The following is a 121,896-nucleotide window of genomic DNA, read 5'->3' on the forward strand; positions in this document are numbered from 1 at the left end:
TTTTTTCTTGTTTTACATAATGGTAAATTGAATAGCTATCCTTGGGTTTTTGGTCTGTTGATTGAACAAAACAGGCGTAAGCCATCACCTTGGGCTCTGACAATTTTTTACATTTAGTACACTGAATGATTAATCACGCAATCAAAAACATTTACATTCATCCGTAATGAAAAAAGAATTGGTAGTTACAGCCCAAGCTGAATCCAAATGACTACAGTCTTTGCAAGCTGCCCAAAGATGAAATTAAAGTTTCATTCAGTGGCTGAATGAGAAAGGGAGTTACTTTCCCCCACAGAATCACTGCTCCTGAACTACCTGAAACGCCTTGCTTGAAGTCCCGCCTTTTCTTCTGTAAAGTGGTGATGTCACTAAGTAACATTTGCTTAATACCTACCTAACGGCAGCAAGCCCTCAAACAAAGCAAGTTAGAGCGGAGCTGGAGCGGAGTCCAAAGAGTTTGGTCCGGTTGAGGACAGCATTGGGCCAGCTGACCAATCAGAGCAGACTTAGTGAACCACTTTCTGAACATTGAAGCATGTAAACACATTCTAGTAGAAACCCAAAATACAAGTATACACTAGGAATGCACTGATCCAACTTTTTCAATTCAGATAACGATACCTGGGCTTTGGGTATCAGCCGATGCTGAGTACCAATCCAATACCAGTGTCTAATTAATAAGCTGTATGCCTCACTGTGTGGAAGTGACTGGAATCATTCTTTTATGTGAAAGGCAACATCAGACTTGACTTAAACATTGCTTTCCTAACAAATAGATAGATAGAAATACATTTACTGAATTGTTATTTATTATTAAAATAATAAAACGTACACTAGAAACTTGGTAAAAAATCTTCAAAATGTAAACCTTTTTAATGCAGCAACAAATTGGTCAATACTTAAACAGGAATCAAAATTTCAGTAAATAATGTGTATAATATATAAACAGAATTTAATTGAATAGATCGGCCCCATTGTCCAATACCCGATCCAGCTAATAGAGTCAATATCGGCCCGATATTTGATCCGGAATGCACCTCATAATGACCATAATAGGTCCTCTTTAAGGCCCAACTGTCACATCCCAGTTGTGTAGACATGGTCTGTATTCAAATTTCAGCTCTAGCTGGCAGAACAATATACTGAAAAAATATATAATACGGAATTTGAACACAGCACAAGACTGACTTAATTTGTGCTACTTGCAAGTGTAGCATAGACCAAACTCTCTTTTTTTCGACTTTATGACAATGTCCTTTTCTAAATTACTTTCTTCAAACCTCCCATGTCATATTTTTATAATGATAAATTAAGAATGTCATAAAAAAAGGCAAATGAAAATTATATAAAAAATAAGACATCTGTGATATTGTTGACTAGAACTGCAAAAAATGATAGCTGAAAGCTTTAAAATAAAAATACCAAGCCTTTATGATGGGTCAACACAGCAGGTCGAACTCAGACAAAAGCACTCTCCACTCCTGCGCGCAGTCTGCCTCTCCTCTCCTGGAAAAGTAATGATCATAGCAACAGTAGAGGAGAAGCTTCTCAAATTGGCTGTCTAACAGCCGGCCCTCTTGGGAAAGAAGACCATGCTACACACAGACTGAGTATGTTCTCTGTTGATGCATGGTTGTTGGTGGGTTGTAGTGCAGAGACAGCTGATTGTTGGTGGGGTAATTGTTTAGTCTCTCTCCATATCCGGCGGTGACCCGAATTGCTCTGTAATCTCTGAGTCTGCATTTTAAGAGCCACTTTCTTCCTCATATTATGCAAAATTGTCCTCATTGTCTGCTGTTGATGTGTGCATGTGGGCATTTCTTCTGATGGCTTCTTAGCAGAAACTACCAGTATTTGGAACAGATGAGGTCAGAATGGGAGTAAGAAGCACCACAGACATTAATAAAGGGTCATTAATCAGGGTACCATCTATTCTGCAGTTACAAATATTAATTAAGTATTCAAAGGTAACTTTTAGAGGACATGAAGCACGCTATCAGTTTAGAATGGGGAAAAAATGCTCAAATAAAGCATGAATTTCCCATAGTTGGCAACAACATGGCATAATGTCAGTGTTCAGTGAGGTGGTGGTTGCCTCATGCACACATCCGTTTCTAAGTGGGAGAGAAGCAGGTTATTTTCACTGGCTCTGCCTTTCACTTTCCTGTGGCTGTGGGTTGCCCAGACAAGAATTTAGAGATGAGCCAACTATCGGTGTCGAGAGGTTCCCATGTGACAACTCCAATATAACAACTAGCTGTCCCTCTGTCCTCTGACATCCATGTCAAGTTTCAACAAACACACCGAGCCTACTGTAATAACTCAGGTGATGACCTCATGGAGACATGTTGCTGCTGCATTTATAGGGGGCATGGAGAAGGGTAGATACACATACAAGTAGCTATACCTACAAAAAGCAAATGCACTGTAATTTGTATATATCCCACGGAATCAATTTATATGTAATCCACGTAATTGTGAACGAAGAAGTATAAAGAGTGACGAACGCGGTATGTGCACGGAGGAGGAATGGGTGGATGAATGTTCGTACCCTGTGTGAAACCAGAAGTCAATGTTGATTATTTGTCATGTAACTTCCATACCTAAGTTACGCCACTTCCGTTGTTATTTTAACCCAAACTGTAACTTAACTAGCGTAACTTAACAATAATCTTTTCAAAACCTAACTTGCCTAAACCTAATTAATTATAGCGTTCTTGCCTAAACCGTACCAAGTCAATATTTTCCTAAACCTAACTAAGTGTTTTTCTTGCCTAAACCTAACCAAGTCGATCTTTTCCTAAACCTATCTAAAAGGTTATCTTAGCTAAACCTAACCAAGTTGATCTTTTCCTAAATCGAACTAAGTAGTTTTCTTGCCTAAACCTAAATAAGTAGTTTACTTGCCTAAACCTAACCAAGTTGATATTTTCCTAAATCTAAGTAGTTGTCTTGCCTAAACCTAACTAAGTAGTTTACTTGCCTAAACCCAACCAAGTCGCCATTTTCCGTAATCTCAGTAGTTTTCTTGCTTATACCTAACCAAATCGATATTTTCCTAAATTTAACTGAGTAGTTTTCTTGCCTAAACCTAACCAAGTCAATCTTTCCCTTAACCTAACTAAGTGGTTTTCTTGCCTGAACCTATCCAATTTGTTTCCCGTGTAGACGGAAGTTTATTTTGAAAAGACTGCAGCGGAAATTGACACTGAACATTCGTAGGAAAACATACGAAAAATTAGGAATAACTTTTAATAAGATATGAACCATTGTTTAAGAATACGTTGTAGGAACTGGGAATATACTTTATAGGCAGAGATCTGAGTTTAATGTTGGCTGTAACACCCATGCGCATAATATTGATACAATGATAAACCAAAATACTAGCTCCATAACAATTTTGTAAAAAATCAAATGAGGACAAAAGGACTTCAAGGATCTCATCTCCTCTAATTCCTTTCACTCACTGATTTGTCTGCACTCTGAGGGAAAAGACATCAAGACTTTAATAATAAACACAATCAACCATGCGCATGAGGTAATATTCAAATGGATTTTTTTTGCAGACTATTGAATTGTTTAATTTATTAATGAAAATCCATGTTTACAGACGGAATACCCAAATTGGAGCCAAAATCTTTTCTGGTAATGTTATTTGTTCGATTGAGTGGATTGGATCAACTCAGACCATCACTTTCTTTCTGACCAACTCACATGTGGATGTATGAACATATTCTCAGGATCTTATTCACAATATTTCCCTGTTCAGCAGACTGTCAAAATTCATACATGTGTACAATTCTCATACTGTTTCCTGTCTTTATTTAATACCCATTCCCATCGCATGTCAGTCATTAGTATGACTGGAACATATAGGTTGTATTTGCAAAACAAACAGGAGAATAGATGGTAGAATTGCCCTCATTACCACAGCAGTCAATCATGTGCGAAGTCGGTTTGCTGTTGGCCCTTCATACCAGGTGGTGCAGAGCATCTGTAAGGTTTCACAAGAGGTTGAATAAAACTCAAAATAATTAGTTGCACTCAGAACATGTTACATGACAGACATTCTACCATTAGAGCGGAATGCACAACACAGTTTCCACCAACTAAAACCGCTTAAGTGTTAAAAGCTGCGGAATATAGGCTAACCTATTCTAATCCCACAGTTTTAAACGTGGAAAGTAGTTAAAGACAAAGGGATTGATAGTCTACTTTTGCCCTTGAGTGAGAGGAAGCGGGAGGGAGAGAGAGAGACAGAGGTTGTCTATGTGTGTGTGTATGCAAGAGAGAGAGGGGGAGTGACAGAGAGATAATCTCTTTTGTATTTTTGATCCCTAAATGTGGCGGTGTCCCCTTATCCCAGCTACTTAGTCTCTGCAGTGCGTAAGTGATGCCATGCACTTAGGGCTGTGAAAAGCAGGTCAGTATGACCACGGAGAGAAAAACCACATGTGCATCGCATGGATAGCCTTGGGATTATTCCTCACAAAATGTCTTAATTCCTCTGTTCACTAATGATCCAGGGAAAATGCCCTCTAATCTCCATTCCATTAATTAAAAAGAGCATGAGCCCATGGAAAAACCTCACCATCTGCTGCAGTTTCATTCCTGCAGACAGATTGTGTTTTCAGCTTTCAACCAGGGGGAACTGGGTTTTTTTTTCTTCCAGAGCAAACGGGTGGAGCGTGCACCGAGGTGGATGGTAAACAGATACAACTGCTCTATTTGAGTATTAATGTGCTGAAAAAAAGTCTGTTTTAAACATGAGCAATCTTTGCCAGGGTACTGTTGAGCTGCCTCCTGAGGACAATTTTACAGTTTACACACTTCAAACCCACCCTATATATAGAGTGACTATAACGTTCCTCTTTGGAGACTTCATAGTCTAGTACGTTTATAGACTGTTTCTAATAGATGCACTTTCCTTTTTTTAATTAGAATGCTGCAATGCAGTCTCTATGTTATATTATATATTGCTATCATTATTTTTTTCTCATTTGGTTAAGTCTTTAAAGCAGTTTGATAAAGGTTCAACTGACATTATCACATCCTCTAATAAGAAAAATTAAAGGAATTTCACACTGATTTCCTTTCACAGTCCCAGTTTGTTATGAAAATGAGTTTTTTGAAAAGTATTTAATTTATTTATTTAAAAAAAGAATAGAAACCTTTGATCCCAAATCTTTAATTTTATTCAATATTCACTATCCTGCTCATGTAATAATGATACTATACTTCATGATAATGTTACAGTTTACACACCAAACCCATCCTATATATATAGAGTCACTATGACATTCCTCTTTAGAGACTTCATAGTCGTTTTATAGTATGTTTATAGGCTGTTTCTAATAGATGTACTTTCCTTTTTTTAATAAGAATGCTGCAATGCAGTCTCTATATTTGTCTAAGCATTGCTATCATTAATTTTTCATTTGGTTAAGTCTTTAAATCAGTTTGATAAAGGTTCAACAGAAATGCTCACTTCCTTTCATAACAAAAATCAAAGGACTATCACACTGATTTCCGAGATGTGCCAATACTTTCACAGTCCCAGTTTGTGATGAAAATGAGTTGTTGAAAAGTATTTAAATAATTAATTAATTAATTAATTAATTTAAAAAAAAGAAACCTTTCATTTCTAAATCTCTAATTTCATTCAATATTTACTATCCTGCTCATGTAATAATAATAATGTACTTCATGACAATTTTACAGTTTACACACTTCAAACCAACCCTAAATATAGAGTCACTATAACATTCCTCTTTAGAGATTTCATAGTCGTATTATAGTATGTTTACTTTCTTAATTAATTCATTAAAAAATAATAGAAACCTTTCATTCCAAATCTTTAATTCCATTCAATATTTACTATCCTGCTCTGTAATAATGATAATAACTCATCAAGTGAAGCTTTTTTAAGAAAAAATAATAAAAGTAGTTAAATTAATTAAAAGTCTACAGTTGTAACTTTTTAACCGGTTTTGTGAGTTAAGAGTGAATATGCTGTTTCTATCCGATTATGCTGAACTCTCAGTCCAGTTCAAATGAAAAAAAACAACTTATAAGAAATTGAATCAAGTGCGTTTGGCCCTGCGGTCACAGCCTTGGGACTGTGACATGAATTTGATCGGGCTAGTAGGCAGGAAAGATTATCCGAGCAGATGTCGTTTTCCCTCCTATTGGAACAGTAGGGCCAATAATAAACACACGCACACACGCACACACGCACACACACAACGCGCACTAATCTGAGCTAGTAGCCCTTGCACAACCCTTTCTCTCTCCTCTCTGTTCTCTCAGGCAGACAGTCGCTCGTTCCAGTCCCACCAATGTCAAGTTTTTTCTAGACTAGTGTTTTGCAACAATTCTGCCTTAACCATCTGAGCACACCAGAGACGCAGTCTGTGTGGTGTGAGTTGCTCCAGCCTTACAGATGGACACACAAGAGGAAAAGAAGAGACTGCATGGGAGATGGCATGTAGTTTTTTTTTGCCATTTTGCGTTGTTAACTTGTTTCTTGGATGCAGTCCGAGGACAGATCCGCTACTCCATCCCAGAGGAGCTGGAGCATGGGGCTTTTGTTGGCAACATTGCAGAGGACCTGGGCTTGGATTTGGATAAACTCTCCGCGCGCAGATTCCGCATAGTCTCCGGTGCCAAGAAGCAATACGTGGAGGTGAATTTAGAAAACGGGGTTCTGTTCGTCAACGAAAGAATCGATCGCGAAGAGCTGTGCGAGCAGAGTTTGTCCTGTTCTTTCCACTTGCAAGTGGTCATAGAGAACCCTCTGGAGCTGTATAGAGTAGAGATGGAGATACTGGATGTGAACGACAACTCCCCAAGCTTCCCTTGGACGGAGTTTAATCTGGACATCTCGGAATCCGCTGCGCCAGGATCTCGCTTCCCACTCGAGAGCGCACAGGATTTGGACGTGGGATCCAACTCTTTACGCACGTATTTGCTCAGCGTCAACGAGCATTTCCTTTTGGACATACAGACTCGAAGCGATGGCAGTAAATTCGCAGAGCTGGTGCTCCAAACCCCGCTGGACAGAGAGCAGCAAAGCGCGCATCAGATGGTTTTAACGGCGGTGGACGGAGGCGCGCCAGAGAGATCCGGCACCGCGCAAATCGATATCACCGTTTTGGACGCGAACGATAACGCGCCGGTGTTCGATCAGTCCTTTTACAGAGTGAGGCTCGCGGAAAACGCACCCAAAGGCACGGTTGTCATAAAGCTCAACGCGTCTGATTTGGATGAAGGTCCCAACGCTGACATCACCTACTCCTTCAGCGGCCACGCGCCCATCAAAGTGCGCCAGCTCTTCAGCGTGGATTCGCGCACGGGGGAAATCAAAGTGAAAGGGGTGATCGATTACGAAAAGGCCAGGATGCATGAAATCTACGTCCAGGCTAAAGATAAAGGTCCATCAGCTGTGGCGGTGCACTGCAAAGTGCTGGTGAACGTTTTGGATACGAACGACAACCTGCCAGATGTGATCCTCACATCTGTGTCCACACCTGTGCAGGAGGACGCGCCACCTGGAACGGTCATAGCCGTCATCAGCGTCATGGATAAAGACTCAGGTGAGAACGGGAACGTGGACTGCGAGATCCCGCATCACGTGCCATTTCAGCTCCACTCCTCCTTTAAGAACTATTACACTTTAGTAACTTCTGATTTTCTGGACAGGGAGTTAATCGCAGAGTACAACATCACGCTCACAGCCCGAGATATGGGCTCCCCACCCTTATTCACGAGGAAAACTATTTTGGTCCAAGTGTCCGACGTGAACGATAATGCGCCTCGCTTCAAACAGCCGTCCTATACTGTGTATCTGACTGAGAATAACCCACCAGGCGCATCTATTTGCTCTGTGAGCGCGCTGGATCCAGATTCAGGTCAAAACGCGTACCTGTCCTATTCTATACTATACGGGGACATCCAAGGGATGCCCGTGTCCAAGTATGTCTCCATAAACTCGGACAATGGCAACATTTACGCGCTGCGCTCCTTCGATCACGAGCAACTTAAAAACTTCCAGATCACAGTTCAAGCTCAAGACGCTGGGTTTCCTCCTCTGAGCAACAACGCGTCAGTGAACGTCTTTATTTTGGATCAAAACGACAACGCGCCTGTCATTGTGTCCCCGGTTTTTACGCACAACGGCAGCGCAGCAGTGCCCAGATCGGTTGACGCCGGATACCTCGTCACCAAAATCCGCGCATCGGACGCAGACGCGGGTCAGAACGCGCGTCTTTTTTACCAGATGCTCCAAGCGACGGATCCGACTTTGTTCAGCGTGGCTCTGTACACGGGCGAAGTCAGGACGATGCGCCAGTTGGTGGAGAAAGACCCCGCCAGGCACCGGTTGCTCATTCTCGTGAAGGACAATGGTCAGCCGCCGCTCTCGGCCACTGTTTCCATCATCCTGTCAGTGGTTGACAGCCTGCCACATTCGCAGCAGCCCGATTTGGGTGACCTGCTGTCACTGAGCCCGCATCATCCCAGCTCCAACAACTTCGCCCTGTACTTAATCGTGTCCCTGGGCGCGGTGTCCTTCACATTCCTAGTGGCTATCATCGTCCTGGTTGCGGTGCGGAAAGTGAAGGGCAGAAGAGCGTCCAGCAGCAGCAGAGAGGAGTCCAACTTCTGCTGCTGCTGCTCTCGCTCAGAAGATAGCTCCTCCACCACCACAGAGGTGTTCAAAAAGTCCAACTTGAACGTCCGGATGTCCGCAGGCGCGGAGGCGAACAGTAGCGGTGGAGGCGCGCTCCCTCAGGTCTACTGCTACAAGATGTGTCTGACACCGGAATCGTCCAAAAGTGACTTCATGTTCCTCAAGCCGTGCAGTCCGGTGATGTCAGCAGTGCAGCAGAATAACGCTAAGAGCACAGATTACCTCACCTCTGGCTGGAGCGCGCTGGACCGGAATGAGCTGGCCAACAACAGAGCAGCAACTCCAAACGAGGTAATACTATACTGAAATCAACATCATCTCTCATCATTTAACCCTCCGGTTGTCTTTGGGTCAAATTTGACACGTTTTCAAACTTCATTATATCATAAATATGGATGTCTTTCACCTAATTTCCCCCAAATTACATGGCTGGTTCCCTTATGGTCTTTGCAAAAAACACACTGTCATACTGTCATTAACATTTTTTTTTATATTATAATATTTGTAATATTTTGACTAAACTTCTGACATTCACCGGTCTGTGATAATCCATCAACATTATTCCTCCAATTTTGAGTTTAGTCCAAATAATTCATAATTTTTGCATTTTTTCCTAGAAAATGAGGTTTAATTTCATATACAGTATATTAGGTTTATTGACCATGAATTCCAAAAAAAAGTGTAAGACTTGTGGTAATGAGTTGGAATAAAGTTGGCCAAAAACGTGTAATACAGAATTGGGTGATAATTTAAAATGTATGCTTTAAAAACAGTCAAACAGAAGGGTTAACAATTACACTCATTCCAAAACTATGTCCACTCAGTGATGTCGTTCTGCTGGCTGGCTCACTTCAATTAGAAATGACAGAAAGTTTTGGCTCAGGGGCAAATGTCACAATGCATTTTACACACTAGGGGACGCTCTAACACTTTTGTTTTTTTAATTAATTTATATTTTTAACCTCCTGGAAAACGAGTAAAAAAGGTGTCTTCCAATTTGTGTGATTTCCTTCCTATTTAGGGTTAAAAGAAAATCTTACAATTTAGACTTTTTTAATTTTTATTTCTAATTTTGCAATATGTCCACTGTAGTATGGACCACAGGACCATTTCAGTGTGAAAAGACAGCCGAATTTAGAAAGATACAAAAAAATAATGGCTATAGAGTGATATTAAACCAAGAATACATACAACTTGATTTAAAAAAAACACATGACATATCACTGGAAAAGCCCATGATGTCCTGTTTACAATACCCCAGAGGCTGATAGAGTATAGGTCAAAAGAGTAAAAGGAGATGCACGTGGACAAACTGTCAACTACATAGGACACATGTCAATGGGCTGGGTCTCAGGAGGTTAAAACAGTTTTGTATGAAGGGTTGTTAGACTGTAAAATGCTATGATAATTTAATCTGCTAAGAATAACAATATGAACATTATGGGGTCCGTGAAAAGTTTTCAGATTTATTTATTTAAATTATCATTAGAATAATATAAATGTTTTAAAAATCTAATCCAACAAATCTATAACTTTTAGGATCTGCGAAAATGTTTAATACATGTTTAATATCTTTCTAATACATTTCTCTTGTATTATTATTTCACATAACTAAGACTATATACGTGTAAAAAAATTAGACTACATCAAATAATTCCAAGGGACATACAGTACATGAGGAGGTTCCCGGTATATTCCCTATCTTGTCAGGGTCCTTGGGTGAAAAAAAATTGAGAACATCAGATCTATGTGATGTTATAAATACTTCAACCCCATATCTATAGGATAAAAACAAGAATAAAGGGAATATTTTGCGGTCTTATGCGAGTGATCAATTGGAAAATATAACCTCAACCAACCCACATGTTGTGACAATGTAGCCTGCAGTCTGGGCAAATTACCAGAGTGTGTCAAGGTGTGTGACACAGGCATAAAAGATGAAAGAAAAACACATTTTTAATCGCAGACTCACAGAAGCTGTCTCTTGATCTTAGCACTGCTGCTGTATTTGTGCTCTAGACAACAGCATCAGTAGCCTATATACAGTATACCATTATTAAACCTCACATCAGTCACATAAGCAGATTGTTTACTAACTCATTTTAGAGCTGCAACGCTTAATCGATTAGTTCTCAACTATTAAATTAATCTTCAACTATTTTGATAATTGGTTAATAGGTTTGAGCAATTTTTTAAGATCCAGTTTCTTAAAAGTGAATATTTTCTTCTTTTTTTTTTACACCTCTATGACAGTAAACTGAATATCTTATGGAGTTATGGACAACACAAGACATTTGAGGTCATCATCTTGGACATTTTTCACAATTTTCTGACATTTTACAGACCAAACAACTAATCGATTAATCGGTTTGAGTCATTTTTATAGGGAAAAAAAGTCAAATTTTTTTGTTTCCAGCTTCTTAAATGTGATAGTTTCTTTACTCCTCTATGACAGCAAACTGAATATATTTGAGTTGTGGACAAAACAAGACATTTGAGGACGTCATCTTTGGCTTTGGGAAACACTGATGGACATTTTTCACCATTTTCTGACATTTTATAGATCAAACAACTAATCGATTAATTGAAAGAAATAATCAACATCGAATTAGTTGCAGCCCTAACTAATTTAGTTATTTATTTTTAAGAGATGTGACATATTCTCCGTCATTATGAATCCATATATACAGTATCAGAGAGCCTTTTATGTAATTTGTCATTGTAATAAATGTATAAGTCCAATTTGTTTTAATAGTCTGGTAAAAACATAATGAACAGGCTTCCTCCTCACATTTTCCAGCTGTTTCACTAAAACTTATTAGACTTTCCTTCTGTAGAACTATTTTCAACATGAAAAACAGACATAAAGGCATGTCAGTCCCACTGACTTTGATCACTATACAGTATCTCCCATATCTGGAGCCTTTAGCCTCAATGCCATCATATATACATGACTGAATCTAAACATAAATGCAGTTCTACTTGAGTTAGTCACTAAGTTTTTTTTTTATATTTCTGTGCAGCTTAGGTATTCCAACCACGACTGGACCTGGACCAAGAACCAACGCAACTCAGCATATAAGAGGTGAGGCAATTCCAATAATACACACACATGCACACACATACAGTACACGCCTAAACTTAAACTATTTATCTCCTCAGGTATAGTTCGGCAAACATGGAGGGCACTCTTACGCGTCAACAAAAATACGACGCCCATGGGTTCTCCTGCTCTGTGGCGCCACAGTACTGGACCTGGGGAAACCATATGAATGGTAGGTGGCAGCTTGGGCTCATTATTGTTCACATGAAAGAGGGTGGTGCTGGTGGTGGGGGGGTTCTCCCTCTGTCTGCGCCTAAGGATTTAGTCTGAAATATAAACTGAAAAGTAGATAATACCAGGCGGGCCCCAAAACTAGGGGGGGGATTTTAATGCATCAACACGAGGATTACTTAAGTCCCTGCAAGATGTGTTTTGCTTTTTAAGCGAAAAAGCTGAAATTAAGAAGATGTCTTTAAAACCCCCTTATTCAGATCAAGCATACTGTATGTAAATAGGAGCTCTTTGCAGAAATAATCTTCCGATACAAACTATAATTTATGCACATTTATTATTTTTTTTACAGACTGCAAGCTTTCTCTTCAAGAGGGAGCGGTTCCTCACTACTCGTGGACCCCAAAGTACACTCAGCCTCATTCTGAACCGCCAGACTACCAGCACAACGTGTACATACCGGGCACCACTTCTGACTACAGCACTATGAAGCTGGCTCCCAGAGGAGAGCTGGATGTCTACAACACTTTCTCTACTTTCGGAAAGAAAAAGAGATTCATCTCAAACTATGAACAATCTTATGACAACGATGACAGTCTCATCGTAAGTAATGACATCTTTAAGTGAGAACTGGACTGTATATTCTGTGTATATATGATATATATGCCATCAACTAGTTCCATTAACATCTATAAATTGATTATTGGAGGCTGACAGACTATGTTTCTCCTAATACAGTGGAATTTAATACCATTCCTTACCACAAGTATATTTTTTATTTTTGTAAATACTGAAATAAAGTATAAATAAAGTCTATTTTGAGTCATGGTGGGGACTTTTCCATCATGTAGTTGTGCTCTAGTTTAAAGGCAGTCAACAAAGTGGAGAGAAGACTTTTCTTTTCCAGCATCAGTGAGCTCAGGTAAATGTGATTTCATCTGTTTGGTAACAGTGAATGTCTAACTTCAAAAAATGTTCAACAGCTTTATTACACAAGGGTTGTCCATGTACCACTCACTTACCTTTTTGTCTCATAGGAACACATGCTCTGTGTCAAAGTTGTGAACCAACTAACTGTAATAGCCTTGTTATACCTCATAGTCTTTAAAGTAGAGGTTTCTATCTAAAGCTAACATATTTAAGCTGTTTTTTTTTATCACACAGTTACAGTTGTCTTTCATCCATTCACGCCTGGTGCGTTTAGAGACAGGTCATTTGTTCACAAGTCTATTGAGTCTGAATCTAGTCCAGGAGCAATGCAAACAGATGTTAAAGGTGATAAATTAGAAAACAGATTGAATTTCAATAATTGCAGACTCAAAGTCTCGCCATTTCACCCTCCTTTAGACTGTTGTCAGGCTATTAAATAGGCATTATCAGTCGTTATAAGCCCCATAGATCCATAGATGTGGGTCAATAGGGGCCTACTACACCCACTAGTAGGTTTTATCATCTATTCACATGGTATACCTTATGAGAGAAGGTATAAAAGAACATGACAGCATTCTCTAGTAACTGTAGTAATTATGACAGGAGCAGAAACGGAAGTAAGGCACTGTAATATAGACAGACACAGGGTTTTCATCCAGGAGACCGGAGTTCGCATCCCGTGTGAAACCAACAATGTGTAGTTGTCTTTGTGTTCGTAGTTATTTTAACCCAAAACACAATGTTTTTCCCTAAACTTAACCAAGTTTTTTTTTGCCTAAACCTAAATAAGTTATATTTTGTTGCTGAAACCTAACTTTTCTTTTGCCATCTATGGTGCTTATATAGCGACTGATAATGCCTATTTAATGGCCTGATAACAGTTGAATCGGGTGGGATTTCAACTAAACTTACTATGCACATCCAGGTCTCAGTGAGTTTAATCAGGATTGAGAGTTTTGCAAAGACTTTTTGATTGATGTTTTTTGATCTATCTTTGATCTATCTTTCTCATTTGTGATTGAACTGTGTAACTCCCGCAATGCAGGAGCACATTGTGTTGTGTATATGTGTTTCAAATGTCAAATCAATTGGACTCACGGTGTGAGGGGACCGGCCTTTCGAAGTTCTCATTTTTTTTAATTCAGTCACTGGTTACATGCATTCCAGATCTGTATTTATTATTGAGTGTGATTTGTGTATCTACATATGATTACACAGTTATGCTTATTAGGACTCTGTATATAGTCTATGTACATAACTATTCTGTATATTAATATCAATAAAGCTGTCCTCAACTCTGTAGTTGTTGTTTTTTGACAGAACAGCCATACTTTTATTCCTGTCATTGGTGGATGAACCAATTATGTGGCTCTGAAATAACTGCTGGAGTAATTTATATATAAGTATAACCTAATAACTTAATTCTAGGTCAAAGTTAACGCAAATTCATTTTAACTCCACTAAATTCTTTAATGTATTAATGCAATCAATCTTTCGGAGGTTGTAGGGGGCTCAGTTTTAAAGATATAATGAAGGCACTGCTATCAAATGAAACTAGAAAACGTAAGGAACCAATTTGTACCAACCATGTCAGACTAGCTCACTAGTGAAGGAGGCTAAATAACGCTCAAATCTTATGCTAAATTATGGCGAGGAAAAACTGGCATGGCCATTTTCAAAGGAGTCCCTTGACCTCTGACCTCAAGATATGTGAATGAAAATGAGTTCTCCCCTTTACAGACATGCCCACTTTATGTTAATCACATGCAGTTTGGGGCAAGTCATAGTCAAGTCAGCACACTGACACTTAGTTTGCCATATGTTGTATGCTAAATGCAGTACCTCTGAGGGTTTCTGAACAAAATTTGTCATTGTTTTGTGTTATTAATTGATTTCCAATAATAAATATAAACATTTGCATAAAGCAAGCTTATTTGCCCACTCCCATGTTGATAAGAGTATTACATTCTTGATAAATCTCCCTTTAAGGTAAATTTTGAACAGATACAAAAATTTGTGATTCATTAACTATGGACAATCATGCGATTTTAATTGACTTTAATCGATTGAAAGCCATACTTATTTTATCTCATCATGAAAAAATAAATACATCAAAATAGTAAAAGTAAATGTGTGAATGTGAGGTTTTCTTTTGACACCATTAAAAGCTGACATTGAGGATTTTTCTGTGTAAATTACAATTACAGTAGTTTTGTGCTGATTGATAAGATCAAATGCAATCTCATGGCATTGAGAGCGTGGAATGAAAATGTGGCAGGAGTGCGATTAGCTAACTGGCTCCGAAAGTGCCTTTCACAAAAAAAGCTGGGAGCAGAACTGGCAAGGCTGCCGCTCATCTCTCCTGCCCCGGCCTTGCATGGTGCCTGTGAAACAGCTCTCTACAAATTCGGTCATTTTGTGCCCAGATGCTGACATTGAGACTTATCTCCAGAGGGGTCAGAGGTGTGACCCACAGAGTCATATTTTTGGGTCGCCAACTATCAACGCCACTGCACAATTTGAACCAATTTTCTCAGTTCCCTGCCGAGATGCAATCAGGCGCAGTAATTTCAGCCAACCCTGTTAAATCGAAAAGTTGAGAGCCCAGGATCCTCACTTTACGACATGAACACCAGTGTATATGAAGCCCATGGAAGAACAAGCTGTTGTGACTTGGCTCTTAACCTTTTCTCTTGACGTTCTGGTCAGTAAATCCAGGTTTTCAACCACTACTCTGGAGATAATCCATCAAGATCCATCGCCTCTAACTGAGCTATTGCAGACCAGTAGGTTAATCTCGGGCTTGGGCCTGACTGCCTCAGTGAACTGCGTCATGTTCAAAGGGTCAGTTTCAGATTTCTCTCCGAAGATCGAGTCAGAAGGATAAAGCCTTTGAGGAAAAAAAAAGAAGAATATTTATCCCCGTCATTTAGAGACTACTAGGAATTTAAAATACAAATCCAGATAGGCCCACAACTACCTCCTGCCAATAATTACAGATAATCAAGCCAAGTTTATCTTTGACTGTATCACAACCAGTACCAAAAACAGACCAGGCTTAGCAGTCATAATTATGTCCCCTGTGCAATAAGCAGAGACACGTAGCATATGTCTAGCTTCGTGCCATGTAAAATCTGTTCAGAGCCCAATCTGTGTTGCTTCATTTCTCTTTATCTCCCTCTTATCCCTCCCCACAATCCATAGCTTCCACAGCTCTGGTTGAGCAGAAGAGTCTCCCCCTTTTTCTCCACTAGAGGGTGCCTTTCTCTAACAGATAACTATACATACAGTATGTCTGTGCATGATATGCATGTTGGAATTCACCATTTTATTTCCATATTGGTTTTATATCTATCTATCTATCTATCTATCTATATAATATGTTTATCTTTTATTGCCCTTCTTCTGATAACTTTGCGCCCATGCTTATATTATCATTATTATATTATTATACTGACACTGACTGTCTACATCGACTATCCGCACTGCAATACTTAGTTACAGCTACATTCCAACTGCTGTCCAACCGTTGTATGTATATATAGAGCTCTGCACAGATGTTTGCATTCAAACTACATCTTAGTTTATTCCTTTGTACATATTTATTCACATATTTATTATTATAATTATTATTATTTATGATTTATTATTAAGTATTTTTATAGGTCACAACACATATTTTCTATTTATAATAGATATTTCTATATTTATTATTTTGACTCTTTATTTGTATTACTGTTTGATATATGTTTATGCACCGTCAGGATTTCTACTTAATTTTGTTGTATTTTGTGCAATGACAATAAAGGAATTCTATTCTATTCTACATTTTAAAAAATCAAAATATTTTTTTGTTTGAATACATTTAAATAAGTTTGTAAAAAAGGGTTGGAATATAGCGGGGAAAACTAAACTGAAATATTCATAAAAACAATTGTGCGTTTTGAGATAAAAGCAAAACATTTGGCACAGAATTAGGTTTATATGTTATGAAAAGATATAAATATCGGGGCACGACAAATTTGGCCCCTGAGGGCAGTGACAGCCATTTTTCAAAATGACCACCAAATAGTTGCTTAATATCCCTAAATGTAGTAGAGTCTTGAGGATTTCCAAGGTGTGTTCAAGCAGATTAAATCAGATAACAGAACATCACAGACAAGTTTTTATTACTTCTTTATTTTTTAAGGGAAAAAATGTGAAAACCAAATAAAAGGAGCATGGTCACTTTAGGGTCAAACCTCACCCCCTTGCCTTGCACATAGAATGACAACTAGCAGAAGAAAAAAAATTGCTGCCACAGCCTTCAGGGGTGAAATTGGCAGTGCCCCGATATATATATATTTTCATAACATATAAACCTAGATCTGTGCCAAATTTGTTGCTTTTATCACAAAATGCACAATTGTTATGCTTAACTTCTCCGCTAATATGACTTGTATATTATTTAACGTGGCAAAATTGCTATATACATTCATATATATGGTAGGAACAATAAATGCATACTATATTATATATACTATATATACTATAATATATTAATTTGCTATTTTCATGCCTTGTGTTTGCCAGGAGCTCTAACTTCACATCTCTCCCCTGCTTTACACACTATTAGGTGTGTAAAAAGGTGGCATTGCTTCTATAAACAGTGAGAGTATGGCCATGACTCCTATACCACTCGTTCAATTAGCAACTGAGCGAGAATGGCCCCTGGAAATATATGACTTTGAAAGAAAAAAAAAGCATTGTATGACACAGAGATTAACAGACAATAATGATACAATAAAATAAACAGACAACAACAACAACAACAACACAATCAATATAAAATAGCGTTTAAAAAAAACCCCACATAAGCAAGCAGTGTTCTCACACAACCCCAAAACACACACCCACTAGTACATCCAGATTCTCTGGAGACTATAACAGAGAAGAAAACCATGAAGAAAGCTTAGAAGTGATCTGTCACAGGACTACCATCCTTTGCACAGTACCTTCATAAAGAGTACCAGTATGCAGCAACTACTTATGCTGTTATTGTCTGCATAAAGGTTACATGGTTGAACATTGGCACATAATGTACTTTTAGGATTAATAAAGTTCATCCTATCCTATTCTATCCGATCCTTATTACAAACATTATCTTTCTGGGTGGGTTTAGGGAGGTGATGAGGGCCATGTTGAGGTGTTATTACCCTGACTCTTGTTGTTATGCCGGACTGTTATTACTGTATGTCTCTTTCTCCTCAATTTGTTATTGTCACTTTAATCAATACAAAAAATGTTTTAAAAATAGCAGATATCTATCTACTTGAACAAGCATCCTTGCCTTGCTATCATACTATGTGGACCATGTGCAATGGGCCACTGGCTTATTGCTGAACAAGGAAAACTGGATATTTACCTCTGACAACAAAGCTATTTAATCTACAGGCTACCTTTGTAGTTTTTACATCACATTAAAAAGTAACTTTCATCCAAAGCAAGATATGCTTTGGGTCTGACATCATGTCAAAAGATTTCTAGTGTAGTAAAAAACTTATGATAGGGGAGAAAATGTCAGGGTTATAAAACCTTATTAAATACAGTATACCACTGAGATATATAGCCTACAGTTAGTGAAACACAGATGTTTCCTTTTGAATACAGATATGAGGAGGCAAAGTTACTGTGAATAGGTAAATTAATTCAAAATACCACTTTAAATGCATTAAAGTAACAGATAATATAGTGTGTGCGAGAGTGATGGGTGAAGTCCACAACCTCCTGTAATTCTCTAAATTGTCAGCAGATGGAACTAAAGGAGAGGAATGCTGAGGACCATCCTCATCTTGCAGCCTATCATGTCAGTATACAATCCATTTAGTTTGGGAAACCAGACACATTTGATTAAAGCAGAAGCATGAATAATAACAGGAAGTCAAAGTTGCATGGGACATCTGGCACTACCCATGCAAAATGATCAGGATAACCAATACAAAGCTTTACTGTGAGTCAGTCAGAAGAAACGTGTACTATATTTTCTTATCATTTGCTGGGGATACATTTTAAACAGTTGTAAAACTCCATGCCTATTATCTGTTGTTTTGATGAGCTTAGACTGAGTGAGGAATAGCCTGTAAGACAGAGAAACACAAACACAACTGTACTCTTTATATAATTTTATAAATACTATATTCTGAATACCAAATGAGATGCAAAGTGATATTAGAGCCTATGACAGTATGACAATATTCAGAATATCATAATATTAGCAGTAACCACCAAAGGGACAGAGATAGATGTATGAATGACCCATCATACCCATGAAAAAAACACAATATTCCTTTAACATTTCCCTATTGTCACCATATAGTAATACAATCTTGATCTGGGAATATCCTGGTTTGTTGGTTCCGTGAATGTTCACAGAAGTGAAACCTATTATTATTATTATTATTATTATTATTACTAGTATTATTATTTTTGAACATATCTCCACAAAACATCTGGAAAATATTCATTGAAGGTCAACTAAAAAGTATTTTAAAAAATGTATAGAAAATAAAATAAATTGAAATAAAATAAATTAATTGAAAATTAGAAACATAAAAAATATATAAAAAATAGAACCATTATCCACAACATGTCTGGATAATGTTTACTGAAGGTCTTCTAAATATGATTAAATAAATGAATAGAAAATAAAATAAATTTAAATTAAATACATACAGTATATAGAGCACTAGGAGCATTAAAAAATATAAAAAAATATAAAAATTATCCACAACACATCTGAATAAGGTTCATTGAAGGTCTTCTAAAAAATATTAAATAAATGAATAGAAAATAAAATAAATTTAAATTAAATAAATAAATTGAAAATTAAAAACATTCAAAAATATTAAAAATAAAAACATTATCCACAAAACATCTGGATAATGTTCATTGAAAATCTTCTTAAGATGATTAAATAAATGAATAGAAAATAAAATAAATTTAAATTAAATTAATTAATGGAATTGAACCTCATCTATAGTGGAAGTCTTACAAGTGAATATTACTTTAAAATCAAGAGGGATATTTTTCTTAACTTCAGAAAAAAATGTCTCAGGATGACTCACAACTAGCAGTTGTATAGTTAGACAATGTTTCCTTACACCATCCTTGCACCAATCTGTCCACAGTCAAACCACAAATCAAAACTCACCTTTAGAGAATCAGCACCTCTAAATCTGAGGCCATGGTTCTCAGCAGGAAACCGATGGATTGCCTACTCCGGGTAGGGAATGAGTCCTTACCCCAAGTGAAGGAGTTTAAGTATCTCGGGGTCTTGTTCGCGAGTGAGGGGACGATGGAACGTGAGATTGGTCGGAGAATCGGAGCAGCAGGAGCGGTATTGCATTCGCTTTACCGCACCGTTGTGACGAAAAGAGAGCTGAGCCGGAAGGCAAAGCTCTCGATCTACCGGTCAATCTTCGTTCCTACTCTCACCTATGGTCATGAGGGTTGGGTCATGACCGAAAGAACGAGGTCGCGGGTGCAAGCGGCCGAAATGGGTTTCCTCAGGAGGGTGGCTGGCGTCTCCCTTAGAGATAGGGTAAGAAGCTCAGTCATCCGTGAGGGACTCGGGAGTCCTTGCTCCTTTGCGTCGAAAGGAGCCAGTTGAGGTGGTTCGGGCATCTAGCACGGATGCCTCCTGGGCGCCTCCCTTGGGAGGTGTTCCAGGCACGACCAGCTGGGAGGAGACCATGGGGAAGACCCAGGACTAGGTGGAGAGATTATATCTCTACTCTGGCCTGGGAACGCCTCGGGATCCCCCAGTCAGAGCTGGTTAATGTGGCCCGGGAAAGGGAAGTTTGGGGTCCCCTGCTGGAGCTGTTGCCCCCGTGACCCGATCCCGGATAAGCGGTTGAAGATGGATGGATGGATGGATGGATGGACCTTTTTAGAATTGCTTTTAATGTGTATTAATATTGTGTGTTTTATATCTTCTTTTTTTTATTATGTCCTTATTTTATGATATTTGTATCTATGTAAAGTTTCTTTGGGTTTTTAGAAAAGCGCTATATAAATAAAATGTATTATTATTATTATTATTATTAAAAATAAATAATATTAACCTTGAACTTTTAGGTCAACATGAAGTGAAGGTGCTGCACAAAATGAAATTTTTGTCATTTTGTGCCAATTTGTGCCATTTTGTGTCATTTTTGCCATTTTGTCCCCCCCCCCCCTTAGTCTCAGTGGGCCCCCCTCAGCAGCCCACGCAGATGCTTCCTCCGCCCCTGCAGAGCGCTGCTGTGAGAGCCGCGCTCCTCCATCCAGCCAGCCCTACTGTACTGTACCGTGCATGGCCTGCTACTGCAGCTACAGCTACAACTGGTGGAGGCAAGAATGACACCGGCGCTCCCCTGCTGCATCCACACAACCTGATCGTATAAGGAACGGATCTAATTAATTTCTATTCAGAAAAAAAAATACCACAACGATGGCGCGCGTCATTCCACCGGCTGTCCGGACACGTCTCATCGCGGCTGTTTTCACATTCACTGCGTTATGGGGACGCGCGCTCTCCATCACCCGGTACTCTATACCGGAGGAGATGGAAGAGGGCTCCTTTGTTGCCAACCTGGCCACGGATCTGGGTCTGGATGTTCGCAGTTTGGTGCAGCGCAGCGCCAAGCTCGATGTCATCCACAGCAAAAATTACCTCGACATCAACAAAGAGACGGGGGAGCTGGTGATCCGCGAGAAGATCGACCGGGAGAGCATATGCATGACCAAAACCACCTCGTGCTTTCTGAAAATGGATGTCATACTCGAGAACCCCATTCGAATTTTCAACCTCGAATTGGAGATCATGGACATAAACGATAACGCGCCAGTGTTCCGCAGGAGGACAATGCACTTGGACATATCAGAGGCAACCCCTCCCGGTGAGAGGTTCTCATTGACAAACGCGGTGGATGCAGATGTGGGGGCGAACTCCATCAAGACCTACTATCTCAGTGAGAGCAAATACTTCAACATTGACATACAAACTGGCAGCGATGGCTCCAAATATGTCGATTTGGTGCTGAACGGTCAATTGGACCGGGAGGAGCATGGGGTTCATAATCTGATTCTAACCGCTGTGGATGGAGGAGTGCCTCCACGCTCCGGCACAGCCAGCATCGTTATTAACGTCCTGGATATCAATGACAACGCCCCCCTGTTCAGTCAGCCGGTGTTCACAGTCAATGTCTCCGAGAACTCGGCTGCAGGGACAGTTGTCATGACCTTAAACGCGACAGACTTGGACGAAGGCACGAATGCTCAGTTGATATATTCATACACGCTGTACACCTCGGAGAAGACCCAAGAGCTCTTCTCGCTCGATCCGAACTCAGGTGAGATCAAGGTGAAGGGGGTGATCGACTACGAGGAGAGTCAGAGTTTCGAGATGCACATCCAGGCTCAGGACAGAGGGGTCAACCCGAAGTCGGGGACATGTAAAGTCACGGTGTTTGTAACCGATCTGAATGATAACTACCCCGAGGTGACCATTAAGTCCGTGAAGAGTTCCCTGACCGAGGACGTCTCTGTCGGGACGCTGATCGCGGTGGTCAGTGTCAGCGACAGGGACTCCGGGGCCAATGGGCAAGTGGTGCTCACTTTGAACCGGCAAAAGTCGTTGCCGTTCCTCCTGAACAAATCCTCAGAGGGTTACTTTGAGCTGCTGGTTTCGAAGCCGCTGGACCGAGAGGTGATAAGCAAATATGACATCACGCTGAGGGTGACGGACAAAGGCTCGCCGCCTTTATCTGAAAACGAAACCATCACCTTAGAGATCCTGGATGTCAATGACAACGCGCCCGCGTTCTCCCAGTCCTTCTACACGATCCACGTCATGGAGAATAACCCCCCGGGGGCATTGTTGACATCTCTTAGTGCGTTTGACCCGGATCTCAATGAGAACCAGTACTTGGTTTATTTCATAATGGAGAAAGAGATTGTTAACACGTCCATGTCAATGCTGTTCTCCATCAACCCTGAGAACGGTGATCTTTACGCCCTGAAGACCTTCGACTATGAGAGAGAGAGGGATTTCCTCTTCCACATCGAGGCTAGAGACTCTGGCCTCCCCCCGCTGAGCAGCAACGTGACAGTTCACATCATCATCCTGGACCAGAATGACAACACTCCTCTCATAGTGTCACCTTGGCGGGCGCAGGGCTCCGTGGTAGAGGAGGTGATACCGAGATCCACGGATAAGGGGCACCTGATAGCCAAAGTGATCGCCATTGACGCAGATTCTGAGCAGAACGCCAGGGTCACATATCAGCTCCTACAGATCACCGATTCGACCCTCTTCAGCCTGGATCAATACAACGGTGAAATCCGGACGACGAGGATGTTCAGCTACAGAGACCCGAGACAACAGCGGTTGGTGATTGTCGCCAAAGACAACGGCGAACCTGCCCTCTCCGCCACCGTCACCATCAAGATATCAACAGTGGAGCACGTCATGTCCTTTTCGGAGACCACAGAGTTGCCACTAGAGTACGACGTCTTCACAGACCTAAACCTGTACTTAGTAATCGGTTTAGGGGCCGTGTCATTTCTGCTACTAATAACCATCTTGGTTATTATCGTGCTGAAGTGTCAAAAGCCAAAGCCAAAGCAATTCAAGATCCCCCCTCCCAACAGAAACAGTGTGGTCAGCAGGAACAGCGTGATCAGCCAGAGGAGCTCCACCATCGCAGATTCCACCCTGATCTCCAGCGATGCCTACTGGTACAGTTTGTTCCTCGCAGAGACCCGGAAAGGCAAAGTGGTCGTGAGGCAGCCGATAATTCCCAAAGGAGCTGGGTATTTTGTGTCCAGTATACCCAGGAGCATAGGGCCAAGCGAGACCACAGACTCCAGAGCGTCCACACTGGAGGTATGTATTAAACACACAGACCACACAGAGGGAACCTGCACTCGATTAGACTGTTATCAGCTCATTAAATGTGCATTATCGCTTGCTATTACCCTCATAGATGTGGGTCAGTAGGGGCCTACGATGTTGTGAAAGTGAAAGTGAAACTTAAAAGCAACACGTTCTAATGCATTGTAAAACTGAATGAAACATCATGTTTTGAACACAAATATAAAAAAACTTCTTTAGGCAACAAAACCACTTAGTTAAGATCGACTATGTGAATAGATGACAAAACCTACTATTGTGTCTAGCAGGGCCCTACTGTCCCACATCTATGAGGCTTATAACCACTGATTATGCCACACTTAATGACCTGATAACAGTCTAATCGGCCGGAACCAGAACAAGTGTTGATGAGACAACAAATCGGTGTGTTCAGGGACTTACTGTGGTTTAAAAAGTTCCTACATGTCATGATTTTTTTCTCCCTGGAAGGGCTACAAATGTTTTGTTGTATATGTGGGTGCATGTTTGCAATGTGGTTAATACTTTTTGCAGATTCAAAGAAGCGTCTTTACTACTGAATGTATACTAAACTACCATCATTTTGTAGTTATGAATACATTTGAAATGGGTCACGTGCAAAATTAGAAAGATAATTTTCTCAGTGTCAAGTATAAATCTTTTATGTTTCTGGTTATTTTATTTCATATACACGTTATTAATTATTCTAAATATAGAGACACTTTGGGGCAACTACTGGTAAAGACATTTTCTTCCAGTTCACAGTGGTGGATTTTACACAAAAACACAAGTTTATAAATTACGCAATAATGCATTTTTAAATCCAGTGCTTCCCAACCTTTTTGGCCCCTGACAAAAACAGCAGCAGTGTGTATTTGGGGCTCCTTCTTATGCTTCAGATATGTATGAGTTGTAACATTTTCCCTCACAACATCTCAGATGTTTTTTCTTTAAATAACTGTTTGAGGCTTGTGAAGGTAAAATGATCTTGTGATTTATCCTGTGATACTCTGGAGGAGCCTTAACCTACAGAATCAAACTACCCAACTGTATATAAAGTTCTTACATACAGTCTGTGATATAAAGTTGTTAAAACTAACTCCAACTCGACCAGCTACTTTACAACATCAAAATGCTACTAGGGTGCATCTGTATTAAGAATGTAATAATGTCATATATAATAGTATCAGTTACAGTGGCCATGTTTTCTGCAGTACTATTATTGTTGGTACTTTTAAGTACATTTTGCTGCTAATACTTCTGTGCTTTTTGGGGGGGATTTGAATGCAGGACTTTTATTTGTAATGATACATTTTATTGTACTTCTACTTAAGTCAAGGATCGGAGTACTTCTCCCATCACTGTAACTCTCACACGCTTTTTGATGTGCATTTAGGCTGACACCGAAAAATAAACAGTGGTGGAAGAAGTAGTCAGATCTGCTACTTAAGTAAAAGAAGTAATACGCGGCAGTGGAGAAATACTTACAAGTTACAAGTCCTCCATTCATGTTTACTTAAGTAAAAGCGCAAAAGTATTATTATCCAAATATACTTAAAGTGCAAAAAGTAAAGGTACTCATTATGCAAAATGGCCCATTTCAGAATAATGTATATTATATTACTTGACTTTAATTATTGATGCATTAATGTGTTCATCACTTTAATCTTGTAGCTGGTAAAGGTGGAGCTCATTTATATATATTTTATATATATATATTACTTCATACACTGCTGGGTAGCTTGATCATTTTCCGCTGGACTTTGCCATCTATACATTGTTATTGATATAATAATATCATTTATTTGTTGATTTGTTGATTGTATTTTGTATTATTAATCTGAATCTGGAAGTGAACAAGTAAAGCACAAATACCTCAAAATTATACCTAAGTACAGTACTTGAGGAAATGTACTTAGTTATATCCCACCACTGAAAATCAAAGATGTTTTTAATTATTATTATTTATTTTGTGTCTGGCTTACGAGTATGCAATGTCCTCTGCTGATATCACTCTGAGGGCAATTACATTTATTTTCTGTATATATATATATATATATACAATATGTATATATATATATATAAAATGGACTGTAATGTACCTATTTCCAAAGGCAACAGAAAAAATCTGGGAAATAAGTTACAACGAAGAATAAGAATAGAGTCACGCTGATGTTCATTCATCAGTGCATCTCTAGCGCAAACTATGTGCACCTCCATTGCATAATGAGGCCAAACAAATAACCCCCCAAACTGAAAATGTGCCACTGTTCGATGTCTTATGTAGTATGTAGGTCATTTATTGCAGATGCATAACACGCAATCAGAGCATAACTAGTGGGTGTGTAAGAGAGGGGGGAGTACTTCAAAGAAGCCCAGACATGGAGGGGTTCTCTTCAAGGACAAGACATATCGCTGTACTGAGATGCATCATGCTAGGGGTCTGTAGAGTCTCCAGCAGCGCCCCTGCACACAGTAGACCGTAATAATCAATGTAGAACCGCTGAAACACATCCAGATGTTGTTTGCTTTTGTACAGCTGGACCTGCAGACTAAACTGAAACGAGTAAAAGATTAAACATCATGCATAAATACACAAGTGTGTGTGGAGAGAGAGTGTATGATGTGTATGTATTGAGTGTCGGAGTTTCACACGTACCACTGAACTTCTCTTTTTTTCCTGTTCTTAAGTACTCAAAATGAAAGGAAGTCCATTCTACAACTGGAGGTATGCTGGTTGCTAACTACATTCTGTAGAGCCACTAGAATTGTGTAGACATTTTCTATCCTTCCCTATTTGGTATACATTCTTGGTTTGGCTCAAAATAAACTGCAAATATTTGGTGCATTCCTTCGGTCAACATAGTGTCCTGCTTCAATAGAGCTGAATCAAATATTTCCATTTGTCCCCGGTCAGACTCTGTTCCTCACAAACACAACACTATCTGTTCCAGTACGATGCTATTGTGAGCAGTGCAATTTAAATTGGCCAGTCTCTCTCTCGTCAGTTTACAGAGAGCTGAGATTAGAATAAAATTGGCTGCTGGTCAGACCTGTGTTGTGCACATCTGGCGAGCTTGGCGGAGATTCAGGGCAAAGTGATGGCTTAGATAGAGAAAAAAAGGGATCAGGGAATGATTTGTCCCGAATAGGTTCTCAGCATGTAACATACCTGAGAGCACAGACTGTATCAAGTAGCTCCACATCCTTGCACATGAGCTCTGTTTGGACATGTTTCAAATTTATGGCCAATAATATTAATAATACGGAGCCTATCCTGTTCTATTGGCCCACCAAATACCAAATAGAACATTGTGATGCCTGCTTGTGCATGCTTTAATTACACCCTTTGCTTCCCTTAATGGCTTTGTCGATAACACTTTATAATAACCATAATTTATTGATGGTAAATTGATAGTTAATTAGAATTTAATTAATAGTTATTTCACTGTTAACCAACCATGAGATTATAATTAATAATGTTTACTAATTATTAGTAATGCTATAACAGTTTATTGTCACACACATTGTAACTGTTTTAAGTATTTGTTAATAATTAAAAAAAATGATTTGTAAACTTTTAAGAAACATCTTTAAACATTACACAGATAAATATTTGAAACACTTTGTTAATAATTTGGATAGCTATTGTAAAGTTGCTGATGATTATAATACCTTGTTAAATGGTTAATAAATACTTTGTAAAGCATCTGTAAACATTATTTAGATTAATAGTTAATACTTTGTCAATGGTCAGTAATTGGTTTCTGGTCTGTTTATATATATATATTTTTACAAATGATTTCTTAAAAGTTTACAAATCATTTGGTTATCATTAACGAATACTTAATATAGTATATAAAATGTTATAATGTGTACAACAGAAATTATAGCATTACTAATAATTAAGAAACATTACTACTTATCTTTGTTAACAACAGTAAAATAACTATTAACTAAGTTTAATTAACTATCAATGACCCATTTATAAATGATGGTTATTATAAAGTTTTACGGCTTTGTCATTTTTTATTTTAGCTGTGTATGTTAGTCTGATGATTTGGTGAAAATTCTGATTTGAAAGAAAAGAAATTAACAATTTATTGATTAATCTTTGAATTGAAATATCCCTGAAACCCAACGACACATGGTGGCAGTAACCAGTCAAGATCCAATGTTGCATGAGTGAGGACTTTCTAGAAGTTTCTATCGAGGTTGACTCTCTGTGCCGGCTAATTCTATATATGTTCTTGTCTCTTTAGCAGGAGCCCAGAAGAGAACTGCCATGATATAATCATCTCTTCATGGGAGTCTCTGGCTGGAATTCTTCCCTGTGACTCACAAAGAAGATGTAAAACAACTGTCCTCCCTCGGTCCCTCTGCTCCAACTCGTTCCTTCTCTCTCTAGCTCCCTCCAAATCGTCCGTACAAACATCGACCACGAACCACCTCAGCTTCCTACCGTCTTTTCTCTTTTAATAAGCATGGATCTGCATGATTCTACAACATATTTGGACCGAGAATTTAAATCATTTATGGCAGGAAATTTGGACATTTCTAGAGTTGCCTCATGTAGTAAATCATTCCTTCCTTAACGCTTTGAAACTCCTCAGTGGACAAATTTGCCTTCTCTCCAGGGCTTTTACGCTGTGTGCTGTAGTTCTAGAAAACCATCTCAACTTACAACTTATAAGTCGACATCATGCAAGCTTCAAAACACGCCTATTCACAAACACACACACGAATCAGGGCGAATATGATTCTTCCGTAAGTCTGATGAATACCGAACTGTAGCTGGTTACGTCACTGATTCAGGCTTTGCACTTGGTGTTTATCTTTTTTGACTAATAATTTCTACTGTATTATGAGTCTTGCCGTTCAGCAAGGGTCACTTCTGTCAACTGGTAACTTGCCGTTAAAATAATCAATGATCCAACTTTTTTTTTTTTACGATGTTTGTTGTACTCAACAGTGATGAATGTGTGAAAATGACAAAAAAAGAATGAAAGAACATAAAACTGTAAAAGGGAAAAAAACAAACATAGGAGATACATTGGACCTCATGCAATAACCGCTCGTACGAATAGATTCAATCTTAAATGGCTTGTACGAGTGATTTAAGATAACTTTTTGAAGTTTCTCTTATACACAAACACAATTTATGAGTGGTCCAGACCTGTCTAAGTTTCATTACTTTGAAGCAATTTTGAGTTTATGTTGACTTCATCCTGTTTGACTCTGCAAATCAAATTATAATATAATTCAAAATGTATTCATATAGCCTAATGATATCATCAGAAATTTAAATTGGCCATTGATGCTATTGTATAACACTACAATATCAATATGAACGTCTCAGACTGCAAAACGACTTAGATTACGCACTAATTGAAGGTTAATTTGTCTCTGTATATACAGCAATAAGGTCAATGGGAAGTGTAACCGGGCGCGTCGTGGCTGACTTAAGGTACGTGTCCACAGGCTCCGTGCTATCCACGCTTCCCATTCATTGTCTATGTAAGCAGCCGTGCGATGCATTCTGGCAGTGTGGCGGTGCGATTTAAGAGACAGACCGTCATATCGGCCGCTCCTCATTTGCATGAAGTTGAGGTCTTGTCGACTTTATGCAAACTACGGGCGTCCGGTGCGACTCGACGCCTCTGGAAACTCACGAGAAACTTTTAAACGCAGCGTTGTCGATCCAAAATAAAGACAGATTCAGCAACTGCATGGCTTATAAAATGTTTTCAGAAACACATTTCGGTGAACGAGCCGCCGTGTTGTTTGCGGTTTGAAAGCTCGGAGCAGCAGCCCACGAGGGAAAGCGTTCGTCCAATCAGGTGCCTATAGGGCCTTGTGTCAAGTGACAGCCCATCAAGCGCCCGATGCTGAGAAGCGAGGTGATCCCTCGTAATAAAAAACGGCCCTGTGGTTACATACCATTACTTCTTTTGGATGCTTTAGTGCGTCAGGCCTTTGGAAGAGAGTGCGCTGATATATTGGACAGATGAAATGGGCAGGACACATAGCCTAAGGGCGTTAATTATGCTAATTTACGCACAGGTGGCATTCATCATGTTTACGCAGGTCATTTACACAGTTATCTGAAGTTAGGAGCATTTGCTGAATCTAACGTGGCACATTCGTACGAGCCCACAGTACTAATAGTAAGAAAATGTTCTTGCATGAGGCCCATTGTTTCTCATTTTATTTGATTGTAGATACTGTAGTTCTATAGAAATTATAATGAAGCAAAAATACTTTTGAGATCCTCACTAACATCAGGTGTACAGTTCATACCTTAGAGATATGTGTGCTGTTATAAAGTATCTCACTGGGCACACTGGCTGTATTGGGGAAACACACGAATTACACTGCAATGTTGAATTTTCTGAACCATGATCATGCTCAAAATCTAGAATATACTGTTTCAGCTTGTTACCTGAGTGAGGGTGCATGAGGGAGGAATTCTGACATCACCAAAGGGGGGCGGGGCCAGAGTGGGCAGCGTGTAATACATGGAAACACGATGAAGCGTCAAAACAGGGTCAAATGTCAATACCTACAGAAGCCCTAAACGGACATGATCCCAAAACATTTTTTAATGCCGTTATCTCGAGATCACAAATAAATGATATAATTATTTTGAGATAACAAGGCTTGTTTTCTCAAGTTAACGACATATATAACTCGTAATCTTGAGATAATGGTATTAAAAAATGTTTGATTTATGTGTGTTTAGGGCTTCCATATATTCTTTGTAACAATATTTTGCTTTTCATGCTTATAAGCTAGCATCGTCCCAATCTAATTCCCACTGATAAGTTGCTGATAGTAGCTGGCAATTCAAATATGAACTGCAATCATTCATTGCACACGGTGCAAATCATATTATTCAATCCAAAAAAAAAAGAAAAAAATACAATTACAGTGGAAGTTTGAAAAAAAATATTTTGTAATGATAAATACTCTGTTTATTGAAAAGAGTGAGAATATTAAAAATGTATTAATCTTTGCCATGGTACAAGGGAATATAAGGTCCATGAGGCAAGGTATTGTTTTATGAATATTCATGTTTTTATAGATATTTTATGTATTAACTTTTAATGCTGCTTTCGTGAGCGTCTTCAAGGGCATTTTGTGTTGCATATTTGTAGTTTAGTGCATTATGATGTTGTTTTTGATAGTGTACATAATCGAAACTATAGTACTACTTTTCTTGACCTCAAAGGTAGCGCTGTTGCACTACTGAGAAGCCCAGGACTTTGATTTCTCAGAAACAAGGAGCTCATTAGGACCACTTATTAGGGTGCTAAATGATCCAATCTAATTGGGCGAGGTGGGGAGACGGGATCGGGAGGAGGAGAAACACGGCGCTAATTATAGTTGCAGTATTCCAGTGCTGACTCTGCAAGAAAAAAGCTGAACACATAGACGGTGCATAAGAAGTATTAAGCCGATGAGAGCACTTTGAAATATGCACCGGATCTAAATGTGATCGCAGCACTCGCTCGGTAATGCAGCGAATATTTCTCGATGTATCGAGCTTCATGTTCTGAGTCAGGGAAATCTGACCTCTCTTATCCTCTCCCACTGTTGCCTGGGTGTTGGTTGTGCACCAGGCATCCCAGACACAAACACAGCTGTCTGTCTGTCGGACTGAAGATGTCACTTAATGAGGGATCACTTGCTGTGGCGTTATGTGTGCAATCAATGCCTGAACCGGTTGATTCCAACAAAGAATTCATGAATTGCACATATGATGAGCTCCTTGCGTGCCTTCTGCATATGTAAAAGATATATGTGACTGTTGATGAATGAAATAACGGCATGTCATACAATATTACAAATAACAGTTACACTACCCTAATGATAAAGTACCTTGAAGCGCTAAGGCGTTGTTGGTTTCGGAGCAGATGTTCTCTTAAGAACCGGTAAATGCATTTACTGTAAATTTTAACTGCTTTATACTTTGTGTTTTTTTATACCGTAGACTTTTTTGATATCTTCTGTATTCACTGTGATCAAATGGCACAGGAGGTGCTCGTGCTTGGTATAGTAAAAAAAAGTGCGTTATTTCTCATTCGTGTACGCAGCTCAGTTCTTCCTCCGCTAATTTTGCCAGTCAGATTGTACAGTATGCTTCGAGAGTCGCATCAAAAACCCAATCCAGTTCCAAACCACTTAGTGGATCAAAGACAGTATGGGAGAGAATGGTCTCGCTTTATTTTCCAAGTCTGGTTAATTGTCGAATTTTTGATGTTGCTTATTTGGCTTAAATGTTCTCTGCCTGATCATGCTAGTTTGAATAAAGCTTTTTAATCTGTCTTTTCTGTTGTGTCTGTCATGAGGAAATGAAACAGAGTTATCAAAAGTGACTTCTGGAATGGGACACACTAGCTCTCTTTCTCTCTCTCTCTCTCTCTCTCTCTCTCTCTCTCTCTCTAAAATTCCCTTGCATGCATACACACATTTTGACCCAGTTTCTCTGTACGACGCTCTACTAATTCTTGGAAATTGAAAACTAAATAAAGGCGATGTGCCTGCAGTTCAAATCGCAGAAGCAGACAAATAATAGCTTTGTCAGGATTAGTAAAAGCCTCGAGCCATGTTGCGTAGTCTGCTCTTCACTGTGGCCACACAAGGCTTTCACATGTCTGCAGTCCCACAGGAGACTGACGTGTGAGGGTCCTCATGAATTAGTATGATCTGAAGTTAGTCCCAACGTAATCATCAAGTCTTTCTACTTTAGTAATATCTCTGTTTGAAAAGGATTTTATTAATAATTATTTCTAGAAATTCAAGTGCATTTGCATCATGTCTTATAGTGCTGGAGTCAATTAAAGTTCCACCAGAGTTTTTGTATTCAATATTGTGATGTGTTTTCACACTCCACAACATCCCAGTAAAAAAGATTTGAGGGGAGACACCCCAGGTGAATAGGGTTAAAGTTTTAACTAATAGATATCACCATGAAACTGAACATTTAACGTTTAAATATACAAATTAAGTATTATCTTGTTAATTTGCATACAATTCCAGAACAGAAATCTGAACATTGGATAAAGTCAGGTTCAAATTTCTTATTTCATGTTGTTGACATATTTAGGTTTTTACAAAGGGGATTTTGGATATCTGTTTTTATCACTCCATACATCAGAAAATACTGTCAACAGCCATATTAAAAACATTCCCATCATGATTTTAGGAATAAAATATTCTATAAATCAGGCTATGAATGATATATGACCAAATCCCTCTGTAAAAAGCTTCACAATATAGATGGGAATGAAACTGTAAAGTTTGGTGCTACTGAAGTGGAGATTTCTGGCTCAGAGTCTGGGAAAAAAATCATTTTGAGAAAATAGCCTTTAAAGATATGTATCGTAAAATTACATACATTTTGAAACCATAGGGGAATAGGGCAAACATGTTTAACTAATAGATATCATCATGAAACTTCCCCAGTTGATTACTGACAGTAAGACAATTATTTTTTGTATTACAAGTTTTCTGAAATTGTATGTTGAAATATGCAAATGAGGCATTATCTAATTCTAACTTTTGGTGAATTTAGGAGAAATCTACAGATCTAAATAGACAAAGTAGTAAAATAAATACCTAAATGTGTATTTTTTTATATTTTCTTTCCACTAGTCTGAAAGAAGACATGTTATGGAAGCAAAATAGCCCAAAATCTCAAAATTGACCATGTGTTAAAAACAATGATTTTGCCATGAGGTGTTTCGTCTTAAGTGAGAAATGCTACCGAGATGATAAAGTGTTCATCAGCTAAATTTGGAGCATGAAATTCAAAACAGCCATCTATGTTTATATGTTTGTTTAACCAACGGATGCCACTCATCTCCTCAGCACTTTGCAACCCTGCCACTACTATATTAAAGGCCTTAAGGTCTTCTGCTTACTTCTGGGTGCTTTAAAAGAATCAGAAGTAGGTCGGAGGAAATAAAGCAATGCACCTGTGGCTACATTCATGTGCACTGCTGAGTGGCGATGTAATACTTGCCATCAATTCACCTCCCCAGTGGTCTAGTTACATTTTCAGAACGGGTGTTGTCCGTGGTGCAGAAAGCGTTGTGCAACCCAGCTGCGATAAACCAGGACACCGGGGTGCAAAATATGACTTTTTATTACAGTGTTTACTAGAAGGTACATTTTGAATTTTTTTTCTGTTTACTCTGCAGTGTGCCCTGCATTTTTTTTAACGTATTATTTCAGTTATTTCTCTATACAGTACCATATGTAAGAATTGTATGTAGGGCAGCTGACAGCCACATCACTGTTTTTCTTTTTCAGCAATTCGAATGGTGTGACATTAAATGGCAATTCACTTTGGTTATCAGGTTACGTTTTCCTTTCACAGTCCAAAAACATGCAGATCAGGTGTAATGAAACCTCCATTCAGTCGACCCTGTGATGGACTGGTGACCTATCAGAGGCTAGAATCTCGCCCTTACATGACCCTGAACTGGAACAGGCCAGTCTAGAAAATCAATAAATTGTGCATGTTGTAAATATTGTCTTTAGATGTATTTTGGAGGGGGAAGGGATTTAGAGTTTACTGACCACCAACCCTTTTTTTTTTTTGTTGTTGGGTGCCAACAGCAGCTAATGTATGGAGGATGGAAACTGCCAAAATAAATAAAATAAAAATAAATAAATAAATGATTCTATAAATTAATAAATATGTCATTGAATGTAGCAAAAATAATATAAACAATACACAAAGCCATTAATTAATTGATAAAATGTGACATAAATTGGTATTTCTGTTTTAATTTGCTTCTTTATTTATTTATCTTTGTTATAGTTGCCTTATTTATTTACTCTTCTGTTTGATTTTCTCTTTTATTTATTTATGTAGTTTTTTCAAATTAATTTTTGCATTTATTTATTTATTTTGCACTTATGTTTTATTTATTCATTATTTTTGCATTCATTGTTTATATTTATTTTCTATTTATTTTTAAATGTATTTATTCATTCTTTTATTTATATACTTCTTTACACATTTCTTTTTGCATTCTTTATGAATTTCTGCCTCATTATACAAATGAGGGTGCTGTCACTGGCAGGTTTCATCCTCCATACTAATGTAGCCTTTGAGAGTTGTGCACAGTGCACTTATAAACTGTATATCAATCACATAAAAAAGCAGCCACACTGGAAAACCTTCTCCTCTCCACAGCAAAGTAGTAGCACAAGCTTTATCAGATGATGATTTGTGGTCTGGAAAAGGTATGCAATTAGGCATCCCATTATACATCATCAAGATTTCTTTATGCAGTGCTTTCATTTCATATATCACTTTAAAATCTGCCTCCTTCACAATAAGAGAACTGCTTTTGTTTGTGTAGAGCTGGACTAGTAGAGAGCAGCGTATTGATCCAGTAAGTGTGTTTCATTATTGAGTACTGGATTAGGATATCAAAAAAGGAGATTTTCAGAGATGGGTGAAAGCTGCTTAAGCACATTTTAACCAGATTATGTGGATTTGCTCAATAGATTTGGTTACTATAAAAGTCAGTTTCCATGCTTGTATTTGCATTAACAGACATGAATCTTAAATTTAAAATAGTCTCCTTTTTATATTAACTCATGTAAAGTTGGTTTAATCCATAATAGTAGTATTTGGTGGCAAATTCCTTGCTTAAGGCCGTAGATGGCAACAGTCAATTCAAGCTTTGGCATGCAGTGGTATTTCAGCAGAAGGTGTTCTCTAGTGCCCTCTGTCTGTGCATTTAGGCCTGGAGTATATGTGGAGGATGTGAGGGTTGGTGGCGTGTCATCCTGTGTGAGAAAATGATTCGGGTACCATCATAATCAGTGCAACCCACAGCTATTATTACACTTGTCATTTCGATGTGATAGATTCTAAAGCTCTGACATAATTAGGCCATGTCAGAGCAACTTTGCCACAAGTTTATCAGTGCAACTGTCATAAGTCATTTTACACTCCGCTGCAGTTACAGAGTAAAAAACGAAGGAACTGTGGTTATATGCCAAGTTTCTTCTAGAAATCTTTATGAGTTTTCAGCCGAGACAGTTATCAGGTTATTAAAGGGGAACACCACCTAAATTAAGACTTCCAATATGTTATTTCCAGTGCCTAGGAAAGTTCAATCAATATTGTGAACATGAGCTCCTCTCTCTTAAAGCCAGAAACCAGAGAAGGAAGTCTCAAACTTGTGATGTCATAGGGTAGAAAGTCTCGAGCTGTTCCATAGACAATGAATGGGAGACCCACAGAATGTTTGTTTTCTTTTTTTACACCCAAATGAGCTTTATTCTATTGTAGTGAACAGGAAATGTTCCCATATACTCAGAACGTTCCCCTGGGTGCTCGCAGTGTCATCTATAACATCTGTCCCCATTAATTGTCTATGGAGCAGCTCCAGACTTTATACCCTATGACATAACAAGTTTGAGACTTCCTTCTCAGGTTTCTGGCTTTGAGAGAGAGGAGCTCATGTTCACAAATATTGATTGAACTTTCCAAGGCCATGGGAAATAACATATTGTAATTCTTAATTTAGGTGGTGTTCCCTTTTAACGAAGGGGTTTTGTTGCGTGCACCTAAAGAATAAAAGTTTTGTTTGTGTTCATAACGTGTTGCTTTTAAGTTTTGCTTTCATTTTTACAACATAGTAGGCATAGTAGGCCCCTACTGACCCACATCTATGATGCTCATAATGACTAATAATACACATTTAACGAGCTGATAACGGTCAAATCTGGTGCCGTTTTGGATAAAAGTAGCCACTGAATCAATAAATCACCACTTCTACCAATCACAAGTGTTGTTTTGTTTGTTAAAACCATGTTGCAAGTACATTCGCAACAATATCGGTCAAAGTGTGAGACAGGCTGTGGGTGCTTGACCCCATTTGTATGAGTGAGTCAGATCAGGCAGAGAAGATACCCTGGCTGGAGCCCATGCACAATGAGGTCATGAGTCTTAACACCTAGATCCTCGGCTTCCACCACAGCTGGAAGGATAAAGTGAAGAGGTCTTGGGCAAGTGTCCAAGTTTACTGCGCTGCTCGAGCAGAAGTCAGAGGGACAACTGATGTGTCACGTGTTTTACTTTGAGACCGGGCTGCGTGAAAAGATGAAGCGGTTATTGCATCCCCACGGAAATGGATATGAACAGGTTGTCGCTCTGATTTAGAGACGCACGGCGTACAAGACAGATATACAAATCTATTACTGCATCTGCAAACGTCTGCGATTTTATACACTATATCTCAACATCTGTCTTGTCGCCTTCATATGACACCAGTTTGATTCTGTTTTGACGAGGCAAACGTCTGTAGATTAGACAGAATTTATGTCTTACATTATTGTAATATTTATATATAGAAGTGTATACATGAATAAGAAACAGGCTTTGAATTCACTGGGGAACTGAAGTAGTCTATGCTGATCTGGTGGCCCGGCTGATAGAGTAGCCTACTGATGGAGTTAAGTGCAGCGAGATTTAGGCTCCATCTTGAGTGATGCCTGTGGCAGGTTTTTTATATGTGTGGCTGCCCTTGCCAAGGGGTCACTGCTGCACTAGTTCGGCCATTCTGTGTCGGTTGTTTCAGATGACTGCATGTTAAGCTGGAATCCAGCACAGATACTGTGTGTTTTTTGTGATTTGGATCATTATAATATTAACGCTGCAAGAGTCACATTTGTGAGCTTGAATCTTTTAGACAATCGCTATCACATGTGATGGACAGATGGACAGACTTGCTCAAGGATATTGCAGCTGTCTCTACAATCACAACTCACCAATAACTTATTAAAATGCATATTTGAATAAAGAATGTAAATCGCAGAGGAATACCACAGTCTTCTTTGGCATGCCTAACATGGCTTCCGATTCATTATGTTGGCATGTAAATAAGCATATTTTTTTGTGTGGACACTACATCAAATTTAGAATGTTGATCACAGCTGGCACTGAACCATTCGTCAAATTGCTGTTGCTATGGAAACACAATTTCATCTTATGCAACAAATCCAAAATGGTTCCTATAAGCAGGCAGGTGAACAATCCAAAATGCATATTTGAATGGGAATGCATATTGCGTCAATTCGGATCCTGTTTTGCTGATATTTATATTACAGATGTTTTCTTTTTTTAATTATTATTATTTGGCATGTATTAATAGATGGGTTTTTAATGAAAACATTTTATAAAAAATATATTTTTTATTATTACAACATCTTGTCCAGCTGACTCTGCATAGATTAGTCAAAGGCGCCATTATGGCTCAGCTCCATCAGACGTGTTCACCCAGTGATCTATTCTGCTCCAGGCTATCAGGACAGCCTTGCCCTGCCAGCTGTTGTGACCGACTTTGCTTGTCTGCTTTGGACGGATTTCCCAGACTGCCTCAGCTTCAGCCAAAATAACGCAGCTACAATCTCATAGTGAAATGGTGGTAATGATTCTTTATCTTTAGTGGATTTTTTTTCGTTCATACCTATTTTACTGTTCCTTGTCACTCAGCTATAAATCTACTCTATGTGTGTCCCATATTCAGCGGTATCCTTCCAGTTTCCTTTTTTTGGTACATGAAGCAAGCTGCTAATTCAGTCGCTGCCTGATCGTCATTATCTCTAGGCTCTACCCCAAATTTTACACAAGAGAGGCATGGTTACTGACCTAGCAATCCCTTTTTAGTCTCATTTTGCATGACTCACTTGCTCCTTCAATGTGTTTCCTTAACAATCCCTGTTTTAGAGATAAACATGATACACAAACAGATGTTTTGCAAAAATCTTATGTAGAAACCCTGGTATATTTAATGGTAAAAATAAATCTAGTAATTCCAATAAGGGCTATCGATTAAAATATTGAATCATGATTAATCGCAAATTAAATTAAAACAATTTTATCTGTTTAAAATGTACTTTAAAGGGAGATTTGTCAAGTATTTAATACTCTTATCAACATGGGAGTGGGCAAATAGGCTTGCTTTATACAAATGTATGTGTATACTTATTAATGGAAATCTATTAACAACACAAAACAATGACAAATATTGTCCAGAAACCCTCACAGGTACTGAATTTAACTTAAAAAGAAAAATGCTGAAATCACAACATGGCAAACTGAAGCCCAGCAGACAACAACAGCTGTCAGTGTGTCAATTGTGTTAATCCATTCACACATCTTTATGCATTTTTCAATTATGTCATCATGATGATGTTTGTATTGTGTCAACATTTCACTCAATCAGAAGACACTTTCATACAAATACTATGTATGAAAGTGGGTGGTCCAGTCACATTGTTTGTCGTGTGCATGCATAACTGCAACAATAACATGTGATTTTCCTCATCTAACTAATACAGCCGGACATAAATTACATTTCAAGTAAATAAGGATCCAAATGACCACAACTTCTAGCATTGACCTAAATAACAAATTGTCTTAACTAATATTGAGGAAGCCATACATTTTCCCTAGATCCATCTTAATTAGATTATGAGTTTAACTGGATTATTATTTTACATTGAACGCTCCAAATCAGGTCAAAAGCACATATAGCCAGTAATTATCCAAACTATGTCCAGATTTATCCAGATGCAAAGTGTTTTGTTGTGCCTATACTGTATAATGCCTTTCTTTCTTTCTTCCTGTCACCTCACCCAGCCTGTACCTGAGGAGCTGTCCGTGGTGCTGAAGCGATTCTTTGGCTGATGCTGCCTTTACTATGCAACACATCCCTGTTTGTGCAGGCGTCAGTTGAGAAGTACTGCCAAATAGAGATTTTCAATTAACTTTATTGTATTTGAACGCATGAACTGATACCATCGAAAGCTACATCCAGCACCCAGAAACTATCCTGAGGTCCGCTCCTAATAGAGCTGTAGGTTGGTGAGATGCACAGGAATAGTGTGTGGTTTAGATTTTTATGTCCATCAAACCAGTCAGTGCACTTAGAGCCTGTGGATGACAACATCTCTGAGAACTCCACTCCCATTAATAACACTTTAGCATAAGACATATAATGCCTCAGAAGAACTGCTTTGTACTGAGTGTTTTTTTTACCATCGCTCTGCGGGGTTAACTGGACATTAACCATGTTGTAAAACGATGCCCTGGACCACAACATAGCCATCAGAATGTTGTTTAAAAAAGGAATAAAACAATCTATGTAGGCAACAATAAACTATATTAAAAGCAGCTGGTGTGGCTTAAAAAAACACAGACAATGTGTACAACTGTCCACTAAGACCTACTGGCCAGGGTGAGGGTTGCATTCCACCAAGCCGGGGGGGCATTTAGGGGACGCCAAGACAAATAATTTGAGAAATTACACAAAGACACAAAACTAAAGATAAAAAAGTGCAAACAACAATCAACCATGCAGTGAAAGGAGTGGTCTAACCATTGTACTATGCCACCCTGATTGAGCAGACACAGGACCCCCCTTTGTGAATTAAGCTCTGGCCTATAGGACAAAGAGAGAAGACAAACATCTGGGTGGGAAGATGATAGATATACACAAATTAACTAACCTGGAAAAATCCCAAACAATAAGAAGCCTCTTAAACTGCAAGGAAATTGTAATTGCATTGTCAAATACACAGTAACATTTGCGCCTATATGGGCAATTTAAATCTTTAAGTTCTCAGGCAAACTCTGGCAGCAACACCAATGTGAACACTTGCTTGTGTATCCCTTATTTTGACAGGTGTTTCCTTGATATTTGACCACCAACTGTAGGACTGGAAATAAATGGAAAAAGGGGTTGCAATTCTTGGAGAGTATATAGTAAGTGTAAAGAGAAAACAGTCATCAGACAGGCACAGAAAATTGTGTCAGTCAGAGCCAAGTCACATCTTAAATCAGGAGTACCAACTTTTACCTTCCGGAAGGAGCTATAGAGTCCCAAGGTGCAGATTGAACCGTTACAAACATTCATTCTTGTCTATTAAACTCCTCAACAACTCGTAACATAAAGCTATCATAATGACAGTACAATATGGTTAGACAGTGCAATATGTTAAATAGGGACAGTGCAATATGTTAAATTAGGACAGTGTTAATATGTTGCATCTGTGTAATATTGGACTATTGTCTGTGCAATATGGGCAAGACGGTAAACGGTGCAGTGCACTACCTGGGTGCACTACCTGCCATGGTGTGTGTGAAAGTATGTGCCATTATGTACGTGGACTGTGTATGTGTTGAAACATCTGTTTCTTTGTAACAATAAAAGTATATCTTATCTTATCTTATCTTAAAAGATTAGTAATTGTAGGCTGCATGGGTCTTCCTATAACAAAGTCACATAGCCCAAATCCTACATCATGTGTGTTGATTAATACAGCCTCAGTATTTATTTGTATCATATATGGCTGTATGCAGCCTTCTTCTTCTTCCCATGCCCATATATATAACCCTATGTTTCTCTATAGGCTATTCTACAGAGAGGATCTGAGTCTTCTGCTTTATTATGGGGACCACCACGGGCATCAAATACGATTATGCGACCTGACAGTGTGGGGTCTACCACTGACAGTGATCCATGTGGAGGGAGAAGCTTGTGATTGTCAGTGCGATGCTTTCTTTCTTTTCTTCTGCGCCTTGCTGCCCAAATGCTCGCCATGCGGTTGTAGGAAGGCTGCGCCGCAGAATCGCTACCGGCAAAAAATGAACCATCCATCCTGACTCCAGTACAGACAAAGGAAGACAACACATGAGCCAGTCCCCAAACATGTGTCCATGTATACCACGACTGTGCTTGTATCTTCCATTTTGGGGGGTGGGGATGAATGGTGTTGAATATTCTGCAGATTCGCCTTATGATCAACAGGGACTAATTTAATGAATGAAATGTTTTACACAATGTGTTTTTTCCATTTTCAACATGCATTTTTGCAGCCATGTGCTGCACAGCATGTGTGATTTGTGGGAATAAATGACTGGTGCTGCTGAATTCATACGTTATTATAAGGCTATGGTTGTCTAGTGTCGCCGCCATTCTTAATTCTGGAGGTGCTTTAATGTGCTGGTCGTCTATAATAGCTCCCAGACCCTACACAGACATCGCAATGGAGGGATGAGAGGAGAGAGATGGGCGGGGATGAGAGGAGAGAGCTGCTGGAGTCAGAGCGCGCTAGGGTGGGATGCTGTCCTTCCAAGGTCAAGCCAGCTACATTCAATTACATAACTTCCGGTTACATTTTCAAAAATAAATCCTATATAAGTGAACATACTGTCCTGTTATTTTTTTTTATTTTTTTTCAATAACACACACACAGGGTATTGTGGCACATGGTTCATGGCAACATTCAGTTAAATAAATGCGGTTTTTTTTTAGAACAAAAGTATAAGTGTTTGGTTATTATGCATAGTGGTAAAAACAGTTGAAGAAACTATGAGTTTTGTCATTTTTTGAGAAACCCACTACAGTAATCTCTGAGTTGCCAGTAGTATTATCTTCTGTTTCCTTTTTTAAATTGTATTTGATCTATTTATTCATTATTATCATTATTATTTTTTATTATTATTTTTTAAATTTGTTTTCTATTTTTATGTATATATATATGTGTGTTTGTATGTATGTATGTGTATTTGTATGTGTATGTATTTATGTGTATGTATAATACATGTTTTTGTTGGTGTGTATGTAGGTATATATATATATATATATATATATTTAAATGTTTTAATGTTAAATGTTAAAAAGACCTTTGTAGAAGAAGAAGAAACTATGAGTAAGGATTTGATGAAACACACGACAAGCAATGACCCACCCAGCCCTTTATTTCAGCACTTAACTAAAAACACTGGAGGGTTCTCTCCAGTTTTCTCCTTTACTTCACTCTAGTAGAGCTAACTCAGAAAAAAAAGTGACACTTTCATCCATTTTATTTTGAAAAGAACACACCTCTTTTCCGGTTTTATTGGTGGCAAATTGCCGCAATCTTGACGGATCTCACAGCTCCAGCGGCAGCAGAAACACCCGTCAGCAGCGCGCATTGGAGACAAAAAAGAAAGCGCATCACGGACACAAAGGGAAATATGGGTGCGCTGGAGAAGATTCACCTCCGCCGTGTAACACAATGGATGAGCCGCTTGTGTTCCATCTACTGGGAGACCAATTAGCCCACCTTAATGAGGTGCTGGGACGCGAGATACTGCAAGCTAAAAAGGCGGAAGGCTGCGTTTTAATCCGTCTGCGGATCCTGTGAGCTTGCGATGGCTGTGGCGGGGATATGCAAGTGGATAGGGAATAATGTGCCTTTTTATTTTGTGATATTTTCCTTGTTTTGTGGCCTTTCGTTTGGACAATTGCGATATTCGATTACGGAGGAACTGGAAAACGGCGCACTGGTGGGTGATCTGGCGCATGACTTGGGGCTCGATATTCGAAGGCTCGCCAGCCGAAAGATTAAGGTAGTCTCCAACAGCGGTAAGCGCTACGTGATTGTCAACCCCAAAAATGGCAAATTGCTCGTCAATGAGAGGATCGACAGGGAGGCGCTGTGCGATATGTCCAACACCTGCCTCATCAATCTGGAGGTGATGGTTGAGAACCCCAATGAGGTGCACCATGTCGAGGTGGAGATTGTCGATGCCAATGATAACGCGCCGCAGTTCCCCAGAGAAGAGTACCAACTAGAGATCACAGAATCTGCTTTACCCGGGTCTCGTTACCCCATCGAAAACGCTCAAGACCCAGACGTTGGGTCCAATTCGGTTCGCATGTATCAGCTCAGCACAAACGACCATTTCGCGCTGGTGTCCAACAAACCCTCCCTGAACACAAAGCACATCGAGCTGGTGCTCAAAAAGCCAGTTGATCGCGAACAGACGCCTTACCACCAATTGATTCTGAGCGCCGTGGATGGTGGGTCGCCAGAGAAAACTGGCACGGCTAAAATCAACGTCCGGGTCTTGGACTCAAATGACAATGTCCCCGTGTTTGACAGACCGGTGTACAAGGTGAAACTGTTGGAAAATTCGCCCAAAGACACCCTGGTAATCAAACTGAACGCGACTGATCTGGACGAGGGCACGAATGGAGAGGTGTATTACTCTTTCAGCAGCTACACCCCCGAGAGAGTGAGGCAGATGTTCAGCATGGACACCAACACGGGAGAGATAAGAGTGAGGAGCAATGTCGACTATGAGGAGACCAACTCCTACGAGATGTACATCCAGGCGATGGACAAGGGCCCCGGGGCCGTGGCGGCACACTGCAAGGTGGTGGTGGAGGTGGTGGACGTGAACGACAACGTCCCTCAGATAGTGCTGTCATCTCTGTCGAGCCCTGTGAGGGAGGACGCCCGTGCAGACACAGTGGTGGCCCTCATTAGTGTCACTGATCGAGACTCTGGCGCGAACAAGCAGGTGAGCTTGGAGATCCCAGCAGGCCTTCCTTTCAAGATCAAGTCATTCAGAAATTACTACACTCTGGTTACCTCAGCCTTCCTGGACCGCGAGACCACTGATGCCTACAATGTCACTCTGAGTGCCACGGATGGAGGAAACCCTCCCCTCTCCTCCCAGAAGACCATACAAGTGGATGTGGCTGATGTTAATGACAACCCGCCGCGATTCGAGCAGACCTCGTACACCGTCTACGTGGCTGAGAACAACGCCCCCGGGGCCTCTTTGTGCACTGTGAAAGCTCAAGACGCGGACATCAAAGAGAACGCACGCATCACTTACACAGTGCTCAATGACAACAACCATGGCATCCCTGTCACGTCGTATGTGTCTGTGAAGGCCGATACAGGGGAGGCTTACGCCCTGCGAGCCTTCGACTATGAGTCACTGAGAGAGTTTCACTTCCAGGTCAAAGCCCAAGACGGGGGCATTCCTCCGCTCAGCCGAGTCGCCACCGTCTACATCTACATAATGGATCAGAATGACCACGCACCGCTTATAGTCAACCCTCCCGGCAATGGCACACGCTCCTTGGAGACAGTGCAAAAGAACGCAGAGCCCGGCGCCATGGTGACCAAAGTTGTGGCCTACGACGCAGACGCCGGTCCAAACGCCTGGTTGGTGTACGTGCTGGAAACAGCTACCGACATGGACTTGTTCAAGGTGCATGAACACACCGGCGAGATCAGGACCACTCGGAGGATCCTGGAGGATAACTCCACCTCCTTCGCCCTAACCGTTGTGGTCAAGGACCATGGGCTGCCCAGCCTCTCCTCCACCGCCACCATCAACGTGGCCATCATGGAGGTGCAGCCCAAAGTGGTCCCCGACCCCAAGAGGATCATCCGACCTCACAGCACGCTGCTTTTCTCTAACGTGACCCTCTACCTGATCGTAGCTTTGAGCGCCACCACCTTCGTTTTCCTGGTCACCGTGGTGGTGCTGGCCATCGTCCGCTGCCATGCCTACTGCACCCAGCCTGGGTCCTGCTCCCCTTGCTGTGTGTCACAGAAGCCCCCTCCAGATGGCGGGAGCAGCAGCGTAAGTGCCGGCGGGCAAGGCGTCGGTGGACCCGGGGCACAGCCTAACAACAACGTGGTGCTTCGGAGAGACCTCAAAGTGGAGCCTCACTACATTGAAGTGCGTGGGAACGGCTCTCTGACAAAGACTTACTGCTACAAGACCTGCCTGACCGCCACCTCTGGCAGTGACACGTTCATGTTCTACAACACGGGACGTCCCATCAGTGGCACCTGGGGTAGCGGCGCCGACCGCTTCTTCACGAGTGGAAGTGGATTTGTACGCAGACTGAGCATGCCTGATGCCTCGATGCAACTCTGCCCAGAGGTGTGTCATTAATTCTCTTTATGCTTACCTTTGTCTGTATAACTGGAAGGTCATGAATCATCATGTTTACATGTTAGTGGGTTTATTACATTTGATTTAGCTCCAAACAATGTAACACCGTTTTTTGAAGTACATGCTCAACATGACTTTTCATAATTGCTACGGCATGCATCGTCATAATTTTTGTCAGTGTTGCAGGAGGGTGATGATATTCCTGCATGTCAAGTTTGATCCCCTCCTGCAATGAATCAAATCCTTGCAAGCTTCATTCTCTTTGTTCAGTTCCCACTTGTACTGTGCTGTCGCTCAGCCCCGGCCCAACCCAGCTCAGCACTCACACTGCATTAGTGTCAGGCCTGATGCTTTTCAGGGTCCTGTGCAATTTCTGATGATTCAGAGATTTGTGTTTCAGTTTCGAGGTTGTCATCACATCTACGCTGAGAACAGGTCATGTAGTCTTCACTCTACTGGCTCGTTCTCTGTGCGAGTGGGTTTGGCTTGTATGTGGGGGCGGGTATGTGTGTGAGTAAAACTGTTGCACTGGAGCAGTTGGGGTTAATTGACTTGATATTGTTGCTTCTGACTATAGAAGAGACATGCATTTACCCCTACTGCAATGTTATTTTCTCGTTGTTAAAGGCTGCATGACACTTCACTGATACAATTTTCTGAACTACAACGGTTCTAGATGAGTGAAACAGTGAATTCCTTTACTTGCTAGGGCATTTCTGCATTACTAATGATTCAATTTCTCAGATACTGTATCAACAATCCCTGATTTACATGAAATATTGCAAAAAAACTCCAACAGTCAAATATACTCTACCTAATATTGCCATGATCCCAATCAAGTAGTCTTGCATACCTGTTTTCCTAGCCATACATGCACCATTCGTGTAAATGTTCATGTCTATCAGTTGTAGATTTAAGGAGTTCAGGTTTGACCCAAGCAGAGATTTCTGGATAGATATATTCTGCTTTTATGCCAGCAGAGAGGTTTGAGAGATTGGTGGTTCAGATATTGGAATAACATCATTTTTAGTGTCATATTGTCAAGGCAAATGCTCCTAGGGTTAAGAGGTCATCTCTGGGTGCATCATCTTAAATATCAGGTGCCAGCCACTAGTACATTAGTTATAAGAAAAACATCTTACCAAGACAAGTGTAGCAGTGTAAATTAAATTAACCTCCAGACTGTGTTCCGCAGCCCCGCAAATTAGATTTGCTCAAAGAGGCTGGGTCTACCAGCAGAAAACACTCCCCTCTGAATTGCACTGAGGAACATAATGTGCCATCTGTATCTGGGACACTCGCTACTGCCTGAGCAGGTTTGTGGCTTAAACACAGCTTTTCTTATTCAGTGTTTTTGAGGTCCGAGGCTACAACAACAACCCACATGATGCTGACAGATTATAGCATTCATGCAGCTGTTTGCAATCATCCCATACAGTGCATGTGCCCACTCGTGAGGAAAGTAATGAGTAGGCAAAATTAATGACTATGGAAGATTAGCTCATTAAAATATGACTTTTACCCCTGTGAGATTCATATGGTTCTTTGAATTTAAAGGCATAATCATCAGCAAAATTAGATTTTCATTAAAGGCTTGCAGCTTTAACATCGTGACTCCAATAGACTATTAAAACTAATGTAGGGTCATTTAAAAAACATTTAAGTATTTAGACAAAAAAACATTCGTCCAGGCAGTGTATTTTAATTTCACCAATATTTGCTGTGTTCTTAGAAACATTTAAATATCTAATAGTTTATCAGTTTTTTAGCGCAAATATGCACAAACAAAAAAGGTCTATATAGTAGCTTCAATCTAATAATAGCAGAGTTCAGGCTGTTCTCATACACTGTTTGTAGATATACCTACGAAAAGTAATGCACTGTAGTTCATATACAGGATAGCAAACAAAATTAATTTGTATGTAGTCCACGTAATCCTGAACCAGGAAGTATAAAGAGCGACAAACGGGCGGGGTGGAAATGTAAGTTCCACACTTAAGTTACGTCACTACGTTGACTTATTTGTCACGTAACTTCCGTTGACATGAATATAAGAGCAGAAATTGACACCGGACATTCACCCAGGATACCGGTGTTCCTATCCCGCGTGAGTCATGTAACTTCTGTACCTAAGTAACGCCACTTCTACAATCGTTTCTTAAACCTAACTAAGTAGTTTTGTTGCCTAAACCTAACCAAGTGGTTTCCTGTGACGACAGAAGTTTATTTTGAAAAAGACATGCATGTAATGAGCGGAAATAGACACCAGACTTTCACCCAGGAGACTGGTGTTCGTATCCCATGTGAATCACATAACTTCTGTACTTAAGTAACGTCACTTCCACAATCTTTTCCTAAACCTAACTAAGTAGTTTCAATGCCTAAACCTAACCAAGTGATTTCCTGTGAAGACAGAAGTATATTATGAAAAGACATGAATGTAACAAGCGGAAATTGACACATGTTGCCGGACATTTGTAGGAAAACGCACAAAAAATGGGATCATATCAGAATCAGAATCAAATAAATCTCCAAAGCAAGAAAGATAGAAGATAAAATCATTTAATACAAGACTATAGAGCGATAATTTGTGAAATGTTATTGATGATTTGTCCAGCATATTGTATTACACTAAATCCTACACATTGCCCTTCACACTGGGCTGATACAGACCAGAGGTATAGGATGTGGTTGCCCTGGCGATGATGATGATGGCTCTTGCTTATTGGTTTTTGAAGGCCATAATTTACCAGAGGACCGCCGGGAGTTCCGAGCACTCAGCGTCCAGGTTCATCAGGAGCAGACAGACACTCACAGTTACACACAAACACACATGCACATCGGCCTGTACAAACACCCTGGCACTCAGGGAAAGGGCATGACTCCCCCAGCTCTCACATTTATAGAGCCATGGAGTGAGACACTGTCCAAAAACTTGTCAATATGGCTTTCAGTCACTGCCCTTTTTAAAATCCTTCTGTGGTCTGTGTGGATATCAATATGTATGCATGTGTGTGAGTGTGTGTGTGTGTGCGTGTGTGTGTGTGTGTGTGTGTGTGTGTGTGTATGTGTGTGCTTGCAATGGGGGACATGACTGCAGTGTTCCTATCACGTCCAGAGCTGGGATGTGTATCATGATTAATTGATGAGGCCATGGCCCAGCCTGCGCTCTGCACTGTGTGAGATCAAACTAAACTCTCTCTCTCTCTCTCCCCTCCTGTCTCTCTCTCTCTCTCTCTCTCTCTCTCTCTCTACCTCTTGCTCGCTCAGCCGAAAGCTCCGAATGCTGACTGGCGATATTCTGCATCTTTGAGGGCAGGGATGCAGAGGTAAGCACTTTCCATCTTTAACTCTTTTGCAACTTTTGATCATCTAGAAAAAGTTACACCTATTCATCCTACTCTGTCTACACCTGCAGTCTATGGTACCGCAATAGTTACCCTTCAAAAAAACCACAGCGGCAATGCACGGTATTTCTAAATACAAACGTTTTTGACACATCATGATACCTGCACCTCAAAATGACCTCTATTAATAACACTTTAAAAAAAAGACACAGCACCACAATAGTACAGATCAGTGTCTGCTATTATCAGAAATGGCCGTTAGTTGCCCCTCAGCATCAGTTTGAACCTCAACCCCGTCCTTTTCCGTTGGGAAAAGCCATCTGCAGCTCCCATCGGTGGACGCATAGTACTCCTCCACTGCAGTGTAACACTATATAGGTCATCTACATTCTGAGCGTCGCTCCCCCCCAGTTACAGTCTTTAAGCAGGAAGCATGAAGGACAAATGAGCTGACTATGACCTTTCTCAGATTATCAGATGCACACATGCATCAGTGTCTGCGAGTACAGCTGCCCCACACGTGTGTGTGTGCGTTTCCGCGTGTATTTCTGTATTTTTGTCCAGAGACGAGGGGAGAAGTTGTAAACACAGACAGCAGAGGACATTTTGGACTACTTGTTTTTCCAGATATGGATTCTTACATCTTATTGCTTGACCAAATACCAATTATAGATTGATTTAAAGATCTCTTTCTCATTAGCTACAACTAGGGATGTCACGATACCAGAAATTTAGTAGTCAATACCAATACCTGTGAAATTCCATGATTCTCTATACAACAAAAACAAAAGTAAAACAATAAATCTCATGTACTTCAACATCTACTCCTTTATCACCATTTGCAACCTGGTTTTTGTTAGGAAGTTAAATAGATCATAATTCCCTTTTATTATCTATTTTATATTGCTGTGAAAACATCTCTTTCAAACAACTGGATTTATTCAAGTTTCTTGCCAAAGACTACATTTTACAAGATTGCATTTGAACACATCATGATAACGTTAGGCCTTTGCCCAATGTCAGCTGGGATCGGCTCCAGCCCCCACGCGTCCCTGAATAGGATATGCAGTTACAGATAATAAATGGATGGATGATAATGTTAGAATTTAACTTTGCCCAATAGTCACTGAGTAGAGCCTGAACACATCATAATGTAAATCAATGGCACCTCCCGTTAACGTTAGCTCAGTGCAGGACTGTGCTGCTTACCTGTTGCTAACATCTAACAATAACTAGCTCTTGTCCTGCCTATTTCAATACAGTTTAGTTGTTTGTAATGTAGCATTATCGGGGAAAAAATAGGTAGTGTCCCCTGGTCACGTTGTTAGTCTCGAACCCTTCTAGAAAAACAAGTACCGTCAAGTTTTCCGAATTTTGGCATCGACTTGGTTCTTGTGACGTCCCTACTACCTACTGCAAATTAGAGAATACAAAAAAAGTATAATAGAATAATAAAATAGTTTTTTTTGTATCTACATCTGTCACTTACATTTTGTAATGATCAGGTCACAACAGTTGTCTTAAAGAGGACCTATTATGCTTATTCAGGTACATACTTTTATTTTGGGTTTTTACTAGAACATGTTTACATGCTTTAGTGTTCAAAAAACGCTTTACTTTTCTCATACTGACTGTGCTCTTTTCACCCTCTGTCTGAAACGCTCTGTGTGAGCTTCAACCCCCTCCCAAAAAGCCCAGTCTGCTCTGATTGGTCAGCTGGCCGACTCTGTTGTGATTGGTCAACACAACCAAACTCTTTCGGACTCCGCTCCAGCTCCGCTCTAACTAGCTTTGTTTGAGGGCGTTCCAAACTAGTCCCTAGGCAGCTATTATACAAATGTGTTACTTGGTGACATCACCACATTACAGAAGAAAAGACAGGACTTCAAGCAAGGCGTTTCAAGCAGGCCAGGAGCAGTGTTTCTGTGGGGGAGAGTAACTCCCTTTGGCGTGGACTTTCGGCTTTGTAACTTTGCAGACCTTTTACATGCACAAACAACTATAACACACTAAAGGAGGGGGAGGGGGGGGGGGGGAAGCACAAAAGCATAAAACGTCCTCTTTAAAATATGTAATTAAGTGTTTTGCTAATTTGATATGAGGACAGCTGGAACGTCAGGGACCAATGAGTTTTACCTCCACATGTCTGAATTTTCATAATTTCATGCCAACAATGCTTACTGCTCAGTCTTCTGCTCCGTCTAAGTTTGATTTAATTGGATATTAGTGTTAATTTCTATGGCGTGGAGGGGTATCATAATGTGCATCATGTCATCAAGTCACTGTAACATGACATGGATTAACATAAATCATCATTGCAATTTGCCGCTGCCATCTCTAAAATGGCAGTGCCTGTAACACGCGTAGACACAAGACAGGCTCATATTATACACTTAACCCCAGCACACGCATGCTGTAATGTATCACACTACACACAGCGTGTAGCACCAACATTACTGACCCACATTTCTACTGTAGTGTAGTTAGTCAGTGTACAAAACACTAGTATCTGTGTCATATTCTCACACATTAAAACCAGCACTTTTGCTTATGGAAAGACTTGAAACCCACACTGCTCAGACTGTACATGGCCATTTTATATTCATGACAAATCCCTATTCAACATAACACTATAAGTGTGTTGCAGTTAAAGGTAGATGCTTGGTGTGCTGCATTGCAGTCGGGGTAGGTCCTCCTATACAGTAAGCTCTACCTTCATTATGAATGTATGGGGGGAAATATCTCAAGCCTAGGTTGGAAAACTGCACTCATGCACTTGGCTTGGTGTGTTGATTACAGCATTACAAGAGTTTCAACACTTAAAGTTACATTTTAGTGATTCTGTTTCGTCATATTTCCCCAGCTTTATTATGTTTTTGAGGGAAAGCTCGTCTTTTTCCCGGAAGACATTTTGACTTAAAAACAAATGCTTTGATTTCAGGGTCCTGGTATTGTGCATGCTGGCTCGCTGTCACTCTCACTGGAACAACTGAATAGAACAGAGCCATCCTTAGTGTTATCTGTAACACCCGTGCTTTTCCTTCTATGACAAGTCAAAATGTCTGCTGTGAAAAAGGCCTATTGCTATTTAATAAGATAATACTGATTCCTAACTGCTCTGATTCAAACAACTATCTTCCAACATATATTTCCCCTTTGCTTTGCTTCTTGTAAAGCAATTCAGTATTTACAAAAATGCATTTAAACACCCAAAGTTCACGTTGTTAAAGGAATAGTTCGCCATAGGGAAATACGCTTATTCACTCTTATGCGGAGAGTTAGATGAAAAGATTGATACCTCTCTCATATCTGTCTGTTAAATATGAAGCCTCAGCCACCAGCCAGTTATCTTACCTCAGCATAAAAACTTGTCTGTTCTAAGGTAACATAATATGCCTTCCAGCCCATCTAAATCAGAATCAGAAAAGCTCACTAAAAACATATATTTCTTTTGTTTAATCCATACAAAAAGATAACTGTAAAAATGACAAATTGTAGTTTCACGGTTTAAAAATGTGAAATGTGAATATTTCTTTGCCCCTGGTTGCCTGGCAACTTCACTGTGATGAAAATGACTCCATGAAGTCACAGATTTTGTAATCTTTGGACAGAACCAGCTAATAGTTTTTTAATTAACCGTTTTCCGGTGAGAGTCAACGCAAGGTGACATGCACAAAATATTTAGGTTTTTGCCCTTATTCTGAAAAAAACAAGCTGTTTACATGGCTAGTGAAAATTAATATTCTACTAATATTCCCGTTTACATGCAGCCACGCATACTCAGAATATCTAAACGGAATATGCTGTTTACATGACCCGTATCAAATTCAGAATATTGTCATTATTCGGAATAATAATGGAATATTAGTGTGCTTGTAAATGTAGTGAGTGAACCTTTAGAGTGAAAATAGAAGGAATGGTTTCTGCATTGCCTCTCTCAGTGTGCTGCATGGCCCCATGCTAAGTCGAATGAAACAGCCTCTGGGTTTTCACATCCAGTGAAAAAACTTAAAATAAAAAAGCATTTGAAACTTCACTTTGGTGCCATCCTGAGAGTCTATGTTGTGCTTGTAGCGTGAATTTTAAAATATTGTTTTCATTTGCGTGTGGTAAGTGTAGGTGTCCTACTTTTTATACATAATTATTAAAATATAAATATGTAACAAGATCAGCTGGAAATACTTAAATCCATTAAATATGTTATGTATCCTTATTCAATATGTAAATAAATGTCATCTAAAAACACAACAAAGTGTTATGAGAAAGCTTTTACTGTGAAGCAGCTGCAGTCAGCACCTGTAACAGCACAATAAAGGCGGGTGGAAGAGATTCAATTGATGAAGTTGGATGGATGAAGATGTAACACAAACCTCTAAACTACAACGCATCTCTAGGTGAAATCCCTGAATACAGACTCAATGCTTGTTTCAAAGGCTGAATTGATATTTGATTTGATGTGTTCTCATTGGGTTTGCTGAATGTGTTCTGCCTTTCAGTTCGGTCCACATGGAGGAGTCCTCTGTGATGCAGGGAGCCCAGGGGATGCTGGTCCAGAACTGGCCCACTGTGTCCAGCGCCGCAGGTGAGTAAAAGTAAATTTTGCCAATTTGACATTTACATTTGAACAAAAGAAAACATTCATCTTGCTTTAAAATCTATGTCTCAAAAGTAGAGGATGTTTAAGTGAAAGGTCTTTATGTAATATGTACAACTCCAAGTTATTTGTTGAAAGGCATGTTAAAGTAGGCACCTGGGATTTGAACCTCTGGTACTTTGGTTGTGAGTGCCAAAAACATAATGGTGGGAAGCCAGCAAGTGTTCTTGTCCTTGTCGCTGTGACTCGTGTTACTTCCTCCCGATGAAGCTAACTGCTGGCTGGTGAAGAGAATCAACCCTGGGGTTCATAAATACAGCAGACAGTGGAAGTTATTTGTATATACCGGAGAAAAAAAATGACATCATTAGACAGAAGGGCATAACCTGCCCAGGGCATATTAAAAACTATTATGTTAGCCATTAAGTAATAGTTAAACAATGGCAACAGTGAATGGGTTGACAATGTTTTTTAGATGATGCATGCTCTCTACTAGTGCTCCAAAATACTAATTATGCTGAAGATAATTTTAGACAAGCCTTGTAGGAAACAGATATGACTATAGTAAGGTAATTCTGGTAAATCGAAACTCTATTTTTACAACTTGTGTTACATTTTCATGGATTTGTCTTATCTTATTCCTACTGGTTATGGTAACTAAGGAATAATTCCACATTTTGGGAAACATGCTTGTTCATTTTCTTGCCAAGGGTTAGTTGAGAAGATCGATTCAACTCTCATGTCTGTACCGTAGACTGTATATAAAAAGTGAACGTAGTCACCGTGACCTCATCCATTGGTTTGCGGACTGCCGTTTTGAAACCTTGAGTTCTGCATTTTGTCCATCACCATCTTGGTTTTTGGCCGTCGCCATCTTGTTTTTTTGCAACCAGAAGTGATACAAGAGGGTGGAGCTAAGTACAACCGAACGCTGAATAAGACATTTTTAGGCTACCTGAATGTTACAATTAACTTTCATGAGCTGAAAAACACACTGAGAATGGGTTAAAGTTCTGAGACAAATACATGGACAACTACCAGAACAGATAACGCCATGGTAGCAACCTGTCAATCACAAGGTAGCCAAGCCCTAAAGCATACCCTGCTTCATGGTCTATTTTACTCTAAATGGGACCATAATTTACTAAATGAACATCATGCTGTATTGAAGAAGACTTGAAACTAGCAATTGAGACCATAAACTCATGTTTACAATGTTTACTGAGGTAATAAATCAAGTGAGAAGTAGGGTCATTTTCTCATAGACTTCTATACAATCAGACTTCTTTTTGCAACCAGAGGAGTCGCCCCCTGCTGGCTATTAGAAAGAATGCAAGTTTAAGGCACTTCCGCATTGGCTTCACTTTTCAGACTCCGGAGGTAGCCCACTGGTCTTCACGCTTAAGATTAAGCTACAGCCAGGAGACTGTTAGTTTAGCTTAGCATAAAGACTGGAAGTAAGGGGAAACCACTAGCTTTGTTCTGCCTATCTCGTTTGTTTAATCTGTACAAAAACCAAAGTGTAAAAATGGGAAGTTGCAGTGTAAAGGTTTCAGTTTTACATTTTGTTTTTTGTACGGGTTAAAGAAACAAGATTTACTGTTATTCAGTGAGCTTTCGAGGTGCTGGTATGGATCTTTTTTTATAACCTTTGAACAAGACCCAGGCTAGCTAGTTCCACCTACTCTAAGCTAATCATCATCATCATCATCATCATCATCATCATCATCATCAACCATCTCCTGGCTCTAGCTTCATATTTACCGTACAGACATGAGAGTGGTATTAATCATCTCAACATCCTGGCATCAAAATATATAAGCGCATTTCCCAAAATGTTGAACTATTCCTTTAATTGCCAACATCTAGGGCAATATTTGTAATAGTAATGTACACTCTCAGAGGTTGTAAACACATTAGTTTAACCCAGGCATCATTTCTTTGGAAGGTCACAACACCTTAATGGTAAAACTGGGGATTTGACAGAATTGTGCTTTGAATATCTACATGATCATGAATTCCAGTGTGATGTTCGTATAGAGCTTAGCTGAGGTGCCAAAAGCCTGAGGCCCTTATGCAGAGCCACAGATAAACAACTGCATCCTCCCATGAAAGGAGCTGGCAGCATGGAGAGCTACAGACTGAAAAAAACAACTGTTTTTTAATAAGAAACCAGATGTCCTGAGTGGGTGGCAGCAGTGAGAATGTGTAGCATGTAGCACAACGGGAGTATTAATAGAACTGGCCTCGAAAATGACCCGAAACACTGAGCTCAGAGCTAATGAATCACAGCTTTTGTTGGCTGATCGGAAAACTTTTGAAACTTAGATTTCGAAAAAGTGTTTGGGAACATTGTGAGCTGTTCCATCCTTCCTTCAGCCGAGCTTCCATTCATTGATTTCCTGTCTAGTTACAGGAATTAGAACATGGGTAGAGACTTGAGGGTGAAGGGTAGCATCACAGTCCATCACTCAACGAGTCAGTTACAGAATATGTCTTACTGTCTGTCAGCTTTTCTCTCTGTGGAAAAGAGAGCTGGGGAATTGTTTGAGGTACAAGCTGTACCAGTATCTCAGTACTGCAGAAAAATGTGTGTTTTTTAGAGCAGGTGGAAAGCTGCCTCTGCGGTCATGTAAAGACTTAAATATTGTCTTTAAGCAGAGTACACAGTGTACTGCAGACCCATCAGGGGTGCATTGTTGCATTAGGAAATAATTTGTTAGGAGCGGCTCAGTGCTGAGGCACAGACATGTACTGGATTGTAGGTTGATCCTCTTTACCATGTATCAAGAGGTGGAGCCTTTTTTTGTGACACATTTCCATGTCTGCAGTTATCATGATGAAGTTGTCTGACATGCTGTGATGCATCTAAATGTGGCACCCTAAAAAAACTGTGTTTATGTAAGTGACCCCATGGCGCAGATGAGGAGACATTTGTCTAACGCCAGAAGGGGGAGAGAAGCTATTATCAGTGATAAGAGAGTAAAAAGAGAGAACATTAAAAGCAATTTTGGAGAGGAAGAGCAGAGGAGACATACAGGGGGGGTGGAGGAAAAAAAAAAAAAGCGAGGTGTGGGGGGATGGAGAAAGAGAAAGGTTAAGAGGATTGGCAGGTTCCTGCAGTAGTGTTGTTGCTAGGGAACGCCATGTGACCTGTTGCCTGGCAACACTGTCTAACTGAGAGATTGCTGCAGCAGCCGCACCCTCCATCAGCAGGGAGTGGGCGAAGGCAGTTTCCATGGCAACCGGTCATATCTCTGAATGGAAGATTTAGAGACGGGGAAAAAAAAGGGAAGGAGTAGGGAACGGAAAAGGGAAGGGGACTCAGCAAGGGCAGGTATTAAGAGGAAAAAGAGGCCACGCAGTCATTTAAAAGGAAATCATAAAGGAAAGAATGGTTTAGGTAGATGTGTCTCATGCAGAATACATGCCGCATATATTTACACAAGCACTGTTAGATTTGTGCATGTGCTACAAACCACCAGAGGGATTCATTTCAAATGGAACTGTGTCTCGGATTAGACAGGAAATAGCCTATTTTAAATGTAGGACATCAAGGTTATACGAAATCAGGCTTCAAACACCCACACATCTACACCAGGTGTCATGGCAACCCTCCTTACAAGGAGCTGTGCTGACCTGCTTACCAGCAGTTACACCATAATCCATTCGCTGTGAAATATAGGCTAATATGAAGCAATGGCAGAGTTACAAATAATCCTCCATGTTCGAGAAACAGTAGCAGCGAAGCTCTTCGTAGTTCCTCCGAGCTGTGACGCGACCTGCTCGTTATGAATTATTATTTCACACGCACGCAGGAATATCTCAGATTAAATTCTAATTAACAATGTCAGGGTTTTGGATTTGTCACAGCCAGTGCAGCAGAGAGCTCTGGGATGTCCCAAGACGAAGAGACAACATTCACTTGATTAGACGCTACATAGCCACTTGACATTTTAGCTCAGCTGGTCATGCGTAGGGACATGCACTGCTCCAGCCCCATCAGGTGTGCATAAGCCCAACACCGTACTGCTCTGATAGTGTACACTTTTCTTCACTGCAGGAACATCGTCATTATAGTGCAGTTTGCAGCTTTACTACCAGTCCAGTAATCAGCAAAAGTTTAATTATATTTTAGGTCTTTTTCATTTATTCTATCTTGATGAGTTGTCTAATATAACCCAAGCAGGTCTTAGCCTACCTGTAACCGTCTGGCCAAAACCATTAGATGACCCAGTAATCACTATGTGTCCACACGCTTTGATCAAATCAAGATATCTCAAATATTACTGGACAAATTTCTACAAAATCTTAAATTAATAATAATTTGCCACAGACGATTAATCCCAATATTTCAGTGAACCCAGTGAAGTGTTGTGGTTAAGTATTATAAAGAGCGAAAGACACAAACAGGGCGAGCAGGAGGAGAGGTGGATGGGTCCAACAAACAAAACACCGTTGTTAGTATCCCCTGCGTCATGTTTCACTTTCACTTTACAATCAGCTAATTGTTTGTGTCCTGTTTATGTCATCAAGTCACGTTTGCACTATACAAATGTGTTTTCCTAAACCTAACTGAAGGGTTTTGTTGTGTCATCTTAAACAAGTGTTTTTTGATTGTGATTGTGACAAAGTTGGGATGATAAAGTGTTGTACTTACTTTCTGTGTTTAATTTCGCATGAACTCAGAGACAGTTGTTTTAAATTATTCATGTGAAAATCATGCTTATTTGTAAAACTGTAGGAGGCTCCTGCAGTTTTCCCTGAATCTCTGCAATGGGGATGATGAATGCAAAGCTGGCAGCACTCATATAGTCAAAATGACCACATTCATGTCAAATACAGCAGGTTGAAATATACGGGAAGTTTGCTTTAATGACCCCACGGCTTTCCTCTAGCACCATGACTCACAAAGTTACCTGAGTTTATGGTGATTAGTGGTCTGCAGGTATTCGATGTCTGCCCTGGATTAGGTTTAATAAATATGGTTTAAATTATTTGTAAAAATAAAATTTGGAAAGAAAGACCCTTTGTAGATCTTCTATCAATACAAGACGGTCTAAATAAAGATTGCAAAACTCTTCTGACAGAGCATCAACTCATCTTCCCTTAAATAGCAGCATCAGGTAACAGGAAATGGTGTGTCACTTCTATAAAATGGAGGTGCATTGTGTACAGCGATGCTGTGCACTGCGTTACCGGCTCAATAAGATCATCCACATTCTGCCTCACAGTATTTTGCACATCTCTTTCTGTCTTTTCAGTTTATTTTAAGCGTGTTTGTCCTCCTCCACACGAGAAGCCATCTTCCCTGCATAACCATTGATATGAGCCATTGAATAGGACTTATTTAAAACACCACATCCTCTTCCTGGGTTTAATACCCAGATTAAATACAAACAGACAGACCATAACATCAAATGTCATAATCCTCAGAAACAGTCCAGCATTACAGTATTATAGCACTAACTCCACTAATAGAGTTACAGATCATATGACAACATCTGACACTGACTAGTCATTAAACAAGCTAAATTACATAAAGGTCAATTAGCAGCAATTGGCTTGTTTGTAAAATGTATTTAAAATTTAATTAAAAAAGTAACATTTAAAAACACAAGAAAAAATTGTAAAAAATAATAATAAAAAAGCTAAAAATATATCTGGATTTTCCTCAGCAGTCATGGCTTGAAATGGTTCATTTGTTACCCTGGTCCTTCACCCGCTAATTATTTAATGTGACTTAAAAATGAATACTTCTATTTTTGCAAGTCGAAAACAAATTATTTATGTGGCTTTGTTTTTCCCGTCTCGATGGTACGCTGCTACAACATCTGACCTCTCCTGCTATATTACAAACATCAATCCTTTTCATCCTCATGTTTGCACGAGTTAAAATATGATCAATTTCCAGTGAGGCATGGCTCAATAATTATCTGTGAAAGGTGTCCGGTGCTCTGTGTATGCTCTTTGCAGGACTGGTTGTAACGGGGCAATAATGCAGAGCTAACTATTGAGCAGTTTGGTAGTGTCCATTACATCTGCTCTTATTATAGTCTACGCGTTTATAATTTATTCTCGTGCTGCTCGATGAGCTCATGTGTAGAGACTCGGCGGTACACTGCGCGTACGGACGGTGTGCATTTTCAAAATAGTGTGCTTCCCAATGGGACGGTGATTTGAAACCATTTCAGCGCTCCAGCAATGTCATAAATAGCCTACAAAGAAAAAATCAAACAGAATCTTTTTGCAAGGGCCTGTGTTTGATCTAAATAAAATCCAGACTGAAAGTAGGTCAGTGCAGAGGGAACTGGTGTGGGCCTGAGAGCACCGTGTCTGCAGAGCCCGCCCACCCCCATCTTTCTTACTGCCTCTCTCTCTCTCTCTCTCTCTCTCTTTCCCTCTCTCTCCTTATCTCATCTAACATCCTCTTTCCTTTCCGGTCCGCCGTCTTTAACCTTTTGACCTTAATAGCTTTGTCTTATTTTCACTTTACATAATAATTTTTCTATATCAGTATCTATTTTCTGATTTTGCTCTCTGGGTTCCTTTCTCTGCTTGAGCACGAAAGGTTGAATCCCTGTCTCTGGCCTCCTATGAGAGTACAGGATTAAGCTGCTGCCATCATCCAAACACAAATACAAATCACACTGCCAAGTTAAACATCCTTGTGTGGTTTAAAGGTTAGCCCCCTTCCAGTGTTCCCTCCTGTGGTCTCAGCCGAATCACTGTCTGGAAAAGATCCACTCCCTGTGGCTATCGCTCCATAGTCAGGCGATTGCTTTGAACGCTTTTTGCTCGATTTTGATCATGTCAGATTTTATGAACGTCTCAAAGACCAAATGATAAAGTCGAAGTAAGGAACAAGGCATGACAAGTAGGACAGTTATTGAAAAAATTATTCACGACAAGTAAGCTAATAGCAAAGGGGGATTCACCTCTATGGAGTCAAGGTCAGAGTGGGCTGTCCTGCTTCTACCACTTGCCAGCAATCAAAATATAATAAAGAGCTACTGTGGAAGTGATACTTAAAGCTGTAACTTTGAGCAAATATGATAATAAGTTATTTTTATAAAACGGTCGCTATATCCTATGCAGTGGTGCATGAGACAGATAATCTATGGAAAAATATAATGTTCCTCCGTGTCCACGTTGCCCGAACAAAAACAACCGATCCGAGTCGAGCAGTCTCTAAGCAGCTGTCAATCACTGCTCACGAAACTCTCGATATCCGATCAAACTGTCAACCTAGGCAGCGCTGATCAATTATGAATCAAGATTATGTTGCTGTAATGCCTATTTCTCTCTTTTCAGAAACATATTTTTTGTGTAGTATTTAGCTGTAAAATGAGAAAGTTTGTAGCACGGTGCCCTTCTGCGTGCAGTTTGCATGTTTTCCCCGTGTTAGCATGGGTTTTCTCCGGGTTCTCCGGTTTCCTCCCACAGTCCAAAGACATGCAGGTTAGGTTAATTGTTGACTCTTAATTGCCCGTAGGTGTGAATGTAATGGTTGTCTGTCTCTATGTGTCAGCCCTGTGATAGTCTGGCGCCCTGTCCAACGTGTACCACACCCTCGCCCAATGTCAGCTGGGATCGGCTCATCACGCCCCCGGAGTGTAAAAGCCTGAGCTCACTGCAAGAAAGCAAAAAAAACTACTTCCCAAGATGTCAAACTATTCCTTTACGTGTGGTTACAATGATGATTGAGTGAAGGTAATGAGTGGGCCAGATTTAACATGAATTCTTTTCCATCCTACCTGTGTAGATGGAGATGGCGGTGAACTGTCACCCCCGGTGGGCGCCGGTGTCGACAGCAACAGCTGGCACTTCAGATACGGCGCCTCCGGACAGGGCTACTGCCCTCCTCAGCAACTGAGGCCCGGAGAGATCCCCCCCGAAGCCTTCATCATCCCCGGATCCCCAGCCATCATTTCCATCCGCCACGACGCCGGCCCCGTGGATGACAAAGGTGACTTCATAAGCTTTGGCAAGAAGGAGGACGCCAAGAAGAAGAAAAAGAAGAAGAAGGACAAGAAGGACAAGAAGGATAAAGGAAAGGATGACGACGATTAGAGGAGAAGGGGCGACTTGAAAGCAGAGCTACCAATAAACTACCCTCCTAATTACAGAGCCGGAAAAAACAAAAAGCCAAATGCATATTGTAGAACCGAGGGAGCCTCCTTGCACCATATTTGCATAGACACTGTACAGCGGCCAAACCCTCATTAGACAAGGCCTGGCTCCCCACACCATGAAATCAAATGTTTCTGTCTTTCTTGGCTCATTTGACCCATAACTTTGGCCTGTAAAAGTCTAAGGTTTATGGTTAACAAATGTTCTTAGTAGACAGACTTCATCTAACGGTTGGACCAAATTAAAACAGAAAGGGTTTTATTGGATTAGATTAGCCTTTCTGTGATTTGCTGCCCCCTAAGCCCCCAACCCCCCCCCCCCCCCACCCCAGTTTGTATAATGAACACAAAAACACCTGAAAAAGGTGTACTATTTGTATCTGACCATTGTCAGCGGAGGCTGACTGTGTTGGCATCTCTGTCTTTATGCAGCCCCCCTTCCTTTTTGGCTCACCTAGTTGGAGGTGAAGTGGAAGCCAAACTAAGAACAAAAAAAGGCTTTTGTCTTCAATATTATGGAGGCCTTGTAGAAATTCAGAAAATGTGGTCTTTTGTAAAAAAACAAACAAACTGAAAAATGAAAAAGTAACAGCATACAGTATATGTACCATGAGATTAGCACCTTTGAGAGAAGTAGGTGGCTGAGACGAGCAGGACCACACTCAAATAAAGAGCTCTGTTTCAGTGTAACATAGCACATTGCTGAGGCTGAGGACCTGGACTGGGTTGCACCAACTATGCGCAAGTTTGTTCCCAGGTAAAGAAGTGGCTTCCTATTGGCTAGTTAATTTGCAATTAGCAAGTTACTGAATTCGATTGTACCATGGGTAGTAAGGGGGGGAATTCTATACGGCTGTAACTAGTTATAACATTAAGATTTCAGATGAGTAGCAAATCAGTAAGGTTATTACCTTGCTGATGGATTTGTAGTTGACTAGATTGGCATAAAAATTACGATTGATAAATAGAATCCATATTTGACTCTTAAAGGACAAAACTACGTTTTGCAAGTTTTTGTCCATTCTCTACAAATCTTGTATCATATACGGTCTGACAGTTATGTTTTGGGAATCTGTTTTAAAGTATTTTCCTACCTTTCAGGCGGCCAATGTTTTTCATTTATTAGCACAAAATGAATTAGCTGAGACTCGAGACTTTTTCGTATTAAGAAATCCATCAAAGTGAACGTAGCGTCTTGTTTAAGTTACACTTTCATCACATGGTAACGTAGTTGAAGTGCAGATTCTCTTGAAAACTGAACTGCATTATCACATTAACATCGCAAAATTAAACACGGATATGATGGATTACCAACCGAGTCTCAGCATGTTGATTTTAAAGCTGCTAAATTTGATATATGCAGAGCATTAATATAGCAGTAAACAACTATTTGCTATATAAAGATATAGAGGGGTAATGTCTACCTGAGTAGAGAATGAAGTCACTATCCATCTGTGTTAGTTGTAATCCGAGTTTCTCGGTGCTTTGTTGACATAGCCGGGCCGGCCGCATATGCCTTTAGTGCATGTTCGTGCATGCAAGCGTGCCCCACTGGCTAGCTCACGGCCACCTCTCTGCAATGCGCTCATACGGCGGTTACAGCTGATATCCTGACTGACGGCAGCGTTGCAGAAGTGTAGCACACCCACCCTTCGGTTCTCGCCCAGGTTACCACTGTTAGCTGTCAGCAGCGTTGCCGTTGTTTACAATGTTAGCACCGTTAGCTGCCAGTCGCCATGTTGAGAGCCGTGCAGATGCAATAGAAATGCTCCCAATCTCACATTTAGCACCTTTAATATTGTATGAAATTGAATGGGAACCAAATTCCATCTGAAAAAAAGACACATTTAAAAAATACAAATTGGAAATGAATGTGTAATTGGTAGAAAATGGGCTGAAACATCCCAAATCACTGTTATAGTCCTTTAAGTTGCCAAATGGCATGGAATTACTTTAAAAAAAAAACGCTGCGTGCAAAAAAAAAATCCTGCTTTTACTGTTATAGTGAGTGCAATTGTGTGACTTCGTATCATTTGCACCTGCTTTATTGCTTGCTTGAATATTTAGTTGTTACTTAAGGTAAACAGATTTTTGTGGTGCTACCGCTTGTGTTTTAGCAATGCGTGAATCGGGATTAGTGGCTTCTTCTTCGAATAGAACCTATAGGGAACCTATACGTGCAGCTGATGCAACCGGCCCCTGACCTGGCCTCTCCTCTAGGAATATGGCACAGGTCAACGGGGTCTTATTAATCCCGCTGTGTATCAGCACAGCCCAGTCTGACAAACACATTATTGTACACAAACACTGTCTCTTACGCACACATACACATAGACATACAAATAAGCTCTCTCTTGCTTGACATACAGTACAGTACATACACACGAAAATATACTAAAATACTACCCCCCCCCCCCCTCTCTGGAAACTGAAGGCCGACGCCATCCTTAACATGGGAGTGTATTATATGGCTGGGAACGCTGGAACGTTGCTTCATTTCTCTTCAAGCCTGATTCCTCTACTTCTTCTGTCTTTGAATGTTAAGTAGTTGTTCTCCAAAGCCCTGCGCCACTGCCTCGACCGCTTCAGCGCTTGTAGGATTCGCTTGCCCCGCTTTCCTCCCTCGAACTCCCGTTTCTTCAAATCAGCACGGTTGGACGGCATCTTTCAAGTCACTCGTCTCCTTCGATGAACTGTGAACCGCCGTAACACAGTGACATTTGTGTATTTGCATATTAACGCACAGAATACACACACACACACACACGTCTTTTGTTAACTTCAACTGAGCTTAGGCACTTCAGCCTTCTGGTTGCTCATTGTTGACAGCTCTGTCATCTCTCTCTCATATTGCTTTGTGAGGACCGCTGACAAGCAAGCAAAAAATCTGAGATTATGCTGTAATGGATATAATGAGACATTGTAGTGTATAGCTCCAACGTAGAGGATAAAGAAACCACAGCAGAGTTAAAAGGTCATAGCAGAGGTGTTGCAGTCATTCCTGTGTCAGCTGCAACTGATCAACTTGGTTCAACTGAAGCCACTTACAAAATAAGTGCAGCGCAGTTCAGCAAGAGCGGAAAGAGGTCGACTCGTGGTCAACTCAGAAGTAGGGGAAATCCACTTAGTGATTAATGGAGGCGAAGAAGCACACTGTTGACATTGTTTATGGCGCACCAACAAGAAGCGATGATACCAGCAAGCGAGCAAAGATCAACACAAGTCAAAAATCACAGCTGGCGGGACCTTCAAATTATAAATAGTATTGCGAGCAGTAGATATTGGAACAGCATCAACATGATGAAAAGTGTCATCACCTCCTTTTTTTTCCTAGAACATCATTTTACCAGCCACAGTAGGGGTATATAGGTGCTGCTATCAGACTCAATCCCTCCCATGCACACGTTGTGTCTTTTCCCTCCTGCCCTGTCCTTCAGGTGTATAATTCTGTGCTGTCAGATCACCAAGTGGCTGTTTGCATGTTATAAGCAAAGGAAACAGATACTATATAGATACTATATATACATAGATATGTTTTTTCCACCGGGAAACGCGTATCGGAATACATATACCTCTGATACACATTCTCAAAGACAATACACACAAGTTCGACTCCCATCCACGCGTTCATACATTACGTGCATACAGTACATATACGCTATTGCGAAACAGTAATTTGTGGAAAAAACCTAAAAGAATCACATTTTTTTATCCTGTTGAAAATGTAATCTTCTAGATATACATAATGCTATTGTGTTATGCTATGAAATGCTCTCTTTTTTTCTGTTTTTTTTACCCTTGATTTTCATAGATAAGAAAATCAACCCTTAAAGTTGTGTTACGCTTCGAAATGATGATCAAACAAACACTATTGTGAAATCAAATCATTTACTCACCCTCCATATCTATCCCTTGGAAAAAAAATTAACGAAAAAGAAGAAAAAAATTTTAAAACATAAAATGGTATTAAAAAAAAAATGAAGTTGATGTATTCTCTGCTTGTGTATAGTGAATGTTCCTCAGTCGCTGGGCGTGGCAGTGTGAGTGGCGGCGCGTACCGGTCGACTGTGACAGTGCAGATCTGTTAATAACTTTTTTTTGTACACCTGCTTATCATTGTAAAGGTGATAATAGTGATTCTTATGATTTCATCAATCTGGTAATGTGTTTTGTTAATAAGTCACAAATAAAGTTTTTCTTAAATATCTTAATATCTGAGCTGTTGTCTTGATTTCTGTTTTATTAATCATGCTTTTTATTGTTTCCTTAAAAAAAAAAAAAAGGACTACAATAACAACCTAAACCATAATAGATAAAGTAATATGTACATATAATAACAGATGGTAACTGTAAATTGAAAAGTAAAGTATTCAGGAGAGGAGAAAAAATGGTAATAATAATAAAAAGAAAAAATAAGAAAAAATAAGAAATATAAACAAGTAAAAAAATGAATAAATGACTAAGAAATAAAAAAATAAAAATAATACAATAATATTAAAATAATAAATTTAATTAAGTTTTGACTTTCAACTTGGGTGGTGTTCATACTGATGTGAGAGGAGCTTCTTCCTTGTTTTCGGCTTCCTGCCTGCAGCCTTCCTTCTACACTTCTATATATTTACTCTTCATATTTTATTGGTCATCATTTGGAACAATAAACTGCAATTAATCAAAGACTTTGGATAACTGCCTGTCAAGGCATTATTTAGGAAGAACCTGTTAATGAAACGTAGGTGGATGACTGAATGTAACAGTCATTCTCACCACATTATAATAGTATGATTCCATTAAATATTTTAGAATATTGTGTGAGGAAATAACCCAGGAAGTACAACCAACAGGGAATGTTAAACTGTTTTTAATCTAACCCATCTGGTGGTATTACATAACAACATGTTCCTGGAAATCTCTCTATAAACTGAAACAATGTGTCCTTCCAATGTTGAGAAATGTGAAAAACAACTTAACCACACTGACAATGTTACTCAATCACCCCCCTAACCACTTCCACTCAGCCAAGGCAGTGAACACTGTCGAAACACATTTGAAACTTGTTCAAATTACAAAATTAAAAACATTGTGAGATTAACTTGATGGAAAACAGATGCAAGCAGCTGACCTATGACTGAGAAAACCAATGGGACAAACAACAATGCAAGAAAATCTGATTTTATTAATCTGTTTGTGCTTGAAATTCTTCATTGAGCTCAGGGTGAAGGGGTCAGCAACAAATCAGCACATTCAAAGTTGGCAAGGATTCAAGGATACATGTGGAACTTCATATTTTCCTCCATTTGAACAACGCATTCTCATTTTTAATGGTGTCTAGGAAGAAAAAGAGGAACAGTTGATGTATGTGCCACGAGCTCCATCTGTCTGTGGAATGGAGAAATCATTAATGCACATCTCCCTACTGTGCCTCCTCCAGGAGTCCATCTCCTGAGCAATACTGACACCTACTGGTGAAAGCTGAGACTGACAACTGACCCATATTGTTCATATTCTATAAGAAGTGTGTAAGAAGAAAAAATAATGGGTAACAATTATCAGACACATTTATTTGCCTATAATTTCATATTCTATATTGTTCATGGTTTTGCTAATTAAATGCATGACTAAGAATGTAACAAACAAACATACAGGACATTTTGCACATTTAAAAAACAATAAAAAATGCTGTTATCCCCTATCCAGTATTCCCTGTTTTCAAAAATAACTCCAAACTAAAATTGAACTTCAGTAAAAAACTTGTTAGTGTTATCTGTTTGATGTTCATCTGCTCCTTAGTGACAATTTTTTTTTTTAATGCAGCTTTAAATAAATGTAAAATCCTGTTCCTTCATTCAGCTCTTACATCCCATATTACAGTTGTATGAAATGCTTTTGAACTTGACAATATTTTAAATTGCACCAGCAACATTGCAAACATGAATTCGACTGAACCATGAAAATGGCAGCCGTTATGTGAAAACGCACTATTCAATTATTTCATGCTATACGTTACAATTCTGGTGAAATTTATCACAAGAAACCTCTCCAATCTTGTGTGATTACAGAGAACTTTTTTTTGTAAACCAGTAGTTATCTTGCAAACAAACGAATGCCTTGCCATTGCAAAAAGAACATTTCAACAAAGTGTTTCAACTATGTATATTTGATGGTAGCATCATTTAATGCGAACAGAATTAAAATAAAATAGATATCATGTAACACAATTATTTTTGTATTACAAGTTTTCTGAAAATGTGTGTTTAAATGTGCAAATGAGGCATTATCATATCATATATGTGCTAATTTGTATAAATTTCTAGAACAGAAATCTTAACATTGGATGTAGCCAGGTTCAAAGTTCTTGTTTCATTTCGTTGACATTTTAGAGTCAAGGTTTTTTATTTTAGTTTTTTTTTTACAAAGGGTACTTTGGATATCTCTTTTAAATTGTTTTCTTTCTTTTTTTTAATCATCTTTTTTTTAATTATTAATTATAATTTAATGTTTTTTAGGAATAAAATGTTCTATTAATAATGAAACTTCCTCAGTTGATTACTTACATTAAGACAATTTCTTTTTTGTATTACAAGTTTTCTGAAATGTTTAAATATGCAAATGAGGCCTTATCTAATGTTAACTTTCGTTGAATTGAGGAGAAATCTACAGATCCGAATAGACAAAGTAGTAAAATAAACACCTAAATGTGTATTTGGGTCTGAAAGAACACGTTATGGAAGCAAAATAGCCCAACATCTTGCTGTTTAAATGTCAAGCAACTGCAGTAAATGCAATACATGAACATGTATACTGTAGGTAGGTACAATTTATGCCTTCCTTATTGAATAAACCCGTAATCTGGTGTTCTTGGCTTCACCTGGACTGAAGCCACTCATTATCAGCCCACTGGCACTGCTGTAACTGATGAAGAACACTCTCAAAGTGAGCAATAAAGGAAACATTACTAACATTTATCCACTTCTCTGAAGAAGAACAAACTATTAGGTTGAGTAAATGCAAAACACACACGACTCTTACATTGACAGTAAAACTGTTTTGCCTTGTGATTAAGGCACAGTAGACATTTTCACTGATACAATATTGTGTAATCACCTTGAGGCTATGGAACAATTTGCTATTCACAAAGTCAGCCTGGTGTTCCCCAGGGCTGCAGTGATGGAATATGAGTGCAATCTACTGAACTCAGCACACTAAAGTATGAACCTATTTCAGTGCAGTAACAGTATTCATTACTGATAACTGCTGTCAAATTTTATAATCCACCTGCTATTTGAGAAGATTCTTTCTCAAAACAAATGATGTGGAAATGCTTTAAACATTTATATTTTCTATTACTTTAAACTACAAGAAAGTAGAAAGATATTCTTGTTTCCAGGGAAGTAATCAGTAGCAAAGCGATGTAGCTCAAACATAACCTTCTCTAAAGTGAACTAGGACTGATATAACTGATGTTAACTACTTTAAATTGGTCTATAAAGTGAAGCCGTTGTCCATGCCCTTCTCTATATTCTTGTAAATTTCTCTTTAACGACCAGATTTTCATTTTTGAACAGACGTTAAAAAGCACTTTCCACTCCCTTTAATCTGAGGCAGAAAGGTTACTCTAATTAAAGTCAGACATATGACTGTATTATTGATTCACAAGTGGGTTCTATAAATCCAGAAATTGCCATGTATATCTGTCATACAGCGGCTTTTGATCATGAAGTTTGAAAAGACTTTCACTGACGTGACGTTAATTAGTACTGAATGTTATTTTCACACAAGTTCTCAAACAGACTCTAACTTTTATTCTCTGTTAAAGCATAGAAGAATAATTCAATGTGACAGAGCTCACCGTGGGACAGTTTGGTATAGAGGGCTGTACTTCCACTGCTGATCACTCTAATCAAGAGTGCAGTAAATTAGCCCAGAGTCACACTATGGATAACTGAAATTTCCCATGCACTGCAGTCCGTTTATTTTTGATGGAAATACTGTTTGAAAGGAATTTATTTCTGCATCTCTTAGCTGGTAATTGCTTTGGATTGAACTGTTTAGGTTCATATTTTAATGATTTCTACACAACAGAGATTGCCTAATTCATGTGTTTCACTAAATTTGCCCTTATCATCATATGGCATGTATTTATCTGCCTGTTTACGTATCTCCTTTTTTCTGTTAGTTGCATTATTGTTTACTTTAATCATTGTTGGAAAGTGCTTGATGCACAACCAAATGTAATAAACTACGATGTGTGTGAGATTTATCCCCAAAAATAATGTTGGTCAGAGAAATTAAATAGCTAAATTTATAAAACTTGAAGCCCTTGCCAGCTGATTAGACCGTTATCAGTACTTTAAATGGGGCATTATCACTGGTTATAAGCCTCATAGATGCGGATCAGTAGACCCACTAGTAGATGTTGTCATCTATTCGCATGGTTGATCACTGAAAGAAGGAATAAATCAAACGACAGCGACCTCTAGTGACCGTAGTAATTATGACAGCGGAAGTGAAGCACTGTAGTGCGACATCCCAACTCGTTACATACGGAAGCTTTGTCAGGCCCCTTGGCATCATTTTATTTTTTCTATCAAAACCTCTCTAATTAACATTGGTTCATTTTAGGTTAAGGCAACAAAACCCTTTAGTTAGGTTTAGGAAAAAAACTACATGGTTGGGCTTACTATGTTTGTGAAGTGAAAATAAAATTGAAAGTTGTGAACATGGGACACGAACGAACAGCTGATTGTAATGAGAAAGTGAAACTTAACACACGGGACACGAACAGCATGTCCCGTTCTCCTGGATGAAAGCCTTTGTGTTTGTTGGGCCAATCCAACTCCCCTCCCACTCGCCATTAGTACATCTTTCCGTTCTTTAAACTATGTCACCACAGTCACTCCCGACACACTTCCTTGAAGCGTTTACTGTTGCCGCGGATGGGTTTACATTGTAGTTTCATACCGGCGTTAAAGGGTGCCCCGTGCGGCGGTATCCCGTGCCGACGGCCATCACAAAGCCTCGGTATTTGACGCCCTGGTGTAGTTATCTTTGTTTGGGTTCACAAGTTGCACTTTAACTTCTGAAACATAGTTATTATAAGCCAAAAACTTAGTGGTTGCTAAGTAAGTGGTGTTGTTGCCTAAACCTAAAGAAGCCTTCTTGTTTGTGTTCAAAACGTAACGTTTCATTCACTTTTACGTGTTAGAATGTGTTGCTTTTAAGTTTTGCATACACTTTTACAACGTAGTAGGTGTAGCAGCCCCCTACTGACCCACATCTATGAGGCTGATAACGACTGATAACGCACATTTAGCAATGAGCTGATAACAGTCGAATCGGGTGCCTTGCTGTCACTCGTACACACTAGCCTCAGAATATATACCCAAAGGTATGGCTACAGTCACAATGTTAAACACCACACTTACTTTTGTATAAAACAAATCCAGCTTCATATCTGTCCAGATAATATGCAACAGTATGAGACTGAAATGAATATGTCCCGATAGCAGTGATAGTCTTGAGATACTATAAATGTTCATGTTTAAAAATACAGCTGGGGTGAAATTAGTTTCTACCTGTCATTTAGATCTATTGCCTCCTCCGACTACTACAGCTTTGTTTGCATTTGCATTTTCTTTCACAATTGTTATCAGTGCGCGTCCCTGCTTTTTAACTTGCATGGTAATTTACACACAGTCCCTACCCCACTGATGCAAGTCACTTCCTCTCTTTCCCTCTCTCTCTCTCTCTTTCTCCCTCGCTCCCTTTTTCTTTCTCCACCCAGCTGTAGACCAGGATACATGAATGCTGGGAGGGAGGATAGTGGCAGAAATAAGAGAGAGGGGGAGAGGAGAGAAAGAGAGCGAGAGAGAGAGAGAGAGAGAGAGGAGGAGGAGGTAAAAAGGCAAGACCTAGTAGGACAGAGAGTGTTGGAGGGGCAGCATACTGTATCATACTGCTGTGTTGTGATTATGGAGTGAGCATGGTAGCAGCAGGACCAAAACAAGAGGAGAAGGGGATACAGAGAGGACACGGCTCGGATCAATGAAAGGTAGATTAGTTCAGAATCTGAGCGTTATAGAAAAAGAGGGGCTCATTAAAGCAGCACTGCTATGCAGGACTGAACTGCCTGCAGACTCCTGTGAGTTTGAATTCTACCACCAAGGGATTTGAAATATGAAGACAAAGTCACTCCAAACCTTGAGGATCTATGAGGACATACAAGCGGAAGACTAACTCCTGACATTTGGACTCAAGAAAACAAGACGTCTTGCAGCAGGAGCAAGCAAACAACTCAGGTATGTCTGCCAAAACACAATCACAAAAACACATTAGGTAGCAGTTGTGCGGAAGCCAGAAACTGCTCTTTAGTCCTGATCATCTAAAAAAGTGTGTGGTACTGCAAGAGCATGTACATTTCTGTGTATTCCCCCAACAAAGGGGGATTTAATGGTGTATTAACAGGGCAGGACAGTTGTCACTTATAGCGTTTTAGAAGGTGGAAAGAGACACTTGACTGAACATGAGAATGACACGCCAACCAAAATAACAGTCCCCACAGGTGTAGATGACGAAATGTTCTTTTTGCAATTTTGACGTCCCTAGGATGAAGGCTGCTGGCGAGGATGGAGAGGAGTGAAGGGAGCCTTGTCAGAATGTGTTTGCATGTCATAAATGAAGGCTTGCAAGCACAACACATTCACACTCACTGTATTTTTAATAAATTAAAATGCCTGTTCAAATGCAAAACTCACACAATGTCGCCCTATTGTTGTCTACCGAACAGTTGTTGTGTAAATCATTAAAATGACCTCTTGCACACACACGAAAACTGGCACATATGACTTCACGGATGGCATGGACTCGCACGCACACACACCTCTGTGAAAGGGTGTTCCAGTGAAATGCACACAAAGCTTAATGAGGTCTATAGCATCAGTGTGTGTATACATTATGGCCTCTTTCCAAGGTGAGCTGAATGTGGAGGACAACAGAGTGCTCGCTATGACAAACAGTTCAATGAGAGAGGAGAGGGTTTCGAATCTGATGCCACAAATAAATTATTCTTTGCGCTGTCAGACATTGAGAGGGGATCTGTGCGGTATGTTTGAAATGCTAATATAATACTTGTTTTTTCACAGCCACAGCCTTTTTCTTATTATCAGCATTAACTGATTCTCATTTCTTATCCAGTCACACCATGTCGGGAAAGTTTAAAAGTGAGACGCATAATTGTTTTCCGTCTTATCTCAAATCTGCAATTGATTTTTTGACAACCCTAGTTATCCTTCATTTCTGCGGTATCGAAGCAGTTCCTTGTCTCAGCTCTAGCTCTGTGCATTGTTTCAACTTGTCCTGCTTACTCATGGATTTCTCTCACGGCACCAATCTCACTGTTGTTTCCTCTGTTACTTTTTTAGACGGATGTAATGGTGTGGAAACATCGCCGCTCTCTCGTATTATCAGACTTTTGAGTCAGCCGGACGAGGGATGGGGAGACGAGCGGCTGACCTGACAACTTCGGTTCCAGTTTTAGGCGTTCCTGCCCTGGTTGGAGCACGTGGCTGGAGGACGACGGGAGGAGACCGAAGCGGAGGAGCCCTGCTGCAGACGTGGGGGCCTCAGTGCAGCATCGGTGTTCAGACGTCCCCGGGGATAAGCAGACTATCCACCCAGCACGGCGCGCAGCTAACTGATACGCTCTCGACACCATCAGATAACATTGCTCAAACATCCAAGAGCTATATTACCAGGGAAACGGAGTACAGGGAGATACTACTGCTAACAAAGAGTGACAAGGAGAAAAGTGCTATTTTAAAACAAAAAAGTGGGGAATCCAAGACAAAAAAGGAAGTGACTTTCAAAGCACTTGGAGGTGAGGCCTCTGAGGATGTGGCCTGCAGTCAGAGGAACAGTTGTGGGACTTATTGCTATGCCAGGGCAATCAAGACCAACCCACACTTCGCAGTAACCAACGTCAGGCCTAAATTGAAACCTGCAGCCCGCTACACCAACGGCAGCGTGGTCGATTCGGAGGCGATCGGTGGAATTAGCGTTCACAACGATGAAACAGAGCCTGTTAAGAGTGCAAACTCTCGCGGAAGAGATCAAACCAGACTGCAAGGTCATTATGCAGAGCGGTGTGGGAAGACGCTGCTGTTATCTGCCTCCCGACCTTTCGGTGTGACACAAAAAATATGCAGCCATTGCGGCGGCAGACAGTCTGTGACCACCGGGGTCGCGACTTTGGGGGAGAAAAGCTCTACTGCTGATGCCTGTCTTGGAGAGAAACCGTTAAAGTCGTCCCTCGCCTCGCTCTCGCCTACCACACATGTTCAGACGCCGATGCCGAGCCATCATGAAGAGAGCATCCCAAACAGAGACAAAAGGACACACATTACTGTCAGTCCACAACTGTTATATTTCAGTGAAGAGCTACAGTATGGAAAAACAACTCACCCAGCATGCCCAGTGCACTCTAGAGGCAATTTGGTCACTTTATCACAGACACATGCTGCCAGTGATGCAACATCCCCTCAACCCACCACCATCCTACATGCTAAAACCATCACTGTCACTAAAGCAACTATTGAAACAAGACAAGAGGACGCCAGCGTAAAATCTTTCACAAAACCGCTGTCCCAGGGCGGTAAGATCCCCCGACCGACAAGTCTCGCGTTGACTCCGCAGATGGCCACAGCTACCAAACCAAACAACCCACATTCACACACTTATCCCAAGCAACTCCAAATATCACAACACAACTCTACGACACATAACGTGCCTCAAAGTGTGTGCGTGTCCGTGCACGCTGCACCCGAAAATATTCTGTCGCCACCTTCTCGTTCGTACGCTACAGCCACGGGAGGCGGAAACATGTCCATTACCAATGTAACGTCTTCAACCTCACTGACGTCCACCGAAAGTGTACCCGCTAATGTTGCTAATCCTCAACGTGAAGCGCATGCAGCACGAGCAGCAACAAATACAACTGATAGCCCACCAATGACAACTAAAAGTCCCATCTTATCACCGGCAGCCAATGCATTAGACCCCATTCATAAACCGGAAACAACTGCACAACCTACACCTGCAAGTCCACCACAAACCTCACAAGATCCAGTTCAAGCACCACAAGACAAGCCACCCCCAAACATCGACAAAGCATCTTTTATTGGCACTGCAATGAACTCAACTGTATTCCCTACACCACACACAACTGTGCCACATCTCAGCACTGTTGTCCCACAGAGCACTTTGCATCATAACTCAGCATCTAAACATAAATCTGCGGCTGCACAAATTCGCCTATTTCATCCGAGCTGTTCCAATTCTGAACCTGCACTCCACGTCTCCGCGGCATCTCTAAACGCAACGCAGAGCGCAGCGAAACCCCTAGACTCGAGAGCTAGGTTGCCTTCGAGTGCGGCTCCCAGTACCACATCTACACGCAGCAGCACTCCATACAAAAATAAAGCCCTCAGGTATTCCTCAATCAATCTGAAAAATGTGCCACCCACGGCCTCCGCCTCTTCATCTGCATTGACAGGAAACCAAAGTAACGTCTGCGCATCAGGTACGACTTCACTTCAATCAGCAGATGCAACACAACACAGACAAGATCTTAGTCGTAATGAGGCGCCTCGCGTAAATCGACCTGATCGCACGCGAGCAACAGACAGCAGAACTCAGACTGGTAATGAATCTGGTGTTGTTTCCAATCAGGACTCCACAACAACTCCAATTGTGTTATCTGAGCCGCTAAATGTGTCAAAAAATCATAACAAAGCCAGTGATGCAAGCACCCACAATCCTAAATCAACCAATACTGAATCATCATATACTGATGAAAACAAATCTAATGGTAATGTACTCAATGAATTAGTTGTGCATGAGCCAAATGACCATGAAAATTCAAATCTGTCCGAGGTCACCAACCTTCAGAATTACATTTCCCTAATTAAGTCGAGCAGCTCTTGTCTGCAGGGCCGCGTAAACACAGAACAACAACGGCTCGCACATTGTCAAGGATACACAGACGCAGAGCATGAGGGACACTGTGCTACATGCCCACCAGTAAAAACAGCCCAGGAGACAGATTCAAATACAGAACAGTTCGCCTCGGGAGTATCAGTCAGCCGTGCAAATATTAAACTTAAATCCAATGCAGATAAACAGACACTTCCCAATTACTCAACACCCTCTGCCAAAGCACAAACAAACTGTGAGCCCACTATGTCATCACTTGAAAACACTAGTGCACACCCCATCGCCGAATCTTTAGTCCACCAAAACCCTGATGCTTCATCGCCACCGCCAGCACACACAAGCCCAGAGCTTTCATTTACTGCACCAGCCCCATTTCACAGCGAGGGAGAGCTTTGCACGCACACTGGCCCTGAATGTAACTCCATATTGCCGTCATCAACAATGCACTCGGCGTCCCTTCCCCGCCTCCTCTCCTGCGAGGCAGAAGCAATCGTCAGACCGGATTCAAAGTTTAGCCCCGCCTCCCCTCGGCCATGCCCAGAGGACGCCAGCCTGGATCACTCCCACCCAGCTGCTGCGGCCCTGTTGCTGCCTCCTTCCCCGCGGTGCTGCAAATCAGCTGCCCTACAGCAGAGGCTGGAGACCGTGGAGGCCAGCCTGGCGGCCAATAAGGACAGGATCACCACTCTGCTTAACATTATCCATGACCTGGAGACGTGCCAGACTCCCACCAGCGGGTAAGAGGAGGTGTGAGGGTGTGTGTGTCTCTGTATGTGTGTGTAGGGTATGTGAAATGACTCCTCTAGTGAAAACATTACTCTTGTGTTACATATAGACTTGCTTATTAAACATTTAACTTACAGTTTCACTATAATATATAAAACCTGCAGGGTAAGATATGACTAAATTATTAATATACTCTAAATTCAATCCGATACAGGTAGGCTATATCTCTTTGCCAGACTTTAGTCGAGGGAATTACCTTAAAAGCTGTCCCGCAGTGCTGATCTTTGACTTTCCAGCGAGGCATCACTTACATTTACTCGAACCACTCGGAGGCTTTGCAATTCATTGGCAAACCGTATTGATTTTCAATCTAAAAAAAAAAAAGAAAATGTGTGTTTGTTTAATTATATGTATGATTATTCATCCATAGTTCAGTGGAGAAACTACTGGTTACTTTGATGGCAATAACAAACCATATACAACAGAAAACCAGACATACTATATAGGGTAGAAAGTTTTGTTTTAAAGGAACAGCGTGTAACATTTCGGAGATCTATTAGCAGAAATGGAATATTCATAACTATGTTTTCATTAGTGTGTAATCACCTGAAACTAAGAATTGTTGGGTTTTTCGTTAGCTTAGAATGAGCCCCTTCATATCTACATAGGGACCCAGTGTTGAATGTTTCTACAGTCGTACGGAACGGACAAAACACTGACTCTAGCGAGAGCCTTTCATATTTTTAGGATAAGGCCACCGTAGTTCTCCGACACGCTTGTGAAACTGCGGTAACGTAAGCCGCAGAGTGCAAAACAGTGGTATCGCCAGCTGCCATCTGAGCAAGGCGAACGGCGTTGCCACGGTTTTGCACTCGGTGGCTCACATTGAAGCAGTCTTGGAAAGGGAGGAGTGAGTGGAGCGGTACTCAGTTGGTTGCAATCTGCAACCACACCACTAGATGCCACCAAATCCTACACACTGTACCTTTAATCAACAGACATCAGTTTTGTTTTACACCTATATTTAGTGGTACAAATAACAAAGTGACAGATTATAGCAGTGCATGGTTGATATTTGGTCATCCTGCCTGGTGCATTGAAGAAAAAATATATATAATCTGCGCAACACTGTTTTCCTTCAAAATGTAATTGGTAAATACGTTCAAAAATGTTTTAAAAAATGAATATAATTTGGAAGAGATATGGTTCATGTTCTACAGTTCATTTAGATGCAGGAAATTGTGTGCCACTTTGTTGAACACTGACTTTCTGCTGACACTGAACTAGTATCCACAGTGGAAATAAAGCCAAAACAAATTATGATTTGTACCATTTATTACATACACTATGATGATGTTGCACAAATACCTTTCGAAGGCGAACATACTGTCCAGATGTCATGAAGCTGGCTCTGTGGCCGCAATAAACGTGCTAGAAATCAGGGGTTGCAGTGTGATGATGTGAAGCCTTAAAATTGTTTGTAACAAGTTTGCAAACAGGTCCGTGAATGTGAGCCTGAGTGTGACAGAAACCTACTTGGGCATTTCAAGAGGGCACGTCTCGGAGAGATTTATTTAGCCATCGAACTCTTCTGGGACAAATGACGGGAATTAAAACCGCCTCCTGGCAATGTGTCTCTGTCAATCATTCTCATCCAACTGTGGTGCGCTAATAACTTGTGACTGCCTCTGAGGTCATGTTTCAGAATAACCAACTCCTAATAACCGACTGATGCCTGACATAATGCACGTTATACAGCTCATTGCAGCCAGCCAACAGCAGACTGAATGAATATCAGACAGAAAGGATGAGTGAAGAGAATATTAAATAAGTGAATCTGAAAGGATGAGAATTTTTGAAGTTGCCCTTAGTTACCGTATGCAATCTCATACTTTCTTTTATTCTAGACGGCGATGCTATAAAACTGGACAGGACCTCAAAAACTGCTCAACCTGCCAGAAGACTGCTTGTATTGTCTACAGGTGAGATAACAGTGAAATTGACATTGAAATTGTGCCTGTATGCAGTGTTTGAACTGATAAATGATCAGAGCAGCTCTAGAATTCAGCTCTTTCCCAAATATAAAACTATGGTTGGATAATATCATGAATATACGGTATAGTGTGATATTGCTTTGTGTTAGTAAGGCTGCATTCACACCAGATTTGGTTCTGTTGCGAAAACGCAAGTCCTCCTATTCATTTTGAATGGGTGTAGTGGGTTGTGGCACTGGCTGCCGGCGGCGGTTGCGTCTGTGGCGGTTGCGGTTGCGGATGCGGATGCGTCTGTGGCGTCTGCGTCTGCGTCTGCGGCGTCTGCGGCGTCTGCGGCGTCTGCAGATTTGGTTCTGTGGCGAAAAAGGAAGTCCTCCCATTCATTTTGAATGGGTGTAGTGGGTTGCGGCATCGGCTATGGCATCGGCTGTGGCATCGGCTGCGGCATCGGCTGCGGCATCGGTTGCGGCATCGGCTGCGGCATCGGCTGCGGCATCGGCTGCGGCATCGGCTGCGGCTGCTCGGGCTGCTGCGGCTGCGAAAAAACGCAGCAGCTTGTGGCAGAAAAGTAGAAACAGCAACAACTTTTGGAGAAACACTGCGGTGGCTACCGCCGATCCAGAGTTATATAACCAAGCCATGAGGGAACAAAAGATGTTAGTTGTCAATGGGTCATTAAAGTGACTCTCCCAAATCGCCGCACAACCCTGTGGCGAATCATCATATCAGGTGTGATGATGAAGATACACCAAATCCGGCCAACAAACGGAAAGATGTGGCGGAACCCAAAAAGGTCTGGTTTGCTCAGGCCAATGGGCAGATAAAATATATTTCTGAAAACATCTGAGGCGAGATATAGGCATTACAGTAACATAATATTGATTCATATTTGATCAGCGCTGCCTAGTTTGACAGTTTGATCGGAGTTTCGCAAGCATTCTGCCTTGCAATGGATGGACCTCATTTGCATAAAGCAGAGGTAATGAATACGGTCCGTCGACTTCACATACGTCAATGGATTTAGTGTATCGCCACCTTCAATGCTCCTTGGTGCTGATAATAGGCTCGAGCAGGAAGTCCTCATTTAGATTAAGTGAAAATGTGTCTGGGCTAGAGATATTGGGACGTGAGATATTTTCAAAAGGAGATTAAGAAAACAATTAAAATGAAATCAATATTTTAGAACGACATTCCATTTAATAGACATATTATGAGCTGCCACAGGATAAGTGCTTATATGCCTATTACTTAGATACAAAAATAAATGTAACAGAAGATGGATTTCCATAAACAACAGTGAGACCATGCGTCACTTCATCCAAGGGCAATTTCAAAATATAGGTTATATTTAAAGATATCTGTGGGCTTAAGACACACAATTCAACAAGGTTGAGCCCATTTACCATTTCAGTTGCCAAGCAGTTCTCTGCCAGCCGGTCCACTTCACTTCACTGGAAATTAATGACTTACTGTATGGGCAGCTTACCAAATGAAAAGCTCTGTACTGCTCATTTGTTTCTCACTCAGAATACATAGGGAGATTACATTTTCCCCTCTGAGCAAATCATAAATCTTTTTGGAAAAACACTGTCAAATTTAACCACTGACTGTATGACTGACTCCATCTATTCACACAGCAGATTTATAGAGATTGAGATGCACTCTCTGAAATTTAAACTAGGAAAGAGGAAATGGTGCCAGAGCAGCCTGCACGATATATTTATAAAGACCTTGGTTTTTGGGCGTCGCCATCTTGTTTTTTTGCAACCAGAAGTGGCATGAGCTGGTGAAGCTAAGTACAACCGAACACGGAATAAGACATTTTTAGGCAACCAAAATGTTAAATTAACTTTCATGAACTGAAAACACACTAAGAAATATTTTGGTCTTTTTGGTCTATTTGACTCTAAATGGGACCATAATTTACTAAATGAACATCATGCTGTATTGAAGAAGACTTGAAACTAGTGATTGAGACCATAAACTCATGTTTACAATGTTTACTGAGGTAATAAATCAAGTGAGAAGTAGGGTCATTTTCTCATACACTTCTATACAATCAGACTTCTTTTTTGCAACCAGAGGATTCACCCCCTGCTGGCTATTAGAAAGAATGCAAGTTTAAGGCACTTCAGCATCAGCTTCACTTTTCAGAACCGGAGGTTGCCACCTGGGTTATATACTGTATAAATAAAATATTTTAGCAAAACTGGTAAGCTGTGAGAGGTGGGTGAATTTATCTAAAGTAGCCTTATGTTAAAATGAGACATTTGCCATTTTCATATTTTCATATCCTGCAGCAATTTTGAGTAATTTGAATTTAAAGGTTAAACTGTAATTTTCATTTAATTAAGGGTCTTATTGATAACATTTTTATATAAATGAATATTGAAAAAAAATAATAAATACATACAGAGCGTTTAAAAGGTACTGAATAAAAAGTATGGCTTTTCCTAAAAAAAAATTATGATTCTGAATTAATCATGTAAAAACTTTCGGCGGGTCCAAAATTAATGTTTTGATAATCTCTGTGGAAGATATCTGACGTTTGGTTCCCACTTCTAACAAGGCTTGTGAGCCAATAGTAAAACAACATTGGTATATCACGAGATATCTCTGGGTCGTCAGTTAGTGTGGAAAAAAATGGATAAATGGCTGAGATTGACGGTAAGTGCCTGGCAACGACTTGTTGTGAAGTAAATGCAATGGAACTGCACCTTTAAAGACAGATAATGACAGACTTTTTAATACATACACAGTACCTTGCCAATTCTGTTGAAGATGTAGTGTATGAAGACTTATCATGCAAGAGTGGTTAACTCTAATATTCCAACTTTGATCTTCGTTTGCACCCATTAACTGAAATGTTGCATCAGCTGGAGGCAATAGAAAAATAATAAAAAAAACAATTGTCCCAGAAATACTGTATTTGAAAGGATGCTAAGAAATCTCAGCCTTCTCATTATCTTTTGAGGGGAAAAAAATGCCTCGTGCTCTACAAAGCCAAACCTAAAACGGTCTTTATCTTGAAATATTCAAAACATTCTTCTTGATCCACTTATTTTCAAAAAACGCTTTTGCATGACAAAAGATGTTACGTAAGTTGATTTGCTGACTGGTGTGTGCGTGTGTGTTGGCGCCTGGTCCTTAAAGGCCAGGTGGAAGATAAGGAAATTTGAACGAGACGTGTGCACCTTCAGAAAAAAATAAAAGGATACCCTGCCGGGGAATGTCTTCCTGCCTGAACCAATCAACCACTTTGAAATCTGACAAGTGCGGAGCTTCCCACATGAGTACCGCAAAGTGAACTGTAAAAGATTGATGCATCATAGAAAAATAACCTGCAGGATTTGACAAACAAGCATTCATTTGCATTCTTTGACAAGAGCTGAATTTGTTACATTTTGTGTTGTTTCACATCTGTATTTTTTGGATGTTTTAGTAATTTTGGGCTGCATGTCTGTCTGTCCAGTGTGGAGTACGACTTCAGGCAGCAGGAAAGACGCTTCTTGGAGGTTCTGAATCATTCAACAAGAGGGAATAATACTTTCTCCATGCACCTATCCCAGCCCCTGAACTTCAACCTGCTCAGAAACGCCATCATTAAGAACTTAACAAAGTCAAAGGTGAGAAGCAAAAAGCTGTGCAAGACCCTGTTCAAATGGCTGCCTAGGAAAATCCAGCAAGTGTAGACCTCTACCTGTGTGCTGTTTAAAAAATAGCCATGAGCCTGTGTTACAAGTGACCAGCAGAAGCCTTTGCAGAGGACTCTTGCTGTTCCTTTCCTACCCATAGAATGAGATGACTCTGAATTACCCAGTAGAGTCCCACTCTCCTGCACATTGTCAAAGCTTATGAACATGATTTTGTACTCAAATTTTCCCCTGATCTTTGTGACCTTCAGCTAGATCACCCATAAGGAATTCTTTATTTCCCTTTTGAAATTTAATGTTATTTTGTTGTCAATATGCCTACTTAAAGGGATAGTTTGGGTGTTTTGAAGTGGGGTTGTATGAGGTACTTATCCATAGTCATTATATTACCTACAGTAGAAGACAACTTGGAGAAGCGGACAGGATTACCATCACAGAACCAAAGCAATGTACTGCTGTGGACGGGGCCGGCAGCAAAACGTATTTTGGCCACCTAAAAGAAAGTCTCACTTAAAAAAATCTGTTTAAGTGTACGCTATATTTACAATATTTTCACCGCTAGCTGTTGTATCCATAGCTCCCCAAAAGCCACCAGACTCCATTGAAAAAAAACGTAAATTTAACCTCACAGAACACAAGGTTTGCTGATCGGTTAGTTTTTTTTGTGCTATTGTGTGACTTTGCTGAATCAGAACTAACTAAAGTCACACAATAACACAAACTAACTAACCGATTAAGGCAGCGGTCAACCAGCAACTCCCGAGTTCTGTGTGATAAAATTACAGTTTTTTTTAATGGAGTCTGGTGGCTTTGGGGAGAGATAATGGCTTCAGTTCTGCATCAGAAACATAGACTGTATAGCTGTCTCACGGCAAGATAAACCGACAATGATATTCTAAATATAGCATACACTTTTGATTTTTTTTAGGTGAGCCTTTCTTTTAGGTGGCTAAAATACGTTTTGCTGCCGGCCCTGTCCACAGCAGTACATTGCTTGGTTCCGTGCAGTAACTTCTGTCTGTTTCTCCAAACTGGGGGCATGCTGACCGTCATCTACTGTAGGTAATACATTGACTATGGATAAGTACCTCATACAACCCCACTTCAAAACACCTTAACTATCCCTTTAAATTTTATGGCTAACCACAGCCACATATTTCTTTATCTGACATTTTGTTCTGCACTATTATGATTAATGCACTATGAGTTCCACTTAATGTTTCATTTCCCCTTCAAATTGTCCCCCTTACTGTACCTGCTTCTCTTCAAACTAAATGTGCAGTATCAAAGTTTTCGAATGGAATCATTTTGAAATGCAAAAATAAATCAGAATTTACTGACTGTTTATTTGTCTGTAAATCTGTTCATTTGTCTTGAGCTTTGTTTAATTCTGAATGCTCAACTTGCCTTTGTACCGTCAATGAATGAGATGAAGAACATTTTCAGCTGAGACGCACACCTTCAGCGCATCTAAACCTTTTCACAACTGCAAACCAGCTCCTAAATAGAGAAACATTCATTACGCCTTTGCCAATTGTGCTGATGGTCTCCAAATCCCCAAACAATCTGAACCTCATAAAAGGTTTCTGGGTAAAACAATGACATGACGAAAGGCTGCAATGAAGCGTGAGTCACAATCCAAACGTCCATGTGCACATGCACATGCACAAACCCAGGAACACACAGGCACTTAGACATAAGAAGCGAACTGCAGCAACATGAAACAAAACCTCGTGGATGGTTTCATAATGAAGCTTTCATAAACTATCAATGCAATGGGAACATGAGATTTAGAGGATTTGGGATAAAAGTTTATGAGCCAGGAACACATAGACAGTAAGCCAAGCAAAGATTGTGATATTGCCTTTTGAGCAGGAAATACTTGGCTCACTGGAATGGACGAGACCATAATCAATTTAATCAATTACACCTGTGTTTACCCTGCAATTACATGTCCAAATGGCTGCTGTTTAAAGGGCCTAATGTAAGTGACTGGGGGCTTTTAACAATGCATTGATGTACAACGGAGTATTAGGGCCACATTGAGGGAAGAAAAAAAAAAATCTGAGATTTCAAGAATAAAGTCATAATATTACGAGAATAAAGTCATAGGTTTACGAGAAAAAAAAATTCAAAATATGATGAGAATAAAGTCGCAAGTTTATGAGAAAAAAGTCATACTATTATGAAGTAGTAATTTTACGTGCTATTTTAGAGGGGAAATAGAGCAGCATGCCGCCTGTATGAAAATGAGGAATGTGATGCATCTTGTGAAGTTATACTTAGTATAGCTTTCACAAATAACAAAATACTTAATCTTTTGGCACATCAGCACCACGTTATCATAAGTATAAGGACCTTGAAAAGATTGTGCAAGAAACTGCGTTTATTCTGTAGAAAGAACCACACGGACTTGGGGGAAATGGCCTCTTTTGTGGAGGAGGAAATTACTTTTTTCCTCGTAAAGTTATGACTTTATTCTCGTAATATTACGACTTTTTTTCTTGAAATATTATGACTTTATTCTCTCTTTTTTCCCCTCAATGTGGCCCTAATACTCCGTCATATGAATGCATACAGAGCTGCAATATTCAGATAATGACCAACAATTCTTATGTAACTGAAAAGAGGAAAAAAAAGAAAGAAAGAAAGAAATAACTCGAATGATTTTGCACATCAAAGTCTGTTTAAAGGTCTTGGAGAGTAGGCTATTGTATAAGACAGCAAAGTAATCAGATTACTATTTTTTATAATATCTCTGGGATGTAGAATGTGGAATGTACTGATTAAATTGCGTTCGCTTCGTCACCGTTGTAGTTTTCCAACTAGGGTCCGGTGCGATCGTATTAGAGGTTTTGTAATCCAGCATGGAACAACTATGTTTTCTTTAAAGACTTCGTGAAACTAATGAATCTAACAATGAATGTCTTCTGTGAGTATTTATCCATTTACCCATGTTGAAAGGAGCTGTTGTTGCCGTTAGCCGTTAGCTGAAACGTACGCCTGCGGCAACACTTATCCCATGATGCATTGAGTCTGTTGATGAAACCGAGGCTACGTTCCAAATCCCGTACTTTTTCTTTTTACTTTTAGTACATACTGCAGCTGCCCTTAAAAAGAACGTACTGTTGCATGCAATATGCATCATAACATTGCGCCTTGAACTTTGACCCTCTTGCTCATATATCCGCTGCGCAGAGGATTGTAAAGCATGCTGGCTTACATACTGCAAAATGCGACCAGATGTAGTAGGACATCCTGGTATTTTTGGTATACTGCATTTGTCATACTATGTATTGGCACATACCAAATCTTTCTCCTGGTATACTCAGAGGCTGTGCACAATGGAATAACATGGCAGTCACCCCATCCTAATATCATGTAGATCTGTGCTATTTGGGCAGGAACCGAAATAATGAGTAGAATGTCATGAGTATACTTGTACAAACATATAGTTGTTATTCCGTTTTTATACATTTTATTTGTCTGCTTGATATGCAAATGAACAGGAAAAGAGACAGAAAAGGAGCCTCGTCGCACGGCACACATAACCATTAATTCGGGAGAGTATACTTTGGAGAAGAAACCATAACTGCTACTGGGCACGGGAACAACTGTTGATTTTGCAACTTTCTTTATTTTATTTCTGCTTTTCAAAACTGGCATCAAAGTGCTGATACAGCACAGAAGAAGCCCTTGCGCGTATTCTGGAAAGTGAAGATGAAGGAGAATCAAGAGTTTTCTCACAGAAGAGGGAATTGATTCAGCTGAGGATTTGTAAGTGGCTTACATTCATTTTCAGTATATTCAAAATACAAATGAAATATACAGGCTGCAGAGATAGTTTAGTGGTAATTTGGGAAGAGAGGGTGTTTTATTCAGGTATCAGATGATGTTCCAAACACTGCAGCTATCAAGTCATCTCAGCCATTGTTCTCATATCCTGTGTGAGATGTGAAACACAAAAACACTTACCGGTCTGATGTACGTGATCTGATATTTCAAACCTTCGATATTACTGATAATTTTTATTTGTTTTACAGTGATGATGCGCAACAGCCTGCTGAAGAGCCTATAGCACCTCTGCTGCAGGACAACATGCCAGCCCCTCTGCTTCTTCAGAAGAAGAGCATCCACTCCAGCAACAAACAAGGAGCCATGGCAATCTCTGATCAATCTGATGCAAGCAGGAATACTTTGTATGGACCTAAGACCTGTGTAGGCTGTAGGCAGACCAGACAGGTCAATCAGTTTTCAAAGTGTAAGGAGTGTCGTGTAGCCCTCTGTGTCACTGCAGACAGGAACTGCTTTAAGGCATGGCACAGCTAAGTTTTTGTAGAAAAATGGATGGAAAAACACCAGGACTTCTCTGGAAAAAATAAAAAGGTAAATAGTTTTTGATGTGTTGGTTGGAGTGTCATTTTTTTCCCCTGATTCCCCAAGACTTTGGAGAACATTTTTCAAAAGCCCCAAATCTTAGTAGGGGGATCTTTATTAATTTATTTTTCATGACACAATTGCATCATTGCATCCTGTCACTGCTTCCCAAAATGAGTTTGAGCACAGCGTGCCTGCTGCCATGATCACTGGAAAGTCTGGGCGTGACACAATTCACTTCAGTTACCACCAACTCTCTGAAGACACTAATAATTTCACTGTAACTGCATGTGGCTATTAGCGCTGACCTTTGTGAATTGGACTGTTTTTGCAATGAGGCACATTTGCATAGAAAGGGGCTCAGTTTGTGCCAAATGGATGCCTATTACCTAATTGAAATACGTGCAAATAGCATAAGAAAACAACAATGCTATTTGTTTGGCAGCGCAGTTAGGGGTGCATTTCACACTTTGCGGGTGCTTTGAGAATTACACAGTTTCTTTTTTGTCTTGTTTGTGCAGGTTTAGCGGCTGCAAAAGACACGCAATCCTTTTGTGAAGTAGTGCAATGCTAAATCGGTGCAGTACATGGGAGAATTTGTATTTTTCCAAATGCCATGCAGTCATTCTGAGGGGTCTTTTATAAAGTGTCAAGACAAAATTATGTACGATGTGCTGTCAGAAATCGTCCCAAAGACAGCTGTACTGTGCGTTAAAGGTGCAGTGTGTAGGATTTGGCAACATATAGTGGTGTGGTTGCAGATTGCAATAATATCGTTACGTGAGCCGCCGACTGCAAAACCGCGGTAACGCCGTTCACCATGCTCAGAGGCCATCCATACCATAACTCTACTTTAGCTACTGGGCTACTGTAGAAACATGGCGGAGCAGCATGGCGGATTCCAAAGGTAAATATAAAGGGCTCATTTTAAGCTAATGAAAACACAACAATTCTTAGTTTCAGATGATTATACACTAATGAAAACATAGTAATGAATATTATATTTCTGCTAATGGATCCCCACAGTTTCACACTGTTCCTTTAATGGTCGTGTTTAATAATTTTGCATTATGAATCTAACGTTTTCTGAGCTAAAAATGCCCCTTACTTTATATATTTCCTGTCTTACACAGTAATATGAGTTTCAAAGACACATTTTCATGAAACTTACTAACCCGAACAAACATAGTACCGAAAAAAGGCACAGAGAAGACAAAACAAAATGGGATGAACAAGCTTCCATGCTTGCTCATGCAGAGAGCTCTAAATTCTTGACTTAAGAGCTCTACTGAGATTCTGCAGTTCTCTGCCAACGGACTTGCCAATTTTGAAAAGTGGTACTGCTAAACAATATTGCAGCAACAGCAGCACTGCACTGACTCCTAGAGCCAAAGACAAATGGGTCTATAAAACAAAACATAAACAGGCCAGACAACATATTGCCCTTATGTTCCATATCACAGAATATCTTTCACCATGACTGAAACTACTTGTCGTCTATGTGAACATTAAAGAGTTCAATTTCAAAATGGTTTGACAAGTAATTAATATCGGTTCTAACCCCCCCCCGGTAGCTGTTAAAGTATCAGTGTAATTCACACAGTGGCAGAGAAGAACAATTTACTGCGTCTCAATTATGTAATCACAGCAACAATACGATTGTACTGCTTCTTCTGAAGTGTGGTGATGGGGTTGAGCTGGGGGCAGATATTGGTGGAAATAACCTAATCAATACTAACATGTCTGTTGTGCCTCAGGAGACGATTCAGCACCAGTCAGGCATGAAACTGCTGTGCTGATGCACAACACCTTGAGTGTTTTTTAAAGTACCATTTTTCCCTATACAATAGTGTTTGTCTGTTTACCTTTACTCACACGTTTCATCAATTCAAACTTGCATTTATCTGCATTTCAAGTCTGCAATTTGGCCTCTAAATTTGCTTGTGGGCCATTAGAGCATCTATGTATGGTACTGTATACCACACAGACATTTAGACCAGCTTCTGTTTTTACTGTTGTATATTTCCTTTCAAGCTTTCATGGGAGAAAAACAACTTTGTAAGGGATCTTATAGAGATACTTCTGCTTCTTGCAATTTTCCACTGGTAGTCACAAATATGTGTACTTCCATACTCTAACCTAGGAATGCACTGATACCAATACCGGATTGGATATCGGGCCGATACAGATTCAAATAGCTGGATCGGATATTGGTGACAATGGGGCCAATCTATTCCATACCAAAAATAGAAAAAATCAGTACTGTAATTTTAATTCCTGTTTAAGTTTTGATTTATTTGTTGCTGCAATAAAAAGGTTTACACTTGAATTGTGATTCATGTTAGTTTTGAAGATTTGTTATCAAATTACTGGTGTACGATTTATTATTTTAATAATAATGAACAACTAAATAAATGTATATCTATGTGTGGTGACACTTCATTTTACAGGTCCGCAAATTTCATGGTAATTAGGTGATAATTAGCAAGTAACTTATTTGAAATTTTTTTGGAATTACTGCCAAATTACCCCAATATTTACCTTAAAATGTATTGAAAACTAGAATGGCACTCAACTGGTCGAACTCAACTGTAATTTCACCGAGTTTAATGTGAAAAAACGCAGAATCTACAGTTGTTGTATTCTTTTCCTGGAAATGTATTAAATAAATTACCAGCTATTGGTAAATAGTGTAATATAATTATTAAACAATGTTAATAATAAAGTAATTTTCGATACATTTTGAGGTAAATATTGGGGTAATTTGGCAGTAATTCCAAAGAAATTTCAAATAGGTTACTTGCTAATTATCACCTAATTACCATGAAATTTGCGGACCTGTAAAATGAAGCGTTTCCCTTTGTATTTATTGGTCACATTTTGTTTAACAAAGTTAGAAAAGCAAAGTTTAAGTTAAGCCTGGTGTTACCGTACACAAAATAATGATCCCAGTCACTTCCACACAGTGAGGCATACAGCTTATTAATCAAACACTGGTATTGGATCGGTATGCAGTATCGGCCGATACCCAAAGCCCGGGTATCGCTATCGGTATCGGGACTAAAAAAGTTGGATTAGTGCATCCCTACTCTTACCATGTGTAAAATGTAGCCTTTTCCTATCACATGTAAGTTATAAAGAGGACAGTCAGCTCTAGAATACATTACAAAAGTAGCATGTCATGTAAAATAACATTACAAAACCAGTATGCAACACACAGCTACGTAATATGCATGTATAAAAAGCTCATGCACAGAATATTTCCTTGTAAAACAATATTTCCAACTGCTGCACCGTGATTAATCAAGCCGGTTGGCCCTTTGCGGCTGTTTTACGACTTACTGTAACACATAAAACCTGCCAGCTGAAAAACTTCAATCTCCCCTAAGTGACATCGGTGATATTAACTTTGAATCAAATGACTCCCTGTAAGGTGAAAGGATTACTTGCACTGCCAACACCACTGAGAAGCATCACCCCAGTCTGCGGCAGCTCTATGCAGCCTTCAGCCGCACTCAGCTCATTATTTTGGTTCACTGGTCCGTTTGGTTGAGGTCCTACAGCTCTCGCCACCCCCTGCATACAGTAAAAAAACATGGCCAGCTCACAAGCTCAAAACCTACCTGTGCATACAAAAATGGCCGAGAGCTGAAGCATTATAATCACTGTTATAATGCATTATAATGTGATTATATTACTCTAAGTGGGCACTGGGTGCTTCAAGTAATGCAAATCCTGAGGTATATGCAGATATAATACATTACAAGCTGGTTGTAAGTCACTATAAGTGGTCAATTTTTGCTTTAATAAAGTAAAAAAAAAAAAAAAATCTATGCAAGAACAACACATACCTGTAAAATATTAAATTAATTTATAGTATAATATGAAAAGTATACTATGCCATAGTATACTTGACACATCATGCTAACATCATCATATTAAAAATGTTAATACGATGATGCTAATATCATCGTATTAACAATTTGTTGCTTATGAATCAATCATGTTTGGGACCCCTCAAATAAAGCCAGATCTTTCATGTATATAGGCATTCAAAAATTACAAATCTAAATTAGATACTATCTTTGGACTCCATTTCAATTGTCAATACTGGTTAGGAAAAGAAAATCGTCTCAGTTTTTTGCAATTGCTAAAACACAATTTCTCTACACACACAACAAGAAAGCAAACACTTAATTCAAAACTATATAAACTTAAAATTGTTATTTTTGCATCACAACTTTACATCAAACACCAAATAAAGAGCTCTTTCCACATGCCAACTGCACACTGACGTGCTAAAACAGTGTAATCTAGAGTCATTTTCATTTGTAGCATGCTGTAAATATAAACTATGAACACAAATGCAATGGAGGAACAAAAAAATGGTTTATTTCTAATACTCATAACAGTATCAGACACAATTACTTTAACTGAAGATGACATGAACATAGTTACTGTATTGTACTGTATACAAAATACAATATATTGCAATTACAGTCCTCTAACACTCTCTCCATTGTTGTGCACACCAAAGAGCAAATCCTATTTATAGTGTTCAAGCTCTGATTTCTAAGTGATCTAACTGATTACAGGTGTTTTCACAGGTACATCCTGGGTGCAGGAGATTGATACTTGAGTATGATATTTCAATGTTTAGCAAACAGAACACACAGGTTTTTAGTTTTAAATGTCTAATGTAGATAACCATGTGCAGTTATTTGCAAAAAGTGTGTTTTAGAATTTCGACCTTAGTGAAAAGCAGACAATGTGCTCATGGTTTAGCATACCTAGTCAATAGATATAAGTTGTTGTGTCTTGGCATTTGCAAAAAAAACTGTAATAATGTGCAGCATTTTGACACAGAGCATGTCTGTATTGTTAAGATATTTCAGTCTGGACCAAAGTGTTGGACCAGCCGATGGTCAGACACACATTTCCATCCCTAGAGCCACATTAAATTACTCTGTGCAAACTGACAAACACACTCACACTATCCTGAAAAGGCCACTGGTGTTGATTTGCATTTTTTAGCATTTCTGCACCACAGTAAGCCGTATGTGGCAGCAATGATTCATGCATGCTTTTACTAATCCAGTAAAACATATGCTAATCATTTGACAAAGCAGTACGGCGTCAAGTGTTACATAAGGTAAGGTAAAAAGGCAAGGCCATTTCACCAGAAGTGAACCTTTCTTTTGAAATTTAGGAACGACAGCATAGAGATATCATTTCTGTCACTCTTCAAAAGGCATAATAGGACAAAAAGTGGATTTGCATTATGAGCTAAGGGTAATAATTATGGCAATATCTTTTAGGCTACATGTTTTATGTTGTGTCCACCCCATGTGAGGCAGTTTTAGAGAGGACAAACTCATTTCCACTGCAGTGCTTTTCTCCCAGCTAAGGCAGCCTGCCATGCACTTGACAGACATTTAGACATTTTAGACTGACATTCTGTGCAAATTGCCCTGTTATTCTTCTTTCCAGCACAGTGAAGTGTGAATAGCTACATCTACAGGATGCTAATGAATACATACTAATAACAGGATTATACGGCAAACTGAACAGACTTAAATATCTGGTGCTGATGTGAACTTTAAAAATCTCAAGTCCGTTTAGCTCTGGGTTTGTAATCTGTTTAAATATCAATTAGTGGCCGTTTTTCTCCTGTAAATGAACTCTGACAGTGTCATGATGATGAGGATTTACACTGTGAAATGCACTCTCAGATTCTAACCTTGCTGTGACACCTAGAGTGCTAATTGGTAAATATCCTGCTTCTCCCTGTGAAGGACTGCATGGATTTCAATAACAAGAGGGGCAGAGAGCTCTTATTATTTATTATATGTCATGCAAGTTGTTGTCTTTATCTTGCACTTGGTAAGACTGATCACCGGTGGGGTAAAGAGTGTGATTTTAGCAAGCCAAATATGATTAAAGCCTTAATCTAGCACTGAGGAACTGCTTGATATGGCAGTTTGACAACTTTGTCAGTATATCTTCTGCATTGGTTGTAATGAAATAACAAAGGCTGTGTTTGTCTCTCTTGGAAGACATAACAATAGTACATTTATCTTTGCTTATGACTTAGGTTTGTGTAACATTTCAGCCCGCTGTCAGCAATTTCCTGTGTTGTAGAGAAAATATGGAAAGACAATTTTCAGTTGCATGTACATATGCCGCTACAGATTTTGAATAACATTTGTTTTCACACATATGACTGTGACAAGGTTAAAGAGTTTGTAAATCAGTTGTTTAATGCGGCCCAGACCCTGACAAAGAACCCAGCCCTATGCATGTTGGGTATTATACCTGAGAGTGGCTACAACTAACTGTGATGACGGTTGGCCACCTTAACAGGATGTAGAATCATTGGAATGGGTGTTTAAAAGTTTAAAAAAAAGTTAAGAAATGTTTTTTTTTCAGTTGCAATTGAACTCTGATTGATATAAATATACATTTAAAGAACCAATATGTCATATTTACTGTAATAAATCATACAAATGAAGTGATTGGGACTACAGAAGCTAACGCCGTGATGCTAACACACTACGCTAACTGCTATCAGTCACACCGGAGGAGCAGACGGGCCATAGTTCCAATGTTTTGAATTTGGACTGCAGGGCCCATTTCAAAATACTAGCTGTCAGTACTACATATTGTTCCTTTAAAGCCGAGTTTACCTAATTTTACATGTTATTTTTATAGTGCCATATTGGCACCTTATTATGGAGGCAACTTCAGTAAAGTTAATATATTTATATATTTAATTTACACTATATTATGGAACCCTACACACTATTGTTGACAAAAGTTTAATTCAAAGAGTATTACATTTAATCTAATTTAATAACATGGCTTCAAAACATCAACTTGAAAATAGGTCTAACCCTTATTCAAATTTGGTTCATTTAATAAAGTGTTACATTACAAATAGGAAACTAAATGTTAAAAGTGAGAGAACAAATGTGCTCTTTCAGGCAGATGTGAGTATAGGTACAGAAACAGCATCCATTTGTCCGGAATGGGAGGGTGTTATGCAATTAAATTATAGCATGTGGTGGTCCGGATGTACATCAGTATGGCTGTCAAGTAAGCATGCTCAAATTAGCGAGTTGTAGCCTCGTGACCTCATTACATGTGGACAAAAAGCTACGTGCCAAATTTGCCGAAATATTCAGTATCTGTGCCAAGTTTCCGGTAAAACTATGCAGATGTTTTTAGTTCCCATGTCAGTATTTGTTTGGCAGTTTATATCAGATTTGGTTTATTAATATGCAACTTCTTTTCTGCCATTATGTCCACCAAACATAAACACTACAACCTCTTCCCTGTTTCTCCATATGGAAACATTGCTGCCGCCGCTTTGATTCACAGACACAACTAATGACTCATTTTGACATGGAGACGCAGTGGCAGTCTTCCTTGGGGACAAAGAGGAGTGGAAGAGGGCCGAGAAGGGCAGATTGGGGTTTTATTCGCACTCCTTTTCCTCCTCCTCCTCCTCCCAGGGTCGAGTGTCCTCCAGAGGGGCTGCAGAGGAGCAGTAATCCACTGAGATGTCAGAGATTGGCTTCCCCTGGGATGGAAATGTAATATGACAGAGCACAATGGAATAGGAGGGCGAGACCACCGGCTGAATCTCTTTACAACAGAGCAGGCAATCGCCTTGGGCTTCTATATGGCCTTGAACGTGATATAATTTGGCTTAATAATACTGCATGAAACAAAAAGCAATTTCCATTCTTCAGTCTGTGGATTGTGTTTTCCTGGCTTCCATCGCGTTGAACGCGTTAATAAGAATGATGAAAGTGTGTGGGAGCGCTGATGGTGGCACATATCACACTTTTACGGGACAGGATTTAAATGTCTTTGTAATTATGAATATGATCACTGGAGATCACCTATCACCTTGTTGTTTTTAAGGGTCACAAACAGGGAGCACTATATGAATATAAAAATAAGCATTGCTGTATACACTACTGTGTATACTGTGATATCTACCTACATAAAGCAACCTGTTACATTAATCTTTCCATATTTATTCAAGCACTCTGCATCATTGCACTAATGTCTAACGGTTACAAATTGAATTGTGTTGTGTGCATTATATTTATATAGAATGAAACCTGAGAATATGGAATGAAATGTGAGAATACTGAATGAAATCTGACATCATCAAGGCGCTGCCGCCATCTTGTGTTGTCAATGTGATTAATCCGTATGGATGTTGCAAACAGTTGTCCGTATGATTGAAGTTCACGAGTGACTGAAGGCTGCCTCCATTGAATGAACAGCCAATAGGAACGCTCTCTCTCTCTCTCTCTCTCTCTCTGAAATGACCTGTGATTGGCCAAAGGGCTAGATTTTCCAAGGTCTTAAAACAGAGCCATGAGGAGGTGCAGAAGTCTAGTTTTCTCTCAGAACACTTGAATTGCAATATGCTGAAAGGTTATTATGGATTTTTTTTTCCAATGATGCCAAAAATATTCTGCCTACTTCCACTTTAATGTGATCGCCGCTGAGTCAACACCCATGTAGGCCTGATTTACTCTTTCCTCTCCTCTTTTGTGTCTTCTTTTTGGGGAAGTAAGTAACCTCTTTAAATGTGCATTCATGTCAAAAAATAGCCTACATCAATTAATTGTAATTCATCTATAAGCCCCTGGACTTTAATAGCTCATATGAGTTTCAGCAAGATTTATGCTCATGTTCAAAACTTTCTGCACATTCACTGTATTATATTCCATTATATTTTTGTATTTTGAATTGTCACCTGTTTTCAGTAACACGTTCAAGTTCTGAAGACCACATCTATAGCCAATTATGAGGGCATTCAGAGTGAATTATAATGCATTTATAATGCTTCATGACCACTCATAAACACACACACAGCCTAGTGTGCAAGTGTTCTTGAATAGTTATAAACTATAGCTTGACTGACTATTTCATAAGTACCTTTCAATTGTAAAAGATATAAGCCAGCTCATATGTTAACAAAATACCAGAGTCAATTTCCTTGCATGTGTTCATACTTACTCGGCCATTAAAGCTGATTCTGATTCTTGTATGCTTTTCCTCTTATAAAGACTATTATACAAACGGTGAAAAATGTTAAGCAAAACATCGGCTTCATTATGACTACCTTTATTGTCCCAAAGGGGGCAATTTATTTAGGGATAGACAAGGATCATGTCACACAGCGATACCACACACATACAAACACACAAAATGCAAGCAAAAGATTTATGCATATCAACAACTTCAAAACAAATTCAACCACCCCTAGATAAATAAACCAACAATGTAAAACATGTAAGGACAGCTTCAGGTTACTTCTGTAATGAGGGGTAAGTTTCCGAAAAATGTCGATTCGGCATTCACACTGCTGTGTGGAGGAGATGGAGGAGCCGGGGTTTCAACTTCTCTCTTTATCCCCCTTTTTTCATTCTTTATACAACAACTATTTCTGTCACTTTTGATGTGTACAAACGAGTGCAACACTATTCTGCCTTCCAGCCGAGACTGTCTGAAAATGTGCACTGCTATCCCCACATTTAAACAATTATTGCATCTCTCCCCCCCCCCTCTCTCTCTCTGATGGCCAGTTTTTCACCCCGCCTTCAAGTGTGGCAGTTCGGAACAGCTATGAACACTTTTGCTGACCATCATGGTCGGACAACACATCATATTAATGAACCAGTACTTTTCAAGGCATACAGTAGCCCGGCTCTGAGAGTCTACAGCCACACTAGTTGTTCTGTGCGGCTGTTCTCATGCTAAATGCTAATTAACATGCTTTACTATGGAGGACAAAACCTGCCAAAGTAAAAAATTAATAAATAAATTAAAAAGTTCACAAAATAAATAGATAAATAAATAAAAGACTAAATTAAATAGAAGAGTAGGTAAATACGGGAAGTAATACAAAGATAATTAAATGAAGCAAATTAACAGAGAAATATAAATTTCTGTCACATTTTATTAATGAATGCCTACATTTATTTTTAATATTATTTGTGGTTCATTTAATGGCATATTTATTTATTTATGTATTCATTCATTCATTTATTTATTTAGTCATTTATTTAGTTATTTATTTAGTTATTTTTTTGACAATTAGATCATTAGTTTTGAAGGTATGCTTATAAACCAAAGTATTGGACATTAGAATTTTGACCTTTTGACAGTGAAAGATTAACAGTTAAAGGATCACCGAAAGTCATTATAATTCATCATGCGTAGAATATGAATTCATGTGCAATCCATCCAATAATTGTTGAGATATTTCAATGAAAAATAAAAGCAATCCATCTCACAGATGTCTCACTGAGGATGGTTCACTGAATGAGTGAAATAAACCAAAGTCATTAGAATTGATCCTCTATAGAAACATTGAATATCAGTAGAAAATGTTTTGGGAGCCCATCCAGTAGTTGCTGAGGTATTTCAGCCAGGAACAGTGTTTTCTATTTGATTTAGAAGACAGCTTTGATGATAGAAGAAAGCGCGGATCTGGCGCTGCATCAACACGAAGCAGGTCAGACCAGCGGCCTTGAAACAGTGAGAAAAAGCTTGTTAGTCAGAAACATCACTTCAGGCTCACTCACATCTTGTTAGCACACCAGTGTGAATGAGGATGATTGGCAGACGACGCAGCTGGGAGGCCTTTTTAATTCCTGTTATTGGCTGAGAAGAATCGTATTCTACGGCCAGATAAGCCTGAACATATACACAGTCATCACCGCCGGTACACAAAGTATACAAACAACACTCATACACAAGCATGCAACTTCACAGCACTCATAAGTGCTCGGTCATTTGATTATCTGTCAAATAAAACCCACGTAAATGTAAAAAGTCCAAGGTGAGTTTATATTACAGCACATATCCATAATATGTTGAATGCTGTAACACCCTATGCCAACTCTAGTGGTGGAATGGTGGAAGTATTTATTTAAGCATGCAGAATCCAATGTCATGTTGCATATTAGATTATTAGATTATTAATGCTGACTCTAATAACTCGGTACTTGCATTGACCATAGTTCACTACCTACTTATGTCCAGCAGGTGGGAGAAAAGAGTCTAAAGTACCTATAATAACACATAAAGAAGGACATTCTTGATGTTTTTTCTTACATTTCAAGTGCATGCAGAGCTCCTTTTATGATGCATGTTAAAATTGAATAGAAACACTAACTTCTAACTTCGCTAACGCTAACTTCTTTAATAATTAAGATGAAGCACTTTTTTATTTGTTTTAACTATCAACAGCCAAATTATAATTACATCTGTATTTTGAGGGGAGAGTGTGAGGCTGGTTATGGGCTTGATATGTTGGCTCGAACATTTTGTAGGTGAAGTTATACAAGCAATAGTATTACTTTCATTATTATTGTTATCATGATTATTATAAGTGTTTCATTTATTATTGGTAATATGTATTATTATTAATATTGTATTTTTTTTTCAGTATTTATTTATTTTCCTTTTTTAAATTATTTATTAATTAAATTTTTTTTTTTTTTGAAGAGTGTTCTTTTTGTGTCTTTTGACACAATTATGTTTGTTTATATTGCAATACTATGTTTGCTAAAGAAAGAAGAAGTGGCGTAAAGCACGAGATAATACAAATTACGGTTCATTATACCTCCTTTGTATTTAATCTATGGATTAATATAACAAGATTTTTCGCCATGCTCTGGTTTTGCTTACTGAGCGTTCATTTCTGGACAAGTGCAGCCAAATGAGTTCACTTATTACTTAACATTCTTAATGCTTAATTTGTTCTCCACTTGAAAAATGTGTCTCCGTTGCCCCCGTTGACCCGGTCAGTTTTATGGAGCGTATAGCGCACTGCTATTTCTAGTTGAACAAACAGTCCTGCCAGCCACTGTGATTCTCAGGCCCTCTCCTCCTCCCTTGATATGTTATTTTATGGCTCCCTCTTGGACCAAGGATATTAATATTCCAACCAACAAACACACTAATCTTCCTGTTGGTAATCTTTTTTAACCCTTATCTAATCATGCATCTAAAGCAACAATAAAAGGCTGTTTTTTTTTAGTTAAACAAGGATATAACCTGATATTAATGTGTATGCGTTCACATCTAAAAGTGTGTCGCTGCGATACGTGGGATTTCAGTGACAGATATGCACAATTGGACTGCCTGGAGAGAAGAATTTGGAGGACGGTGACTCTCTTGGTTGAAGTAAATCCTAATGTACAGAGCAGGACAAGCAGACCACTTAATCTGAGGACAAACTGGCAAATTTAAATATCATAGAGGCTACTCGGGAACTCACAAAAATCATGATGCCTTTTTGTATTGAGTCAACACAATGTTTTTTGTGATCTAGGAAGGTCATAGCATAGCTAATTAACTAGCGGATCACAGGCAGGATGCTTAATTTGAAATAACAAAGATCAGCAGACAAGTGAAAGAGATTAGTTCTCAAATCATATCGTTTCAGCCAGCGGCGGTCTGTTAGTCAGTCTGTCCATCGCTTTGGTCCTGACTATGATATCTCAACAACTTAACTATTGGTTGGATTGTCATACAAGTTTGTTATGACATTCACGTCCGTCAGGATGAATCACTGTGGTGTTCCTGACTTTTCATCTGGCGCCATAAATAATTAATTATCAATATGTTATTAATTTTAGCATTTAGCTCAAAGCACCATTGTTCCTAATCTACAGCCACTATGACCTGTGGTTTTGTTAACTGCAATTTAATTAAAGGTACAGTGTGTAGGATTTGGCAACATCTAGTGGTGTGGTTGCAGATTGCAACCAACCCTCCGCTCACTCCTCCCTTTCCAAGATTGTGGTGACGTGAGCCGGTGAGTGCAAAACAGCGGTATCGCCGTTCACCTCGCTCAGGGGCCATCCTTACCACAATAACGCTGATTTAGGAGAAACCAAAGGGCAGCTTGCGTTACCACGGTTTTGCACTCTGCGCTTCACAAGCATGTCGGAGAACTACGGTGGTCTTCACTAACGTAAAAACATAAAAGGCTCTCTCTAGAGCCAGTATTTGTTTAGTTATTATATTCCATTTCTGCTAATAGATCCCCTGAAATGTGTCCGTTTTTGCTTGTCTTCCTTCTGTGTAGTTTTCTTCTAAAATCCTACAAATGTGTTCAAATGTAATGCTGCTTTAGCTCAACATATCTTCTCCACATGCTGATGGGGCAATTTGTGCAGAGATAACTTTTTTAGCAAGTCATTTAATATCAAAACTACACAATACAATTAGATACTGTAAAGTGAGTAAATCGTGGCTCACCTTGCCCCGCTCTCCCCCAACCATATCCATATACTTACTGTACACTACATAAGCAAAATAGAGAGGCTACAAAAACATGCAATGAAGACATGAGGTGATGACTCAATATTGGGTGCATCTTAAAAGTCCATATTTGTTAAACACAATCGTTAACACTTCATTTTACAGGTCCGCAAATTTCATGGTAATTAGGTGATAATTAGCAAGTAACCTATTTGAAATTTCTTTGGAATTACTGCCGAATTACCCCAATATTTACCTAAAAGTGTATCGAAAATGACTTTATTGTAAACATTATTTCATTATTAAATAATTTTACATTTAATTTATTAGCAAATAACTTCTTCGTAATTTCATAAAAACACTCCCTGAATCATTACATTTGTGTAGACAATAAGTCACATTATGGTGAGATTTGTGCCTGATCAGAAGTGTCTTCTATTAGTTTTGGTTTTCCACCTCCGATGAAGAGCAGCGCACAGCCGCTTCTCAAGCCTAAAGGTCCTATTTTAACGATTATATGCTATTTTAGTTTATAATTAATATAAAGTAATTTTCGATACATTTTGAGGTAAATATTGGGGTAATTTGGCAGTAATTCCAAAGAATTTTTCAAATAGCTTACTTGCTAATTATCACCTAACTGCCATGCAAATTGCAGAACTGTAAAATGAAGTGTTACCACACAATCTTAATCTGTTGAGACGCTGTTGTGCCCTTTGAAAATACCCTTGTTGTAAGAGGAAATATGTTTAAGATAAAACAACAGTGACAATGCCCTTGGGCAATCAATGAATGGATGCACTAGAGGGAGTTAAAGTGCAGATGTGGATTACATGTGTCTGTCTGCACATGCCTATGAGGACAGCAACAGGGAGAGAGAGAGAGAGAGAGGGAGGAGATAAAGAGAGAGAGAAATAAGTTTACACTTAAGCAGGATCAAGGAAGCAGAGCAGAACGGTCATGATCTGGGAGGAAGATTGGGCTCAGACGGACGTTTTAGACAAACCATGTGAGGTGAGTCAACACACTTTAGACAAGATTATTTAGGAAATGACACTGAAGGTAGCAACACTTTACAAGGTTCATGCAAGAAGACATGTTTGGTGTTTGTGTTAAGTCTCAGATATGTATATGTATGCATGAATGTGTTGCTTAGTGATTCATTTGTGTCTCCTTTTGTCTGGTTACACATTCACCAGAGTGGAGGTTTAGTTCAAGCAGAAGTATACTGCCACAGTATATCTCACACATATTATATTTTAGCCCTATATAAGAGGGAGAGTGTCAGGGTTTAATGTTGGACAAGGATGGTAATGGTTGGATGGCCATTTTGGCCAGCAGGCAAGGTTTTAGACTTTTAATATTTCATTACAAGAGTGATAAAATATGTATTCATGTATGCAGGTATATGGTCTTAAAATATACTGTGAACTTTTTTTTTACTATCGCCCTTGGTTGTTTAATCTGTATTTAAATCACAGTTTAATGTTTTATAACTTAGTCAATTGCATCACTATCTCTTGCTGACATCTTCATACTGTACAGTAGAAACGTGACAGTGTAGCTCCTTGATATGATTACTGGCAACCATGTGGGAATTGTTCCAACCAGCTACAGTACAAAGCAAGAAAAGATTAATGGAAACAGCCCATCCTGGATAACCTAATGGAGTAAAAAATGTCCTTTTTTATCAGTTTGTGGCAGGAAAAAAAGTGCAAGAGGACAAGTACTGTACACAAGTCGTATAACTTCTCCTTGGACGTGACTTGGGCAAATCGCCAAAGGGTTTCGCATACTGCTCCTACCGGTTTCACTTTTCACTCGTTGTTAGATCATTGATCTATATTGTTGGCCCAGCTTGTGTCGTTCTGGGCCGGATGTTTTGCCACATTGTTATCACACACTGTTGACTCATCTACCTCAGCAGCAAGACTTAATTTGTTCCATGATGCATTGCTTTTTTTATATTCCCTGTCCTGAGAGGGACTTTTAGCTTCTCTGACCTTTGTGTGCACATTTATACTTCTATTATATTAACAGCTGCCAAACAGAAACATGATGTCATATATTTACTGCGGATGAGACAAGTGATAACACACAAGCATTAGGATATGCTGTGCATGGCTAAAACAGCCAATATGACTTATTAATGACGACATATGGTATAGATTTTTGCCACTTTTCTTAGACTGCCTTAAGCAAATGAATTATGCAATGAATTGTAAAATGATCTCAGGTTCTCATCATACTGTGGCGTTGTGTTTCACCTGTTACCGTAGTCAACACTGCAAAATGAAAGTGGAGACAAACGTGGCTTTTGTTTGAGTTTAGTTTTAAACTCATTATGGCCAGTGAAGCCTGGTCCTTGCGGCACCGAATGAGAGCAGGGACACTGCTCGATCTAAACTCTGTCAGTGCTGGACAAACAAAGTCGCCATGGGAACAAGCAGTGTTTATCCCTGAGGGGAATCTATTGACATGATTGAAAACATTAAAACCTTGGATTCTGTGAATGGCCAGGTAGAGCTGAAACAATGGCTACTTTGAATTACTTAAAGCTAGAGTTGGTAACCTTTAACAACCTGCCAGCGTGCACTCTGTGCATTCTCTGTACTCATTGCCCTTCACCGGAGTTTTCCACAAGCTGCTATCTTGACAGCTGTGAGTGCACTCACAGCTGTCAAGATTTTTTAGCATGCTAACAATAGCCTTGTTTGTTGTTTACGTTCATAATGATAATTTTGGGGGAGTAGCTTTGGAGCAAGGCCTGAAGGGACGGGCTGTCAGTGTTGGCGACTTGGCGTCTTTCTCGCTAGATTTTGGGACTTTTGGAGCTAGTGCTGCTAGTTACTTTCATTGGAAAATAGTTGACAACACTGGGCTGAGCTTTTCGGTTGGATCGTTTTTAAAATCTAGTGCTGGTTTCTCAAGATTACCAACCCTAGCTTTAACGAAAGTGCTTGAGAAAACAAGAGAAAAATCTTCATTCGAGATGAGCTATTAACTATCGTGTACAGTGTAAAGTATTATAACAAATTTATTATTATATAAATTAATTCATTTTTGTATTGCAGCCATACATGTATCTCATGTGAAGCAGCATGGCTGGGAATTTCACTGTCAATTAAAATTCAAAGGAATGTTTGTGCTTTTTTGTGGTACTTTCTCAGAAACTCCTAACGTATAGTAAAATTGGTATTTACATGTAGTTATATTACTTTTCAGAATAATGGTAGTATAACAAACGCGGCGGCGCAACAGGCTGACATGTTCTTCTGTCTGTCTGTCTCCATCTCCCCCGTCTCAGTGCCCAGGACAGTGCCGCTGCCGCACTACTGTACACACACACCTCTATACACACAACAAACAGCAATATTTGTCTTAGAATAACTAATAATAATTAATCTTGAATATGAATAATGAATAATGTTGTGGGATTATTCCTTATTTCATGGGCTATTTTGGGGATTTATACATTATTATTACATGCTTAAATATAAAAAAAAATAAAATTAAAGTAAAACAATAGAGACAAAGCATTCAATACTGATTTGGAGGTTGATTACCATGGCAACCACAGCAAAAAAGCCACTCTTTCATCCCCAGTGGAAATTACACCCATGGACCTACAGTAACCTTTGTAGTACGTCACATAAACTTTTATGACTTTTGTGTGTGTTTTTCAATTCTTAAAGTAGACTACTGCATTATGAGTTGATTTTTATGGACACATTCACTACCAGCAGTCAGCTGGGTTAGGAAATTATCTGTGGAGTTTGCTTGCAGTGGTTGTAATAATAATAATAATAATAATAATAATAATAACAAATCGTTTGTTCTGTTTTAATTATACTTCATCATATAGAAATCATTATTCAAACACCCCATAATTTCCTCCATCCTGACTTAAACATCATAACTTTATATCCGCTCCTCTTATCATTGTCTCTGTAAACACTTCATGTTATCATATCTGTCGTCACAGCAGGGATGATATCATGTTTGGAAAAGCCTGAATAGGGTCACAATCATTGCCATAAAAACAAAAGACAAAGAACCTGCTAATCCGTACTTCCTTGTGTTTGTAGTTACTACACATTTGACATATTCTTTCTTGAACTAAGCATGAAAGCGCAAGCAGTGTGTTGTTTACCAGGTGTCATAAAGTTGGAGGTACTGATATCTATTATCTACCATACTTATTATAGAATATTGCTTGTGTGTCACTGTGTTTGGATGGAGAGGTTATTGAGGCGTGGTCTAGTCCAGATGGACATATGGTACCTGTATAAGAGCTAAAAAGCTTCTTCTCTGCTGCAGCTGCTGATTTGATATCTTTCCTCTGTTCTATTTTCCAACAATTTATCAGGACTTTTTCATGTGACTTTTTGTTTTACTCTGAAACAGATGAAACTTGAAATGTAGCAACGTGCGATACTAGTTTTAAAAGGTAGTACAGTGTGTAACATTTCGGGAGATCTATTAAATTAAGAAGAAGAATTATTGTGTTTTCGTAAGCTTAGAATGAGCCCTTCATATCTACAAAGGGAGCGGGTCCTCTTCACGGAGTCCGCCATGTTGCTCTGCCATGTTTCTACAGTAGCCCAGAACGGACAAACCAAACACTGGCTCTAGTGAGAGCTTTATGCAACTTAGTACTGTAGTTCTCCGACACGCTTGTGAAACTGCGGTAATGTGAGCTGCAGAGTGCAAAACGGTGGTACCGCTAACCGCCTAGAGTAGAGTTGTTATGGTAAGGATGGCCTCTAAGCGAGGAAAATGGCGTTACCGTGGTTTTGCGCTCTGCAGCTCCCATTACGGCAGTCTTGGAAAGACAGGAGTGAGCGGTACTCGGTTGGTTGCAATCCGCAACCACACCACCTAGATGCCGCCAAATCCTACACACTGTAGGCCTGTATACCTATAAGTAAAAGTGAAATTACAGATTTTTAAAAATACAAAAACTAGTTCAGGAGTTCAACTATGCATCAAACAGCACTTGGGAGCTTGTGTGGATTTAACCATGAGATGATTTCACTTGAAGTAGATAATACAAGATCAGTCATATTTTGTGCCCATTTTAAAGTTTGAAGATGCTAAAATAGACTTAATAAAGTGAAATAAACAGAGGTCACATGTGGTTTTAAAGCCATAGCTGCACGTACACCGGATTGAGAGTGATGTGATATACAGTACCAAGGACCAATGTCACTATCAGTCGGCTATTGCCTCTGCTTCATAATCATCAAACCTTAATTAGAGAATTTGAGAACTATCAGTCCATGCCAAATGTCATCTATTTTTTATGGGAGTACATCAGATGGCCTTGTGGTAATAAGGAAGCTGATAGCATATTAAAAACAACACTATCAAACATGCAGAATATATACTCTGACAAACAGCAGTCTCAGGCAGTTGGAGATGGACTATACTTTCTATATTGGCCAATAGCATCTGCATTAGTGTTAATTGTAAAACACTAGAAAACTTTAGAAACACAGCATTACTGTACTATACTTGTCCCTCTTAATTTATTCTAAATTCCAAATGTGTTTAAAGAGTGATGAAATGTAAAGCTTGCTGTTGATGCAGGAGCAACGCGTGAAATATGAAACGCACATACTGGATTGATATCATTTAATTATATTAGCTGTTGTTTAAAGTTGCCCTTGATTTTCAGAATCAGGCTGATGATTAAAAAAAAAAAAAAAAAAAAGAATGAAAAAAATAGCTAAGCTTACCTGCAAGGTTCGACAGCTGGGGCTTTGAAAGAACACCTTGCAGAAATATGCCAGTCTGGTGATCCAGATGGACCATATTTGACTAATTTTGAGTAAAGGGAACATATCATGCTAATTTCCTTGTTCATACTTGTGTTTAAGGTTTCTACTAGAACACGTTTACATGCTTTAATGTTGAAAAAACACATTATTTTTCTCATACTGGCTGTCTGAATATACCTGTATTCACCCTCTGTCTGAAACGCTCCGTTTTAGCGCCTGTCTCTTTAAGAAAGCCCAGTCTGCTCTGATTGGCTTGCAAGAAAAAAAAATGGTGACATAGGAAGGGGAGCCAAATCTAAATGGCTTATTGAATGGCATGTTTTCTGATCAAGACAGCCCACAAAAACTGACTGGGTTGTCTTATTTCACAGTTTGTGGGTTGGTAGGCATTCCAGATACCCAAATGAATGAGCACAAGCACTGAAAAGATGCATACTTGCCAACCCTCATGATTCTCCCGCGAGACTTACGTTTTTCATTGTCCTCTCTCGGTTTCCTCCCGCGGTCACAATTCTCCCATATTTTCCCCAATTTATGACAAATTTTCACACTTTTTTCCTTTTGATTATCTTAGCCTGTTTCTGGAATTGAACAGTGTGTTTAAGCTCTACTGTTTCCACCCGGACGACAACAGAGCTACATCAACTGTTGTTTCCCGGCGGAGGAGAGCAGTCTATGCTCGCGAGACAGTTAGAGCTCATGTTTATGCTGTGCTCGCCACCAAAAAGTTGGGCTTTGTTGCCATTTCTTAGTATGAAGTATGAAGTATGAAGGTGAGTTTTTCATAATATGTCCCCTTTAATATTCTAAAAGTAGCCAATAAAATGTCTTAAAGTACATTTTCAAAAGAAAAAGGTATGTGGTTGGATACCGAGGAATGGAGAGCTTGGGTTTGTTTACTTTACTCCTTGGACTGTGGCAGAATGTTTTATGATTGTTTTGGAGATCTTGTCTTGAATTAGCCTGACAGTGATTTACAATATAGAGTAGCCCACGCTTTAGCAAATGCTCTCTCTCTCTCTATAGTAAATTTCCCCGTCTCTAGGGGACAGCTCCCCGACCTCAACACATGTTTATGCAACGATCCATTCTCTTTATCTGTCTCTGTGCTGCTGATCCTCCAGGTCCATTACTTGTTCCACGTGTACCCCCAGGCCAGCCTATAAGCCCTGCAGATAACATGTTTAGAACACAACCCTTTTATTGTTCTATAGTCCCATGTGTTAGTGTAAGGGCTATAATGTATAAGCTGTATGACGTCAGCTAATGTCATAAAATCAGCCTTGCCACGAGGAAGACTGGGGATGTCATGACGGGTTTAGCGTTATGATGGATAATACCACTACACTGGTGTTGCTGATATGAGAATAGATTTTACTTTATTCGATATATGGAAAGGAATCACTGCTGCATGGATGTTGCAATATTTAACTTGGCTTTATAGCAACTTAATGGAATTTACATCTACAATCAGCTTAGACATCTTTAATAATTTGTAATAATAATATAATAATTGAATTTAATATTATTTATTAACATTTATTTAGATTTATTAACATTTATCTGTAACAATCATTAACCAAGCACACTGTTGTAACAGTTGTTAGCATGCATTTTACCTAAAAAGTATCTGATTTGATATATTATTTACTGTACTGATTTATTTTGCTGTTTCTTTTTTATGTATATGATGCTGTATTAGATAACACAAAGTAGGGGGACTATAATTTAGTGCAAAATCAGGATTAGAATACATTCCCTTCTAGATCTATGTAACACAAAGCTATGTTCTCAAGCCTTGTTCATACTAGTCATTTGACCATTTTTGGTAATTTGACCTTTAACGGGCAGCCGCAATCAGACTTTTTCATTAAATGTCAGAGGGATAAACATGCTTTACTTTGAAATACATGAATGTCATTTATATGGTGAATTTTCAAGTAATAACCTTTGTGCTTGTTCTTCACCAGGGAAGTGTTTACAGCACTGGCGCTGTGAGCAAAAAGAGATGGCTGGGAAGTGCTTTACACTCTGTGATCTACTTCTGAACCTCATTACCTTTAAACAAAGGAGCCGCGTAAAAAATAGTCTGATGGAGAAGTGAACTGGCAGTGGATGAGCCTGTTTAAACATTTCCTACTGAGATACCAACAGTAGCTCTGTCTCAGTGACCCGGTGCCTGAGGAGGAGGTCACCATGATCTCCACAGCTCTCCGCTGGCTGGTCCTGGTGTCTTTTATCATTCTGACCATCGGAGGGAACGTGCTGGTGTGCTTGGCCGTGGGGCTCAGCCGCCGACTGTGGCGCATCGCTAACTGCTTCGTGGTGTCCCTGGCCGTGGCAGATCTTCTGCTCGGCCTGCTGGTGCTGCCCTTATCTGCCACCGTGGAGCTCCGCAGCGGAAACTGGCCCCTCGGAGGATCCCTGTGTAACATCTACATCTCGCTGGACGTCATGCTGTGCGCATCCTCCATCCTGACCCTGATGGCCATCAGCGTGGACCGATACCTGGCCATTTCAGCTCCCCTCAGCTACTCTCGGAGAGTAACCCCTCTGAGGGTGACGCTGGCCCTGATCGCCATCTGGGCCTTGTCACTGGCCGTGTCCTTTGTGCCCATCCACCTGGGCTTGAACACGGCGGACTACAGAGTGCAGCACTTGGACTGGGGCATGGAGGACGACGACAAGGAGGGACACTACTGCCAGTTTGAATGGAATAACAACTATGTTCTCGTTTATGCCTTTGGCTCATTTTACCTGCCTCTGCTGCTCATGTGTGGGATGTATCTTTGCATATTCAGAGTGGCACGAGAACAGGTCAGTGTTTATTTTCATTTTGTAGAACATGCCAAGGTGAGATATAAAATGTCATAATTTAAGGCATGCATTACTTTTTGCATCTATCTGAGGCTACTATTTTGGGAATCAAGAAAAAATGTCATATTAGTTTAAACAACAGCTATTAAATGGACTGTTTGTAACTTTTTACACGTATGAATCTACCGGGTCGGTTTCCCATGTGCGCTCGTATATGCGCGTGGCTACGCTGTTCAGACCGCTCCTCTGCCTGCTTGCCTTCACTCACACACCGCACGCGTTCTCGCTCCACCTCACGTTCATGCGCGCTCACTACACACTGCAGAAGAGTTAGTTTAGCTATGAGAATATCTAGTGAATGTACAGTGGACGTTTGTGCAGAAATAAATGCTGCAGCTCCTCCAGACCAACAGAGGTTGTGAAGTGACGAGGCTCCGCAGCGAGAAATGTTATCGTCTCTGACCGGGTGCCGGTGTCTCCCTGCGGCAGCGGTCGGAGACGATAACATTTCTCTTCCTGCTTCAAAAGCCAACACTAGGATCAGCATTGATTCATGGAAAGACCTTCGTCTGGTCAGCTAACATTATTGCCAAGCAGGTGAAATATAGAGTGATATTGTGGTTTTAGCTGACATGTGTCGTCTCACTGTTTTGAGCGATGCTCGTTCAAGTCTATGTTGAGCGAGCGAGCGAGCGCGAGCCCGACGCTGACTTTCATTGACTTAACGGCCACAGGTGTCGCTGTTAACAAGCAATTCTGAAAGTTACAAACAGTCCCTTTAAAATAACATTCACAGAGTCAGTCAGAGTCTGTCTCTCTAACCTGTCCTTAACCGATCTTTTCAGGTGCGGCGTATCCGTGCTGCCACTCCATCGTTTGCACGCGCAGCATCGACTGCAGCTATAGCACGAGAGCACAAAGCCACGGTGACCCTGGCAGCCGTGCTGGGGGCCTTCATCATCTGCTGGTTCCCCTACTTCACCTTCTTCTCCTGCATGGGCATAAGGAAAAAGACAAACCCCCCTAACACACTTAACTCTGTGATCCTGTGGCTGGGCTACTTTAACTCGGCACTCAACCCCATCCTGTATCCGGCCTTCAACAGGGATTTCCGCAGGGCCTACGGAGAGCTGCTTCGCTGCAGATGGCCGTGTCGCAGAAAACTGCAGCTGTCTGCGCATAAACGATTAACCTTTACTAATGGCAAAAAGGTTTCTCAACAGTCTGGGAAACATATAGACACAGTTAATAAAGAAACTGAGGGGAAGAGCCTCACTCTGCATGAGAGGAATGGCGTCCCTGATGAGCCAAGGTGAAACGCAACGGATGTGTTGTTGTTCTGCTGGACTGTAGACTGCAGCATCATGATGTACTCACAGTACCAGATTAGCTAACCATTTACAGTATCACTTAGATGTTTAGTGTATGGTGCCAAAGATAATACAATTTGTGTAAAACTCAAGGCACAACATGATGAATATACACAGCTTTTTTGTACTTGATACAAAACTAGTGGTTAAAGCAAATCCAATGTCCATGTGCTTGATTAAAAGGTGCCCAATATTTTCTTGATTACATCAAATGTTATGATCAATGAAATTGAAAGCACTGAAATGTCTTATGTGTCTTAGACAGGTGTAAAAAAGAAAAGATACAACAATGTAATTGAAAATAAAGAGCAGGCACAGCAGAGCAGAGTGGAATGAATAGTTGACTCAGTACGTTTCCCAGCCGGCAGCATGGAGACACAAGCGGTTACAAGTTTGCAAACTGTTTATTTTCTCTTCTCTCAACCCTGCCAATGAAAGTGAATAAGTGACCAGCAGGTCGATTTGATGTGTTCAAAATATGTATGTTTGACTTGACCCAAGCGGGGTGAGTTTAATGACTTCCCGGGTGTTTCAACAGATTAACTGCATCTGCACAGGACATCTTTTTTTCTCTAAAAAAAAGTGTATTTGTATTACTTTTGCATACCTGCATCACAGTCTAACCCTGAATTATGATAATGACGAGTTGCATTAATGAAGTCACATGATTCACAGTGACCATTTTTGTGTCAAATTATTGATTGAAGTAAGTAGCCGTGTAATAAGCGGGATAATGTACAGCGAGCCGGTCATTGTTGTGAAATAAACCCTGACGGGGGGATGCAGGACTCCAACGCATATACATTATATATTTAATAGCTATTAATTAATTTTATAATTAATTCATCAACTAAATAATTTTGTCATTCAAAGGCAGAATAGTAAATTTAATTTATTTATTTTTTTATATATATTTATTGTGTATTTTTTTATATTCATTATTTTCTGAACCCATTTAACAGATATAATTAATCAGTAAATAATTTTACATTGATATGACTTTCACTCTTTAAAGGTGCAGGTAAACACTGTTAGCTCTGTCGGTACTGTTGCGTTTTTTCCACTGTTAGCGCATCGTTAGCTGCTAACTCAGCCGTCGCCATGTTGAGAGCCGTGCGGAGGCAATAGAAATACTCCCAATCTCGTATAGAGCACCTTTAAACTCCACTTTTGCATATAGGCTAGCAATGTATTGCACACACTGTACTGTATAATGCATATAAGTATTGTGTCGGCTTTATTTGGTCCTTGTAAAGATTGAAGAAGGCCATCGGTGGTAATGTGCAGGTGGAAATGGTTTTCAAGCACTGACTGTCAGTACCAAGACAAGGCAGGCTGAGCGTGATTCTAATTAAAGTTTAATGTGAGCCCCGGTGCTGTCGATGGCAGTTGAAGTAGGTTGGAAAGGGAATGAAATCCCTTTGGGATGAATTGATGATTTGCCTCAACCTTGCAGAAGAGGGGATGCTGCTGAGGAGGAGACAATAGATCGCACTTCGCTGGAAGCGATCAAATCAGCAGCTGCGGAGTGACATATAAAGTGGGACTAATTAAAATTATTAACTCGTATTCAGGTAGAGGAGAAAAAAAGTGAGATTTGAGATGCAGGACCATTTATACTGTATAGGTAGCATTACATGCAGCTGAGTCCTCTGAACTGAGGAGGGTGAAATTGTAATACTGTCATGTTTGGTACATCTCACCCATCTCATTAAAGGTCTCTCAGAGTTTGAGTGTTGCATGTGCAGTGACATGGAGGGGAATACAACGAGTTTCCTCTATAAAACTCCATCAGAGGAGGCTCTATGGCTTTATTTACATGTATAAAGTTTGACCTTGTGCAGGCATGGAAAACGAAAGTAAAAGAAATGGGATGTTGACATGCTGCAGTAACTACTGTTTAGTTAAACATCATATCTCAATAGAAGTGACTTCCTGGAGTCTCCATTTGCTCTGTCACAGTGAGGAAGCAAAACTCCAGAAAGTCATTGCTCCCAGCCAAGAGACAGCACATAATTCTGTGACTTTGTTTTTTTTTTTTCATATCTGTTTGTGTATTAATTAAACAAGATATAACATGTTCATTACTAAGCTTTAGATATGCTGATAAAGGTGCATTTTTTAACTTTGAACTCTGAACAGAGCCAGGCTAGCTGTTTCCCCCCGCATCCAGTCTTTATACTAAGCTAGGCTAATTGTCTCCTGGCTCCATCTTCATAGTTAGTGCGCACATATCAGAGTAATATTGAATATCCTATTTAACTCTCAGTAAGAAATGTGTTTTGTTTGTTTGTTTGTTTTTTTACAACTAGACTCCCACCATTTAGACCTGACAGTGCCTTTCCGATGTTTTTATAGTTTCTACAGACTGGCCACTGTTTTTAATATCACTAGGCCTAAATTTAATTCTTGAAGGTGCTAAATACAATAACCAGAGCATCAAACAACAAAAATATAGTCAAGTAATGTCTACCTGAGCAGAGAATGAAGTCACTCTCCCTCTGTGTGTGCTGTAATCTGAGCTTCTCCTTGCTTTGTTGACATAGCCGGGCTGGCCGTGCATGCTTTTTTGAGCATGTCCGTGCATGTGAGCGTGCCCCACTGGCTAGCTCACGGCTGCTGATCTGCCCTGCTCTCATACGGCGGTTACAGCTGATAACGCCATCCCAACCAACGGCGTCATCACGGAAGTGTTACCTTTAATTTATACATAAAAAAAAAAAAATCAATGTATTAATCTTTATATTTTAAATGTCTGTATTTGCTTTCAGGTCTAACAGTGGTTGAAGCGACAAAAAAGGAAAATTTAAGATTTAGGTTTGTAACTGGAACAGCTGGTAAAAATAAAGAAAGCTGCTTCTTGATAACTTTAGAAAGCTGCAATAATTTGTTGCCTTTGCATGTCAGTCGAAAATAATGGATGCAATTGAAAATTTCTGGTGAGACTTGAATGCTTTTGCTTTCTTAGCAAAACACCTGTGGTTCGGTAATGATAAGTTACCAATGAATAATAATGTAATATCAACTTTAGCTATCAAGATGAAAATAAATTCACTATGTCTCTATGTTCTTGCTCTAAACGCCATCAGTCCTAACAACTACTGCCACTGTGGACCATGCAGCCTGCTGGTTCAGATAGATAGATAGATAGATAGATAGATAGTAACTTTAATGATCCCGAGGGAAGTTCAAGGTTCAACTATTCAACAAGAAATGGATCAGGTGAAATAGGGAGATTTCAATTCATCCAGAAGCTTTCGGAGCTTTAAACACATGCTCTCTGTAAAATGAGTGAGGGATCAGCTTTTGCACTTTATCACATCTTTTTTTGTTTGAATGCATTTGTGATTTGTAAATTGTTAATCTGTGTCTTTAAACTCTGAAATGTATATGAATGTTGCATAAAAATGTACATTATAATTAATGCATATCATAGATATATTCTGCGACATAATGCATTAGGTCTGGTTTAAAATGCATTCAAGCAAGCTCCATTCATGACTATACGCATTCAAACCTCATCAGCCTGGCTTCTGTGCTTCTGTAAATGTTTGATGATGAATAGAGGATACAAGTGAACCTGGACTGAATCCCAGAAAAATAGGGAACAAAAGGAATAATGTGAAAAATAAAGGATCCATCACTGATTATCACCATCCCAAGATAGTCCAGCCACATGATGGAACTGTCTTTAATTATTGTTATAGACCAACATGATGGGACCAAAATCATTTCTAATAATGTTTAAACTGAGTTACGGATCCACAATGGTACCGTGTGCGTCATCGTGTCTTTTATGAAAATGTACCGCCGGCTCAGAAGTGTGCTAATCCAATATTGTGCTTGTGTCATTAGTTATATAAGGCACAGTGACCGCGCCACCTACCCTGATCTGACACGTCGAGTCTCTCATTTTCATCGTGGTTATCTGTTTACTCTGACATGATCATTTCCTATGTAGCACAAAGGTAAATAAAATCCCACCTGCTGTGCAAAGAGCAGCGTTTTTTATCTCAATGTCAATATTATTATTGTTTTGGTGTGTTACTGTCTGTGTGCGAACAGTTATTTATTCGTGTTAATGAAGCACAGACAATTCAACCAGATAGACGTAGGTACAGTGTACACTGCATCAGTTAAAGCTGCAAAAGATAATTCTCTTTTCAAAAGTATTTTAGATGACCTTCAGGGTTAAAACAAACAGGGCAGCCCGTTCTCATTCCCAAGGTGTTTGATACCAACGCACAAGGCACACTTTGAGACGCACCAAGTTTTCCATTAACTACAATGTAAACCCATCCGCGTCAATATTAAACAGTCAGGTAAAGCGCGCCGGGAGTGTGGTGACGTAGCTTTAAGTGCGAAAAGACACACACCAGGCAGGCGGGGCGGCAGGTGTATGGGTCCAACAAACACAAGGCTTTCATCCAGGAGACCGCTGTTTGTGTCCCTTACGTCATGTTACAATAATTATGTTTATGGAGAAAAACAGATGAGGCAGATGAGATGAGATAAGTTATGAATCTTATCAATAACCATGTGTGACGACCCCTACTGTGTGTCTGCTTGGCCTGGCCTGCTTTTTTTTTCTCATCTCCTTTCGTTGCTGGTGGTTACCAAGCTGGCTCACCTGGGCTGATGAGCACAAGCCTAAAGCTGGCCGGTTTAGACCGCCTCATTCTCTCAGCTCCCACATGGTCGTTTGGTTTGTTTGCTTTGTGTTGTTTTTTTCTTTTAGCATGCAACACCGCCTGGCACTATTTTTCACTCACATACATACACCACTGATATACTGATTGGTCACATCTCATTATTTGTTTTTTGAATAACATTCTTTAATAAATGATGTTACCTTTTGATGTCTAACATTTTGTGTGTTCTCCCTCGTTTTATCTGGACCGTGAGCCGGTTCATGACACAGGTCAGGAGAATGAAGCATGAACTTTAAAAGCTTCGGTAGGCAACAATTTTGTTGGCATCATTAGGCAAAAATTCCATAATGACCTTTCAGCATATTGTAGTTCAAGTGTTCTGAGAGATAACTAGACTTCTGCACCTCCTCATGGCTCTGTTTTCAGGCTTTAAAAAATCTGATTTGCTGATTTTGCTGATATGACCAATCACAGGTCATTTCAGAGAGAGAGCGTTCCTATTGGCTGTGCTCCAGCCATGTGTGCGGTGCTTGGTATTCCCTCAAGAGTTCTCAACATGTCTGCCGGGTCACAAACTTTTTAATTTTACAGCTAAACCGTGCAGTACAAGATGATTCTGAAAACATTTGAGGTGAGAAATAGGCATTAACGTGGCATAATATTGATTCATATTTGATCAGCACTGCCTAGTTTGACTGTTTGGTCGGAGTTTGCGAGTGATTGACAGCCGGCTCTCATAGACGGAAGCTGGACGGCAGGGCTCCAGCTCGGCTCGGACTGGTTGTTTTCCTCCGGTCTGTGAAATCTTGCAGATGCCATCAGTAGCACTGGAGGACACCAGACGACACTGGAGGACACCGGAGGACACCGGACGACACCAGAGAGGAACATGTTTTTTTTTTTTTTCAGATTACCTGTTTCATTTACTAATGTGAGGATATAGCGACCCTTTTACAAAATAACTTCTTTTGATCATATTTGCTCCAATCTCGCCTACTTCAGCTATAATATGGTAAACTTTGTTAAATTACAAGGAGGTAAAAATTCCACACCTCAAGCAGTATATGCATATTTTATACCTCATGTATGGCCACAAATTATGCTGTATGCTAATGTAGGAGCTGGAAAAGTGTTTTCTGCCTTCAGAGAATGAGTAGGAGCAGTGCACAGTGCAAAGGGATGACTGACAATAAGCCTATACTACTGCTGCTAACAAGTTAACTGTAGCAGTTGCACACTCTCTGCTGAGGCAGAGGAGTGTCATTGAGTTTGTGAATCAACTGCAACTATCTTTCTAGGAAGCCAATTGTATTTCTCCTGCTTTCTCTGAAGTGAAGAAGTGGAGAGGTGGTGATACCTGGGGCTGGATTACCAACCAGGCAAAGATTGCAACTTCTCCAGGGACTCATACCTCAGGGCTCCCCCAAAGCACTGGGTGCAGTTAGTCGCTTTGTGGTGGCCCTGTCTTGTCTAGCTGTGTTGTAGAGGAGCTCTGTTTGGAGATTTCTATGATGCATGCTCCTAATTAAATTTGTGTTTTAACAAATTACCACAAACAGAGGTCAGTTTGGGCCAACAGCTAGATTATACCGCAGGGCCCCCTAGTGGGTTAATCTGGCCTCGGTGCAGCTGCTGCCTTTTCAGAGGTCCATTATTCATAGATTTGAATATGTTCAACCTGATTTGCACATTTTTCAGTGAGTGGATTCACAAATTTATGTTGCTAAACCTGCGGTGTGTCCATGGGGCATGCTGCAGCCTTTATCAATAGTTCTGTTCTCTCATGTATGTCCACCAGATGGCAGAATAAACCAGTTTTTACTCTGACTCAACCTCCATAAATAGTAGATAGACTTCCCAAGGTTCAGTTCCATGTGGTATGCATGCTTTCAAGACAACAACAAATCTTGATGATGAGGAGTATGCAGATACAGGGAAAAGGGAAACCTTGTATTCTGTGTTATTTCTGCAAGGTTCCTAAATGATACGTGGCAACATAATGTTTTTGGATGTGGTACAAGACAGCACTCGTGCCATTATGGCAGCGTGACCTCAAAGGCAGTCAACAGTTTAAGAGATCTATGATTCATTAGCAACTCGGCAACTCATTAAATACAAAAAGCCCCCATAAATGTTACCGTCGGAACGGAGATAATCAGCTTTGAGATTTAGGAGTAGAAAAATGGCTATAAACTCTGATGATTTTTCTTAAATGTACTTAAGGTGTGTAGTGGTGCATCATGAATGTGGAGATGTTTCAGTCTACAAGGTCTCTCTTCGGTATAAAGTATCTCTATTTGGTTGTTTATTGATTTATCAATTTACTTATTGTCATAGGAATGCGATAAGAGTGTTTCAATAAACTCATCCATTATGCAACTGAGTAGGAGTTGAGGTGGGTGGTGAGGTGCGAAGCGTAAAAAAAGATTTTTCTCCTGCATAGTGAGGTTGTAAATACTGCCACTGTGTTTGATTAGAGTGCTGGCTGGTGTTTATTGAATCGCACATTCTAATTGTCCCCAGTGGACCTGAACAGGACAGCAGCTGCTATGGATAATTAAACAAATTTCTTCCGCATGCTGCGCCAGGAGTGAATTTTGTAGAGGTTGGCCAATGGGTCAAGCTAAAAAGAAAGCAAATGAAACAAGTGTTAAGTCAAAATGTATACTTTTAATAAGCAGCGTCTCATTTTTAATCAGCAGATCTCTTGTGTTTTTGCCCAAAAGGCTGTGATAAATTACGTTTTACTTTCAACTCTGCAATAACACAGTGTGCTGTACAAAACGGATGATCTTCTTTATGTGGATTCTGCTTTCTCAGCACTTCTTTATTGGACCTACATCAGTGCCAGCTGCAGCAAAAGTGGTGTCTTGCTGTTTAGTGCTGTAGAAGAACTCTCAACTGAAGTGACTGTTTAACTTCACAAAACTTAGTCTTTTTTCTTAATATGTTTGGCTGTCGGTCTGTCAGGCATACAATTCATGGTCCCTACAGGATGAATTGTAATAACTTTGGTGATGTCCTGACTTTTCATCTAGTGCCGCCACAAGGAAAAAATATTTCCAATACTTTGGTTTATGACTAGGGCTGTATATCGATTCAAATATTGTTAAAATAAATCAAATGTGCGATTTATTTGCGATTAATAGTGGACAATCATGATTAATCGCAATTAATCGCACATTTTACATCTGTTCAAAATGTACCTTAAAGGGAGATTTGTCAAGTATTTAATACTGTTATCAACATGGGAGTGGACAAATATGCTGCTTTATGCAAATGTATGTATATATTTATTATTGGAAATCAATTAACAACACAAAACAATTACAAATATTGTCCAGAAACCCTCACAGGTACTGCATTTAGCATAAAAAAAATATGCTGAAATCATAACATGGCAAACTCAAGCCCAACAGACAACAACATTTCCTCGCCAAAATTTTGCGTAAGTTTGGAGCGTTATTTAACCTCCTTCACAACAAGCTGGTATGACATGGTTGGTATCAATGGATTCCTTAGGTTTTCTAGTTTCATATGATGCCAGTATCTTCATCCGAGCCTGCTACCTACAACCTAAAAATCGCAAGTTGTGTTAATGCATTAAAGAAATTAGTGGCGTTAAAACGAATTTGCGTTAACACGTTACTATCGCGTTAACTTTGACAGCCCTAGTTCTAACATGTTGTAAAACTGAATGAAACTAACAACAAAGTTACTAGCTCCTATCATAATTACTACAGTCGCTAGATGTCGCTGTGGCCTTCTTTTATACCAATTCTTTTGGTGATCGACCATGTGAATCGATGATAAAACCTACTAGTAGGTGTAGTAGGCCCCTTCTGACCCACATCTTTGGGGCTTGTAACCACTGATAACACCCATTTAATGACCTGACAACAGTCTTACCGGCTGGCACGTTAGCATGTTAAGTAGGATTTAGCTCAGAGCGTCTCACAGAGCCGCTAGCATGGCTGTCGACTCAAGCTTGTTTAGTTATTTCAACATGTGACTCTGTACAGAACTTGAAACAGCTGAATGTTGCAGATAGACTTCACTTCATATCAGTTTAATTTGGAGCTTTCAACCACCATACAATAACTGGCTTATAACAGTCATTCTTTCTCCAAGGATAAAACCTATGACCTATATTACAAAAAGCTTTCGTGTTACAGTCGAGACACGCTTGCTTGCTTGCTTACTGTACATGTTTTCGTGGGTCTGTATGTGTTTTTGTGTGTGGGCGTGAGTTTGTGTGAGCGTGGGTCTAGCAATGAAGCCTCACGCTGCCAGATACCTCAGCTCCATGTCCTCCCACTGTTCTTGTCACTTCTCATCCTTCCATGTGCAGATGACTGCTAAACTCCTGTCTAGAGATTCAGAAGCAGGTTTGTCTGAGCATGCTCAGTGCGGGGGCTTGGGAGACTTAAACTCAGAGTGTGGGAGGCATGGATGCAGTGCTGCTGCAGGGTTTCAGTGGCTGCCGGTGCCCAGCAGCAGGTTTCACTGTAAGCACTGAACAGCCAACCCTGAGGAGATGGAAAAGCTGAGGCTTCACTCACCAAGATTATGCAAATGAATAAATGAATGAACACTGGATCTTACTTTCAAAGCAAAGCCATTAAACATGCGTAGCTTATTTTTTAATAAACTCCTGAATATCTCCTTCTTCTTGTTGTTTCTTCTATACTCAAGGAATTGGCTTCACTATGGCAACAATATCTTCCCCAAACAAGTGCCAAGGTAATTTTTGAGAGCTTATTTATTAATACCTCCATATCACCATGGACACTGGTATTTTTCATGTAACTGAGTTTTTTTTTTCCTTCCTCTTCACCTTCTTTTAGCTTTTGGTGTTGATCACACATAGGGTATTGCTGCCTACACGATTTTAAAAAAGCAGTTTAATGAAAAAACATAAAATTATTTTGTCACCGAGGCACTGATATGCTGTCACAAACAATCCCATTATACGGCAGGAGATATGTTTTTTTAGGAATGTATATTATGTTTGTGGGTGGCACGTTGGCCCAATGATTAGTTTTGGTTGGTGTAAAAAGCTACGTGATATGGTATGCAAAGGCTCTGGGTCATGCTTGTGATGAGGGACTAAATGAATAACTTGACAGTGCCATAGAGAGAAGAAATTAGACTGGTGTGTTGACGTTGCTATGCCTGCTAATGGTCTCCAGGGGGCAGACATGGTTACATTGAGTGGGTGGATGCATGAGCGAATGAGAATGTCATCTCTAGTTAGTTTTTGGACGTGTTTTGCAGCAGTGGTGGAAAGTAAATTAATTTACTCAAGGACTGCACTTAAGTTCAGTTTTGAGGTACTTGTACTTCACTTACTATGTTACTTTATCTTACAAAAAAGAGGTCACAAAGGTGTAGTTATAAGATTATTTGCAGTTCCGCCAAAAATACATGTCCACTCTAAACTTCTCACATGGTTTCATTTACAGAACTTCTTGAAGCCCAAAGAGGTCAAAGTATCCAATATTTTAAAAGAAATGAAATATTAGAGGACAGTAGAAAATATGAATACGATTTATATGGCAGAGCTTTGTTTTTTTTTCTTCTTTCCTCTCCCATTAATCATCTCACAACCACTCAGATTTATCTTTTGAGTCTTAAGAGGGGCCCGACCCCTAGGTTGGCAACCACTGGACTAAACACTGAAAGTAGTTAAAACTGGCTCCAAATTGACAATCTAATAATGTCATGTATAATAATATATCAGTCACATTTTACTTTAAGTACACTTTGCTGATAATATTTTATTAGGCTCTATATTTTTATCTTATTTTAATTATTTTACTGATCTTGAATGCAGGACTTTTACTTGTGATGGAGTATTTTAAAACTGTTGTATTGGTTCTTTTACTTAAGTAAAGGCAGTAGAGGAAGACATATTCTGATATTTTACTTCAGTAAAAGTAACAATACTACTGTGTAGAAATACTGTGGAAAAATGTAAGTTTTAATTTAAGTAAAAGTACACAAATATTAGCATAAACATAGTTCCAAAAGAATAATATATATTGTATTATTGAATTGTAATCATTGATGTATTCTTGTGTTCATCACTTTAATGTTGCAGCTGGTAAAGATGGAGCTCATTTGAATCACTTTATATACTGCTGGGTAGTTTAATCTATAATAATACATCATCATTTATTAGTTGATTTATATTTTATATTAATAATCTGAATCTGCAAAGTAACTTAAACCATCAAAATCAATGTAGTGGAGTAGAAGTATATAATAACTAAAAATGGAAATATTCAAGTAAAGTGCAAGTACCTCAAAAGTGTAAATGTACTCTGAGGATCTGAGTATTTAACCTGCTTTTAATCTTAACAAATCTCATGCAACTTGCTGATAATTGCCATGTCCGATATGACACCAAAAGTGGTGAATAATGCAAAATATCTGTGTTTTTTAGGGTAGGCAGCATAACTACACTACCTCCTTTTACCCCTTCACAATAAAGCGTAATAAAGAGTATCTTGGTGAATGTAAGAAAAAAAGTAAAACAGAGTCAATAAGTTGATACGTAAACTAAAATGTAGGTTTAATTTGACTGTTTTGTTTATAATTGAACAGTAATTACTCATATCGGGCATATACTCATACTCTATTTGACACTGTGGCTAGAACTGTGCTGCTATTTTTACTCTGCCACTCTGTGAGTAAAGTGCTCCCCTCCTGGGATCCAAACAGGATTGTGCGAACAACCACCTCAAGTCACGAAAGAAAGCTACTGTAGGGTCTTCCTTAAAAAGAAAAATGTATGTGTGACATTTAGGATAAAGCTACTGTAGGACAGGGACTTCCTGAAATGCAGCGGTGACTGTGACTGTTAAAGGAGGAGATAAATAGAAGCTGTAAGCATTAAATATAGACAAGACAGAGGATGAGGGGAGGAGAAAAATAGACAGAGGAAGCACTGCGTCATGCTCTCCTCAAGCATTTCCCCAGTTCAGTGGAGTGAGAAACAAAAAAGCTCCACAAGCAAACTGCAGGCTTACATAACCTGCTTCACAGTCATTTGGTGATGGACTAGACTGAGTGTTTATGGACGATTGCCTCCATATATGTGAAGTTGGCACAGACCTTTTGCTTCTGTTCCAGCAATGATAGCCACTCAGCACTGGCGGGTGCCTGATCACCATAGTTACGGAAATGTGCATTCAGGGTTTATGGATGTACTTCCCTGCTATAGCTGTACAGATAATAATGATGATGGTGATTCATGTTATTGCTGTAGGCAGCCATTCTTGCGGGATAGCCTCTGTTCCACAATGTATTTTTAGACAGGGATTTCTTTTTTTAAAACCATCCTTTTTCATTCTTTTTTTCCATAAATATATCCACATGTAAATGCACAGCAGTTCACTTGATACATACTGAGAAAGTGTACGCATCATACTGTAAACACAAACATTCTCTTATCTCATCCCCAGACTGACCTCTTTCTGTTTTCAGCCAAAAAGCAGAAAGTTAATGGGTATGCGTTGTTGTGTGCAATAATTATATTTGTGTATCTTGTTATTTTAACTAAGGAGTTC

General features: G+C 39.7%; 5 protein-coding genes across 8 annotated transcripts; all 5 read left to right on the forward strand.

Annotated features, from left to right (window-relative positions):
- Window positions 1-6,207: 6,207 nt before the first annotated feature.
- On the forward strand, window positions 6,208-14,357 carry LOC119475153 (protocadherin beta-15-like). Its single transcript, XM_037747608.1, has 4 exons — window positions 6,208-8,980; window positions 11,713-11,774; window positions 11,852-11,964; window positions 12,316-14,357. Exons 1-4 carry the CDS (start codon window positions 6,443-6,445, stop codon window positions 12,588-12,590), a joined length of 2,988 nt encoding a protein of 995 aa, XP_037603536.1. The 5' UTR covers window positions 6,208-6,442; the 3' UTR covers window positions 12,591-14,357.
- A 6,810-nt stretch (window positions 14,358-21,167) lies between these two features.
- Window positions 21,168-32,133, forward strand: LOC119475787 (protocadherin alpha-C2-like). 3 transcript variants are annotated; one of them, XM_037748818.1, is made up of 3 exons: window positions 21,169-23,799; window positions 26,497-26,533; window positions 28,068-32,133. In XM_037748818.1, the coding sequence occupies exons 1-2, from the start codon at window positions 21,364-21,366 to the stop codon at window positions 26,506-26,508; spliced, it is 2,448 nt and encodes an 815-aa protein (XP_037604746.1). In that variant the 5' UTR covers window positions 21,169-21,363; the 3' UTR covers window positions 26,509-26,533; window positions 28,068-32,133. The 3 variants fall into 3 exon arrangements, with proteins under 3 accessions (XP_037604745.1, XP_037604746.1, XP_037604747.1); XM_037748819.1 differs by having other exon boundaries at window positions 28,071-32,133; XM_037748817.1 differs by lacking the exon at window positions 26,497-26,533 and having other exon boundaries at window positions 21,168-23,799.
- A 10,625-nt stretch (window positions 32,134-42,758) lies between these two features.
- On the forward strand, window positions 42,759-62,019 carry LOC119475519 (protocadherin alpha-C2-like). Of its 2 annotated transcripts, none has more exons than XM_037748320.1 (4): window positions 42,759-45,577; window positions 48,860-48,918; window positions 53,433-53,528; window positions 61,296-61,434. In XM_037748320.1, exons 1-3 carry the CDS (start codon window positions 43,037-43,039, stop codon window positions 53,524-53,526), a joined length of 2,694 nt encoding a protein of 897 aa, XP_037604248.1. In that variant the 5' UTR covers window positions 42,759-43,036; the 3' UTR covers window positions 53,527-53,528; window positions 61,296-61,434. The 2 variants fall into 2 exon arrangements, with proteins under 2 accessions (XP_037604248.1, XP_037604246.1); XM_037748318.1 differs by having other exon boundaries at window positions 42,760-45,577; window positions 53,433-53,518; window positions 61,296-62,019.
- Window positions 62,020-71,450: 9,431 nt separating this feature from the next.
- Window positions 71,451-82,568, forward strand: LOC119475228 (mucin-12-like). The gene is made up of 4 exons (XM_037747717.1): window positions 71,451-71,957; window positions 73,080-76,385; window positions 78,282-78,356; window positions 81,841-82,568. The coding sequence occupies exons 2-4, from the start codon at window positions 73,150-73,152 to the stop codon at window positions 82,058-82,060; spliced, it is 3,531 nt and encodes a 1,176-aa protein (XP_037603645.1). The 5' UTR covers window positions 71,451-71,957; window positions 73,080-73,149; the 3' UTR covers window positions 82,061-82,568.
- Window positions 82,569-100,639: 18,071 nt separating this feature from the next.
- hrh2b (histamine receptor H2b) lies at window positions 100,640-110,335 on the forward strand. The gene is made up of 3 exons (XM_037747831.1): window positions 100,640-100,714; window positions 107,454-108,300; window positions 109,146-110,335. The coding sequence occupies exons 2-3, from the start codon at window positions 107,680-107,682 to the stop codon at window positions 109,614-109,616; spliced, it is 1,092 nt and encodes a 363-aa protein (XP_037603759.1). The 5' UTR covers window positions 100,640-100,714; window positions 107,454-107,679; the 3' UTR covers window positions 109,617-110,335.
- The last annotated feature ends 11,561 nt before the right edge of the window (window positions 110,336-121,896 follow it).

Source organism: Sebastes umbrosus, chromosome 17, assembly GCF_015220745.1.
Source record: "Sebastes umbrosus isolate fSebUmb1 chromosome 17, fSebUmb1.pri, whole genome shotgun sequence".
Classification (NCBI taxonomy): Eukaryota; Metazoa; Chordata; class Actinopteri; order Perciformes; family Sebastidae; genus Sebastes; species Sebastes umbrosus.

What these genes read in the sequence shown, in the direction of transcription:
- hrh2b (XM_037747831.1), top strand. Translation starts at nt 107,680, where the DNA reads ATGATCTCCACAGCTCTCCGCTGGCTGGTCCTGGTGTCTTTTATCATT. An exon ending in TCAGAGTGGCACGAGAACAG is followed by an intron (nt 108,301 to 109,145) that starts GTCAGTGTTTAT and finishes CGATCTTTTCAG; the next exon opens with GTGCGGCGTATCCGTGCTGC.
- LOC119475153 (XM_037747608.1), top strand. Translation starts at nt 6,443, where the DNA reads ATGGACACACAAGAGGAAAAGAAGAGACTGCATGGGAGATGGCATGTA. An exon ending in CGCAACTCAGCATATAAGAG is followed by an intron (nt 11,775 to 11,851) that starts GTGAGGCAATTC and finishes TTATCTCCTCAG; the next exon opens with GTATAGTTCGGCAAACATGG. An exon ending in CTGGGGAAACCATATGAATG is followed by an intron (nt 11,965 to 12,315) that starts GTAGGTGGCAGC and finishes TTTTTTTTACAG; the next exon opens with ACTGCAAGCTTTCTCTTCAA.
- LOC119475228 (XM_037747717.1), top strand. Translation starts at nt 73,150, where the DNA reads ATGGGGAGACGAGCGGCTGACCTGACAACTTCGGTTCCAGTTTTAGGC. An exon ending in TGCCAGACTCCCACCAGCGG is followed by an intron (nt 76,386 to 78,281) that starts GTAAGAGGAGGT and finishes CTTTTATTCTAG; the next exon opens with ACGGCGATGCTATAAAACTG. An exon ending in ACTGCTTGTATTGTCTACAG is followed by an intron (nt 78,357 to 81,840) that starts GTGAGATAACAG and finishes CTGTCTGTCCAG; the next exon opens with TGTGGAGTACGACTTCAGGC.
- LOC119475787 (XM_037748817.1), top strand. Translation starts at nt 21,364, where the DNA reads ATGGCGCGCGTCATTCCACCGGCTGTCCGGACACGTCTCATCGCGGCT. An exon ending in CCAGAGCGTCCACACTGGAG is followed by an intron (nt 23,800 to 28,067) that starts GTATGTATTAAA and finishes TTGTCTCTTTAG; the next exon opens with CAGGAGCCCAGAAGAGAACT.
- LOC119475519 (XM_037748318.1), top strand. Translation starts at nt 43,037, where the DNA reads ATGGCTGTGGCGGGGATATGCAAGTGGATAGGGAATAATGTGCCTTTT. An exon ending in CGATGCAACTCTGCCCAGAG is followed by an intron (nt 45,578 to 48,859) that starts GTGTGTCATTAA and finishes TTGCTCGCTCAG; the next exon opens with CCGAAAGCTCCGAATGCTGA. An exon ending in CACTGTGTCCAGCGCCGCAG is followed by an intron (nt 53,519 to 61,295) that starts GTGAGTAAAAGT and finishes CTACCTGTGTAG; the next exon opens with ATGGAGATGGCGGTGAACTG.